Raw genomic sequence first — 108,156 nt, 5'->3', positions numbered from 1 at the left:
GCAATTTGAATTCGAATTGATTTTTTCCCACACCCCTAGCTGACATGCAAGCAGAGTAGTAGATTTTTGTAAAAAACTTTTATAATTGTAAAGGACAATGTTTTATCAACTGATTGCAATAATGTAAATGTCTTTTAACTATTAAATGAACCAAAAATATGACTTATTTTATCTTTGTGAAAATATTGGACTTAGCTTATGAGATGCGATGCAAGTGTAAGCCACTGTGACACTATTGTTCTTTTTTTTTAAAATGTATAAATGTCTAATGATAATGTCAATGAGGGATTTTTAATCACTGCTATGTTGAAATTGTAACTAATATTGATACTGTTGTTGATAATATTCATTTTTGTTTCACCACTTTTGGTTTGTTCTGTGTCGTGTTTGTGTCTCCTCTCAATTGCTCTGTTTATTGCAGTTCTGAGTGTTGCTGGGTCGGGTTTGGTTTTGGAATTGGATTGCATTGTTATGGTATTGCTGTGTATTGTTTTGTTGGATTGATTAATTAAAAAAAAAAAAAATAATAATAATAATAAAAAAAATTAATTAAAAAAAATCGATTTTTTAAAAATGAGAATTGATTCTGAATCGCACAACGTGAGAATCGCGATTCGAATTCGAATCGATTTTTTCCCACACCCCTACTATTTATTTATCCATTTTCTATCGCGTGTCCCTCTTGGGGTCGCAAGGTGCTGGAGCCTATCCCAGCTGCATTTGAGCATATATACATAAATATAAAGATATATATTAGAGGTTGTCAAGTGATTAATTTTTAATCAGTTTAATCACACTCTTGAACTGTGGTTAATCCTGATTAATCACGGTTATTATATGCTTGCATATATATAATGTGGTTAATAAAATACCAATGTTTGGATACAAATGCGATTTTGTAGTCAGAATGTCTTACAGGGACGGGTTTTTTTAAATGTCTACTTAACTGCAAGTCATTGATTTGCTCACAACTTGGTGACAGTAAGGATAGTAAGAATTAAGTACACATTTTTAAATCATTTGCAATAATATAGCAAACTAGGTACAGTTCCTAATCGATAATGTAGTCAACGCACTGATAAACAACTTCACCTAGTGCACCATTTAAAACTGCATTTACTCTTCTTTAGTTTAAACAGTTGTTGAAACAAACAAGCTTATTTACCTTTTCAGATGACAATTTTGATACAACACAACTCCAGCTAGCTGTGATTACCTCCAGATGTCTAATGTTCTCCAGTAAGCAAAATGCATTCATATTCAGCAACTTGATGCTCGTTTGTGTAGTACAATTGGTGTATCCTTGCTGTAATTGTGTCTTTCCAAGGTATTGTGTGACGGATCAGCTTTGGTAAAATGAATGACATCTTCTTGCAGGACTTGCTCTTTACGGATGTTAAAGGCCTACTGAAACCCACTACTACCGACCACGCAGTCTGATAGTTTATATATCAATGATGAAATCTTAACATTGCAACACATGCCAATACAGCCGGGTTAATTTATAAAGTGCAATTTTAAATTTCCCACTAAACTTCCGGTTGAAAACGTCTATGTATGATGACGTAAGCGCGTGACGTCAAAGGTTGAAACAGAAGTATTCGGACGCCATAGAATCCAATACAAAAAAGCTCTGTTTTCATCTCAAAATTCCACAGTATTCTGGACATCTGTGTTGGTGAATCTTATGCAATTTGTTTAATGAACAATGAAGACTGCAAAGAAGAAAGTTGTAGGTGGGATCGGTGTATTAGCGGCTGGCTGCAGCAACACAAACAGGAGGACTTTGACTTGGATAGCAGACGTGCTATCCGACGCTAGCCACCGACCGCATCGGTGATCGGGTGAAGTCCTTCGTCGCACTGTCGATCGCTGGAACGCAGGTGAGCACGGTGTTGATGAGCAGATGAGGGCTGGCTGGCGTAGGTGGATAGCTAATGTTTTTAGCATAGCTCTGTGAGGTCCCGTTGCTAAGTTAGCTTCAATGGCGTCGTTAGCAACAGCATTGTTAACCTTCGCCAGGCTGGAAAGCATTAACCGTGTAGTTACATGTCCATGGTTTAATGGTATTGTTGATTTTCTGTCTATCCTTCCAGTCAGGGGTTTATTTCTTTTGTTTCTATATGCAGTTAAGCCCGATGCTATCACGTTAGCTCCGTAGCTAAAGTGTTTCGCCGATGTATTGTCATGGAGATAAAAGTCACTGTGAATGTCCATTTCGCGTTCTCGACTCTCATTTTCAAGAGGATATAGTATCCGAGGTGGTTTAACATACAAATCCGTGATCCACAATAGAAAAAGGAGAGAGTGTGGAATCCAATGAGCCAGCTTGTACCTAAGTTACGGTCAGAGCAAAAAAAAGATGCGTCCTGCACTGCACTCTAGTTCTTCACTCTCACGTTCCTCATCCACGAATCTTTCATCCTCGCTCAAATTAATGGGGTAATCGTCAGTTTCTCGGTCCGAAATCGCTCTCGCTGCTGGTGTAAACAATGGGGAAATGTGAGGAGCCATTCAACCTTTGACGTCACGCTACTTTCGGTACAGGCAAGGCTTTTTTTTATCAGCGACCAAAAGTTGCGAACTTTATCGTCGATGTTCTCTACTAACTCCTTTTAGCAAAAATATGGCAATATCGCGAAATGATCAAGTATGACACATAGAATGGATCTGCTATCCCCGTTTAAATGAAACAATTTCATTTCAGTAGGCCTTTAAATGTCCTCCCTTATCTGTGCTACTTTTGTTGACAATATTGACTCAGGTAAACATCTTTCGGATTAAGCCCTAAACCTGATGTGATATGATAACGCAATATTATTTTATTTATTAATAACATGCGTTAATGCTTTAAATCTGGCCTAATCAGCTGGTGGCGTGCGCGCCATTTCCGGGCCGCCCGAGTGTTTAATTTGGCCCACCGAACATCACCCTAACAGGCTTGATGAAACCATTCAAAACCGGGTTGCTCATATATGTAATACTACCGCCACCACGCAGGGGGCAAAAGCAAAGCATATGTGTCACAATGAAGCAGCAGTGGATGAGTAGAAGAAGATGGCGGCGTGGCGAAGTTGGTAGAGTGGCTGTTCCAGCAATCGGAGTGTTGCTGGTTACTGGGGTTCAATTCCCACCTTCTACCTTCCTAGTCACGTCCATTGTGTCCTTGGGCAAGACACTTCACCCTTTGCCTCTGATGGCAAAGGGTGATTAGCGCCTTGCATGGCAGCTCCCGCCATCAGTGTGTGAATGGGTAAATGTGGAAATACTGTCAAAGCGATTTGAGTACCTTGAAGGTAGAAAAGCGCTATACAAGTATAACCCATTTATCATTATTATGGCACTATCGACCCTGAAAAAATCTAAATAAATTGGGAAAATCGGACTTTAACAGCAGCTGGACAGCAAAGTATGAATATATGGAAATTGATGACTTGTATGTCTTGTTTAACTGTTTAACTATTTAACTGGTTAAATACATTTAGCGCTGAATTTGACCAGCAGAGGGCGATAAAGCTATACCTTCGGTTTAATTGTGTTTAAACCACATGTGTGCAACGTTTGCTGAGTGTATTAACACTAAACCTTCTATTTCATTTATGTTACATACACAATGGACTACGGTTGTACGGTATACCCGTACTAGTATAGTACCGCGATACTAATGAATCATATTCGGTACTATAACGCCTCTAAAAAGTACCAGTCCCCCACCCCACCGATATTACCCCCACACCCCCATCTTCGTCACGTCGTGACATTGCTGGTTTACGAGCAGACGAGCATGTTCGGCAGCGCCCAATCACGGAGTACTTACAAGCAGACACAGTGTGTAGACAGAAAAGGGAGAACGGATTCAATTTGGCTTAAAAACTAAAGATAAAGGTGAAGTTATAACACTGAAACACCCTCAGGAAGAGGTGCTTTAAGACATGGCTAGCTAGCTCGCGGCTAACATCTGTAGGCAGTGTTTTAGCCACTCCTAAATCACTAATCCTTGCTTCAATGGCGACAAATAAAGTAAGCTTCTTACAAGTATCATCCCAGCAGGACAAGGAATAGCTAAACATGTTTCACTACACACCATAGCTCACCGACATCACCGCTATAGACGCCGTTCCAAATTTGTGGTATCATCCAAAATTCATGTCAAGTATCAAACAACAGAAGAATAAGTGATTATTACATTTTAACAGAAGTGTAGATGGAAAAAGTTAAAGTACAAATGATTGTCACACACGCACTAGGTGTGGCAAAATTATACATGTTAAAAGAGAAAGTAAGCAGATATTAACAGTAAATAAACAAGGGGATTAATAAAATATTTTTACAGCTTGTCCCTCATAATGTTGACAAAATAATAGAATGAGGAATGACACAATATGTTACTGCATATGTCAGCAGCTAAATTAGGAGCCTCTGTTTGCTTATTTACTACTAAAAGACAAGTTGTCTCGTATGTTCACTATTTCATTTAAGGACAACATTGCAATAAGAAACATATGTTTAATGTACTGTAAGATTTTTTTGTTAAAATAAAGCCAATAATGCAATTTTTTGTGGTCCCCTTTAATTTAGAAAAGTATCGAAAAGTACCGAAATACATTTTGGTACAGGTACCAAAATATTGGTAGCGGGACAACACGACAATGGACATTATTTATGTAATATACACAATGGACATTATACTTTCAGTCTTACAAACCTAAATAAAAGGAGACGTATATAGAAATAAAACTGAGGAAGAAAAATAATTCAAAAAAGGAACATCAATCATCAACTTAACTAGTTAACTATCTGTCTAGCTGCGCATGCTGGAAACGAGCAGGGATGGCAGAATAATGAATTTATTGACAGTGCAGTGTGAAAGCGGATGTGGTTACTTTGTAAATAAGTGAAAGCAGTCTCAAATGAATATAGTCTGCGGAGGCACTTTCTAAAGTACCGTATTTTTCGGACCATAAGGTGCACCGGATCAAAAGGTGCACTGCCAATGAGCGGGTCTATTCAGATCTTTCTTCATACAAAAGGCGCATGATTGTTTTCTAAATTGAAAACACTATCTTGTGGTCCACATAACATGTGATGGTGGTTCTTTGGTGAAAGTGTTGCATAGATTATGTTTCAGAGACCATTTTCAAGTAGCTTTCTGAGCATTTCTCCAGGATGTGCGGTTTTGTGGGCGGTCTTACCTACGTGGCTCACCTTCGGCAGCGTCTTCTCCCCGTCATCTTTGTTGTAGAAGTGGATGAAGTGTCAAAAGATGGAGCTAACTGTTTAAATGATATTCAGATTTTACTTAAATCAATAACGGAGCAGTATCTGGAAATGTGTCCCGTGAAAAAATGTCTAATAACTAAAGTTCCGTGAGTTAATTATGTAAACCCACTAAACTTTTTAGCGCTTTGATAGCTAGTCTACTGACAGATATAAGTTAGAACGTAACACTACTTTATATTAGAAATGGCAACAGCGGAAGATGTATGCCCCACACTACAATTGCGGACGCGCGCACATTTTCAGGACTTATGCAGATCCCAAATACACATCAGCAGGTACCAGAAGGTAAGAAAAGTTGGTTTTGCATAATATTGCAAAACAAAACGCCAGATAATAGGTCTGCTAATAGGTGCCATTTTACCGTCCTTATACACACACCATAATAATAGTTGTATGTTTAATGCGCCGACAATCCATCAAGCGGTGCGGCTTCATAGCTTACCTAAGTCGTACTAAAAACATTTTGTGTAACATTCAATATTCTCAATGGAACATTTAAAGTTTTGGTGTTGTTTACTGCCATCATATTGCAGTCTACACATATCTCTTATGTATGACTGCCATCTCCTGGTCACACTTATCATTACACCATGTACCAAAAAATTGCTTCAAGGTCAGTAAGCACAACCAGAATTATGCCGTACATTAGGCGCACCGAGTTATGAGGCGCACTGTCGATTTTTGAGAAAATGAAAGGATTTTCCGATTATAGTCCGAAAAATCGGTAAATTTTGATGTACGGCCCCTAAAACTGCGGCCCTCTTCATTATATAGTTGAATAGCCCTGCTTTAAAAAGAACAACTAATCAGGATCCAGCTCCCTTCAAAGAGCCATAAATCCCAGCTAGCTAGCCGCAGAAGAAGTTAGCAAAGATGGCTGTGGTTAGCAAGGTTGAAAAATAACAGATTTCTCAAAAGGAATGTGTCATTTTTCAGAAAGGCCCATTTGGAAAACTAACAAAAAAAAATCCCAGAGTTGGCAGGGATGTCACTCTATCCAAAAAGTTAGCTAATTTAGAATGGAACACTCCATTATGTTTGTATCAATCATGTGCGAGAACACGGCACTGATCCACTCGCCGCTGCAAAAAAAAAATCCCACCTCCTCCACATATTGATTCTCTGGAAGGAACAATTGGAAAGTCGATAACAAATCGTGTGGTTTTACTGAACAGAGAATGGGCGAAAGGGAGGCAAGGATGTGATTCATTCTGAAGTCGCCGGGGGGATACATATGGCACTTTTTGATACAGAAGGATAAAAACGGAACAATATGTTAGCTGTTTTTTTGTAACATTTTGTCAGGTGAGTTGAAAATCTTGTAATTTATGAATGAGGTTTTGCATGGCGTGAGGAATAAAATTGTAGCTGGTGAAAGGCCTGCTTTGTGTCTCCTGAAGAGGAGTGTTGTTGTCGCCGACGAAGAGGAGGGAGGCGGGCGAGGCAGGTGCGTCGAAGGCGGTTTGGGGGGGGGGGGAATTGAGCGGCACAGAGGACTACTTGTGGCTCCTTTTTGGGTCTCTCTCACCGTCGTCTCCACACCGAAGCAGTCAATTGAGACATCACGCCAATCAATTTTTCGTTTTCTTACCCATTGTTGACACTCCATCAGAGTGAGAGGCCCTGTTGTCTAGCAACCACAGCCCTGCACTGAAACGGGGAGGCCCCACCCCCTTTTCGCCCCTCCTCGAAGAACAATGTAAAGGGTCACTTTCCTGTGGAAAAGTGAAAAAAGGTCATTAATGTCATACTTGATGGATTTATCTGACATTTTAGTGCCCACCAAACATATAATCAGAAGCTAAAGAGAGTTAAAAGGTAGTTAAGGTTGGCCAGTTAGCTTTAACCCTAGATATGTTTACTATATGGTTGTTTGTCATTTTAAATTTATTTTTGGCCTCATTTTCACCCCACTTGTTTTTATATAAATTTCACACATTTCATGTTCCTAATTTAGATACTGTACAGAAAACAGTATGTTGCTTAGCTAGGTAAAGGTAGCCAAGTATGCTAAACTAGGCTAATCACCTAGCTTAGCATAGCATAGCTAGCATTTTGGCTCTAAGTATTCATAGTTTTGCCGTAATTACAATGCCTCCTGAGATTAAATGTAGTTACATTGTGGCTTTATAAGTGTAATTGTTAAAGATTTGAATACCTGTAAGCTCCAACGAGTCCAAGTGATTAGCCTCTGCTGGGTACCGTAGAGGCTATGTCGACTGGCTGCCGGTAGAGATGTGACGTTCGCGAACGAACAGAGTAATATGAACGACTCTTTTTGCACATGCAAATTTAGCGTCGGCAATTGCCCACGATGCATATGCGCGCCACACGACTGGCAACTAACTCGGACTCATATCGAGTCCGAGTTAAAGGAAACTTAGAAAAAAAAATTAAAATAAATAGAAACATTTTCTTTAACAAAAAAATAAACTAAAATAAAATAAGAACAGTTACACAGAAACTAGTAATTAATGAAAATTAGTAAAATTAACTGTTAAAGGTTAGTACTATTAGTGGACCAGCAGCACACACAATCATGTGTGCTTCACGGACTGTATTGATGTATATTGTAGGATCCAGAATATTAATAACAGAAAGAAACAACCCTTTTGTGTGAATGAGTGTAAATGGGGGAGGGAGGGTTTTTGGGTTGGTGCACTAATTGTAAGTGTATCATGTGTTCATTATGTTGATTTAATAAAAAATAAAAACAATTAAAAGGAAACTTAGCATTTATATTTAATTATATATATTTTTTTAATTTAAACAAATATATCTATATAAAGGATTTGAGGGGGGGGGAAATAAAATCCCCTGAAAAGCAGGGAAACCGACTTGTAGGGAAGAAATAGCCTGTTTTTTGCTAACGTGTATATATATATATATATATATATATATATATATATATATATATATATATATATATATATATATATCTTTTTTTTTTTTAATATATCTATATTTGTAATGGTCTTTATTTTTTTCTTCTATTTACTTGGATTTACTTTTCGGGTTCACTATGTTAAAGGGTAGTAGTTCAAGCATACACTCACAAGGTATAGTAGTACAATTTTGTACTCACATTTTTATTGTAGTTGTTTATAATATCCATTATTACATTTTATTGGTGCATGTTTTCTATATTGTTAAAATGATTCACATATTTCTAGGTGGAAGATGAATCAAACTAGTGACGTCACTGCCAAAGCATGGAAATATGTCAGCAAATTATGGAATGTTTTAATAAAAACAAGAAATAAAATCATAGCAAATATTTCAGACTGAATCTCACCAAGATTAATATTTCTGTAAATGAAATTATTCTGGACTACATTTTATTGTATAATTGTTTCCTTGATAACAACAAAAACAAACTAATTAACCACAACAAAGTGTGTGTGTGTGTGTGTGTGTGTGTGTGTGTGTGTGTGTGTGTATATATATATATATATATATATATATATATATATATATATATATATATATATATATATATATATATATATATATATATATATATATATATATATATATATATATATATATATATACACACACACTACCGTTCAAAAGTTTGGGGTCACATTGAAATGTCCTTATTTTTTAAAGAAAAGCACTGTACTTTTCAGTTAAGATAACTTTAAACTATTCTTAACTTTAAAGAAATACACTCTATACATTGCTAATGTGGTAAATGACTATTCTAGCTGCAAATGTCTGGTTTTTGGTGCAATATCTACATAGGTGTATAGAAGCCCATTTCCAGCAACTATCACTCCAGTGTTCTAATGGTACCATGTGTTTGCTCATTGGCTCAGAAGGCTAATTGATGATTAGAAAACCCTTGTGCAATCATGTTCACACATCTGAAAACAGTTTAGCTCGTTACAGAAGCTACAAAACTGACCTTCCTTTGAGCAGATTGAGTTTCTGGAGCATCACATTTGTGGGGTCAATTAAACGCTCAAAATGGCCAGAAAAAGAGAACTTTCATCTGAAACTCGACAGTCTATTCTTGTTCTTAGAAATGAAGGCTATTCCACAAAATTGTTTGGGTGACCCCAAACTTTTGAACGGTAGTGTATATATATATATATATATATATATATATATATATATATATATATATATATATATATATATATATATATATATATATATATATATATATATATATATATATATATATATATATATATATATATATATATATATATATATATGTATGTATATATATATATATATATATATATATATGTATGTATATATATATATATATATATATATATATATATATATATATATATATATATATACATATATATATATATACACATATATATATATGTATATATATATATGTGTATATATTTACCGTATATATATATATATATACATATATATATATATATATATATACACATATATATATATATGCATATATATATATATATATATGTGTATATATTTACCGTATATATATATATATATATATATATATATATATATATATATATATATATATATATATATATATATATATATATATATGCAAAGAGAAACATAGCCAGGACTTGTGATCTCGCCAGAAAGATGTCCAGGCATCGAGTAATTGTCTCTGGCCCCCTGCCTGCGAGAGGCAATGATGAGAGATATAGCAGATTAGTCTCGCTTAACAAGTGGCTGCCTAGCTTCTGTAGGCAATAGGGACTAACGTTTATTGATAACTGGCCCTCTTTCTGGGGCAAACCAGGCTTGCTGATGAGAGACGGCCTTCACCCTAACCAGGAAGGCGCCATCATCCTGTCTAGAAACATAGACTACTATTTAAGTCTCACTTGACTGACTACACTAGAGCAAGCCCGGTCACAGGCAATTACAATGTCTGTTAGTCCGGGTGAGGAGTCAGTTAAGCTAGAATTAGCCAGCGCCAGGCTGGATAATCCATGTACGCATAGCAATTCTCTTAGAATAATACACAATTCACATAATGTTTTTTCTGTTGTGTCTGTGTCAGAGGTGGACATGCATTCTACTGAGGTGGCAAATTATGATATGTCCAGTCTATTGCAGCACCAAGCAAACAATCGGAAAATTCCCGTCATATCAATTCCTAGATATGGTCGAAACTATTTAAAGTGCACTACGCATAATAAACGCAACATTGTTAATATTGCCACTACGGATAATCTTAACAAAAACTCGTCAAAACAGCCCAATACCTATAATATGGGCTTTTTAAACATAAGATCATTATCTCCCAAGGCGTTATTAGTTAATGAGGTCATTAGAGACAACAATCTTAACGTCATTGGTCTTAGCGAAACCTGGCTCACATTGTTAATATTGCCACTACGGATAATCTTAACAAAAACTCGTCAAAACAGCCCAATACCTATAATATGGGCTTTTTAAACATAAGATCATTGTCTCCCAAGGCGTTATTAGTTAATGAGGTCATTAGAGACAACAATCTTAACGTCATTGGTCTTAGCGAAACCTGGCTCAAACCAGACAAATTTTTTGCGCTCAATGAGGCATCTCCTCATAACTATACGAATGCGCATGTTGCCCGTCCTCTTAAAAGGGGAGGGGGTGTCGCACTAATATACAATGAAAAATTCAACCTTACCCCTAACCTAAATAATAAATATAAATCGTTTGAGGTGCTTACTATGAGGTCTGTCACACCGCTACCTCTCGACCTGGCTGTTATCTACCGCCCCCCTGGGCCCTATTCGGACTTTATCAGTGAATTCTCAGAGTTCGTTGCTGATCTAGTGACGCACGCCGACAAAATAATCATAATGGGGGACTTTAATATCCATATGAATACCCCATCGGACCCTCAGTGCGTGGCGCTCCAAACCATAATTGATAGCTGTGGTCTTACACAAATAATACATGAACCCACGCATCGCAACAGTAATACAATAGATCTAGTGCTTGTCAGGGGTGTCACCACCTCCAAAGTTATGATACTTCCATATACTAAAGTAATGTCCGATCATTACCTTATAAAATTTGAAGTTTTGACTCATTGTCAACAAGCTAATAATAATAATAACTGCTATAGCGGCCGCAACATTAATGCTGCCACAACGATGACTCTTGCTGACCTACTGCCTTCGGTAATGGCACCATTCCCAAATTATGTCGGCTCTATTGATAACCTCACTAACAACTTTGACGATGCCTTGCGCGAAATTATTGATAGTATAGCACCGCTAAAGCAAAAAAGGGCCCCTAAAAGGCGCACCCCATGGTTTACAGAAGAAATTAGAGCTCATAAATTATCATGTAGAAAACTGGAACGCAAATGGCGCGCGACTAAACTTGAGGTTTTCCATCAAGCATGGAGTGATAGTTTAATAACTTATAAACGCATGCTTACCTTAGCTAAAGCTAAATACTACTCAAATCTCATCCGCCTCAACAAAAACGATCCTAAATTTCTGTTTAGTACAGTAGCATCGCTAACCCAACAAGGGACTCCTCCCAGTAGCTCCACCCACTCGGCAGATGATTTTATGAATTTCTTTAATAAGAAAATTGAACTCATTAAAAAGGAGATTAAAGACAACGCATCCCAGCTACAACTGGGTTCTATTAACACAAATACGACTGTATATACGACGGACACTGCCCTCCAAAATAGTCTCTCTATTTTTGATGAAATAACATTAGAGGAATTATTACAGCGTGTAAGTGGGATAAAACAAACAACATGTTTACTTGACCCACTTCCTGGGAAACTTATCAAGGAACTGTTTGTATTATTAGGTCCATCAGTGTTAAATATTATAAACTTATCACTTTCCTCCGGCACTGTTCCCCTAGCATTCAAAAAAGCGGTTATTCATCCTCTGCTCAAAAGACCTAACCTCGATCCTGACCTCATGGTAAACTACCGACCGGTCTCCCACCTTCCGTTTATTTCCAAAATTCTCGAAAAAATTGTTGCACAGCAGCTAAATGAACACTTAGTGACTAACAATCTCTGTGAACCTTTTCAATCCGGTTTCAGGGCAAATCACTCTACGGAGACAGCCCTCGCAAAAATGACTAATGATCTATTGCTAACGATGGATTCTGATGCGTCATCTATGTTGCTGCTTCTTGATCTTAGCGCCGCTTTCGATACTGTTGATCATAATATTTTACTGGAGTGTATCAAAACACGTATTGGTATGACAGACTTAGCCTTGTCTTGGTTTAACTCTTATCTTACTGACAGGATGCAGTGCGTCTCCCATAACAATGTGACCTCGGACTATGTCAAGGTAACGTGCGGAGTTCCCCAGGGTTCGGTTCTTGGCCCTGCACTCTTTAGTATTTACATGCTGCCGCTAGGTGACATCATACGCAAATACGGTGTTAGCTTTCACTGTTATGCTGATGACACTCAACTCTACATGCCCCTAAAGCTGACCAACACGCCGGATTGTAGTCAGATGGAGGCGTGTCTTAATGAAATTAAACAATGGATGTCCGCTAACTTTTTGCAACTCAACGCTAAGAAAACGGAAATGCTGATTATCGGTCCTGCTAGACACCAACATCTATTTAATAATACCACCTTAACATTTGACAACCAAACAATTACACAAGGCGACTCGGTAAAGAATCTGGGTATTATCTTCGACCCAACTCTCTCGTTTGAGTCACACATTAAGAGTGTTACTAAAACGGCCTTCTTTCATCTCCGTAATATCGCTAAAATTCGTTCCATCTTGTCCACAAGCGACGCTGAGATCATTGTTCATGCGTTCGTTACGTCTCGTCTCGATTACTGTAACGTATTATTTTCGGGCCTCCCTATGTCTAGCATTAAAAGATTACAGTTGGTACAAAATGCGGCTGCAAGGCTTTTGACAAAAACAAGAAAGTTTGATCATATTACGCCTATACTGGCTCACCTGCACTGGCTTCCTGTGCACTTAAGATGCGACTTTAAGGTTTTACTACTTACGTATAAAATACTACACGGTTTAGCTCCAGCCTATCTCGCCGATTGTATTGTACCATATGTCCCGACAAGAAATCTGCGTTCAAAGAACTCCGGCTTATTAGTGATTCCCAGAGCCAAAAAAAAGTCTGCGGGCTATAGAGCGTTTTCTATTCGGGCTCCAGTACTCTGGAATGCCCTCCCGGTAACAGTTAGAGATGCTACCTCAGTAGAAGCATTTAAGTCCCATCTTAAAACTCATTTGTATAATCTAGCCTTTAAATAGACCCCCCTTTTTTAGACCAGTTGATCTGCCGTTTCTTTTCTTCTCTCCTCTTCTCCCCTGTCCCTTGCGAGGGGGAGTTGCATAGGTCCGGTGGCCATGGATGAAGTGCTGGCTGTCCAGAGTCGGGACCCCGGGTGGACCACTAGCCTGTGCATCGGTTGGGGACATCTCTGCGCTGCTGACCCGTCTCCGCTCGGGATGGTTTCCTGTTGGCCCCGCTGTGGACTGGACTCTCGCTGATGTGTTGGATCCACTGTGGACTGGACTTTCACAATGTTATGTCAGACCCACTCGACATCCATTGCTTTCGGTCTCCCCTAGAGGGGGAGGGGGGGGGGGGGGGTTACCCACATATGCGGTCCTCTCCAAGGTTTCTCATAGTCATTCACTGACGTCCCACTGGGGTGAGTTTTTCCTTGCCCGTATGTGGGCTCTGTACCGAGGATGTCGTTGTGGCTTGTACAGCCCTTTGAGACACTTGTGATTTAGGGCTATATAAATAAACATTGATTGATTGATATATATATATATATATACACATATATATATACATATGCATATATATAAACATATATATATATATATATATATACATATATATATATATATATATATATATATATATATATATATATATATATATATATATATATATATATATATATATATATATATATATATATATATATATATATATATATATATATATATATATATATATGTTTATACCATACTTGCCAACCCAATTCAGCGCCTCTCCCGAAAACCTCCTGGAAGAAATGTTCTCCCGAAAATCTCCCGGAATTCAGCCGGAGCTGGAGGCCACGCCCCCTCCAGCTCCATGCTGACCTGAGTGGGGACAGCGGCGACAGTCTGTTTTCACGTCCGCTTTCCCACAATATAAACAGCGTGCCTGGCCAATCATGTTATAACTGTAGAATGATCGAGGGCAAGTTCTTGGTTTCTTATGTGGGTTTATTGTTAGGCAGTTTTATTAACATCCTCCCAGCGCGGTAACAACACACAACAACAGCAGTCACGTTTTCGTCTACCGTAAAGCAGTTCGTCTGCCGTAAACAGCAATGTTGTGACACTCTTAAACAGGACAATACTGCCATCTAATGGATAGCCTCCGGAACACTGAAATTCAAGTATTTATTTTATTTATATGTATAATAAAATATATATATATATAGCTAGAATTCCCTGAAAGTCAAGTATTTCATACATATATATATATATATATATATATATATATATATATATATATATATATATATATATATATATATATATATATATATATATATATATATATATATATATATATATATATATATGAAATATATATGAAATACTCGAGTTGGTGAATTCTAGCTGTAAATATACTCCTCCCCTCTTAACCACGCCCCCCGCCCCCAACCACTCAAGGCGCTAGAGTCTGGAAGAAGGCTGGAGAGGAGCAAAATCCAAGTTGCTTGAAATCCAGTGGGTAGTTCCCACAGTCAGCAATGGTTTGGGGAGCCATGTCAGCTGCTGGTGTTGGTCCACTGTGTTTCATCAAGTCCAGAGTCAATGCAGCTGTGTACCAAGAGATTTTAGAGCACTCCATGCTTCCATCTGTTGAAAAGCTCTATGGAGATGAGGATTTCATTTTCCAGCATGATCTGGCACCTGCCCACAGTGCCAAAACCACCAGTAACTGGTGTACTGACCATGGCATTACTGTCCTGGATTGGCCTGCCAACTCCCCTGACCTGAACCCCATAGAGCAGCGTTTCTCAAAGTGTGGGGCGCGCCCCACTGGTGGGGAATAGAGACATGACAGGTGGGGCGCGAGGAACGGGAGGAAATTTCACTTTTATTTTTTATTTTATTTTTATTATTATATTCTTAGATTTTTTTTTTTACTATGCTTTCATTTTCTATACACACTGGAAATCACTTTGTGATTCTGTCTGTGAAATCCGCTATATAGATAAATGTAAATTACTTATTTTTCCTGTATGCTTTACATTTCTAGGTAGGAGCGAAAGTTTGACAGACAGCAACAGTAACTAATGGGGGCGGGGCTAAGCGGAAGCTTTGTGAATGGCGAGTCACTGTGCGAGGATTTGCTGTTTTGCAAATACTTAAAAAATAGAGCCACTGCTGATGAGCTGTTCAAGATAATGGACAGTTTCCTCAAAGAACACGACCTTAAATGGGAAAACTGTGTGGGCTTTTGCTCTGATGGCGCGCATGGCGAAGTCAAGAGACGGGCTGCAGGCTCTAATAAAGAGGGTTGCGCCAAATGCGCATTGGACACAATGTGTCATTCACCGGGAAACACTCGCGTCAAGGCAGCTCAGCCCCGAATTCAATGAGGTTTTAACAGTGGCAGTGTCAAGCCTGCAACCCCGATTTGAAAAGCTGTGCAGTGCAAAACAGGCTCATTGCAGCCACTAATGCTGGAGTACTGTAAAAGTCATGTTCACTTGCCCTGTCCTCCTTTTTTTGGCAAAGATTGCAAGTGGCACTTTTATTTTCATTTATTATTGAACTTGATGCAAGTTATTTGATTTATTATTGAACTTGATGCAAGTTATAACACTTTTATTTGATTTATTATTGAACTTGATGCAAGTTATAACACTTTTTTTTATTTATTATTGAACTTGATGCAAGTTATAACACTTTTATTTGATTTATTATTGAACTTGATGCAAGTTATAACACTTTTATTTGATTTATTATTGAACTTGATGCAAGTTATAACACTTTTATTTGATTTATTATTGAACTTGATGCAAGTTATAACACTTTTGTTTTATTTATTATTGAACTTGATGCAAGTTATAACACTTTTATTTGATTTATTATTGAACTTGATGCAAGTTATAACACTTTTATTTGATTTATTATTGAACTTGATGCAAGTTATAACACTTTTTTTGATTTATTATTGAACTTGATGCAAGTTATAACACTTTTATTTGATTTATTATTGAACTTGATGCAAGTTATAACACTTTTATTTGATTTATTATTGAACTTGATGCAAGTTATAACACTTTTATTTGATTTATTATTGAACTTGATGCAAGTTATAACACTTTTGTTTTATTTATTATTGAACTTGATGCAAGTTATAACACTTTTATTTGATTTATTATTGAACTTGATGCAAGTTATAACACTTTTTTTGATTTATTATTGAACTTGATGCAAGTTATAACACTTTTGTTTTATTTATTATTGAACTTGATGCAAGTTATAACACTTTTATTTGATTTATTATTGAACTTGATGCAAGTTATAACACTTTTTTTGATTTATTATTGAACTTGATGCAAGTTATAACACTTTTGTTTTATTTATTATTGAATTGATGCAAGTTATTTTATTTGATATTGAACTTGATGCAAGTTATACCACAGCTGCACAGTTATTTTATTTATTATTGAACTTGATTGTATTTTATGTTATTGAGTTTGAATGTATAAAACTTGATGTTACTTGATGTTCGATAAATTTGAAAATGTTAAGCTTGGCATTAGCGTTCTGTTGGGGCGATGGGGGCAGGTGGGGCTTGAAAACTCCCCCTTGTCCAAAGTGGGGGATGACAAAAAAAAGTTTGAGAACCACTGCCATAGAGAATGTGTGGGGTATTGTGAAGAAGAAGCTGAAAGACACCAGACCCAATAATGCAAATGAGCTAAAGGCCGCTATTGAAGCATCCTGGGCATCCATAACACCTCAGCAATGCCACAGGCTGATTGCCTCCATGCCACACCGCATTGATGCAGTAATCCGTGCAAAAGGATTCCCAACCAAGTACTGAGTGCATTAATTGACATTTATAAATGTTTGATTGTTTTGCTGTTATAAATCTTTTTTTTTTTTTACTTGGTCTGAGGACATATTCTAATTTTTTGAGATATAATTTTTTGAGTTTTCTTAAGCTGTATGCCATAATCAGCAATATTAAAACAATAAAAGGCTTGCAATATTTCAGTTGATGTGTAATGAATCCAGATTGTATGACATTTGTTTTTTTAATTGCATTACAGAAAATAAATAACTTTATCACAATATTCAAATTTTCTGAGACAGTCCTGTATATATATATATATATATATATATATATATATATATATATATATATATATATATACACACACACACACACGATCCAGTCTTTTAAACGGCTCTATGAAAGGCACGGCTCAAGATCCAGTTCCCTTCAAAGAGCCATAAATATGTTACTCAGTCATACATCAGATATTCCCACACACAATCATGAAAGGAAGTCATTGGTGGTCACATTTAATGCCCTGGGCTTTATTGTCTTATTTTAATGAGAATTGTCACATTGTTTTTTTTCTTCTTCATCTTTTCAGCCTCCAGGTGGGACAAGTAAACCTCAAGGATACACCACAAAGACCACGAGCACTACTAAGTAATGCTGCCTTTGTGCCGGACTCTTCACAGAAGAGATGACATGTCATTTCCCCAAAAGGAAGGCACCCAAAAATACTTGTGGTTTTTGGCCTTGCAGCCGTCTGGAGATCCTGTTTTTTCCATACCAAAAAAAAAAAAAAAAAAAAAAGTAAAAAAGAAAACAAGGGGGGTAAGAAGGTCACGACCCCTCCGCATTCCCCCCCCCCCCCCCCCCCAAACCCCTTGCTGCCATTTAGCATTTTTTCCCTCTTTAAAACCTGGAATGATGAAACACATACTGCTCTCTGGCCTCCCTTGTTACCTGACAGAAACGAACGATGACATTTGAAAAGCTTACAATCAAGTTTACCACAAGGAAACAAAAATTACAAAAATAACTTTTTGTTGTACAAAATTTTTTTTAGTGAGGGTTAAAAAAAAAGAAAAAAAAAAGAAGGGGACTCCAATTGCATGAAAATGAAGGACCAACCCCTTAAAACCAAAAATACAAAAAGCAGCATCTGTATCAAAAAAACAACAAAACATCACAAAAATAGTGCTTTAATACGAAGCAGCAAAGGCTTCTGGGAAGAGACTTCATCCCTGTTTTGTTACGTATTATTTGGGACAACGGCCAAAGTCCCCCTGCTCCTCCACCCCAACCAACAGCCATTTTTCCTCCTGACCCTACTGCAGCAGTGTCCAAAATGTGATTGGGCATTCAGTATATGCTAAAAAACAACTCATTCTAAAGAGATATATTAATGTCTGAATACTCTTATTCATCCAGGCCATTGTATTCTCTTTAGTCTGACAGGATGGTGCAGGATCTAAAGTATTTAGTAGGACATGCCCGCACAAGTGGTTTTGCACCCCAATGGAGCAAAATCATGTCTGGGAATGTCCCCACTCTTAGAGGATAAATACTTTGCATACTGCACAATCCTGTCAAGACTAGAGTTGCCCAATCTCAGAGCATGAACTGATGATGCATGTCTTCTAGGACCATCTGAACAGTCCAGTTGCCCTGAGAAAGATATTAAATATGAGGCTACTTTGCATTCAGTTTAGCATATATTGACCTACATTATATTAGGTTTTAGCATCTTTAACAACTAATGTATTCTTAGACTATTGTGTATGCGGCCCTCGGGAGAAGACGTTTGGACACCTCTGCCCTCATGGCACAGGGTGGGGGAGTGTGGGGGCTTGATTTGTGTTGTAGACAGACACCCGGGAGTCTGCAGCTAGCTAACGTGTACAAGAGCACAGGAAGCAAACAAAAACAAAAAAAGGTACAGTGTACAAATAATTTAAAAAAAAGTGTAAACACGGCACAATAATAAATAGATCAAAGCAGCAGCTCGCACCATGCACGTGATAAAACTTCTCTATACAACTCACTCACTCAACACACACACTTTTTTTCTCCCGCTTTTGACTCCCAAGTGCAAAACATCACAAACGGACAGTTGTTTTCTTCTTTTTTTTCAAGTAATATGTACAAATATGTTACTGTACACATATTCATTTTTGCCGTATATTCACAATGTACACTTTCCACACGGTAACAAAAACGTTTTTCAATAAAAAGGATGAGAACGGCTTGTCACATCCTGGCAGTCCCTTTTTTGCATCCCCCTACTACGCTACGATGCACAGCACCTAAACAAAGAAATAGTAGACTCCGCCCCTTCGAGGCCGCTACGTCACTTCCATGGCCACTGTGTTGTCTGCTATACTGCTTAGGGACGGCTTGTCCTCCTCGTGGTTCTCCCTGGAAACACCAACATGTCACAGATGTTAGCAAGAATATAAAAAAAAAAAAAAAGTAGGAGTGAAACTTAATGCGACGTTTCAGGCTGCAGTTTCACCTCGAGTTCATGTCCATGGCCGGCGTTGTGGACACTTTGGGCTTCTGCAGGTTGGTGGTGGTGGACAGTTTTAAGGCAGAGGGCGGCACGCCGGATAGGGCGCGGGGCAGGTGGCGCCCGGCCAGTCCGGGGCCCGAGGGGACGCTCAGACATATGTTGTTCCCGATGAGGACCTGAGTGGAGGCGGGGGCGGCGGCGTTGCACCCTAAGATGCCGAGCGCCGGGACGGAGGAGAGGGAGACGGCCGGGGCGGCGTTGGCGGATGGAGGGTTGGCCGGCTGGGGGGAGGGCTGGAGGAAGGCGGGGGTGGAGGGCGGGGCAGCGGCGTTGCACAGGTGCAGACCTTTGAAAACAGCTGTCAACAGGAGACAAATGTCCATGTCAAGTGCTGGATATTACAACATTGTGTACAACAGCAAGATCCAGACAACAAATATATATATATATATATATACACACACATATACATATGTATACATACATACATACATACATACATATATATATATATATATATCAGGGGTGTAACGGTACACAAAAATTTCGATTCGGTACGTACCTCGGTTTAGAGGTCACGGTTCGGTTCATTTTCGGTACAGTAAGAAAACAACAAAATATACATTTTTGGGTTATTTATTTACCAAATTTGCAAAATCTTCCACCAAAAATATTTTTCTTCGTGGAATATTTGATGTGAAGTAATTGGAACCTTGGATAGGTCAATAATTCATAATAACATTGATTTTGATTCAATATTATGTTTTGAGCAATGACAGTTTGAAAGAAAAAAACCCAGCTTTGTTTTATTAGTCAACATTGCAACTTTTTCTAAATTACATTTCACCTTCAAGCTTTTTTATTTCACTTTTGTTATGTTTTTGTTTATTTTAATAGCATTTTTAGAATGTGCCTTTGAAACATTAGCTGTGGGCCGCAAATGGCCTCCGGGGCACACTTTTGACACCCCTGCTATAGATAATAAAAAATTAAATCTGATAAATCTATGGATAAAAAGCAGAGCCTGGCGACGCATGCACGTTTATCATAACTCTCTCTCTCTCTCTGTCTCTGCCCCTCCCTCACGAATGCTGCTGCGTGCACAATTTGTTTTGTTTTTAACCCCTTCTTAACCCTGAATGTACATTGAAAATACACGCAACCCTAACTCAAAATGCCGGACATTTGAGGCAATTAAGAAACTCCGCCCTGACAGCTCCGCAAAAGAGGACATGTCCGGTGAAAAGAGGACGTATGGTCAGTCTATCGTAGCCCGTTAGCTGCTAGCATGCCGTGTGTTGTGCCTCGGTGTGCATTGTTTACACAACGTGCGTTACGCTACTTAATATGTCCGTGTGGAAACTCGTTCGGTACACCTCTGAACCGAACCGGAACCCCCGTACCGAAACGGTTCAATACAAATACACCCCTAATATATATACATGTTTATATATATACATATACATACAGTGCCCTCCAAAAGTATTGGAACAGTGAGGCCAATTCCTTTATTTTTGTTGTAGACTAAAAACATTTGGGTTTAACATCAAAAGATGAATATGAGACAAGAGATCAACATTTCAGCTTTTATTTCCAGGTATTTACATCTGGATCTGATACACAACTTAGAAGATAGCATTAATTGTAATGGAACACAACATTTTTAGGTGAGCAAAAGTATTGGAACATATAAACTTAAAATAGATTAAAGTGAATAAGACTTAATATTTAGTTGCAAATCCTTTGCTTTCAATAACTGCATCAAGCCCGTGAGCCATTGACATCACCAAACTTTTGCATTCTTCTTTTGTGATGCTTTTCCAGGCTTTCACCGCAGCCTCTTTCAGTTGTTGTTTGTTTTGGGGGGTTACTCCCTTCAGTCTCCTCTTCAGCGGGTAAAATGCATGCTCTATTGGGTTTAAGTCTGGAGACTGACTTGGCCAGTCTAAAACCTTCCACTTCTTGCCCATGATCAACTCCTTTGTTGTTTTGGTCGTTATCTTGCTGCATGATGAAGGATCTCCCAATCAGTTTGGTTGCATCTTTCTTTAAATTAGCAGACAAAATGTTTCTGTAGACTTCTGAGTTCATGTTGTTGCTGCCATCATGTGTTACATCATCAATGAAGATGAAAGAGCCCATCCCAGAAGAAGCCATGCAAGCCCAAGCCATGACATTACCTCCACCGTGTTTCACAGATGAGCTTGTATGTTTGGGATCATGAGCAGATCCTTTCTTTCTCCAAACTTTCACCTTTCCATCACTTTGGAAGAAGTTAATCTTTGTCTCATCAGTCCATAAAACTTTTCCCCAGAATTTTTGAGGCTCATCTCTGTACCTTTTGGCAAATTCCAGCCTGGCCTTCCTATTCTTCTTGCTAATGAGTGGTTTGCATCTTCTGGTGTAGCCTCTGTACTTCTGTTCATGAAGTCTTCTGCGAACAGTAGATTGGGATACCTTCACTCCTGCCCTCCGGAGGTTGTTGCTGATGTCACTAACGGTTGTTTTAGGATCTTTCTTTATAGCTCTCACAATGTTTCTGTCATCAACTCCTGATGTTTTCCTTGGTCTACCTGTTTTACGTCTGTTGCTTAGTACACCAGTGGTTTCTTTCTTCTTCAGGACATTCCAAATGGTTGTACTGGCTGTGGCCAATGTTTGTGCAATGGCTCTGATTGATTGTCCATCTTCTCTCAGATTCACAATTGCTTCTTTTTCACCCATAGACAGCTCTCTGGTTTTCATGTTGCTTTCACCTCTAAATGCAGTCTGCACAGGCAAAACCTATCCTACCCAATCTGAAACTGAGCTCAGACATTCAGTGCTATTTATTGTTTGAATAATCAATGTAATTGGGAGACATCTGGGCAACAAAACACACCTGTCAGTCACATGTTCCAATACCTTTGCTCTGATGAAAAATGGGTAGTTTCAAACAAAATGTGCTATCTTCTAAGTTGTGTATCAGATCCAGATGTAAATACCTGGAAATAAAAGCTGAAATGTTGATCTCTTGTCCCATTTTCATCTTTTGATGTCAAACCCAAATGTTTTCAGTCTACAACAAAAATAAACAAATTGGACTCACTGTTCCAATACTTTTGGAGGGCACTGTATATACCAGTCGCTCCGGAGTATACGTCGCACCGACCGAAAATGCACAATAAAGAAGGAAAAAAACATATATATACGTCGCATTGGAGTATAAGTCGCATTTTTGGGGGAAATTTATTTGATAAAATCCAACACCAAGAATAGACATTTGAAAGGCAATTTAAAATAAATAAAGAATAGTGAACAACAGGCTGAATAAGTGTACGTTATATGACGCATAAATAACCAACTGAGAACGTGCCTGGTATGTTAACGCAACACATCATGGCAAGAGTCATTCAAATAACTATAACACATAGAACATGCTATATGTTTACCAAACAATCTGTCACTCCCGATCGCTAAATCCCATGAAATCTTCCTCCTTGGTGTCGCCTCTGGTATGTCCTTTCTTTCTACTGCTCGATTGCCGTTCTCAGCTGCATATTTCACCACGTCCATCTTGTTATCTGCAGTATATGATTTCCTTTTCTGTGCCATTTTATTTCAGCCCTTCTCAGTTTTTATAAGTTACAGCTAGGGTGAGTATCGAGTATCGATTGGAACCGGGATTAACTTTCCGATTCTCCCGGAATCGTTCAAAAGTTTAAATTTCGATTCCTAGTTTCGATACCCAGTCCACCGACCGGAAAAAAAGAATAAGTCCGCCGACCGGAAGAAGAAGCCGCTAAACACCAACGAAGAAGCGCCCACCGCCGGAAGTGTTAGCATAGCCGAGCCTATGTAGCCGAGTCAGTCAAGCATGGATAGCGGGCGTCGGCGGTCGAAGTGTGGCTTTATTTTACTAAAAAAAATGAAATATCGGCGAAATGTAACACGTGAGACAGGACTGTTTCGTGCTTAGGAGGGTGCACGGCGAACATGATGAAGCACCTCCGAGTACAAATAAATGTGTGTCCCGTCTTCGACGCGCTGCGCCGACCGTCCTCCTGTGCCTCTTCCTTTGGCTTCGACGCCCAGCCTGGCACCTCGGTGACTGCATTGCAGTCTGAATCCGGTAAGTAAAACAATATATATGCAATAATGTGTTTTGCGCCAACGTCGAGGCAGCTAACAAATTAGCCCGCATATTTTTTCATAGACAATTTACAACCTGCTAGCCAGGCTCCGCGATGTGCTCAGCGTACTCCGTTCACCGTAGCGGCAATGGGGAAGATGTCGGTGCCACAGACGGAAGAGTGCCACAGAAAGGTCACTGCACACATAGTCAAAAGACTGCATCCCTTTTCAGAGGTGGAATCTCCAACATTTAGGTGAGTTAAGCAATAACGTTAGAGCTAAGCTAATTGATACTGGGCTAAACAGTAACAGCAACATTACATGTTTGTTTATGTTTGCAGGGATATGGTGAAACCTCTCAACCCAAAATACATACCACCTTCCAGGGACTACCTGTCAAACACATTGATCCCGGCATGGTAAAAGAAGAATCGGAATCGAGAATCGTCAGGAATCGGAATCGAAACAAAGAATCGGAATCGTTCGAATTCAAACGATACCCAACCCTAGTTACCGCCAATGTTGATGTGATCCATTTTAATAGCTACGGCAGTAGCATATAGCATATAGCAGTTAGCATCCCATGACCCACAACGCACTTCTGCCATGACCCATCAATGCATCCATTTTCTACCGCTTGCCCCGTTCGGGGTCGCGGGGGGTGCTGGAGCCTATCTCAGCTACAATCGGGCGGAAGGTGGGGTAAACCCTGGACAAGTCGCCACCTCATCGCAGGGCCAACACAGATAGACACCGCCAAATTCTTATTGGTTGACGTGTGAGTGACGATTGCAGCCATTTGCTTCGTCTCATACGCGAATGAGATAAATAATATTATTTGATATTTTACGGTAATGTGTTAATAATTTCACACATAAGTCGCTCCTGAGTATATGTCGCACCCACGGCCAAACTATGAAAAAAACTGCGACTTATAATCCAAAAAATACGGTATATATACACAAACATATACATACACTCGCAAATATGACATTTAGTAGGAATGTGAATGTTTGGACTCCGAATTATTCGAATGGGATTCCTGGAGCAACGATTCGATTCAGAATCAATTCTCGATTCAAACCGATTCTCGCAATATATGGTATAATAACAATGAAAGTTTTTCAAAACAGGTTACAGGTTAGAAAAGCTCCTTTTGGTTGCATGGAAATGGCTTTAAAGGGGAACTGCACTTTTTGGGGAATGTTGCCTATCATTCCCAATCATCATGAAAGACGGGGTAGTAGGATGTATTTATTTTAATGCATTCTAACTCGTAAATAAACAAATTAAAGTCCGCTGGTAGGTCCTCTATTCCGCCCATAAAACCCAATAAAAAACATCCAAAAAGCGCCATGATACTCCATTTACATTTCATGACTTAATCATTAACAAAGTATTAGTGATATTGTTATTATAAGCGCTGACGCAGACAAACTATTTATAGCGATGCCGTGATGACAAGCTTGTGTGCCAATGTTGACATGATCCACTGATCATCTGCTTCTTTGTCAAACTTTATTGTAGATCATAAATCATGTCTCACACCTGGATAGTTTAAGAATGAGGATGTATTCCGACAAGTTAGTACATTTTGACAGCCAATTTAGACCCGCAAATAGCGAGAACGACACAAAAAGACGCTTGGTTCCACCCTTTTCTTCTTGAAGATTATGAGTCATTCTTCATCTAAAAGGGAATATATGAACATCCTATCAGTCAGCATCCTAATGACAGCAGACATTGCACAGTAAGTGATGTTTTATTATGTTTGTTGGCTCTCATGAAGTCTGCATTAAGTAATCAGTGATATAGTAAAAAAAAAATAAAAAAAATAACGAACATTGTGCTGCGTATGCTTAAAATGAGCAAAATATGTAAATATTTAATGTTATTATAATTGTGCCTGTTACTATATTACATATATACTTACATCATGTATATAAAACATTATTGGAGGTGTTTGGATGTATTTTAAGGGCTTTCTAGGCAGAAGAGAGCAACTCCTATAGGCTACATTGTAAGCAGACTTGATCACATTTATTTACTATTAAAAATGCATTAAAAAAAAAAAAAACATCCGTTGTGTAAGTGTTTGTTTTTTATGATTAGTTTGTATGTTTTGCACCTAGCCAGGATGCTAATGCTATAGTGTTTCAATAAAGCTGCATTGGTTTAGCACTCAGCTTCTTAAAACTTATTACTTATCCTCTTTGTGTTCGGACTCAAAAATATACAATTCTGGTTTATAATTTTTCCCAAAGTAATGAATAATGGCGCTCACAAAATCTGCATGATTAGCATTGTTGTTGGTGGGGAGGGGATCTGTTGTTGGTCCTTGTAAGTCACGGATCACATGACTGGCTTGCTCATTAACTCTCAAAATGGCTCACGAATCTCTGCGGATTATACTATTTTGATCATATCTATTTACTTGCAAACTTTGGAAGTCTTTCAGTGTCATAAATCAGATATATATAATAATAGCTTCAATAGAGAGGCAACTTGTTTTTCCACTCTGCGGCTACTTTAAAAGAGCCATTCAAAAGACTATTTGTTCGCAAACGTCACGTCTCTAACTAATAGTATGCACTCACATTTCTGTAGTTACACGGTTGAGCATTTACAATTTCTATTCTGCTTATTGTACCGTGATGGCATTAAATTAATGGTGCGTCTTCCTTTTGACTCTGTGGATTAAGTGTGTTGTGTTCCACAATAAAAGGTGGCTATTGTGAAATGTAACTGTCAAGGAGCGATCTTTGCAGTCCGTTAGAAACATTTGGAAATACATACCGTATTTTCCGCACCATAAGCCGCACCTAAAAACCACAATTTTTCTCAAAAGCAGACAGTGCGGCTAATAACCCGATGCGCCTTATATATGGATTAATATTCATATTTATTTTCATAAAGTTTAGGTCTCGCAACTACGGTAAAGAGCCGCCATCTTTTTTCCCCGCGTAAGAGGAAGCGCTTCTTCTTCTACGGTAAGCAACCGCCCCCATAGAAGAGGAAGCGCTTCTTCTTCTACTGTAAGCAACCGCCAAGGTGAGCACCCGCCCCCGTAGAAGAAGAAGCGCGCGGATATTACGTTTCATTTCATTTGTGTGTTTCTGTAAAGACAACAAAATATCTCCTACTAAGAGACACGCGTACAAGGTTCCACTGACTTTTGATATTCATGTGAACCGCACTGTGGATACAACGGGAACACGTACGGTGAATATTCGCACCACAGGGAATGAGAAGTCGTCCTACTGTGGTTCTAGCTTGCCATGCTAACGGCCATAAACTTCCACCCACGGTGATATTCAAAAGGAAGACCTTGCCAAAAGAGAACTTTCCAGCCGGCGTCATCATAAAAGCTATCTCGAAGGGATGGATGGATGAAGAAAAGATGAGCGAGTGGTTGATAGACGTTTACGCGAAGACACCGGGTGACTTTTTTCACGCAGCGCCGTTCCTGTTGATCTACGACTGCATGCGCGTCCACATCATCGATGGTGTCAAAAAACAAGTGAAGCACACCGAAGAAGAATAATTCGAGGGATTTGTGGATGAGTAATAACTTCAGAAAGTGAGCTTTAAATGTTTATTTTGTGTGTTGTGTGACACTAACGTATGAGCAACGTTGAGTTATTGATGTTGCTATTGCTCTGCACTATTTTGAGTGTTACTATTTTTGTGATTGCACATTTGTACATTACATTTTGGGAGTGAACAGAGTTGTTAGAACGCTGGTTTGTAATATATTATTAAAGTTTGACTGACCTATCTGACTGTTTTGTTGACATTCCCTTTAGCGTAGCGTAGGTGCGGCTAATAGCACGGGGCGGCTAATAGGTAAACAAAGTTTTGAAATATTCCGTTCATTAAACGTGCGGCTAATAACACGGGGCGCCTTATGGTGCGGAAAATACGGTAATTAGGATACTTATAATTAGAGATGTCCGATGATGACTTTTTTGCCGATATCCGATATTGTCCAACTCTTAATTACCGATTCCGATATCAAGCGATACCGATACATACAGTCGTGGAAATACGCATTATTACGCCTAATTTTGTTGTGATGCCCCGCTGGATGCATTAAACAATGTAACAAGGTTTTCCAAAATAAATCAACTCAAGTTATGGAAAAAAAATGCCAACATGGCACTGCCATATTTATTATTGAAGTCACAAAGTGCATTATTTTTTTTAACATGCCTCAAAACAGCAGTTAGGAATTTGGGACATGCTCTCCCTGAGAGAGCATGAGGAGGTTGAGGTGGGCGGGGTTGAGTTGGGGGGGCAAGGGGGTGTATATTGTAGCGTCCCGGAAGAGTTAGTGCTGCAAGGGGTTCTGGGTATTTGTTCTGTTGTGTTTATATTGTGTTACGGTGCGGATGTTCTCCCGAAATGTGTTTGTCATTCTAGTTTGGTGTGGGTTCACAGTGTGGCGCATATTTGTAACAGTGTTAAAGTTGTTTATACGGTCACCCTCAGTGTGACCTGTATGGCTGTTGACCAAGTATGCATTGCATTCACTTGTGTGTGTGAAAAGCCGTGGATATTATGTGACTGGGCCGGCACGCAAAGGCAGTGCCTTTAAGGTTTATTGGCGCTCTGTACTTCTCCCTACTTCCGTGTACACAGAGGCGTTTTAAAAAGTCATACATTTTACTTTTTGAAACAGATACCGATAATTTTGAAATCGATACGGATAATTTCCGATAATACAAACCCCGTTTCCATATGAGTTGGGAAATTGTGTTAAGATGTAAATGTAAACGGAATACAATGATTTACAAATAATTTTCAACCCATATTCAGTTGAATATGCTACAAAGACAACATATTTGATGTTCAAACTGATAAACATTTTTTTTTTACAAATAATCATTAACTTTAGAATTTGATGCCAGCAACACGTGACAAAGAAGTTGGGAAAGGTGGCAATAAATACTGATAAAGTTGAGGAATGCTCATCAAACACTTATTTGGAACATCCCACAGGTGAACAGGCTAATTGGGAACAGGTGGGTGCCATGATTGGGTATAAAAGTAGATTCCATGAAATGCTCAGTCATTCACAAACAAGGATGGGGCGAGGGTCACCACTCTGTCAACAAATGCGTGAGCAAATTGTTGAACAGTTTAAGAAAAACCTTTCTCAAGCAGCTATTGCAAGGAATTTAGGGATTTCACCATCTACGGTCCGTAATATCATCAAAGGGTTCAGAGAATCTGGAGAAATCACTGCACGTAAGCAGCTAAGCCGTGACCTTCGATCCCTCAGGCTGTACTGCATCAACAAGCGACATCAGTGTGTAAAGGATATCACCACATGGGCTCAGGAACACTTCAGAAACCCACTGTCAGTACCTACAGTTGGTCGCTACATCTGTAAGTGCAAGTTAAAACTCTCCTATGCAAGGCGAAAACCGTTTATCAACAACGCCCTGAAACGCCGTCGGCTTCGCTGGGCCTGAGCTCATCTAAGATGGACTGATACAAAGAGGAAAAGTGTTCTGTGGTCTGACGAGTCCACATTTCAAATTGTTTTTGGAAACTGTGGACGTCGTGTCCTCCGGACCAAAGAGGGAAAAAAAACATCCGGATTGTTATAGGCGCAAAGTTGAAAAGCCAGCATCTGTGATGGAATGGGGGTGTATTAGTGCCCAAGACATGGGTAACTTACACATCTGTGAAGGCGCCATTAATGCTGAAAGGTACATACAGGTTTTGGAGCAACATATGTTGCCATCCAAGCAACGTTACCATGGACGCCCCTGCTTATTTCAGCAAGACAATGCCAAGCCACGTGTTACATCAACGTGGCTTCATAGTAAAAGAGTGCGGGTACTAGACTGGCCTGCCTGCAGTCCAGACCTGTCTCCCATTGAAAATGTGTGGCGCATTATGAAGCCTAAAATACCACAACGGAGACCCCCGGACTGTTGAACAACTTAAGCTGTACATCAAGCAAGAATGGGAAAGAATTCCACCTGAGAAGCTTCAAAAATGTGTCTCCTCAGTTCCCAAACGTTTACTGAGTGTTGTAAAAAGAAAGGCCATGTAACACAGTGGTGAACATGCCCTTTCCCAACTATTTTGGCACGTGTTGCAGCCATGAAATTCTAAGTTAATTATTTGCAAAAAAAAAATAAAGTTTGAGTTTGAACATCAAATATCTTGTCTTTGTAGTGCATTCAATTGAATATGGGTTAAAAAGGATTTGCAAATCATTGTATTCCGTTTATATTTACATCTAACACAATTTCCCAACTCATATGGAAACGGGGTTTGTACATTTTAAAGCATTTATCGGCCGATAATATCGGCAGTGCGATATTGTCGGACATCCCTACTTATAATAATACATACCTGCGCTGCCCAAGACGCCGTTGACGCCGCTCGCCAGCACCAGCTCCTCTTTGGACTTGAAGGCCAGCAGCTGGTCAGCAGTGACGAGAGCGGAGGCGGCAAACTGGGCGCTTGCTTGGTCCAATGTCTTGGACACCAGGATCTGGATGGAGTAGGAGTGCTTCAGTACGGTGGTGTTATTATCGCTCACTAACCCCAGCTTTCTTCTGGTGAGTGAGGTCACGGCAGGTAATAGCGAGCATGACGGGACAAACACCTGACTCACCAGCGGGTTGGCGGCGCTCATGGAGTTGTTGGCGTGTTGTATTTTCTGCGGCAGCTGCTGCTGCTGGTGTTGTTGCGGCTGCTGCTGTCGTCGCTGTTGGCTCTGCTCCAGCTGCTGCTTCTGCATGACGGCCAGCTGCTCTTGGTGCTGCTGGTACTGCTCCACCGTCAACACTGCAGCGGGCAAAGACGACGCCAGTCAAAAGCCGGATGTGTACAAACATGAGCTTATCAAGAATTCTGGGCATGTCCGACTGCGGTGCATCTCGTGGCATTAAGATGCATGAAGCCAGTGTGAACATGCTGTCATCTGGAGTGCAATCTTCCAATCATACAGCAGCTGGTCTCCAGAGACGCACTCAAGATGAATGAAGCAGGAACAATTCATTATGTCAGAGTGAGACCCACGACAAGTATGTGATAAATAATAAACAGTGCCTTCCTCGCGTCCCTGCTACGAGGATGTAAACCAGGGGTGTCAGAAAAATAGAAGGATGTGTGGGCCACATTAATATTCTCAAAGAAGGGAGTGTAAATCACGCATCAGGTAATTTGCATAATTGGCAATGAGCAAAACTGCGGATGGCTTTTTGGTTAGTGTGAGACGTCATCTCATTCTTTTAACAACAGAGCGTTACATCCATTAACGTGGATACATATGCAACAGTGCAATATATTTATCTGTAAAGTAATCTATTTATTTATATCTGCACCTTATTGCTTTTTTATCCTGCACTACCATGAGCTAATGCAACGAAATGTCGTTCTTATCTGTACTGTAAAGTTCAAATTTAAATGACAATAAAAAGGAAGTCTAAGTAAGTCTAAGTGTTAAGTTATTTTGATTTGTAGGCATTGGTTTATTTTGTGAAGCAATGGACGCTCATGCGTACAGCTTAGGGCTGGGCGATAAAATCATATTAAAATATACCGCAATAGACACAATCGATACAAATACAAAATGTTTTCGATCGCCCCTCCCCTGTCGTCGGAATAAACCGGAAGTTGTGTGGTAAGTGAGTAAGAAGTGAAAGTAAAAATGATTGCTAAAGAGAGCGAATACATTGTCAATAAAACAGGAAGTCACCTCGACAATATATTTCTATTCTTTTATTTATTCATTTATTCACACGGACCTTAGTCAGACCAATGTGATCTGTAAATTATGCTAAGGCCCCACCAAGACCGGTAATACCACACTTTATAGCACATCCGTAACTTCCTGGCACTAAACCTGCAGAAAATAGTTGTCAGATTTCTCTAGGCTTACATTTTCACTTTGCACTATATTGTTACACTTTATTAAGGATTTCTTACATAGTCCATATTTTTTTCACCTTAATTTTAAGAGGTTATTGTTAACTTTTGTGATGTGATTTCAGATTTTTGTTTACACTTATTATTTTCCATGGTTGTGTTGACATTTTCTTTCTGCCTTGATAGCTGAGGGGATTATAATCAGAGAGGAAGGTTACATTTTAAACAAAAATGTTTACATTTAATATATTTTCTCCCTGGTCCTTATTTTCGATAGGTCATAAATAATATCAATAATTACCAATAACGACCGATATTAAATGGTAAATGGGTTATACTTGTATAGTGCTTTTTGACCTTCAAGGTACTCAAAGCGCTTTGACACTATTTCCACATTCACCCATTCACACACACATTCACACACTGATGGAGGGAGCTGCCACGAGACATTAAACACTTATTTTGTGAGAGTTTTTCGCCATATCGCCCAGCCCTAGTGCAGGTTATTACAAGCATAAAAAAAACTAACATTTTCTGTTCCTCGGCTTCATGAAGGGTGCGCTGATTTTAAAGATCATGTACACGCCCAATATATCACTGTATTGATGAACAGAAATGTAATGCAAAGTCAGCTGTGGTATGTGCATATGACGTGTTATGAATAGTGTTAAGAAATGTACTTTCAAAGTCATTAAAGTTACTAATTGAATTAAAAAAATGATTCCTTAGTAAATGTAATTAATTAGGAGGGAAAGTAATTGTTACTTTCCTTACGTTTCGTGATTTTTTCCAATCATTTTGGAACTTGCAAGTGTACTTCTTACTCGTCGTCGCCATGTCTATTCTTCGTTCTTCTGCTTCGTCTCCGTTATGTCTTTGGACATTACTACTTGCTGTAGTTTTGAAGCAATGCATGATGGGAATCCGGATGTTGTGTGTCAGTGTATTAACGTGCCGGCTGGAATAAACACACGCTGAGAAATAGCTCCGTGCCGGCCTACTTTATGGGTTATAGATAAACCTATGGATAATGGAGACATATATAATAGTCTCCTTTTCAGGTGAGAGAGGACGCTAAAGGCAGTGCCTTTAAGGCACGCCCCCAATATTGTTGTCCGGGTGGAAATCGGGAGAAATTCGGGAGAATGGTTGCCCCGGGAGATTTTCGGGAGGGGCACTGAAATTTGGGAGTCTCCCGGGAAAATCGGGAGGGTTGGCAAGTATGACTAGGTGAGGTGAAATTTGTCCTCTGCATTTCATCCATCCCCTTGTTCACCCCCTGGGAGGTGAGGGTATCAGTGAGCGGCAGCGGTGGCCGCGCTCGGGAATCATTTTGGTGATTTAACCCCCCAATTCCAACCCTTGATGCTGAGTGCCAAGCAGGGAGGTAATGGGTCCCATTTTTATAGGGGTGTCCCGGTGCGATATCAGCAAAAAAAATAACTGGTATCGCATTATACCCAATGGCATCTAAAACATCCAATACAAAAACTCAGATCCACGTCCGCGTATACATTTTGGTGACAATGCTCAAGTGCACGGTGTTGCCTTGGCCACAAGCATGGCATAATAATAATTTTATGTCACTATAGTGCTTCTAGTTTCTTAGCATGCACGAGTTGTGAATAGTTGTTGATTACGGTAAAAAGCGCCTTAACACACAGTTGCTAAAGTTCCGTGTTTATAATTAACGTAGATGACGTTCATTGTTCCTCTGAATAGTCTTTGTGTGCGTTTTACTTAGCTGTTTCACACCCTGCTATCATTTTTGTGAGTCGTTAAATGAGGATAGTGTTCTGTATAGTGACGCTCATGCACCTTCCATTGGTCAATAGCTCAGTGAAAGCCAGTATTGGCTGCTGCTCACCTTACGAATCAGTGTTAGTCTAACAAATTTTAAGTGCATCACTGCCATGAAAGTAACATGAAATGTATCACTAACAGTAAAACCAACAGCACAGCGATCTAAGAAATACCACATTACTATACTAAAAGCTGTTAATTTTTTTTTCTACGCTTTGAATCCTGCGGCATATAAAACGGTGCGGCTAATTTAACAGCCATAATGTTTTATAGTTAACAAATAGTTCTCATAAAACACAAGCAGAGAAACTGAAAAGGTGTTTTAGTGTTTGTGGTATGGCGCCATCTCCTGGACGAGTTTGCTCACTGCAGGTGGTGCTGTTTCCTGTTTCACGCCTTGGACTGGACGTACAGTACAGGCCAAAAGTTTGGAAACACCTTCTCATTCAATGCGTTTTCTTTATTTTCACGACTATTTACTACATTGTAGATTGTCACTGAAGGCATCAAAACTATTAATGAACACATGTGGAGTTATGTACTTAACAAAAAAAGGTGAAATAAATGAAAACATGTTCTGGGGGGGTTACCCACATATGCGGCCCTCTCCAAGGTTTCTCATAGTCATTCACATTGACGTCCCACTGGGGTGAGTTTTCCTTGCCCGTATGTGGGCTCTGTACCGAGGATGTCGTTGTGGCTTGTACAGCCCTTTGAGACACTTGTGATTTAGGGCTATATAAATAAACATTGATTGATTGATTGATATATCCTAGTTTCTTCAAAATAGTCACCCTATTCTCTGGTTACTGTTTCGCACACTCTTGGCATTTTCTCGATGAGCTTCAAGAGGTAGTCACCTGAAATGGTTTTCACTTCACAGGTGTGCTTGAAGCTCATCGAGAGAATGCCATGAGTGTGCAAAGCAGTAATCAGAGCAAAGGGAGGCTATTTTGAAGAAATTAAAATATATAAAACATGTTTTCAATTATTTCACCTATTTTTGTTATGTACATAACTCCACTAGGGCTGCAACTAACAACTAATTTGATAATCGATTAATCTGTCGATTACTACTTCGATTAATAATCAGATAAAAGAGACAAACTCATTTCTATCCTTTCCAGTATTTTATTGGAAAAAAAACAGCATACTGGCACCGTACTTATTTTGATTATTGTTTCTCAGCTGTTTGTAAATGTTGCAGTTTATAAAAAAGAAATAAAAAAAGAAAAAAGTAGCCTCTGCGCATAGCATAGATCCAACGAATCGATGACTAAATTAATCGCCAACTATTTTTATGATCGATTTAATCGATTAGTTGTTGCAGCCCTAAACTCCACTTGTGTGTATTCATCGTTTCGATGCCTTCAGTAACAATCTACATTGCAAATAGTCTTAATAATAAAGAAAACGCATTGAATGAGGATAAGGTGTGTCCAAACTTTTGGCATGTACTGTATTTACCATTTCGTCTACTATTCGTCATAGCATTTCTGCTCGAAAAGATTCTTCGTCACTCCAAGCAACATTTCAAATGTAAGTCTTACCATTTATCCAAAACAATTCATATTTACAAACTGTCCCACGTGTGATGTCTGTAGGAGTGTTTTCATGCATATTTGTATGTGCTATCGTAATGTAATCAAGCTAGCGTCGTTAGCATTAGTGAACATGCTAACACGTTTACAAGTGTCTGTTAGTACCATTAACTTACAATGGCATTCTTTTTGTATTTTTTCAGTTTCGTAGATTCACCAAAACGTCAATGTGGGTTTTTGTGTGTTTAGCTGATTAGAGAGCGAGCTTCCGCAGCTAGCAGGTCCATGACGATGGCTTCTGTTTTGTTTGATAAGCTGGTTTACTGCCGTGTTACAAATTTTAGACACAATTAAGGTATGTAAATAAACACTCACATAATCTTTTGTATCGCTATATATCTGCGGCTTATGGTCCGGTTCGGCTAATATATGTAAAATACTCCTTCTAAATTTGGTGTGTGCGGCTTTAATACCGGTGTGCACTATAGCCCAGAAATAACGGTAGTAACTATTAAGAACGCCCGTTACCAGAAAAAACAACGCTGTCGTTATTTCAACCACTGGTTACGAAGCAATTACTATGCCATCTACTGAAAAGTGCTGGAACCACAAGCCTTTTCTTTGTTGTGAGCCTAACATCCATTCCTAAAAATAAACCCCCCAAAAAACCAAGGCCTCTATTCCATGCATGTCTCGAATTAGGGCTGGGCGATATACTCGATATATCGCGGGTTTGTCTCTGTGAGATATAGAAAATGACTATATCGTGATATTCGAGTATATGTTCTCACACAGTTGCTTTTAGATGCAGGCATTACACTACAGGCTCTTCTCACTCTTTCTAGTCTCTCCTTCTCACAGAGACATAAACAAGCGCACCTTCTTACATACGTATACGCCAGACCTGGGCATTCTGCGGCCCGCGGGCCGCATCCGGCCCTTTGTGCGTCCCTGTCCGGCCCGCGTGAGGCCAATTATAAATTACAAAATAAATTTTAAAAAGTATCTATGTCGAGTGTGCAATACAACGGTGCTGCTTTTGTTTTGAAAATCGTTATTTGTATTACTTCCGTGTGGATGTATGCGTGTGCGTGATTGTGAGTGAATGTGAACAGCTGCAATCACTAATTACAAAATAAAGTTGAAAAAAACATCTATGTCGTGCGCGCAATACAACTGTGCTGCTTTTATTTTGAAAAGTATTATTTATGGGTGTGTGTCCGTGTGTAACCTGCGAGTGAAGGTGCACATGCAGCGACAAGTGATGCACGGTTTACACCCGAGACGCTAAAAAGAGAAAAGTTGATGAAGAATGGCGTGTTTCCAACAACTGCAAAGCAACGTTCCCTCTAAGGTGCGTGCCTGCGCAATTGCGCACTGCTCAAGCGTCTGCAGCGCGCAGCAAATATATGCCGCGCACCAAATTAAATCCCATCTGAATTCTAAACAAAATAAACATATTTATTGTATGTAATTTTGCAATGCAACTTTGAGTGACAGTGACAACAAGCGGCCCTAACGGTGTTCGTCAACACCGTTCAATTGAACACCGTTCAATTATTGTAACGTCTATCGAGATGCTTCGAGGACAGGAATTATATCGATCACTTTATTGAGCAAAACTGTTTATATTCGGACATAACCACACCAAAAACATGAGTAAAACACTTCTATCTCGAAAAACTAGTCATTTTCTGCCGTACAAACCAGGCCAAAACCAACTTGTCATCTGTCACCAACACGCATACCCCTAAACCACTGGTGCGTTTATGGCCACACAAAAAGTCGGACAACTCAAACACCACACAAAGTTACACTATGACTCCTCAGTCATACGTGTGCTTATTTTACTGTCATTTATTATTAATGTTAATTTATTTATATTAGTCATGGAATGCTGTTACACACACTATGTTGAAGTATTACTATCATTATTAATTATTATTATAATTATTATTATTATTTATCTTACGGTATATATCAAAAATAATATTGAGCAAAATTTAATTGAAATATTGTCGATGTGGCCCTCCAGCAGTGCTCGGGTTGCTCATGCGGCCCCCGGTAAAAATGAATTGCCCACCCCTGGTATACGCCCTCGCGGAGCAGAGAGGTAGCAGCATGGGTAACGTTTGCTGTGGTGCGAGTGGTAATACGAGAGAAAGAAGGTGCGAATCTGGCAACAAATGAAGGAATAATTAATTCCCCAAAAAACAGCACCGGGTCCATCGTCTGGCGGTGGTTTGGCGTCAAGTGGGAATATGTCGAACAGACGACCCTTATTTGTCAAGTGTGGAGCAAAAGCGTTGCTACAAAAAGTAGCATTACTGCTAATTTGTAGCATCATTTGAAAAGTCACCTGCTAGAGAATGAAGAGTGCTTAATCCGCATGTCAACATCTCCGTTCGGTGCCACACCAACAAAATGCCGAAGCAACCATTTCCACATAAACACCGTATGAAAAAAAAAAACGACATAAGGAGATAACGTCCGCCGGAACCTACCACATAGCGAAGGACATACACTATTTGATTTCCTATTATGCAGCTAATTTTTATTTGACAGTTATTGAAATATCTTGTGACATCATGCACAAAAGTGCACTTTGTTTTAAACTATTGTGGTGGCATTCTGTACAAAAAGTGCACTTTAATTTAGTGTTGTTTTGATTTGTCATCTTAGTGACATCATGCACAAAAGTGCACTAATAGCTTGTTTTAAAATGTCTCTGACAATCTTGCACATTTCTGTTTTGAAATGACATGAATGTTTGTGCCACTGGTTAATAACAGTTTAATAAATACGGTTTTGGTCAATTGACTTAGTTGTGATTTCCCTCTCTGCATGAAAGTTTAAAATGAGCATATATTAATGCAGTATGAACAAGAATGTTTTAATGTACACACATAGAATCATCATACTGGTGTGATTATATGCATCAAGTGTTAATTCAAGGCTAAGGCAAAATATCGCGATATATATCGTGACTAGGTCGACAACTAACGATTAATTTGATAATCGATTAATCTGTCGATTATTACTTCGATTAATTGATTAATAATCGGATAAAAGAGACAAACTACATTTCTATCCTTTCCAGTATTTTATTGGAAAAAAACAGCATACTTGTGCCATGTTCTTTCAACGTGCTAAATAAAACAAGGAAAATGTTACAAAAATGCACACTTTTGACACATCTGCTATAGATAATAAAAAATTTAATCTGAAGAATATATCGATAAAAAGCAGAGCCTGACGACGCATGCGCGTTTATCACAACTCTCTCGCTATCTCTGTCTCTCCCCCTCCCTCACAAATGCTGCTGCGTGCACAGTTTGTTGTGTTTTTAACCTTCTTAACCCTGAACGTACATTGAAAACACACGCAACCCTAACTCAAAATGCCGGACATTTGAGGCATTTAAGAAACACCGCCCGGACAGCCCCGCAAAAGAGGACATGTCCAGTGAAAAGAGGACATGTCCGGTGAAAAGAGGACGTATGGTCAGGACCTAGCCCGGTCGCTTCTAGCATGCTAGTTTCTTAAATGCCTCAAATGTCCGGAATTTTGAGTATTGTGTACACAACGTGCAGTACGCTACTTAATATGTCCGTGTGGAAACTCATTCGGTACACCTCCGCACCGAACCGAAACCCCGGTACCGAAACGGTTCGAAACAAATACACGTACCTTTACACCCCTATTTTGATTATTGTTTCTCAGCTGTTTGTAAATGTTGCAGTTTATAAATAAAAGTTAAAAAAACTAACAAAAACGTAGCCTCAGCGCATGCGCATAGCATAGATCCAACGAATCGATGACTAAATTAATCGCCAACTATTTTTATAATCGATTTTAATCGATTAGTTGTTGCAGCCCTAATCGTGACATGGCCTAAAAATATCGAGATATTAAAAAAAGGCCATATCGCCCAGCCCTATCTCGAATCTTCTTTTGTATTGTTAAAATGGACCAAAAACCCCACCTTGGACAACCATTTCTGGAACCAAAAAAGTTACACGCAACTATGCATGGACAAGAAGTTGTGCTTAACTGTCCAAAGTTCTAACACTATCCAGCTATAAGGAGTCAAAACAATCAGTTTTAGACCTGGGCCCACATTCAATAAGTCATTTACTTAAATGGCAAATGAAAATCGCAGAGCCGCCACTTTTTGCATCGGTTTCAACATCTGTGGCCCTTTGTACTACATACACAGAAACAGTGAGAATGATAACCACTGTATAACTCCCGGCAATTAGTATTACCATATTGAATTTAAATGATCGAAAAACAGTGATTGATAACCACACTTTGATCAAATTATGGACCGACTAGCGCTAGCTATCTTAAAGGCTAACATGAAAACAAGGTCTTTACCAATTAAGAAATGTCATACCCCAATCTAAACTTGTATAAAATACACTACTGTCGAAACAACTAAGATACAGTATTAACATTAAACATAAAATATGTGCTGTCTTTGCACAAGTGATTGATATAAACTCCACAGTGTCAAGTTGAAACAGATGGAGGGGTGTTCAACAGGAAGTGAACTTGCGTGACATCACATAAACCGGAAAGTAATCACCAATTTGCATATATTAAAAAAAAAAAAAAGGTAAAACGTTTACAAATTAAAATGGAAGAAGATTAACATACCGTATTTTCCGTACTATAAGGCGCACCTAAGAACCTCCAATTTTCTCAAAAGCTGTCAGTGCGCCTTATAATCCGGTGCGCCTTATATATGGACCAATATTGAGACACAACAAACCTAAACTTCATTTTCATAAAGTTTAGGTCTCGCAACTATGGTAAACAGCTGCCAACTTCTTTTTCCCCCGTAGAAGAAGAAGCCCTTCTTCTTCTACGGTAAGCAGCCGCTCCCCGTAGAAGAAGAAGAAGCGCGCGGTGCATGCTGGAATATATGAATGCGCGAGGCGTGCCGTTTTGATTTCCATTTGTTTGTTTATGTAAAGACCCCAAAATGGCTCTTATTAAGAGACACGCTTACGACGCAGAGTTTAAACTTAAGACGATCAGTCACGCAGTAGAACACGGGAATAGAGCAGCAGCGACACTGACTCGATTAATGGCGACTTCGACGAGACGGAGCCGGGCATGTTGGATGCAGTCGCCCAACTGTTTAATTCGGACACTGAAGAAGAAGAATTCGAGGGATTCGTGGATGAGGAATAACTTCATAAAATTAGCTTTACATGTCTATTTTGTGTGTTGTGTGACATTAACGTTTGAGCAACGTTGAGTTCTTGATATATTGTTATTGCTCTGCGATATTTCGAGTGTTACTATATTGTGATTGCACTAACGTTTGATTTACCGTAACAGTGTCACTGTTTTTTACGTGTTTGTTGAATCAGGGAAAAGTTCCCCTCCACTATGTGATATAAATGTTGCACTACATGTTATACCTTGCTGTTGTTAAAAGATAAACAAAACACCACATCACTGACGTTAGCTCGGGGAAAATAATAAAACAGCTGTTTATTCATTTTGGGAGTGAACAGAGTTGTCAGAACGCTGGTTTGTAATCTATTAATAAAGTTTGACTGACCTATCTGACTGTTTTGTTGACATTCCCTTTAGCGCAGCTCCATCTAATGGATGCATAGGTGCGCCTTATAATTCGGTGCGCCTTATATATTAACAAAGTTTTGAAATATGCCATTCATTGAAGGTGCGCCTTATAATCTGGTGCGCCTTATAGTGCGGAAAATACGGTATTTAGACAAAATAAAAACAATATAGTTTTGAGAAGCCAGAACAATAACAACCACATTCATTTTGGTCACAATAACTTTAGTTAGCCAATTAATTTTTTCTTTCGGTTGTGTATATTTGATGGTCCCCCACCCTCTACTTAACAAAAACAGAACTTATTGCATTGCTTTTGGCTGTGATTTTTATTCAAGTGCAACATTTAGCTAAAATAGAGTATACTTTATTTTGTATAATTGTTTGTTTTATTTAACTTGGATATTTAAATAAATAATAATGATGATGAATTTAAATGTTTACATTCCAATTACAATGATAAAAAAATAAGAGAAATACAAGTTTATTGCATTTGAAAAAGGGTATACTTGCAATTTTATTATGTATTATAATTATCATATCAGTGGTTAATTTGGTCTGAAAATACTGTTGACAATATCGTTTATCGGCAATCATTTGAAGGTCAATATATCGTAGAGCAAAATTTGTTATTGAGACAGGCCTAATCAGGTTAATTACCACATATACAATAGCTAAATGAAAAAAACATGCAAAATGAATGAAAAGTATCAGTCCCCAAAAGTATGTCCCCATGTCTCCCAGGAGAAACTTGATTGTAACCAGTGTTGAGAATAATCGTACCAAAGACTGGCGGATTAGAAGCAGCAAAACGAACTCACAGTTGACAGGAGCACAAGTGCGGTTCAGCGAGCAGGATCCTCCAGACAAGGTCCGAGTAAGTCCCGTCACCGTCCGCCTGGAATCGCCACATCCTTTAAGAGGCGGGACTCCTCTACCCAAAAGGTGCTGGGATAGCGTCCGCGGTCTGAAATGCCTCCAGCGGCAAGATTTAATGTTAAAAAGAATCCGGCCGAGGTCCGTGGCCATGGTGGAGGATGACAGTGATGGCTGGTGTGATGCTGAGGGGAAGGAGACGGGATGGGAAGTGCCGGTCATGTCCGAGGTATTGCTTTCTGAGGTACTAGAGTTGCGGAGTGGAGAGCATGGAAATGATGAGGTGAGCGATTCCGGTTCTGAGTCCAGGGTCTGGCAAATGCCGTCGAGGTCCGTGTGCGCCCGATCCAACAAAAATCTGGAACCAACACAAAAGAAAGAAAACATTAGGACTTTGGTTTGCCACTGGGACATTTCAGGTGTATTTTCTCTTGCACGTAATTAACCAGCATCAGGTACAATATTGAGTCATATATAAACCAGAAAGTGCTTCACCAAAATTATTGAAAAAAACTTGATTCACATTAACATGCAATATCCTTTCTACATTATCCAATTATAAAGAAGTAACCACAGAATCTATTTTACATGACTAATGTAGCTCTAACCAAAAAGACAAGCTGGCTATCATTCAATTATTAATTTAACTTAGTTATTACGTGCATGAATTTATTGTGGAGTAAGCGAGCATGGCACATTTCTTTACTAGGTGGACTTTTTTGTGTATTCCATTTTTATTGAAGTCCCCTAACAACTGTTCTTCCTGGACCTTCCGTGAAGAATGACAGAAAGACTAATGGAAGTTTCCTTAAAGCAGAAGAGAACAATAGTCTAACAATGAACTGTGATTTCTTTAAAACAAAATCATCCCAGAGAATTGCCATCTCAATTCTTTGCAAGAATCGTGCAGCCCCGAATATAAGACATCCCCATTTTTGACACTAACTGTTTTCATGAAAAAACATTCTTTATAAAAAAAAAGAATCTTCCATGTTTTGAAGATCAGATTTCATTATCATACTTTATTTTTTGCAAAGGCAGCATTCAAACTTATGGTTTGGTAAAGGGTTGCGCAATAGACGATATAAATTTGGCTGACGATAGAACTTTTAATACTATCGTTAAATCATGATAATGCATGTTGACACATTCTAGTTGTTTCCCGCAAAACTGACAGCAACAAGCTAATGGAAGCATCATCAATGCAATGTAGTACATGACAATGTACAACCCTCCACAGTACAAAGTCACTTCTAAGGCCCCGTTTACACAAAGGCCATGTCTACACTAAGTCGTTTAACCCCTTAAACAAATAATTATTTAGCCTAAGCCCCCGTTTCAGCCACACTAAACCAGAATTTAAGGTTCCCCTCCTCGGACAAATTTTTACTGACTTACCCGTGTAATTCTTGAATCTCCGGCACTTAGCTTTGCATGGACTCATTGATCGTCTACAAAGTGAGTTCGGAGAGGAAGTGACGCCAGAAAGACCCCGCCCACACAGGAAGTGATGCCAGAAAGACCGCGCTCCACACAGGAAGAGACATCAGAAAGAATGCGCCATAGTAAGCTTCACAACAAAGATGGAGGCGGATCATCCAGACATGCCCGTGTTTCTCCTTCTTCTACATGTACAGGCACTTTTAGAAATCACAAATCAATACCTTAAGAGAAGGCATTGGGCGATTGTAGCTATTTCGGATACAACACTTCTCAGATGGCAATAGAACTTTCAAATGTCCGGGTCAGCTGTGAGTCTATTTACGGAAAAACTTGGTCCCTTCCTCCCGTGGATGTGATACAGGCAGTGTATGACTATAAATATTGCTTTATGGGTGTGACTGTGAAATGGCCAGGCAGCGTGCATGATGCCCGCAGCTTCGCTAACTCCGCTATTAGCGCGCAGCTGAAAGATGGAACCACCCCATCGTGTCCCAAACAACTGCTGTAAGATGAATATCCGGGCCCTTTTTTTATTTTATTTTGGGTGACGACATATCTCACGAAAGAATACCCCAATGGCGGAGTCAACCCACAACAACAATACTTTGGGTATTCTCTGTCTAGATTAATTGTTGTAAAATGTTCTTTATCGCATTGTCTACTTTCTCATGTCGATTAAAGATTTGATTAATTTATGTCTCAAGTGTGATTCACTACAATAGGGCTCCACAGCACAATGGATTCTAGTTCATTGAAATACCACAACACTGGACATTGTTCAAAGGAGATACATTTTAATTTAAAAACTTGCACAGCACACAAAATGTAAAATGCACAGCAAACGATTTGCAATATAGCTCTTTTAAACAACTTCACAGTGAAGTAAAGTCATCTACTGTGGAGATTGAAGCAAATGGAAGCTCAGGCGTTTTCTTTTCTTTTCTTTTCGCGAATGCGTACTAGGTCGTGTTGCGCCGGCGGATGGAGGGTGGCGGGGGTCTTAAACGGTGGCATTGTTGTGTGTGGACACGGATAAGGTTAGGTGTGATTTACCCTGGATAACCTTATCCGTCTTAGTGTAAACGGGGCCTAAGCCGGAAAATGTGCACGTCATAGTCACGTCCAGTGTTGCTTTATGTGCAAGTTCTTAAATGTAACTTATCTGAACAATATCCAGTGTTGTGGTATTTCAATTAACTAGAATCCAGTGTGCTGTGGGGCCCTATTGTAGTGAATCACACATGAGCCATCATAAATTAATCAAATCTTTATTAGACATGTAAACAATGTGACAAAGAACATTTTACAACAATCAAACTACGGCTCTAGATGTCTGGTCAGGACACTCCTCACTTTTTTGCCTTCACCTTCATTGTCCATTCGTTTTTGGTGACTTGATATACTCTGGACCGCGACGTTGAGGCCGCAACATACACGGCGGACAATAACTAAAACAGTCTCCTTTACCAGTCCAAATGCATTCGAAGTTTTCCACAGTCTTCCATCGTAGGCCAGGTAAAACAAAGCACACGCTACTTTTTTTAAATCACATCCACGGGAGCTCGAATTCTCGTTGACTCTCCTTCGACAAATTGACAAAGTTTTTGGCTAAGTGGAATCACAGCTGACCTCGACATTCCAAAGTTCTCTTGCCGCCTGAGAAGTGTTGTATCCCAAATAGCTACAATCGCTTTCTCTTAATGTATTCATGTGTGATTTCCACAAGCACGTCATTTCTGGATGACTCGCCTTCATATTTCCAGTAGTTAGCTCCGAGCTACCAAATCGCTTTATTATGAAGCTGGCTGTGGCGTGTTCTTTCTGACGTCACTTCCTGTGTGGGCGGGGTCTTTCTGGCGTCACTTCCTCTCCGAACTCACTTTGTAAACGATCAATGAGTCCATACAAAGCTAAGTGCCGGAGCTTCAAGAATTACACGGCCGACTTACCCGTGTAAAAATTTGTCCGAGGAGGGGAACCTTAAACAATGGTTTAGTGTGGCTGAAACGGGGCTTAGGCTAAATAATTATTCGTTTAAGGGGTTAAACGCCTTAGTGTAGACATTGCCTAAGTCAGCAAGGCTCGCCGCCATTACGGTAAGTAAACTATGTTTCTTACGAGTATCAGAGTACCATTATCACTGGAGGATGAGGAATAGCTAAACATGCTACACTACACACTGTAGGAGGGTCAGCTAACATGTGACCGCAAACAAGGGCTCTTAAATGTAAAAAAAAAGGTGGGCAAATCGATAGAAATATCGACAATAACGATACAAAGGTCGACACTACAGTGGCTGCACAGATATTTTTAGGATTAAAGAATATTGTCATTTTTGTTATTGTTTACAAACTCAGCAAATAAGTCTCTGGACACAGAAAGGCTTTAAGGACAAAATCCAAACTATTCAAATCAGAGCCAATAGTAGGAAATGATTTAAATATTTAATTGATATTGTTAAACCGCCATCCTGTGTTTTTGTCTCATAATTGTGATCAAAAATGGAATCATTCAATGATGTTGAACAATATCATCTAATGTATGTATCTAATGTAACATTATCTAATGTAAAGTATCCAAACAGAAGGATAAGTACTTATTACATTTTAATATACACTACCGTTCAAAAGTTTGGGGTCACCCAAACAATTTTGTAGAATAGCCTTCATTTCTAAGAACAAGAATAGACTGTCGAGTTTCAGATGAAAGTTCTCTTTTTCTGGCCATTTTGAGCGTTTAATTGACCCCACAAATGTGATGCTCCAGAAACTCAATCTGCTCAAAGGAAGGTCAGTTTTGTAGCTTCTGTAACGAGCTAAAGATTAAGATTAAAGTACCAATGATTGTCACACACACTGTTTTCAGATGTGTGAACATGATTGCACAAGGGTTTTCTAATCATCAATTAGCCTTCTGAGCCAATGAGCAAACACATTGTACCATTAGAACACTGGAGTGATAGTTGCTGGAAATGGGCCTCTATACACCTATGTAGATATTGCACCAAAAACCAGACATTTGCAGCTAGAATAGTCATTTACCACATTAGCAATGTATAGAGTGTATTTCTTTAAAGTTAAGACTAGTTTAAAGTTATCTTCATTGAAAAGTACAGTGCTTTTCCTTCAAAAATAAGGACTTTTCAATGTGACCCCAAACTTTTGAACGGTAGTGTATGTACAGACGTACATGTTACAACAGAAAATAGCCAGATATTAACAGTGAATTAGCAAGTGAGTAATAGTTTTGAGAAAATAATACTACTGGAAATCATGCCATATGTTACTGCATATGTCAGCAGCTAAATTAAGGGCCTTTGTAACCCGTTATGAAATGCTTCTATTTTCATATATACAGCAAATAATATATCATGATGTATGTACGTTATGTGGGCTGCAATATAGCCAATCCCTAGTTAGGTACTGTGGTCTGTGGTCAAAGTCATGGAACCAAACTTGATTTGACAATATGTTGGTTATTTCTATACTGTGCTATTTTTATATCAGCTCAAAAAAAATTAATAAAATCTTGTAAAACATTTTTAAAGAGCGTCGTTGCCACAAGCCACCCACCAGTGTGCTCGTCTGCAAAGAGTGATCTTTGAACACAACACAAACCAAAGACTTTGGACCACAACAACCACAAAGAAACATGTTCTCCCAACCAGTGCTTCTCAATTATTTTCTGTTACGCCCCCCGCACTCTCCACAGCGACTGTTAATAGCATCATTTGTCAAAAAAATTGTTAGAAGTACACCTCTACATAACATTGTTCCCTTATTAACCTTGAAGAAAACAACACCGGCCTTTCCTCGTCTCTCACCATCGTCACAGTGAAGCCAAGTGCTACTACATAAGCTTCGTCATTCTCGTATGGCAAAAAAAGCATGTTCCGAGGTCACACGGGCCCCCCAGGGCATTGCACAAGGCCCCACTATTTGAAAATGACTGTCCTAACTAATTAGCATAAAATCTGGGCTATAAGCCTCTACTTTTTTCCTACACTTTGAACCCCGCGGCTTATACGAAGACAGAGCGGCTATATTTTGGATTTTTCTTCACTGACGGCTATAATAAAAATAATTTAAAAAAACAAGCAAAAACACTGAAAGAGTGTTTAATTTTCATCTTCTGGACGAATTTGCTTACTGCAGGTGATGCAGTATCCTTCTATTTCAGAGTAGTGCTTTTAACAGGAAGCAGTGACGTTTAGTCTTCCAGCTGTCCCTAGCATTTCTACTCGCATGGATTCATCACTCCTAGCAACGTTTGTAAGTTACAATATAACTAAAACGGTTTATACTTACTAAACCATCCCATGTGTGATGTCTGTAGGAATATTTTCATACATATTTCTACATGCTTTCATAATGTAAAGACCCTAGCGTCATTAGCGTTAGCTAACATGCTAACACATTTATGAAGGTCTGTTAGCTTTATTAACTTACAGCGGCATTCTTTTTGTATTGTTTCAGTTTCACAAATTCCTCAGTAAACTCACCAAGACATCACCGTGGAGTTATTGAGTCTGTTTAGCTGATTGGAGAGCCAGATTCTGTAGCTAGTGGGAGCTAGGTTCCGTTTTGTTTGATCAGCCGTTTTACTGCCACCGTTTGGAAACAATTAAGGTATGTACATAAACATTTACAGAATCTTACAGTGTAAATAACTCATTTCGCAAAATATTAATCTCCGGCTATTTTGTTTGGTTACACATGGAAAAATATTAATTCTTCTAAAATGTAGTGGGTGCGGCTTATATCTCTCTGCGTACTTTGCTGCAACATGAAGTGGACTGCTGCTTTTTTATAATTTACTCGTCTGACTAATTGGTGTGGCAGTGGACAAACCAGCAGGACGTGTTGGCTTGAAGCCACAATGCTAACCAAGGTGGGAATGTGTTTAACATGTTAGCAAGCAAGTTGATCTTCATATTTGCCAAAAGATGCTTGGTAAGGAGCCAGCCAGAGCTCAACAACCAACAGAGCACGTGTCTTTGCTCATTTAGCATCAAATATGATAGTTTTCCCTCAAATAAACACCTTAAAGGATATCAACACATCTTAAATAAATGAAAAAGAATCACATGTTAAAAAAAAAAACAGGTCTTTACTAACCTGCCACCTCTGCCCATGCGGCGTCTAGCCAGACTGATGCAGCGCTGTGGCGTGCTAAGGGAGGTCAGACAGTAGCGGAAGCGTGGGTGACCCAGCCCGCCTTCCAATGGGCTTACCCACGGCCAGCTGCCACTCTGGCCTGGATTGGACTGTAGGATTGAAGCGGGAAAAAAAAAAAAAAAAGACATCAGGTAGAGCTCTCTGGACTGTAAAAATAGAAGCGGGGGAGAGAGAGAGCGAGCACTCACGGCGTAGTAATGACAGCCGGCTTTCCTCCTAAACGCATAGCAGCCATCTGGATCGCTCTCTTCCTCTGCCTCGGAGGAACCTGAATTAATCTAGGACGTGAAAAAGTAACACTTGAGCACACAAAGAGCTGAGCAAGCCAAATGTTGATTACTGCATGGCGACTGAGTGCTTGTTGTGTTATTTACCTGTGAGAAGGGTTCATCGTCAGAGCTCGGGAAGTCATACTGGTTGAGGTCTTTGAGATTAAACACAGAAGGTCCTGTGTGATGGGGTGCCAACAGAGGGGGGATCTTGGGTTTCTTTTCGTATTTCCTTTTGGTTCGCACCACCTCCGACTTGTCCTGCTGGGGGAGGGAAAGTGGAGAAGGAAGAGGAGGGGGCAGGTGATGAAATGTTTACCATGCATCTCAGAGATGGAAATGTTCTCTTTGCACAGGCAAGAAGTGACAACGAGGGGGCATTGATATGCAGATGGCGACACGTGCCAGATGCTACCGCCTAGCCAGATGGCGCAGCCAAACCCCCCACCCGCTGCCACCACTCACCCTTGCTTCCCCGTTGCGGGACAAACCCTCCCTGACTGAACACACTCCAACTGGGATTAGTCAGAGCCTTTTCAGCTGTTAGACGTGCCAGACAAAGAAAACAGAATGCGGAAAGACTCTACAGTGAAGGAGCAAATCAATATGCTGACTGACGGTAGAAAAAAAAGCAAGTAAAACACAAAAGCTAAAAGAGGAGGGGTTTAAAAAAAGTGAGGGGTGGGGAGTTGTTGGTCACGAGAGCCAATTAAGTCATAATGGGGACCGATGACACCACAGCAAAAATAATGCTTTGTAATGAGGCGTTATAAAACCAACGGTCTCCAGGCTTGCTATTTGAGGTCCACACACCTTCTTGTAGTCCTTCAAGTCCAAGTGGTCTTGGTGTCGATACTGGTTGGCACTAGGAATGATGGGGATGGTGTAGACGGGCTTGACCAGAGCCTGCTGGGCCAGCGCCTCTGCCATCACCTCGCTGCCAAGGTCGGGCATTGTGTTTCTGTTGGGAGAAATAAAAAGGTGTTTACTGACGGTGTCATGAACGGTGCAGTTATAACGAGGACCACAATCACATGACTCTGAGGGAGAATCTCAAGCACAGTAATGTTGATTGTCAAAACATCTGAGGTTTACACTAGTGGCTCGGTACTCTAATCAGGGCCAACCCCCTCCTCCCCCCAAAAAAAGAGATACGTTGGTGCAACTCGCTTAGCGTTTACACTGAGAATTTTGTCATGAGACCAAAAGCTGTGCATTTAGGAACACATGCATTAACTAAGGACTACGTGACTCAAATTATTCCAAACCAAAATTCTCCCTGCTGGGCTGAATATGTAGGTTACACACTTGCCACCCTTAAAGACATTTAATGAGTACTCCAAAGTACTCATTTTGCAATTTTTGGAGGGTATTGGGTGGGTTTTTCTACAATGGGTCACAAGGCAATTAAAGAAACATTTCGGACAGCCCTGCTTTTATAGCTCTCGGTCAGGGTTGAGCTCTAAGCAACCACGACTCTTGTTGTCAATTTAAATTGTTAGCTTCCCTTTGTTGCTAGCCAACAATGGCAATTAAAAGAGAGACCATGGAGTGTTATTGCAGCTGCAACTAATCAATGGGTTTGTGTTAGGTTTACTGCAAATGTTAATTAACATTTTTTTAGGAGAAGTCGTTCCAGGAGCCAGGCGATCCACCCATATACACACAGGAAAGAATGTTTTACAAACCAACCAATCACAGCCTTTACGGTCTGTGAGGTTAGATTCTTTTGGAGGTGCACATCACGCTATGCAAGAGGGTTTGCAGAAGAAGGAGCAAGACATTGTAGCCGGTGTGTGAACCTGAAACCGGCGAAATGCAACAATGTGTATTCAAGGGTCAAAAGGCCTGCATAGTAGGAGGGAGGGCAGAGAAAAAGCACTTGTACACATGTATCATTTCTGCATGCTTTTTACTGTCATTTCAACACTGTTGTGCCCAAACCACATCATAGTTCACTCACAAGCTGACCGAGACTCATCTCAACCCTGTTTGGTGATTGCAGTTAGGCCTGACCAAAATAACCGCAATAGCAGAACAAACATAGGGATGATACTCGAAACCGGTTTTCCCGGTTGTTTGATAAGAAAAGAACCGAGTCCTCGGACTCGAATCCCTTTTTGAGAACCGGTACCCGTTATCGAGACCACTATAGTAAAGGAAAAGAGTTGATTCTTTATACGAATCCCGTCCCGACCAGAAATGCTCCGTGGGACATCACAATAAATGACGTCACGTAGCTCAGTCATTAGGCGCAGATAGCGAAAGCAGGAAAACAATGGACGGGAAAAAGCACTCCAAGGTGTAATAAAGTTCAAAACAAAAGCTATAATCCATCGAATAACTTTACTGAGAGATTTTAGCAGGGTAAAACACATGACGAACACTTTTACGACCAACCGGAAACATAGCAACGCACCTCCTTTACGGCAGCTGTCGCAACGTTCTTAAAACAACCGCAGCACATACATATATATACAACATATCTCCCTTTTTTAACTTTTGTTTTTCTTTCCCTGTAAACAAAACAAAATCACACTGTTGATGTGTTGTCTGTCTAATTATAAATAATGCAGACGAGGCGTGTTGGCTGAGTTCTTGACGTTTACTTTCACAGCGTGGCAACATGCAACACTTTTCGGGGCTACCGCGCATGCTCGTAACTCCCGTTGCATGCTGGGTAGTGTAGTTGTTATATTCTCTAGCTCATAACATTTTTCCCCCATAAAGAAATAATGTTAACTCAATAAAGTGTATTTCTTTTTTTAGCTTTAACTTTTCATTTATTAGCATTGTAACCACATTTGCAAAGAACTTTTCTCTTCATAGAATGTTCTTTCAATAAAGAAATAACGTGCAAAAATGTCAAAGCATCATAACAAACAGTTATGTCAAATAGCAGCAGAAGTGCACTTTTTGGAGAGCTGTATTATTTTCAGTTTTGTGCCCAAGGGACTGATTTTATTTAACACTATATTATTATTTATACACCTATAGTGATCACAGAGACAGGTTGTTTTTGTGTTACTGTATATATTTGTTTCTCTGAAAAATCCCACTTAATATACTTTGGGTAACAACAGTCAATATTTATTTATTTTATTTTATTTTTTAGGTGGGTAACAGTCAATGTTTATTTATTTATTAGATTTTATTTTTTTATTATATAATAAAAGTGAGCTTTTGTTAAACCAAATATTGTGTGTTTTTTTTCCATATACAACAACCTATCTGGACTCGATAAGAGAATCGATAAGGAATCGGTTCGATAAGAGGATTCGATAATAGGCTCGAACTCGATAATTCCTTATCAAACATCATCCCTAAACAAACACACCACCAAGTTCCTCTTAAATCAACAATGACAATTGCAGACGCTGGACGCTTTCCAACCATATCTAAAAAGCAACAGGCACATGTGACAACCCTTGGCCTTAATAGCATGCATACAAAAACATAATTAATATTAATCACATTTATAATTGCTGAAGCACAATGGTTCTAAAACGCTTGAACACAAAGTAGAACTTGAAGATAATTAATCAAAAATCCAGCATCCGTGGAGACCAGCAGGTAATAAATAGCATTGAAACACTCAAGACTTTGTGCTCCTCGCTTTGCACCTGGCTCACTCAAAAATCTGCATAATATCATGGAGCAAACCACAGAAGTCACATCGAGAGAACAGACTGGGCTGACAGGGAGGAGGGGGATGTAAACGCTGGTGGACCAGCAGAGGATAACAAGAGGAAATTGAAATGTCACTACAAATCAAAAGGACTTCTCGGAGAGGGCTTCAATTTAAGCTGTCGGTGACAGCTCGTTTCGCAGGAAATTTGTTCTATTTGGATGTCGAGTTCGGAGGGATCACAAAGGCTCCACTCTTTGGGAGCGAGGAACAAGTCGGCGCCAAGGTTAGGAAATAAAAACAAGTCAAGAGGAGCACCTAAAAGACTCAGAAATAGTGAGATATCCCCAAGCCCATTTGCTCCACAAACTACTGACAATTCACCAAAATGAAACCACTGAAAGTCATCCTCCAAAACAAACCACCAAATAAAAGCTGCACGTAAAGAGCATCCATCCATCCATCCATTTACTACCGCTTATTCCCTTCGGGGTCACGGGGGGCGCTGGAGCCTATCTCAGCTACAATCGGGCGGAAGGCGGGGTACACCCTGGACAAGTCGCCACCTCATCGCAGGGCCAACACAGATAGACAGACAACATTCACACTCACATTCACACACTAGGGCCAGATAGGTTGATTGGCAACGTAAAGAGCAGTTATGTTAAAAACATCCCAACCAACAACAAACACAAGGCTACTGCTCACCGCTTCTCTACAATCTCCAACGTTAGGTGCAGCAGTTCTCTCTTGCTTTTCTCCCTCCTCTTGATCATTTCCAAGATGGTGACAGCCCGACTGAGGTCCCGGCGAAGCTTTAACATCTTCTCGTACGAAGCCTCGTCATTCTTGCGGTTCTGCAAATGTGAAAGCAAAATCGTCACACTGTGAAAAGAAAACACCAGGACGAAGGAGTAACGGTTCACAAAAATTGACAGTTCGGATCTTTTTACAGTTTTGTGACAGTTTTTGATTCAGTGTACTTGTTTTGCTTTTAAACACCTCAGAATACCATATATCCTAATAATCCACCATTACCATTTATGGTTCTTAAAAAAATATTGTATAAAATAAAACTTAAAAATGGCTCCTTAAGCTCTGACCTGGTGCTGTGCGATATGGAGAAAACTATACATTCCTATATGAGTCATTTTATATCCTGTAACGGTTCTGAACACATGATATTCCCAGACATGTGTTCCTTTTCCTCCTGACGACAGCATTGAGGTCACATTTATGTAATTTTTTTGTGATATTCCTTGTTAAACTGTTGATTCTGAATTTATTGGCCAATTTCGTCATTCTTTTTGCGAGTCCAGTAAAGCGGTAATTGGAAATGAGAACTGTATATACACGTAGGAATGGGCGATATGGACCCAAACTAATATCCCAGTATTTTTAGGCCAAATGGCGACATACAATATATTTCGGTATTTTAGACAGAATGCGCTAAGTGTTTAGTCGGTGTCTGCAATGCGTGTAGAGACTCCGGACGCGCGCCGGAACGTTCCTCAGCTCAAATTCAATGAAGCGCGAGTAAACGGCGGGAGTAACTATCAAAGGCCGCATCAAAATATTATATATCAGTGAGGCGGTATTGTCTCAAATACATACTTCTTTCTAAAATATTGGTATGACTCGTAATACCGGCATACCGCCCAGCCCTACGTACACACTCTAAATAGATTAATTAAAAAAAACACATGCTCTGATCAACACACGCGCTCCAAACTGTGCTAGTTTAACCAAACGGTTCAGATTTTATTTATAAACAATTCCATCCCTAGCCAGAACATATCAGTACATGACTTCCTGCGTCTATCTACCCTACCTTCCTGGTCTGCATCTTCTCCGTCCGTCTGCGAAAGGCCACATATGGGTCGCTGGTGCTGGAACCGTCTCTTTTTTCCTGCTTGACGAAGGAAATGAACGTGCCGCCCTTGCACACCTTCCTCTTTCGGCTCCAGTAGTCAAACACTTCCTTGATGAGCTCGTCGTCTTCCTTCAGCAGTAGCTTGGCCTCCTGCAGACTGACAAACTGCAGAGAAACGTGAAGAATTTAAATCTGGAGATGACCTTTCTGATTTGTGGGGACATTATTTAATGCTTTTAAACCTTTAAACAGAATAGGAAGTTTCACAAAAGGCAGGGTTTACCCTAGATTGTCAAAATACCTGTGGCGGTGGGGGCAAGATCACAAAAATATATAGGGTACATACATTTAAAAACAAACTAGCTATTAATTCGTATTTAGGGTTGGGTATAGAGTACCGAGTATCGATTGGAACCGGGACTAACTTTCCGATTCTCCCGGAATCGTTCAAAAGTTTAAATTTCGATTCCTAGTTTCGCTACCCAGTCCACCGACCGGAAAAAAAGAATAAGTCCGCCGACCGGAAGAAGAAGCCGCTGAACACCAACGAAGAAGCGCCCACCGCCGAAAGTGTTAGCATAGCCGAGCCTATGTAGCCGAGCAAGTCAGTCAAGCATGGATAGCGGGCGTCGGCGGTCGAAAGTGTGGCTTTATTTTACTAAAAAAAATGAAATATCTGCGAAATGTAACACGTGACAGGACTGTTTCGTGCTTAGGAGGGTGCACGTCGAACATGATGAAGCACCTCCGAGTTCATGGAGTACAAATAAATGCGTGTCCCGTCTTCGACGCGCTGCGCCGACCGTCCTCCTCTGGCTCCGACGCCCAGCCTGGCACCTCGGTGACTGCACTGCAGTCCGAATCCGGTAAGTAAAACAATATATATGCAATAAATAATGTGTTTTGCGCCAACGTTGAGGCAGCTAACAAATTAGCCCGCATGTTTTTTCATAGACAATTTACAACCTGCTAGCCAGGCTCCGCGATGTGCTCAGCGTACTCCGTTCACCGTAGCGGCAATGGGGAAGATGTCGGTGCCACAGACAGAAGAGTGCCACAGAAAGGTCACTGCACACATAGTCAAAAGACTGCATCCCTTTTCAGAGGTGGAATCTCCAACATTTAGGTTAGTTAAGCAATAACGTTAGAGCTAAGCTCATTGATACTGGGCTAAACAGTAACAGCAACATTACATGTTTGTTTATGTTTGCAGGGATATGGTGAAAACTCTCAACCCAAAATACATACCACCTTCCAGGGACTACCTGTCAAACACATTGATCCCTGCATGGTACAAGAATCGGAATCGAGAATTGGCAGGAATCGGAATCGAAACAAAGAATCGGAATCGTACAAATTCAAACGATACCCAACCCTATTCGTATTAACATATTTTTATATTGTTTTGCTATATTTTCAAGTGTTGCTGCTGTACAATGTACTTTGATAATTTTTCAAGTATCTAGGGACTTTTAATGACTTTCTTTTTTAAACAACTAGCAACAAATCTAGCTCTTTTTCTGGTGTTATTATAAAATGTACTCATGTTTTAAACTACTTCTGTCCCTCAATGTCCCTGACAAAAGAGGTGAGCTGCAGCGAGCATGACGTCAAACTTGCTTCAAGCTGTGGCTTCAGTTGGACTTTCTCTCTTTAAATGCCGCCACTGTCCTCTTAATATTTGTAGATCGCCGTCCGCGGGTATATCTGGGATACATTAAAGTTACGTCCACATCACTCCATACAATGGCGCGCGTTTGGTTTACATGGAGTTTTGGCAATGCTGTATGGTTTTGATTTGATGTTAATTTTTTCCATTACTACAAACACACCGTCCATGCCTGAAAGCGTATTGGCGGAAAATGAGAAAGTGTTATGTGTCTGGCGAAGCCCGGAGACTCAAGTGTTTGCAGGGAAAGTAAAACCTGTTGGAATTGTGCCGTTTGTTATAAGATTGACAATAAGACTTTGTGTGACTTCTTTTGGGGGCTATATTACTTTATTTGTTTTCACGTTAAAAAAATCCCCTATTTTCAAGGTGTGGAGGCAATGAAAATGCTGTGGCGGTGTGCCACATTCAGTTACATTAAGGGGAAACCCTGGAAGGTTTCAATTAATGCACAGAAGACACTTGTGCTTGCATCTTACAACAATAATAAAGTACCTAGATTTTGAATATAATTTACATGTCATTGTACACCACTCTTATCACTGTATTGTTGAACAGAAGTACTCTTAATGCGCGACCAAGTCAGTTGTGGTATGTGCGTATAACTTACAATGCAATCTGCTGTATGGAGTTGGAATCACAAGATACACAGGCAGTCCCAAGAATCTATGAGAAACATTGGTAAACAAGACGATGGGCTTACCTGTTGCCCGCTGCCTTTCTCCAGACGGTCTATCATCCCCTCAAACTGGAGCGCGGTGATTTCCATTTTCTTCTTCAGCTTATTCACAAAAGTCTCGTCCCCTGAATCTAGGTCGTAGTCTGGCTGCTCTGTGTCCAGACCAAAAGCTGCGGCAAGAAAAGAGAGATGGTTACTGGGAATGCGCAATATAAACAATAAAACAATTAATGTTGAACGATCTTAAAAAGTTGAAGTATATCAGTATCAGCATTGGTATGACGAATATTGTCCCTGTAACTATTTGGTATTGGATCCATATCCAAATTTGTATTACCACCCAAATCTAATACGAAGTAGCCCAACAACAGAACAATAAGTGCTTCTTACATTCAAAAAGAAGTCAAGCTATCATTTACATACGAAATAGTATATTGTGGTATATATTGTTATCGCAGAAGGCTGAAATATAAATTGTGATAAAAACTTTAGTCCATAAAGGGAGTGCCTTATAAACATCTGGTTCAATTTCACTCACGCCAATAAATATCTGCATTGTTATTGACGGAATTTGTCAGCTTCCCAAGAAATTGGCTTCGTGTTAGAAAGTGCTTTCACATTATTTTGGCATTTATGATACAAGCAGCAGTGTAAACCAGGTAAAGTCAAAGAGGATAAAGCTGCTAACTTACGCTGTATGTGAATAAGCTGCTTTGGCATTTTGAAATCCCCCGGGTAGAGGGACTCGTAGTGCGTGATGTTGCATTCGGCCTCGGGCACGGGGATGACCATATTGTCCCGCTTCTCGCCGTAGACCTGCTGCGCCGAGATGGCCCGCTGGAGATGGTGCTCCTGAAAGACGGTGGTGGAAGGAAGTTGAAGTTTTAAAGTTACACTGAAGTACGTCACAGTTACACTTGCAAAATATTTAAAAAAGGAGCAGGAATAAGCACAGCTAGTTTAATTCAACTCTCTCCATGTATCAGTATGGTTCCTAGTTTGACAAAAAGTATCAATTCCCAATAATCAATTGATTATTTTGCCCGTCTTCAGAGCTCACCCTCCAGCGTACAAGCTCTCTATGCTAAAACTTAGCAACAGATGGCCTCCGCAGTCACTGCTTGTTCTGACAACTATTCTAACAGAGCTCCTACTCATTTTGACACATTACAAAACTCTAGAATTCAAAATGTGGGTCAGCATTTGATGGCGTATTAGAAAAAAAGCTGGCACAAATAACGCCACTGAACCGTGTTGGCGCACAGCCGGATATGCGACTGCATGTGAGAAGATCGCCACTTCCTAGAGGGAACGCGAGCTGTGAGCAAGTATTCAAGAACACAGCATGTGTCCCAAGAACACAACTATATGCCAAAAAAAAGAAAAACATTTCGACACCACCAAAGCACAATTTGAAAACAACCTACATATTTAACCAGACATGTTCTGAAGTTTACAGCAGTTTAGGTTAAAAAATGTAATTATTTTTTCAAAAATCAGACAATCTCTGTTCTTAAGACACAAAGCAAATCTGCTACCAGCGTTCTATTTGCAACAACTCAACCATTACAGTACAACCCTGTGGAATATAATTATGCCAATACTATGACTCACTGCACTTCTCCATCACCCTCAGTCTGCTTTACTACAGCACACAATAATACACATTTCCGTAAATGTGTCAGTTTTAAATATAGAGCCATTCTCAACACTGCTAGTGTGATAAAAAGGTACTGTACTTATTGGCACCGTAAGTGATGTTTATCCTTGCAACAAAACACACAAAAACCAAATGGGCCATTAGAAAGGCATCAGGAGTGCAACACTTTAAACATTTTTTGATAACGCACTAGCACTGATCCAAAAAAATCAGGCTCAGTGCAGTGAAGCCCACCACCAACAAAAGTGGAAATGCACACAAAATGCTGCAGGAACAAACCTGAATTTCCATCAGGGCCACAGAGCTGAAAAAAAAAGAGACTAGAATAGGGGGAAAAAAAATATTTTTCACAGCACCACACGTTCCAACGATTAAAATGTTTCTAAGAGAAAAAAAAGGTTGCCATGGACACCACAGTGTGGCCTTCAGCAGGTGTTTGCAGCTCATGCTGGCTGTAGTCATTTAATGATGCTCTGAGCTGCTAGGACACTCTTAAGACTGCATCGACTCAATGGCACATTCCTGAACATTTAAGACGGATCTGGACATGAAGCTACTGTGGGAACGTTAACTTAGCCTACGTTTCATGCATGAAGTGGCACATGCTCTGCATGTATGCAAGACATTAAAAGACCATGTGGGTTTGTGTTTTTTAATTGAGTGGGTATTCCATGTGGTCAGTCAGTACATTCCCGCGTTCCACTGACCCCCAGGCAGGATGTGGGTCAGGGAGCTAAGCCACTGTAGTAAAACCGCTTTATCTCTTTTGTCACTCTGTTATGTAATGCTGCTGTGGGCCACACTGTAGGTGGAGGGCGAGGGGGGCTAGTTTCTGCTGACTTTGCCCCCTCCCCCGTCTGTGTTTTTATGACGCTTATGTCTGCTGTTCTGCAGCACAGATGGGCTCTCCTGCTGATGAGCCGCCAAAAAACATGTGTTTCTATGCACAACTGCTTTCTGCAGACAAAAATCACTCACTTGCAACAGTTTAAATACAAATGTGGATGATTAGTACTTAAAAAGTGCTGACTTGGGGTGGTTTGCAGTTTGTAGCAATCTGTTGCAAAAATGTTATAATCTTATGTATAAAAAGAACACTGTATTTGCAGTTTGTAGCAATCTGTTGCAAAAATGTTACAATCTTATGTATCAAAAGTACACTGTGTAGTTTACTCTTGTACCGTAGAAACTGAGGCTACGTTCACACTGCAAGGTATGATGTCCAAATGTTTTTTTTTGGTAAATTCGGATCCTTTTATGAAGTCGTTCACGTAGCAAAAAAACACGATGCCTAATGGGAAAGCAAACTGACCTGCACGCAGACATGTCACACGTGCTGCAGTGTTGACAGAAGTAAACATGGCTCCAATTCTAATAGTACCCAGTCGTGGCGTATTTGTGGCAATTTCAAGGCTTTTGTGCTATCAAAGTCAACATTTTCTGAACCAAATTATTGCACATGGAAGATGAAGAAGGAAGAGGCAATCATTTTGGGTCTCGCAGTTTGCGGGACATTTGCTTCCATGTATGCTTCAAAGAGCTGTCCCAGACAGGAGTGGTGGAACACTGACAGAAGTTCCTAAAACAATATTTTCACTTGTTTTCTGTTTGTTTCTCAACTAGTCATTTTGCGACCGTCTATTCTGGCAAAGCATTTTAACACTCACCACTTTCTGACGACGTATTGGTCGGATTAACGTGACCCAATAGTTCAGAAAGCAGTTGCAGTGGATGCATATCTGATTTACATCCAAACACCAACGAGATCTGGGTCGGATTTGAAAAATTTGGGAATGTACTGTTCACATTGACATCAAAAAAATCTCATACAGGTCACATATGGGCAAAAAAATCAGAACTAACCAGCAGTGTGAACAGTGCCTAAGAAAATGTATTAATTTTGCCTTTGACCAAAGGTTTGCAACATATGTTTTCTCTATTTTTGTAAAGCTACTGCCTTTTCGGATGACTCACCCCACACTTTGAGATGCTGTCATATAAAGAAAGGCCTATCGTTTAAAACAGCTCTTCTCAAATAGTGGGGCGGACCCTGTGAAGGGGGTGTGTGATCCCAGGGAACTTGATTAATCAGTACCATGCTTCAAACAAAATGCTGCGCAATACAAAATGTGCTCATTGTAGCCATTAATCCTGACTGCCTCATTTTGATTAAAAACATGTTTTACAGATTAACTTTCATCTTGAAGTATCAAATAATTCCAGTTGTTCAGTTTAAATAAGAATTTCATTTGTCTTTTAAAGGCCTACTGAAACCCACTACTACCGACCACGCAGTCTATAGTTTATATATCAATGATGAAATCTTAACATTGCAACACATGCCAATGCGGCCGGGTTAACTTATAAAGTGCAATTTTAAATTTCCCGCGAAACTTCCGGTTGAAAACGCCTATGTATGATGATGTTTGCGCGTGACGTCGATGTTTGAAACGGAAGTATTCGGACAAATTGTATCCCAATACAAACAGCTCTGTTTTCATCGCAAAATTCCACAGTATTCTTGACATCTGTGTTGGTGAATCTTTTGCAATTTGTTTAATGAACAATGGAGACTGCAAAGAAGAAAGCTGTAGGTGGGATCGGTGTATTAGCGGCTGGCTGCAGCAACACAACCAGGAGGACTTTGACTTGGATAGCTGACGCGCTATTCGACGCTAGCCGCCAACCGCATCGATGATCGGGTGAAGTCCTTCGTCGCGGCGTCGATCGCTGGAACGCAGATGAGCACGGGTGTTGATGAGCAGATGAGGGCTGGCTGGCGTAGGTGGATAGCTAATGTTTTTAGCATAGCTATGTGAGGTCCCGTAGCTAAGTTAGTTTCAATGGCGTCGTTAGCAACAGCATTGCTAGGCTTCGACAGGCGGCACAGCATTAACCGTGTAGTTACAGGTCCAGTATTTGGTTCGGTGTCTCCTGATAGTAGTATTGTTGATCTTCTGTCTATCCTTCCTGTCAGGGCCTTATTTCTTTTGTTTCTATCTGCATTTAAGCACGATGCTATCACGTTAGCTCCGTAGCTAAAGTGCTTCACCGATGTATTGAGATAAAAGTCACTGTGAATGTCCATTTCGCGTTCTCGACTCTCATTTTCAAGAGGATACAGTAACCCAGGTGGTTTAAAATACAAATCCGTGATCCACAATAGAAAAAGGAGAAAGTGTGGAATCCAATGAGCCCTTTTACCTAAGTTACGGTCAGAGCGAAAAAAGATACGTCCTGCACTGCACTCTAGTGTTTCACTCTCACGTTCCTCATCCACGAATCTTTCATCCTCGCTCAAATTAATGGGGTAATCGTCACTTTCTTGGTCCGAATCGCTCTCGCTGCTGGTGTAAACAATGGGGAAATGTGAGGAGCCCTTCAACCTGCGACGTCACGCTACTTTCGGTACAGGCAAGGCTTTTTTATAAGCGACCAAAAGTTGCAATACTTTATCGTCGATGTTCTCTACTAAATCCTTTCAGCAAAAATATGGCAATATCGCAAAATGATCAAGTATGACACATAGAATGGATCTGCTATCCCCGTTTAAATTAAAAAAATTAATTTCAGTAGGCCTTTAAGGTCAGTCAAATTGATGCCCTTCAATTTTGTCTGTTACATACCAAAAAACTATGTTAATAAAGTTATTTGTTGTAAGTTGAGGTACATTTTATTTTTTTGTTAATAAGGACACAATGTTATGCATTGGTGTATTTATAACATTTTTTATAAACAGATGATACAATTCATTGTCTCGGCAGAGAGTGGCTGCAAAATGTTTGCTTCTTCCTGGAGGTAAAGGGGGTAACAGAAACTAATTGAGAAGCACTGATTTAAGGTGACTAATTTATTCAAGTATTTAAAAGACCACCAAAGCAACCCAACAATAACAAACTAACCACCAAGGGAAAAATCACTGACAGGTCTAACCACTTCTGCTGAGAAGTTTCCATTACCACCGTGAAGAGTCAATTTAGTATTTAGCACAAAATAAACAAAATGCATTTACCCTTCTTAGCTAAAATATGCTAAATTGTTAGCACATTGACGAGCGTATGATTCCTAATAATAAAAAAATAGTACGTCCTGGTTCTCATCTATCTAGTAGCGACTAGGCCACATCAGCACGGCCACAAAGTGTAGCCCACATGGCCGCCTGGGAGCTGTCAACACGCGGGTGCCGGTTGTCAAAGCGGGCCGAGGCTCAGCGTCTCCCCCTAGCGCCCGCACAGGCCCAGTGCACCACGTCCGAGGCCTGCTCGCCGGGAGAAAAGCAACAAAATGGAGGAAGAGATCCACGTCACGTGACTTCTTTGTGCTACCCCCCGCATTTTCTGGCCAAACTAGCCAGCACGACACGACCAAAGAAAGGCGTGCGTGTTATAAACACTTCTAATATGACACCCGCCTTGGAGCGGCGTCTATAGGAGGCGAATTCGCCGAGATCCGTCGTGTGCTCGTCGGAGCTGACATGGTGGCCATTTTGAGCGAGCCTGCGCAGGCAGCGTAGCGGTTGCCGCCAGGTCGGGAAAGACACCGCCATAAAACCCCGGCCGCCATTGCTCCAGCGGCCGTTAAACATACCGATTCCTCCTCCTTTTCCATCCCGGTAGGCATCTGGGGCACAGCCCGGTTGATAGAAGCATATTCATGCAGGTCCGGTAGATCCTCGCAGCGGAAGACGGGCAGGGGCTTGCTAGCATCCAGCGCCCGCGCCCGAAACGACAATTTACTCATGTTTTATATGAAAAGACGCAGCATAAAGCTAGTGGATCTGCGAGGAATAACAGCAGTCCCGTGTGTAGTTCTCATGGATGGATCCGGAACGGTGTCCTGGAGTCAGCTGCTCGATCGAGGCGAGGCTCGGGTCCGTAGCAGCGCGAGCAGCGGCCGGGCAGGCCCGCGTCTCGGTCGCTCTCTGTCGGTCGCTGAGGCTCTGGCGCTCCGCTCTGCCTCCCCGGTTCAATGCGCCATGGCCAACATGGCGGACATTACAAACTCATGTAGCGCTCCACTCGCTCCGCGCAGCCCAACCCCCTCCATCGCACCAACAGCCATTCCCACGCAGCTTGGCACGCCTGCGCGCTCGACAGAACCGTGGGGTCCGGGGAGAGAAGGGGTGGGTGAGACTGATGATGCTGAGGAGGGGACGTCAACTTTTTTACTTCAATTGTCCGAACACGCCAGCAAATCATTTTACCCTGGGGTTCACATTTATAAGACGCTATGGACCTATTATTTTTTATTGCGTTTATGTGGACAAGGCCTAGTCATACTTAAATCAGCGGTGTCAAACTCGTTTTCATTGAGGGCCACATCGCAGTAGTGTGTGCCCTCAGAGGGCCACTTGTAACAGCGAGTAATATATGAATTTGTCTATGAAATTTGATTACTATACATATTGTAAAAAAAAATTCTTTAGATTTAACTTAAAAAAACTGGGAACTCAATCACCACAATTATGCTGTTAAATATACAGTGTTTTTTTTTTTTTTTTTAAACGTAATCTTATATGGAAAAACAGTACCACTGTTTTTTTAGAGTAAAAAATAGCAGCTTAGTTGCCAGAATGTTACAGTAAAACTTACACTGTTTTTTTTTTACAACATATTACTATAAACTGAAAAATAGTACAACTGTTTTTTACGGTAAAAATAGCAGCTTTGTCGCCAGAATTTGATTGGAAAACAGTGTTGTTGTTTTTTTTTTTACAACATATTGCTACTGTAAACTGAGAAACAGTACAACTGTTTTTAAAAAAAAATCTGGTTACTGAACTGCCTGTTTTTTAATCCTCAAAATATGTGGTACTGTATTTCCATTTAGAGTAATACTCCCTGAAAAGAACAACTGTAGATTTTACGATAAACTGTCAGCTCAGTTTACAGGATTTTACTGTAAAAAAACAACGGTAGAGTTTTTTTTTAATGTACAGTAATATTGGCAACACTAAATTGACCCTATTGAATGTGTGAATGTCCCAATACCAATATTTTGGTACTGGTACCAACATTATTTTGATACCTTTCGGTACTTTTCAGAGGCAGTATAGTACCAAAAATTATTCATTAGTATCGCGGTACTATACTAATACCGGTATACCGTACAACCCTAGTTGGCAGTACCCTGCCTTCTGTCCAAGTGCAGCTGGGATAGGCTCCAGCCCCCCCCCCCCCCCCCGCGACCCCGAGAGGGACAAGCGGTAGAAAAATGGATGGATGGGTGCTGTGAAAACCACCGTAAAATGTATTGTCTCTTTTACAGTATACAATTTGATGGATAGCTTGCTTTGAAATCATAGGTCAAGCACATACAATATTTAAGTATTTATTTTGATTTTGACAAACAAAAATTGTTTGCAAATTATGATAATAATGTTTGTTAAATTATTAGATTATATTAAAGTTTAAACGGTATGGAATTTCATGCATTACATTAGTTTTTTCTGTCAAAATGGAAAGAATGAATACATTTAGTAAAAAAAGATAAGGTACTTCATGGATGCATATGATTTCCAAGTGTTGGCAGGCCATTACAATGATGTGGCGGGCCAGTCTGGCCCCCGGTTCTTGAGTTTGACGCTTGTGCCTTAAAACTTATTTTACCAAATGTGAACTGTAATCTTTTGTAAATGCTAGTCACAGATAATTATGACAGGAACATGCTGTTTTTAAGGACCAAGTGCAAAAAACAACTTTGTCAAAGATCATCTATAAGGGAAAGGTGCTCTGCTGTTTAAGGATTCTACTACAAAAACATCAATCAATCATCGTCTTTCTGACAAGAGCCCACTTTTGTGTTAAAGGATCGGCAAAAAAAAAACAGAAAACGCAAATCAAATATATTCTGTATGGCAGGAGTATTCTGCTGTTTTTAAGGACATACTGCAAAGACCCTGCAAGTGACAGGAGCGCCCTGCTGTTTCTAAAACTCGACAACAAAAAAATGCTAGTCGAAGACATTCCGCGTGACAGAAGTGGCTTCTAGGAATGCAATGATATGAAAATGTCAGATGACGTTATTGTGACCAAAACTATAAGGGGTATTATTATCATCACTGTATTGTTGAATGTACTCAAGAAGTACTTCTACACACGCTGAATTTTTTAAACCACATTTCATATAAAAAAATATTGAATTGAAATATTGAATTGAGTGTTTTTTATTGATAAAAGCAAAACGGGCGGCGTGTTCTTCACTTTTGATTAATGTGACGTAGTAATTTTAATTTAAAACGGAAATACTGACCGTCAGGAGTTTTACCGCGGTTTATCATTAACTCTGTTTAACATTACATCCTTACGGAAGCCCACTGCTGTTTTTAAAGGGCACCTATGATGATTTTTTTTTACATTTAAAACCCTTCCTTGTGGTGGATGGAACATGTTTTGGATAAGCGTCGTGTTTTAATTTTGCTCCACAGTCCCGTATTTAACCCTTTTTTTGAGTGTCTGCAAGATGGCTGTCTGTGGAGGCGTTCCCAGATTGTCCCACCCTCTTAAAACGTATCAAATGAATCCTTCAAAAAATGTTTAAGAATGTGGTATTTACCGTATTTTTCGGACTATAAGTCACAGTTTTTTTCATAGTTTGGCGGGGGGTGCGACTTAAACTCAGGAGCGACTTATGTGTGAATTTATTAACACATTACCGTAAAATATCAAATAATATTATTTAGCTCATTCACGTAAGAGACTAGATGTATAAGATTTCATCGGATTTAGCGATTAGGAGTGACAGATTGTTTGGGAAACATATAGCATGTTTTATATGTTATAGTTTATATGTTATAGTTATTTGAATGACTCTTACCATTATATGTTACGTTAACATACCAGGCACGTTCTCAGTTGGTTATTTATGTGTCATATAACATACACTTATTCAGCCTGTTGTTCACTATTCTTTATTTATTTTAAATTGCCTTTCAAATGTCTATTCTTGGTGTTGGGTTTTATCAAATAAATTTCCCCAAAAAATGTGACTTATACTCCAGTGCGACGTATGTTTTTTTCCTTCTTTTTTATGCATTTTAGGCCGGTGCGACTTATACTCCGGAGCGACTTATAGTCCGAAAAATACGGTATCTGCCGGTCATATTATTAGCTACACCAGCACACTCGCCGATAGACCAGACTAGCAGCATAAAAAAAGATGCTTTTGTCAGAATGTATGTCACTGCACGCTGTAACTATACTTTATTTTTTCCTTTAATTTTATTAAAATATTGACCTGGTGCATTGCCTCTGAGCTGGTAAAAGTAATTCTACATTATAAATCATGCCTCTCACTAGTATAGTAGAGGGTGATAAGTTGGTCAACTTTGACATTTAACTTAGACCCAGACATTGCAAGAGGGACACAAAAAGAAGGTTATTTTGGACCACTTTTTTTTTTTTAAACCTGCGTGAAGATTATGATTAGGCCCAAAAATTTAAGTTTCTGGATCATTTGTCCCAAAGTAGTCTGTTGTCTCTCAAGAGTAGGAGTGTTGTTGTAGTAGAAGGAAATAGGAAATAGCAAATGTTGTGACGAGTCTGTGAAACTATTGCACTGCCGTAAGCTTAAAATGAGCATAATACATAAATATTACATGTTATTATGAATGTGCCTGTTACTACATTACATATATACTTATAGCGTGTATATAAAACCACGATGGATGTTTTTTTTAGAGCGCTGTATAGGATAGAATAGAGAAAATCCTATTACATTGTTATGTGAATTGCTAGCTTTTATTTCAGTTCAGTTGAGTTCAGTTTATTTCAGTTCAGTTCAGTTCAGTTCAGTTCCAGGAATTAGAATGCATACAAAACATGTGTGTGCTTGTATCACATAAGGACTGTGAATGATAGGCAACATTCCAAAAGAAGTGCAGTTTTCTTTTAGGACACACTGCAAAAATGCTAGTCAAAGATCCTTTAAATGGTAGGAGTGTTCTTTTTAAAGATCTTCCGCAAAAATAAGATTCAAAGATCTTCTGCATGACAGGAGTGCTGTGCTGTTTTTAATCCAGAAAAATACTGGTCGCAGATGCTTTACATTACAGGGAGCATTTGCATTTTTTTAGGAATCTGCTTTTGCAAGTTTTCTGCAAATTTTTGCAACCTGCTGCAAAACAATCTCAAGTTTCGAGCTAAACTCGCAGCTCACTTTGATGCCATTTAAGGGTTGAATTCATCCTGCACACCACCATTTTAAGAGCCCTATTGTAGATGATCTACTTATGACAAACTCAAGCAGGAAGCAGCATAGAACAACCTCACTGCATTACGCGGGTTGACATAGAACATTTATCCGAATTATTATACTGTATCTACAAACAACATATTTCACTCGAACCGACACTTTCATTGTCTTGCAAAGAATTCCACCTGGTGGTAACTATTTTCTACTTTTCGTTTTGCAAATTAAATATAAATGTTAAATCCAAACAAACCCCACCCTTTTATTAAATATTGGTAACACGAGAAGGCTGATTATTACAACTGGACAATGCATTGACACAATAATTTATTTATGGATGGAACACAATTCAGCATATGAATAGCATTTATTTGCCTATTATACTTGTACTTAAAGCTTGCTGTGACCCCAAGCTTACATGTGAAGGATGTTTTCCTGTTTAACATGCCTGGTTATTTGGCATCAATAATTAATTACCTCTGTTAAACCATAACCAATTGTATTTGCAATCCACAAGTTATGTGAAAATACTGTCTAAACGCCCACAAAATACCACCATTTTAAACAGCCATTTTGAATATGCGTCTTTGGCTTTTCCATACGTTAGGGATCTGATGACATCACAGGGGCAAATTTCTCTGCACTCTGCCCATTGTCAGCAGATCAGTCATATTGGAAATATGCAAAAACGGGAAAAATTTGCTTTTTCATTCACAAACCCTATGTAAGACAAGAACACTTTTTTCTTTTAATGCATTCTAACTCATAAATTAACGTTGGCAAAAGTCAACTAACAATGGAGTCAACTGGGGTGCCCATAAAGCCCTCTAAATAACCATCCAAAAACTGCCAAAAATACTCCACTTGCAGCTTATGACCTGAATATTAACCAAGTATTAGCTATATTGTTATCATAAGCCCTAACTAGGGAAGTAACAGTAGACCGTATAATGATAAACCGCGGTACTATTCCAGACGGTTAGTAATACCGTTTAAATTTTTAACTACAGAAAAACTTTCATTTATTAATACATTTTAGGCAATAGGGCTGGGCGATATGGCCAAAAAAATGTTCACGATTAATTTTTTCATATCATCCAATCTCAATTAATATCACAATTTTGTATTCATTTTTTATTAAAGCGGATTGTCCCGTGCAGGATTATACAGAGTACTGCATCCCTACTGTTTACTACTTCAGTATCTTGTAACAAACATTTCCAACATGTTTGATCGAGGTAATATATGTTAACAACTGACAACTGTCATTTTGTTCATATATATAAAATTGTGCTTCTTAGAGGTGCAACGATACAGGTAACCCATGCTACGGTCCGTACTGCTCATGCTCAATATGGCTTCGGAATCTCGGCAAGATTTATATTATGTTGATCATATCGACACTGTGTTCCAAATTATTATGCAAAGTACATTTTACTCAAATGTTCATAAATAATTGATGCAAATGTCAGTCAGTATAATTTTCAAGTCATCAGCCATCCATCCATCCATCCATCTTCAACCGCTTATCCGGAATCGGGTCGCGGGGACAGCAGCTCCAGCAGAGACCCCCAGACTTCCCTCTCCAGAGCAACATTTGCGACTTCCTCCTGGGGAATCCCGAAGCGTTCCCAGGCCAGAGAGGAGATGTAATCCCCCCATCTGGTCCTTGGCCTGCCGCGGGGCCTCCTCCCAGTGGGACGTGTCATCAGCCGTTAAGTTTAATTCAAATTTCATTGAACAAATCTCGAAATGATAACAGTATTTTTACAATAAATAAATACAATAAATAACTCAAAGGTCACTGTTCTAAATTATTAAAGGCCTACTGAAACCCACTACTACCGACCACGCAGTCTGATAGTTTATATATCAATGATGAAATCTTAACATTGCAACACATGCCAATACAGCCGGGTTAACTTATAAAGTGCAATTTTAAATTTCCAGTGAAACTTCCGGTTGAAAACGTCTATGTATGATGACGTATGCGCGTGACGTCAATCGTTGAAACAGAAGTATTCGGACACCATTGTATCCAATACAAAAAGCTCTGTTTTCATTCGCAAAATTCCATAGTATTCTGGACATCTGTGTTGGTGAATCTTTTGCAATTTGTTTAATGAACAATGAAGACCGCAAAAAAGAAAGCTGTAGGTGGGATTGGTGTATTAGCGGCTGGCTGCAGCAACACAACCAGGAGGACTTTGACTTGGATAGCAGACGCGCTATCCGACGCTAGCATCGATGATCGGGTGAAGTCCTTCGTCGCTCCGTCGATCGCTGGAACGCAGGTGAGCACGGGTGTTGAGCAGATGAGGGCTGGCTGGCGTAGGTGGATAGCTAATGTTTTTAGCATAGCTTTGTGAGGTCCCGTAGCTAAGTTAGCTTCAATGGCGTCGTTAGCAACAGCATTGTTAAGCTTCGCCAGGCTGGAAAGCATTAACCGTGTAGTTACAGGTCCATGGTTTAATAGTATTGTTGATTTTCTGTCTATCCTTCCAGTCAGGGGTTTATTTCTTTTGTTTCTATCTGCAGTTAAGCCTGATGCTATCACGCTAGCTCCGTAGCTAAAGTGCTTCGCCGATGTATTGTCGTGGAGATAAAAGTCACTGTGAATGTCCATTTAACGTTCTCGACTCTCATTTTCAAGAGGATATAGTATCCGCGGTGGTTTAAAATACAAATCCGTGATCCACAATAGAAAAAGGAGAAAGTGTAGAATCCAATGAGCCCTTGTACCTAAGTTACGGTCAGAGCGAAAAAAGATACGTCCTGCACTGCACTAGTCCTTCACTCTCACGTTCCTCATCCACGAATCTTTCATCCTCGCTCAAATTAATGGGGTAATCGTCGCTTTCTCGGTCCGAATCGCTCTCGCTGCTGGTGTAAACAATGGGGAAATGTGAGGAGCCTTTCAACCTGTGACGTCACGCTACTTCCGGTACAGGCAAGGCTTTTTTTTTTTATCAGCGACCAAAAGTTGCAAACTTTATCGTCGATGTTCTCTACTAAATCCTTTCAGCAAAAATATGGCAATATCGCGAAATGATCAAGTATGACACATAGAATGGATCTGCTATCCCCGTTTAAACAAAAAAAAGTTCATTTCAGTAGGCCTTTAATATGCCACAAATTAATCCCGCATAACAAACACCTCCCGCCTCCTGTCCATATAACCCACCAATACAACTCAAACACCTGCACAACACACTCAATCCCACAGCCCAAAGTGCCGTTCACCTCCGCAAAGTTCATACAGCACATATTTCCACAAAGTTACATACGTGACATGCACATAGCGGCACGCACGTACGGGCTAGCGATCAAATGTTTGGAAGCCGCAGCTGCGTACTCACGGTACCGTGTCTGCTATCCAACTCAAAGTCCTCCTGGTAAGAGTCTCTGTTGTCCCAGTTCTCCACAGCTTTCTAATTTGCTGTCTCCATTGTTCATTAAACAAATTGCAAAAGATTCACCAATACAGATGTCCAGAATACTGTGGAATTTTGCGATGAAAACAGACGACTTAATAGCTGGCCACAATGGTGTCTCAAAATGTCCGCTACAATCCGTGACGTCACGCGCAGACGTCATCATACCGAGACGTTTTCAGCAGGATATTTCGCGGGAAATTTAAAATTGCACTTTACTAATCTAACCCGGCCGTATTGGCATGTGTTGCAATGTTAAGATTTCATCAATGATATATAAACTATCAGACTGTGTGGTCGGTAGTAGTGGGTTTCAGTAGGGTTTTAAGCAGTTTTCCTTTGATTGGGCTCACCTGGGGGACTATTTATCACAGGTGTCTGAGATTGATGTCAATGATCTACAGAGCCTTGAGACACTGTACCATCCATGAGTTTAATGAAAAAAAAAGAAGAAAAAAAAGGGTTTTGACTCTTAAATCCATTTTGCATAATAATTTAGAACACAGTGTATTTACTCGCAAACTTTGTAGGACTTTTGGTGTTGTAAATCAGGAATAAATAATTGTTTCAATACAGTCAACATGTTGTTCCATTATACTGGTACTTTAAAAGGAAGTGTGGAAAAAACATAAAACATGCATTTAACCTGAGAATTCTTCTTGGCATTGCTGAATCATCTTGAAAAACATCATCCATTTGGGAGTAATATTCCGACATCTGTGAAGCATCCTGGAGGACCTTAAAGCAAAAGACAGCATATATAAAACCACCGGCAAACATTATTTTTATTATAAGCCAGTATATAATAACAGGTGGATGGATTTGATTGGCAACACTAAATGGTCTTTAGTGTGTGAATGTTGTCTATCTGTGTTGGCCCTGTGATGAGGTGGCGACTTGTCCAGGGTGTACCCCGCCTTCCGCCAGAATGCAGCTGAGATAGGCTCCAGCACCCCCCGCGACCCCGAAAGGGACAAGCGGTAGAAAATGGATAGATGGATGGATGAATTCCTATGGGAAAGAATGTGAAGTGGTTCCATGCAAATGAAAGCTCAAGTTGATACTATTTCCAACGTTGTGATGAATGCACTGCGACTGTTTAACTACAACGTCTACTAAACAGAATGCTCATTAAGCGGAATGAAAGTAGCAGTGACGTGCTGTCAGGCGAGGTAAGTGAGGCAGTGCCTCACCTTGCCACCACGGGGTAAAAGGCTTAACCATGAGATGTTCAAAAACTAAGTAATAAAATAAAATAAGTTTTAATATTTCTCTTTCGGTTTATGCATTCTATGTGACTTTGGTGTGGTTCCTGTATATTTTGATAATTTTCACAGTCAAAATCGCGGAAATTCTGGTTCCTGTTCAAAATAACGCGGCAGACGAGAAGTTAGAGACTTAGACTTCCTTTTTATTGTCATTCAAATTTGAACTTTACAGCACAGATAAGAACGCAATTTTGTTACATAAGCTCATGGTAGTGCAGGATTAAAAAAAAGCAATAAGGTGCATGTATAAATAAATAAATATATATAAATAATATATATATAAAATAAATAAATATAAATATATATAAATAAATAAATAGATTACTGTACAGATAAATATATTGCACTTTTTCACATGCGTTCACGTTTCTGGATGCAGTGTTTCCCACACATTCATTTATTTGTGGCGGCCCGCCACGAAAGAATTACGTCCGCCACAAATAGATTTTTTATTTTTTTTTGTCCTGTCCAGCTTCTCAGGCAAATCATATAGTTGATGTAGATGCCCATATCGGCTGTTCAGATTTACTTTACAAAAGAGAAGTGTAGGATACTTCTCTTGTTGCCTAATTTGTATTTGACTTTATTAAATGTATTTATATTATCATTTGGTGCAGCCGGGGCGGAGCAGGAGGGGATAGAAAGAGAGAAATTATTATGTTGCCGGTAAATAATATGGTTGTAGTAGTAGGCTAAAGTTAAATTATTTAGTATGCACTAATTGAAGGGGCAGAGCTTTAAGATACATTTTAGCTTTTATATTTTATAAGATATATTTTTTGTAAGAACCACAATTAATAAATATATTTCAGTGAATAACTTATTGTTCAAATCTGTATATAAATATGTACATAAAGTGTTGTAATTATATTGTAAAATGGATGGATGGATGGATGGACGTTTAAAACAAAACTGTTATTATTAATTAGTTATTGTCCTTTTTTATGAGCCTTTTTAGAGAAAATCATATCATTGTAGTAAATTATGCAAATTACTCGATGATATGGTGACCACGCCCATAGCCACGCCCCCACCACCACAGGTATCTTGGCAGTTTATGGGAAACACTGGGATGTATGTTATATTGTCTTTTTTTTCCCCAGCGAGTTAATCCATTTTGTAAGGCAGTCACAGGAAGTGCCTCCACGGCTACACACAAAGTGTAGTGAGTGGGGCGCATGCTTGTTGCCACGGGGAAAAGGCAGGCCATGAGGCAGCAAGTACCTCTGTCTCAAGGCAGGAGGCGAGATATTGTCAACTTGCAGTTTAATGCCTCAGCTATACTCTGACTCGCCACATTGGGAGAAGTGGGGGCACTCAAACTAGCAGACATGTCTCTCCAGCGGAAGCCAGCCTTTTTCATTTTCTTCCTTTTAAAAAAAAAACCCTGTATTTATAACAAAGATGGCATTTTTAAGCCAGCGTTTGTGGGTGTTTTTTGTCAGATGCAAAAATATGTTTTATTGCTTGGAATTAAATTTAATTAAGTGAATGTGTCTGCCAATACTGAAACACATTCACACTTAGTGTGTGAATGTGAGTGTGAATGTTGTCTGTCTATCTGTGTTGGCCCTGTGATGAGGTGGCAACTTGTCCAGGGTGTACCCCACCTTCTGCCCGAATGCAGCTGAGATAGGCTCCAGCGGTAGGGACAAGCGGTAGAAAATGGATGGATGGATGTCTGCCAATATGGAGGATTATATACTGTATCCAAGATTAAATACTTCTCTAAACAGGACTTTAAGACAAAATGAATGTGATCATACAAAGTACCTTTTCAAGGAGGATAGCCATTGCTGCTTCAGATACAAATGCAGAAAGGTGAGATACACTCTCAATACTTGATATATTTTGTTAAAAGCAAATGGGACCAAAAAGTATTTAATAAAAACTGCTCAAGCGTCCTCTGCGCACACTGTGCGCCGCACAGCAAATATATGCCGCAGAGCAAATCAAACCCATCTGAATTCTAAACAAAATAAACACATTTATTCTGTGTAATTTTGAAATGCAACTTTGAGTGATCGTGACAACAAGCGGCCCTAACGGTGTTCGTCAACAACACGCATACCACTAAGCCACTGGTGCGTTTATGGCCACACAAAAAGTCGGACAACTCAAACACCACACAAAGTTACACTATGATTCCTCAGTCATACGTGTGCTTTTTTTCTGTCATTTATTATTAATGTTAATTTATTGATATTAATCATGGAATCCTGTTACTAGAGAAAGTTATAGGAATGACGGCGTGGCGAAGTTGGTAGAGTGGCCGTGCCAGCAATCGGAGGGTTGCTGGTTACTGAGGTTCAATCCCCACCTTCTACCATCCTAGTCACGATACATGTTCACATTATTTATTGACTGTATCTAAAAAAGATAAAAATATATTTTTATTTAAATTAAGATATGAAATAATCCTAAATGAAATACAATGACTTGGTTTATATACTAGGTCATAAAATCAGTGTCAGTTGAGTCGGTCCATAGGTTGCCTGTAGGGATTTTTAATGTCCAGCAGATGTCAGTATTTAGTGACACAGTATCGACACAGTATCAATACAGTTTTGCAATGTGTCGAAACGCTTCATGACGCCTCATCAACCCATCACTAGTGTTTAGCAGGTAAGCACAATGCAGCGGACTCTCCCCAAATTATAATAAACACTTCCAAGTCAACTACTAGTAACATCACTATGAGCCCTTTGACGTTCTAGAAACATAAGCGGCAGCTCAGCTCGCTCGCAGTCCTTGAGGTGAAGGCTAATTCGCTTTTAGCGTAACGTTAGCTCACTGTGCCGTGTGTGTGTTACGGACAGCAAAGCCCTGTCTGTCTGAGAGAAAGACAAGCATTATTGACCTACAGTTAACAACTAAGTTATGTCACTTTACCTTTTTCTGTGTTGATTGAGCTGTGTTGAAGCAGCAAAAAAGGACATTATGTTAAATGAAGACTTTCCTGAAGCTTTCTCTGATAGTTGATATAATAATGTAACTGCATCATAAAGCCTACATGAACTCCATGGTGTTCAGGGATGAATAGTCTCTCCTATTGCTATTGTACTATTTTTTCAGCTATAGTTACATTAATCATTAGTAATGTAGCAGCCTAGTTTTGAATGGCAGGGTCCCTGCTATCACATGTTGATAAAAATATAACATTTACATAATAAAAATCAACTACAGGCTTCCCAAATGCTGTAATAAATTAAGCATGATGAGTTGAGCATATGTCAGCATGTGGCCCCACTTTTAACTCTTTTTTTCAAACGCTTACTTACAGTAAGTCATTAATTTGACTTTGTAAGTCATTATTTTGACTTACAAAATTACTAAGTCATAATAATGACGTCCTTAGTATCTCAGGTAACTAGGACTGTTTTGTTTTTACTTTACGGAAAAAATATCGCTATATCGTATATCACCATTCAGCAAATGGAGCGGAAAACACAACCAAAAGTTGTAGGCTTCTTCACGCGATGAAGCCGGCCTACTTCACCGCAGTCTGTAGTCCAGGGGTGCCCATTACGTCGATCGCGATCTACCGGTCGATCGCGATCGAACTACCGGTCGACCGCGCAGTGTGTGTCAGTCGATCGCCTGCCAGGCATTGAAAAAATAGACCTAAAAATTTGCGATCATAAATCTTCCCTATGACGTTACTTGATTGACATTCAAGGCACCCGAGGATCTTGTGAGATGACGCTGGCTGCAGACAGCTCAGTGTGAAGGAAAAAAAGACCGTCAGGAAGGCGAGAAACAGTTTTTATTCCAACCGTGCCATCAAAAGCCTAGAGACTGACCGCACAGTTCCTGTCTTCACAATAAAAGAGCTGCTCGATGCTGCCTGCGCTAACAAAGTAAGAGTCTCCGAAAGCTAACGCAAACAAGCTAGCAAGCCACGGAGTTTGCCGTCGATCTATTTCTTGTAAAGTGTAAAAAAACGAGTATGGAAAATGGACAAACAGGATGCCAAAACCAACCACTTCAATGTGGTATTGGACAGAAAGGAGGACTTTTTTTCCCTCCTCCACAATGTAAAATCGAAAATGTGAAAGTTGTCAGCACTAGTGTGAATCTTGTCTGATTACAATCCATGCAAGTCATCAGAATCAGGTATAAAACCAACTTATATTCTTGTACCATCTTTCATAAAGACTAGAATATCTTCATGAAAGATGGCAATCTATATGTTAAACATGCATGTGTTTTGTACACCTTTTACATGTGAACAAAAACGGCAAAAAATTTAAAAATTATATGTATATATATATATATATATATATGTATATATATATATCAGTGATGTGCAGTCACTGGAGGCAGGGCCTCACGTGCCATCATGGAAAGAAAAAAATGTAAAAAGAAAAAAAATTAATTAAATTGTTATATGTATCCAGTGATTATACTATAAAGTTATTTTCCTTTTAACTTCACCAGTTTTAGATTATTTTTATTCAAAACCGCGGAATTTTCACATTTGCCGTTCAAATACTGAGAAGAGACTTGCTGTGATCAGCAGCCAGTTGAGGCACGTCACTGCGTTGTGCCTCAACATGGATTGCGGACTCGGCTAACTGCTGGCCTGCTGAGCAGTGAGACCGTATTGCTATATGAACTATATTATACATTTCCATAGTTTAGTTAGCTGAGGTATATAATGTACAGTGTATTTTGTCAACAACTGTATGTGTGTAAGTATTTCTTGTGCTGAGCAATCATAAAACTGCTGCGAAGACGCACTGGCTGAGGCTCGCAGTAATCCCGCCTCCTTGTGGATAATGCACCCACGCCGTAAAATGCACCCCCTGACGGGAGTGTTATATCAACTAAAGCCCACACTTAAACTTTCCACGTGCAACATTGAATCTATTTAAAAAAGTTATTTAATAAGAACTTAAAAAGTGCAAAAACAATAATGTTCGTGTTGGAGTTGTGAATGACTGCAGGGCCACAACATTAGGTACACCTGCAGACTGCAGCACGGATTTCATATTTCATTCATTCACAACTCCTCCAACACGAACATTATAGTTTTTGCCCTTTTTGGCTTCTTATTAAATAACTTTTTTAAACAGATTCAATCTTGCACGTGGAAAGTTTAAGTGTGGGCTTTAGTTGATACAACACTCGCGTCAGGGGGTGCATTCTACGGCGGGGGTGCATTAATCCAGCACAACAGCGGCGCATGGACTTCATTTATAAGTAAAGGTAAGACCCTAATGTTTTTTTTATTAAATGTGCTTTTTTGTGTGCTACAGTTTGTATGTGTAAAGTTAAAGTACCAATGATTGTCACACACACACGAGGTGTAATGAAATTTTTCCTCTGCATTTGACCCATCCCCTTGTTCACCCCCTGGGAGGTGAGGGGAGCAGTGGGCAGCAGCGGCGCCGCACCCGGGAATCATTTTTGGTGATTTAACCCCCAATTCCAACCCTTGATGCTGAGTGCCAAGCAGGGAAGAATGCTGGTATGAGCTTTTAAACATAACCCGTTAACTGCTGCCAATCAAATGGTGAATAAGATACTCTTTAGGGTTCATATGTTTGTAAATCTGACTGTGATGAAGTCAGTGCCTCACCAGCCATGAACCTCACCGCACGTCACTGATATACATATACATATATATATATATATATATATATATATATATATATATATATATATATACATATATATATATATATATATATATATATATATATATACATATATATATATATATATATATATATATATATATATATATATATATATATATATATATATAAGGGCTGTGAATCTTTGGGTGTCCCACGATTCGATTCAATATCGATTCTTGGGGTCACGATTCGATTCAAAATCGATTTTCTTTTCAATTCAACACGATTCTCGATTCAAAAACGATTTTTTTCCGATTCTCTATTCATTCAATACATAGGATTTCAGCAGGATCTACCCCAGTCTGCTGACATGCAAGCAGAGTAGTAGATTTTTGTAAAAAGCTTTTATAATTGTAAAGGACAATGTTTTATCAACTAATTGCAATAATGTAAATTTGTTTTGACTATTAAATGAACCAAAAATATGACTTATTTTATCTTTGTGAAAATATTGGACACAGTGTGTTGTCAAGCTTATGAGATGCGATGCAAGTGTAAGCCACTGTGACACTATTGTTCATTTTTGTAATTTTTTTATAAATGTCTAATGGTAATGTCAATGAGGGATTTTAAATCACTGCTATGTTGAAATTGTAACTAATATTGATACTGTTGTTGATAATATTCATTTTTGTTTCACTACTTTTGGTTTGTTCTGTGTCGTGTTTGTGTCTCCTCTCAATTGGTCTGTTTATTGCAGTTCTGAGTGTTGCTGGGTCGGGTTTGGTTTTGGAATTGGATTGCTGTGTTATGGTATTGCTGTGCATTGTTTTGTTGGATTGATCAATAAAAAAAAAAATTAAAAAAAATCGATTTTTTAAAAATGAGAATCGCGATTCGAATTTGAATCGATTTTTTCCCACACCCCTAATATATATGTATGAAATAGATCACCTCGACTTGGTCATTTAAAAAGTAGCTCGCCAGCTGAAAAAGTGCGGGCACCCCTGCCGTAGTCTATTGCCCCCCACGCTGTGGTGGCAGCGACGAGGTGGAGACGTGATGGCGACAGGCCGAGTTACACCGATCCTTACACCCACCCCCTTCCCCGGTCCCCTCCCCCTGGAGAGTCACCACCTTAAAGGCTTACTGAAACCCACTACTACCGACCACGCAGTCTGATAGTTTATATATCAATGATAAAATCTTAACATTGCAACACATGCCAATACGGCCGGGTTAGATTAGTAAAGTGCAGTTTTAAATTTCCCGCAAAATATTCTGCTGAAAACGTCTCGGTATGATGACGTTTGCACGCGTGACGTCACGGACATATTGGGACACCATTGTGGCCAGCTATTAAGTCTTCTGTTTTCATCGCAAAATTCCACAGTATTCTGGAAATCTGTGTTGGTGAATCTTTTGCAATTTGTTTAATGAACAATGAAGACAGCAAAGAAGAAAGCTGTAGGTGGGAAGCGGTGTATTAGCGGCCGGCTGCAGTAACACAACCAGGAAGGCTTTGAGTTGGATAACAGACGCGCTACCGTGAGTACGCAGCTTTGGCTTCCAAACATTTGATCACTTGCCCGTACGTGCGTGCCGCTATGTCCATGTCACGTACGTAACTTTGGGGAAATATATGTGCTGTATGAACTTTACGGAGGTGAGCGGTACTTTGGGCTGTGGGATTGAGTGTGTTGTGCGGGTGTTTGAGTTGTATTGGTGGGTTATATGCGGATTAATTTGTGGCATATTAAATATAAGACTGGTTGTGTTGTGGCTAATAGAGTATATATATGTCTTGTGTTTATTTACTGTTTAGTCATTCCCAGCTGAATATCAGGTCCCACCCGCCTCTCACAGCATCTTCCCTATCTTAATCGCTTCTACTGCCCTCTAATCCTTCACTCTCACTCTCCTCATCCACAAATCTTTCATCCTAGCTCAAATTAATGGGGTAATCGTTGCTTTTTCGGTCCGAATCGCTCTCGCTGCTGGTGACCATGATTGTAAACAATGTGCAGATGTAAGGAGCTCCACAACCTGTGACGTCACGCTACTTCCGGTACAGGCAAGGCTTTTTTATCAGCGACCAAAAGTTGCGAACTTTATCGTTGATGTTCTCTACTAAATCCTTTCAGCAAAAATATGGCAATATTGCGAAATGATCAAGTATGACACATAGAATGGACCTGCTATCCTCGTTTAAATAAGAAAATTTCATTTCAGTAGGCCTTTAACTAACAATTTTTCTGGGGGAAACACTGGTGTATAATTCACTGCACGTCACTGGCACAGTATATAAAAAAACACGGCAACCATTATTCTATTATAAGCCAGTATATAATAACAGTTGGATGGATTTCTATGGGAAAGAATGTGAAGTGGTTCCATGCAAATGAAAGCTAAAGTTTATGCTATTTCCAACGTTGTGATGAACGCACTGGGACTGTTTAACTACAACGTCTAAAAAACAGAATGCGCATTAAGTGGAATAAAAAGTAGAAATGATAAATACATTAACGAACGAAAGCATCCCCCCGCGACCCCGAAAGGGACAAGCGGTAGAAAATGGGATTTAGTGAGAGCTAGCTTGTCGTTCACAGCTGTGTTTACACAGTGCTAGCTAGCCTAGCCTGACCCTGCGCCATTATTACCAGCCGAGCTAACACTTTGGAGACTCCCCACTCCCTCCAGCAACTCGTAACCGACTTGCTCTCGCCAACCTCGGGCTTCTTCTAGTGGGTGTCACCCACAAGCACCAGAACACCTCTCTCTCGCCAACATACCCGCTCTTATAGCAGAGTCCCCGGGTAGGAGGATGGTGGTTGACATACTGCTAGCCCAAAGCTAACAGGTTAGCTCCCCTTCAGGTCGCCTTGGAGAAGGGAATCCCTTTCGATAATTCGCCCATTTTTTCAAAGTGCAAGGAGCTGGCGGCGATGCGTCGTCCATATCCGACAGTTTTCCGCAAAAAGAAAGTTGTTATGAGTTCCGGGATAAACTTCCAAGGCTTTCGGAGGTGACTTCGACAAAACATCCAAAACTGACCAGAAGCCACTTAGCAGGCACAATGGTGATTGGCGTGTTGAACCAGCCAATCACGAGAGAGGAGAGCCCACAAGTGCGAGGACACTTGCACATAAGCCCCGCCTACCCATAAACAATAGCAACCATAATGAAGTCCTATTCTTTTATTTATGCATGTTCAACTTCAAATACATTCCAAAATGTCTTTTAAAAGCTAAAATTATCCCCTCTGCTTTTTGTAAAGATTCTGCAGGGAAAAAAAGATCCTTTATGCGACGGGAGTACTGTGCTGTTTTTGTTGTTTTTATTGTTTCCAACTAGGGATGTCCGATAATGGCTTTTTGCCGATACCCAATATTGTCCAACTCTTTAATTACCGATATCAACCGATACCGATATCAACCGATACCGATATATACAGTCGTGGAATTAACACATTATTATGCCTAATTTGGACAACCAGGTATGGTGAAGATAAGGTCCTCTTTTAAAAAATTCATAAAATAAAATAAGATAAATAAATTAAAAACATTTTCTTGAATAAAAAAGAAAGTAAAACAATATAAAAACATTTACATAGGAACTAGTATTTAATGAAAATGAGTAAAATTAACTGTTAAAGGTTAGTACTATTAGTGGACCAGCAGCACGCGCAATCATGTGTGCTTACGGACTGTATCCCTTGCAGACTGTATTGATATATATTGATATATAATGTAGGAACCAGAAATATTAATAACAGAAAGAAACAACCCTTTTGTGTGAATGAGTGTGGATGAGTGTAAATGAGGGAGGGAGGTTTTTTTGAGTTGGTGCACTAATTGTAAGTGTATCTTGTGTTTTTTATGTTGATTTAATAAAAACACTAAAAAAATAAAAAAATAACAACCCGATACCGGCCGATATTATCGGACATCTCTATTTCCAACAGATGTTGAATATAAAAACATTTAATTCTTTATATGAACTTGTATTTTAATATGGCGGTTGAACTGGATAAAAAACATACTACTTTAATGATATTCAAACTGCATTTACAGTCGTGGTCCAAAGTTTACATACACTTGTCTTATCTTTGTCCATGTGATGTCAGATGAAACAAAAATTGAGCTGTTTGGCCAAAATACCCAGCAATATGTTTGGAGGAGAAAATGTGAGGCCTTTAATCCCAGGAACACCGTGCCTACCGTCAATCATGGTGGCGGTAGTATTATGCTCTGGGCCAATGGAACTGATGCTTTAAATGGGACAATGAAAAATTCTTCAGGACAACCTAAAATCATCAGCCCGGAGGTTGGGTCTTGGGCGCAGTCGGTGTTCCAACAGGACAGTGACCCCAAACACACGTCAAAAGTAGTAAAGGAATGGCTAAATCAGGCTAGAATTAAGGTTTTAGAATGGCCTTCCCAAAGTCCTGAATTAAACATGTGGACAATGCTGAAGAAACAAGTCCATATCAGAAAACCAACACATTTAGCTGAACTGCACCAATTTTGTCAAGAGGAGTGGTCAAAAATTCAACCAGAAGCTTGTGGATGGCTACCAAAAGCGCTTTATTGCAGTGAAACTTACCAAGGAACATGTAACCAAATATTAACATTGCTGTATGTATACTTTTGACCCATAATAAATTCATAAAATAATCAAACTTCATTGATGTTTTTTGTGACCAACAAGTATGTGCTCCAATCACTCTATCACAAAAAAATAAGAGTTGTAGAAATGATTGGAAACTCAAGACAGCCATGATATTATGTTCTTTACAAGTGTATGTAAACTTTTGACCACAACTGTATGTGCTTGCTATGGAGGTTAATCTGTGTCTTTATTACGAAAGCTTTTTTTGGATACTAAATACACTACCATTCAAAAGTTTGGGGTCACATTATAATGTCCTTATTTTTGAAGGAAAAGCACTGTACTTTTCAATGAAGATAACTTTAAACTAGTCTTAACTTTAAAGAAATACACTCTATACATTGCTAATGTGGTAAATGACTATTCTAGCTGCAAATGTCTGGTTTTTGGTGCAATATCTACATAGGTGTATAGAGGCCCATTTCCAGTAACTATCACTCCAGTGTTGTAATGGTACAATGTGTTTGCTCATTGGCTCAGAAGGCTAATTGATGATTAGAAAACCCTTGTGCAATCATGTTCACACATCTGAAAACAGTTTAGCTCGTTACAGAAGCTACAAAACTGACCTTCCTTTGAGCAGATTGAGTTTCTGGAGCATCACATTTGTGGGGTCAATTAAACGCTCAAAATGGCCAGAAAAAGAGAACTTTCATCTGAAACTCGACAGTCTATTCTTATTCTTAGAAATGAGGGCTATTCCACAAAATTGTTTGGGTGACCCCAAACTTTTGAACGGTAGTGTATATGTAACTTAATTTTTTGTGTTTTATTTTTATGAACTGACTTTTTTTTTAACATAAATTTCATAAAATTAAAAAATCTGAGCAAAATGTGTATGTTCCGTTCAGTGTTTTAAAATCCAGTCTGTAAAAATTCAGTGTAAAAATTGAGATTAGTGTTAAATAAAATCAGTACATACAATTTCATTGTGCAAATCAATGATTCAAAACTCGTTTGCAGTCACGTGACCTGTGACTTTACATCTCATTGGCTGGTTCTGAGACAGGATCGATATGTTTTTTTCTTTGATTTTTAAACATATTTTGGCCTTTTTTCCTGCTGATATTTTGTAATTAAACAATTCAAGAGCCTTTTTTCTTCTGATTCTTTGATTTAACACACAAACATTAGTCATTATACGCAGACATATTAAGGTACTTCCAACCATACTTACCAACCCTCCCAAATTTTCCAGGAGACTCCCGAATTTCAGTGCCACTCCCGAAAATCTCCCGGGACAACCATTCTCCCGAATTTCTCCCGATTTCCAGCCGGACTTAAGGCACGCCCCCACCAGGTCCGTGCGGACCTGAGTAAGGACAGCCTGTCGTCACGTCCGCTTTTCCTTCATATAAACAGCGTGCCGACCCAGTCACGTTATAACGTCTACGGCTTTTGGAGAGTGCACAACTGCACACACAACAAGAAGGAGACGAAGCAGAAGAACGAAGAAAAGGCAGTCATGGCGACGACGAGTGACAGAGAATAAAACGAGGATGGACAATTCAACCCTTAACTCACTCCTTTCCTGCAAATTAAATTTCACAGATGCTGCCCATACCTATGCTCCTTCAAAGGCTGTGCTACTGGCTGCAAAGCATTGCACTTTCAAATACAACAATGAGTAGAGGAGTGTTATGTGTGTGTATATGTGTAAATAAATGAACACTGAAATTGAAGTATTTCTTTTATATATATATATATATATATATATATATATATATATATATATATATATATATATATATATATATATATATATATATATATATATATATATACATATATATATATATATATATATATATATATATATATATATATATATATATATATATATATATATATATATAATAAAATACATATATATATATATATATATATATATATATATATAGCTAGAATTCACTGAAAGTCAAGTATTTATTTTATTTATATATATATATATATATATATATATATATATATATATATATATATATATATATATATATATATATATATATATATATATATATATATATATATATATATATATATATATATATATATATATAAAAGAAATACTTGACTTTCAGTGAATTCTAGCTATAAATATACTCCTCCCCCTTAACCCCGCCCACCTCGCCCCAGTCTCAAGGTTGGCAAGTATGCTTCCAACAATATTGCAAACATATTGTAAACATCAACATATTTACTGTGTATTTGAACAAAAAATGTTAAATAAAAAAGTAAGCGATATTACAAATTGATTTACATAAAAAAAATAAAAACAACAAGATAACATTAAAAACAATATTTTAAAAATTGGCTTATCTAAAACAACTTAAACGTCCTCCAATAAGGATAATAATTTAAGGGATTTTCTGCTATTTACTATCTTTTTTAATGAATAAATAAAAAATCATTGAACCATAATGAATGAGATAGGATTAACTGCTTCAGTCTCTTAATTCTCTCCTGAAGGAATCAATAAAGTACTATCTATCTATCTAATTACCCATAAGTGAGTCTTGAGTTTTGAAGTAACGAATATTTCTGCACTGAATGAATATGTCCCATCTTAAAACTCATTTGTATATGCTGGCCTTTAATTAGACTCCCCTTTTAGACCAGTTGATCTGCCGTCTCTTTTCTGCTCTGCCCTCCTGCGTGGAGAGGTTATTAGGTGACCACAGATGATTCGCTAGCTGTTCAAAGTCGGCACCCGGGGTGGACCACTCATCTGTGCATCAGTTGCGGACGCTCAAGATGATCCCCTGCTGGCCCCACTATGGACTGGACTCTCACACTATTAACTAAATCCACTCGACGTCCATTGCACCGGTCGCCCACATCTGCGGTCCCCTCCAAGGTTTCTCATTGTATCCCATTGGGTTGAGTTTTTTTCTTGCCCTGATGTGGGATCTGAGCCGAGAATGTTGTTGTGGCTTGTGCAGCCCTTTGAGACACTTGTGATTTAGGGCTATATAAATAAACTTTGATTGATTGATTGACTGATTTATATGCACTGAATTGTTAAATACTGAATTCTTCCATTTTAAAAAACAAAAACAACACACTAAATTGGCCCTAGTGTGTGAATGTGAATGTTGTCTGTCTATTTGTGTTGGCCCTGTGATGAGGTGGCGACTTGTCCAGGGTGTACCCCGCCTTCCGCCCGAATGCAGCTGAGATAGGCTCCAGCACCCCCCGCGAGCCCCAATGGGAAAAGCGGTAGAAAATGGATGGATGGAAAAACAACTGATTTTTTAAACACACTCATTTCGCTCCTAAATTTTTGTTTAATGAAATTGTCAGCATAATTTGATGTTAAAAAAAAAAAAGTTTACAAACTGAAAATCAGTTTCATAAATTCAGTGTTCAAAAAAGCTTTTGTAATAAAGGCACAAATTAACCGCCATACTTGCTACAAAGCCCAATATTTACATTATTTTTAATGTATAAGCAGTGTGGTCCCAAAACAGCCTGAGTTGGAAATAGAAGCAAATACAAACAAATACTTAGCTGAATTATCACATGGGTGTCAGAGCATCATCTTTAATAAATAGTGAAGACATTACCCTTTTTAATGCAATTGTGTGATTTGTTATTTGTCCTTTAGGGGGCAGTAAAGGGCCATGTAAAGCCTGGCAGGCTTCTAGCAGCATTGCAATGCACAATGCAGCATCTCTCCTCCCTCATGAGAGGCCCACAACAAATCAACATTCCTGTCATGCAAAAAGTTACACTACAGCGCTGTGATTAGCCCGAGAATACTTTATCAATGGGAATTACTGGCTGGTTTGAGTCCAGAGAAAATAATGCATACATGTTTTGTGCTGCTGCAGTTTGGGAGAGGTGAAGAAGATGGATGCAGAGATCAAAAAACTATCAGAGAAGCGCCCACGCCTGTTTTCCGCACCGCCAAACAAGTTGGGACGACCGCTGGGACGAGCTCACATGCAAGACGTTGTTTCAATGTGCTTCGCCACGGGGGACGCCGTCTGAAAATTGGTTCCCGTGGCTGCAACTCTACCGGCTCTCATCACCGCTTGGGCTAACGCGCTCTGAGAGATTTGTTTGTGCATTCATGGCGTGTCACATGACTCCAGTCACAGTCACGACGGTCTGCCGCGTTTATTCTGCAGCCTCCGACTCCACATCCAGCTCTCCGCCGAAGCAGGGAACACTCCCTGTGTGTGCGGCGGTCAAGGGTGCTGGAGAGCTGTCGCCATGGCAACGGCAGCATCACACCCGACAACAAGAGGCTGGTAGTTACTTAAGATGAGTGGTCTGTGGCGTGACCAATCTGTTAGTTACTCTTCCTTGTCAATATCAGTCAACAAAAACAAGAAAATATCCTGAACTATATTGCAATTTTATGATAAATGATACATGATACATGGGTTATACTTGTATAGCGCTTTTCTACCTTCAAGGTACTCAAGCGCTTTGACAGTATTTCCACATTTACCCATTCACACACACATTCACACACTGATGGCGGGAGCTGCCATGCAAGGCGCTAACCAGCAGCCATCAGAGGCAAAGGGTGAAGTGTCTTGCCCAAGGACACAACGGACGTGACTAGGAAGGTAGAAGGTGGGAATTGAACCCCAGTAACCAGCAACACTCCGATTGCTGGCACAGCCACTCTACCAAAACTTTCCACTTCCTGTTCAAAGATCCTCTTTTTGACAAAAATTATTTGTTATATTTAAATATTCTGCAGTAAAATGCTACTCAAAGATATTTGCTGTTTTTAAGGATCCAAAGCAAACATTTAAGGCAAAGCTTGTCTATATGACAAGAGCACTTTAAGTATCAACCATAAAAATACTCATCAAAGATCCTCTATATGAAAAGAACCCATCCTGTACTTGACAAAACCTCTCCGCTGTTTTTAAGGATAGCAAAAAATGAGGCAAGACACCTCTCCACGAAAAAAAAAACATTGGCTGTTTTTAAGGATCAAAAGCAAAAATGCTAATGAAAGTTTTTTTCTGTGACAAGAACTCTGCTGTTTTTAAGGCTCAAGAGCAAAAATTTGAGTCACAGCTTTTTTACATGACAAGAACCCTTTGCCATTTAAGCAAAACTGCTAATCAAAGATCCAGTATTTGACAAAAACCCTCTGCTGTTTTTAAAGATATACAGCAAAAAAAATTAGGCAAAACTCCTCTACATTAAAAAAAAAACCTTTGTCGATTTTAAGGATCCAAAGCAAAAATTCAAGGCAAAGCTTGTCTATATGACAAGAGCACTCTGCTGTTTTTTAAGTATCAACCATAAAAATACTCATCAAAGATCCTCCAAATGAAAATTACCCATCCTGTATTTGACAAAACCTCTCCGCTGTTTTTAAGGATAGCAAAAAATGAGGCAAAACACCTCTCCATGAAAAAAAAAAACATTGACTGTTTTTATAAGGATCAAAAGCAAAAATGCTATTGAAAAATTATTTCTGTGACAATAATTCTTTGCTGTTTTTAAGGCTCAAGAGCAAGCATTTGAGTCAAAGCTTTTTTACATGACAAGAACCTTTTGCTATTTTAAAGACAGAAAGCAAAACTGCTAATCAAAGATCCAGTATTTGACAAAAACCCTCTGCTGTTTTTTTAAGTATCAACCATAAAAATACTCATCAAAGATCCTCCAAATGAAAATAACCCATCCTGTATTTGACAAAAACCCTCTGCTGTTTTTAAAGATCTACAGCAAAAAAAATTGGGCAAAACTCCTCTACATTAAAAAAAAAACCTTTGTTGATTTTAAGGATCAAAAGCAAAAATGCAAATATAAGATCCTGTATTTGACAAGAACACTCTGCTGTTTTGTGAGAATCTATAGCAAAAAAAAAAAAAAAATAGAGGAAAAACTCTCAAAAGCTAAAATGCTAATGAAAGATCCTTTCAAGATCTCTTTGAGTCAAAACTTCTCAACATAACAGGAACCCTTTGCTGTTTTTAAAGATCTAAAGCAAAAATGGCATTCAAAGATCCTGTATAATAAAAGAACTCTCTGCTGTTTTTAAGGATCAAGAGCAAACATTTGAGTCAAAGAGTCAAAGCTCTTTTACATGACAAGAACCTTTTGCCGTTTTTAAAGATAGAAAGCAAAACTGCTAATCAAAGATCCAGTATTTGACAAGAACGCTCTACAGCAAAAAAAAATAGGCAAAACTCCTCTACATTAAAAAGAAACCTTTGTCGTTTTAAAGGATCCACAGCAAAAATTCACGGCAAAGCTTGTCTATATGACGAGAGCACAAAAAAATTAGGCAAAACTCCTCTCCATTAAATAAAATCCTTTGTCGATTTTAAGGATCAAAAGCAAAAATGCAAATATAAGATCCTGTATTTGACAAGAACACTCTGCTGTTTTGTGAGAATATATAGCAAAAATAAAATAAATAGAGGAAAAACTCTACATGAAAAAAACGTATTTTCAAGGATCAAAAGCAAAAATGCTGATGAAAGATCCTTTTAAGTTCTCTTTGCAGATTTTAAGGATCCAGAGCAAAACTTTGAGTCAAAACTCTTCTACAAGACAGGAACCCTTTGCTGTTTTTAAAGATCTAAAGCAAAAATGGCAATCAAAGATCCTGTATAATAAAAGAACTCTCTGCTGTTTTTAAGGATCAAGAGCAAACATTTGAGTCAAAGAGTCAAAGCTCTTTTACATGACAAGAACCTTTTGCCGTTTTTAAAGATAGAAAGCAAAACTGCTAATCAAAGATCCAGTATTTGACAAGAACGCTCTGCTGTTTTTAAAGCTCTACAGCAAAAAAAAATAGGCAAAACTCCTCTACATTAAAAAGAAACCTTTGTTGTTTTAAAGGATCCACAGCAAAAATTCACGGCAAAGCTTGTCTATATGACAAGAGCACAAAAAATGAGGCAAAACTCCTCTCCATTAAATAAAAACCTTTGTCGATTTTAAGGATCAAAAGCAAAAATGCAAATATAAGATCCTGTATTTGACAAGAACACTCTGCTGTTTTGTGAGAATATATAGCAAAAATAAAATAAATAGAGGAAAAACTCTACATGAAAAAAACGTATTTTCAAGGATCAAAAGCAAAAATGCTGATGAAAGATCCTTTTAAGTTCTCTTTGCAGATTTTAAGGATCCAGAGCAAAACTTTGAGTCAAAACTCTTCTACAAGACAGGAACCCTTTGCTGTTTTTAAAGACCTAAAGCAAAAATGGTCATTAAAGATCCTGAGACAAAACAAAAGAAAAAGGGAGGCTACTCCTGCCGCCGCCTCTCATCCATCTGTGCGCTCCGGTGAGAGCACCGCGGGCCACGCCCTCAGGCGTTCCCTCTCCGCTGCGGGCGCGCCGCCGCATGGCTGTGGGCGATCAGCAATCAGCACACCTGGGACTGATGAGGGCGAGCTGAATAAAGACCAGTGGACCCAAGGATCAGGAGTTTATAGTTACGGTAGCACAATTAGCCCCGAACGGGCTAACATCACGACTAACGTGTTACACGTCCGATTCCCCCCCCCGACTCTCTGTCGGGGTATCAGCGCTGGGGTCCGGTGCACCACAGTTTTGTATTGTCGTTCGGGTCCTTCGGCGGAGTGCTTCGGAAGCTACCGGACCGCTCGTCTTCCCCGCCCGGACTGTTTACAGCGGCGCCGGGGGCGGGAGTGAGCAGGCGGGCGAGCGAGGGAGGGAGGGAGGGGGGTTGAGGTGTGTGTGTGTGGGGGGGGGATTTGGGGGGAGGCGGGGTTTGGGGGTAGCGGGGGTGCATATTGTAGCCCGGAAGAGTTAGGGCTGCAAAGGATTCTGGGTATTTGTCCTGTTGTGTTTATGTTGTGTTACGGTGCGGATGTTCTCCCGAAATGTGTTTGTCATTCTTGTTTGGTGTGGGTTCACAGTGTGGCGCATATTTGTAGCAGTGTTAAAGTTGTTTATACCGCCACCCTCAGTGTGACCTGTATGGCTGTTGACCAAGTATTTTCTTGCAGTCACTTACGTGTGTCCGTAGAAGCCGCATACAACATGTGACTGGGCCGGCGCACTGTCTGTATGGAGAAAAAGACGGTGCAACGACAGGTTGTAGAGGACGCTAAAGGCAGTGCCATCACGGCACGCCCTCAATATTGACGAGAGTCATATACCACACCATGATTGGTAGATTCCTTCAGCTCCGCACACAACGCTATCAAGCGCCATTCATTTAAAACCGCACTAACATTACATTTTTATATTAAGGTGGGGGCCGCGTGTCTGAGACCCCTGAATAACAGGATGTTTTTTATGTAGTTTGCTCATTTTCCTCGACTGGTGCACTAATGTCACGTGGTTTATTTTTTTGTACATATGTAGCATCATCTACAAAGATACAAAGAATTGCTATTGCGACATCTAGTGGACACTTTTAGAACAGCAGTTTCTGTCATTCAAAAATTTCCGCTCATTTTTATACTTGGCAAACTCATCCCGCGGGCCGGATAAAACCTGTTCGGGTTCGGTTGGGCCGTACGTTTGACACCCCTGATCTAAATACAACATCCATGTCTTAGCTCGATGAGTAACAAAGCATAATAAACATCATTCTGCCCAAAGCAATCAGTATCGTTTTCACTGGTTGGCTCAGCCTCAAGCAGCATTACTAACTTTGCTAACATTGCTAACTTTTTTTTTTGCCAATTTTACATCTGACACATGCTAACTGCTAGCATGCTATTTAATTTATTTTTTTTTTTTTAGCAAATTTTGCATGTATACACAAATTTGTTTCCCTGGACCTGACCTTCTCGTGATATGATCTTCTCAATTGCGTTGAGAGACCAGGTTATTAAATCCATGTTTTAGATTTTGGAAAAGAGTGTAAAAGAGAGGCTCTTAGAAAATGAAGACAAGACAGTGAAAGCAGTAAACAGGAGAGAAAATGGAGAGGGAGGGTGAGCATCTGCTTTCATTGAGAGCCAGAAGATGAAAGAGATGTCATATATCACACAACAACGTAAGATTAGGTAGTGCGACCGAGTTTCGCAAACATTAGCAACATAGCTGTGTTAGCTACATGCTAACATTGCACCCACATTTGAACCGCAATGTCATGCTAGACATTTTTCATGCTAGATAGTTTTCTATCCGAAGAAATTGACTAAACATACAGCTTTCTTTTAAGATGTGTAGCGAAGCCTGCATTTTGTTTCTTTAAAAAATGGTGGGTTACAATTCTGTTACATAATTTGGTTGTAAAATAATGAAACAACGTTTTTTTTCAACACAAGTTTTTAAATTTTTTTTAACAAAGCCAACATTTGCTGTTTACTATTACAATATTATCTTTTGAATTCACTTTATTCCTATTAGTTTGATTGATTCCAAATGATCAAATTAAAAAAAGGATAGCAGAGCTCCTAGCTTTGTTTTAGGACGTGTAGCGAAGCCCTTTAAAAAAACAAAAACAAAGTGGTCCTCTGTGATGTAGTGGTAGTATGATACTTTTTGAACATCATTCAAATATCACTTTTGTATTATAAAGGAGTAATTGTCACGGCAGCCTCATAGTCATACACCTTGGTACTTGACACATTCTAAATGTCAGCATGCTAACGCTAGCATGTAAGTTCGTCTTGTCCGTTTCAGCATCCAATTTTCAACACGCAATTTGTCCTGACATTGAATATTGCAGTTTTTTGTGTGTGGTGTTCCATTCCGGAAATGTGTTTATTTTGACCATACCATACCAACTTTATTTATAAAGCCCTTTAAAAAAACAACCACAGTTGAAGAACAAAGGGCTATACACCACAAATAAATAAATAAATAAATGGGTTATACTTGTATAGCGCTTTTCTACCTTCAAGGTACTCAAAGCGCTTTGACAGTATTTCCACATTTACCCATTCACACACTGATGGCGGGAGCTGCCATGCAAGGTGCTAACCAGCACCCATCAGGAGCAAGGGTGAAGTGTCTTGCCCAAGGACACAACGGACGTGACTAGGATGGTAGAAGGTGGGGATTGAACCCCAGTAACCAGCAACCCTCCGATTGCTGGCACGGCCACTCTACCAACTTCGCCACACCGTCCCAAATACAGGCAAAGGACAGACTAAAAAAATAATATTTAAAACAATATGATAAAAAAAAAAAAAAAAAAAAAATATATATATATATATATATATATATATATATATATATATATATATATATATATATATATATATATATATATATATATATATATATATATATATTAAGAGCAATTTGTTTGGGTAAAAAGCAGTTAAAAACAGTTTAAACAGTTCAAAGTCTAATGCTGGGTTAAAAGCCAGTGAGTAAAAATGGGTTTTAAGAAGAGTCTTAAAAGTAGCCAAAGAAGGGGCCTGTCTCACATGGAGAGGGAGATCGTTCCAGAGTTTGACTTCAGAATTGGCAAATTAAAAACAAGCTGCGGGCCCCAAATGGCCCCCGGGCTGTACATTGGACACCCCTGATCAAGAGCAAACATTTGATTCAAATCTCCACTATAAGACAAGAACGCTTTGCTCTTTATTTGCTTGTCAAAAATCTGCTACTTTACAACAACCCTTTGATATTTTTTAAAGATCTCAAACAAACTTGTAGGCAAAGATCCTCTTGCTGTGTGAGTAAAAATGTGATGTTTTTAGCACAGAACCATCAAAAACAAACACACCTTGCCTCGTCCACCTGCCGAGCAACCTGAAATTAGCCCTGTTAGCTAAATTGTTACCATCAAAGCCACTTCACTTTGAGTGCCGTCTCCATGGCGACCTGAGCGGACCCCCGCGGCATATCGACTTCTCCCCTTGCAGTTGACAGAATATAGACACACACACACACACACACACACACACACACACACACACACACACAGACACACACACACACACACACACACACACACACACACACACACACACACACACACACACACACACACACACACACACACACACACACACACTATACATACACACTATATTCTTGTATTTGTTACCTTCTTGAGACCTCCGAAAAATGCCTACCTCTCGTACTATGATAAAAGTCGTAATTTTACTCAACGTGGGTCAAAAATTTTACAAGAAAAACGGAACATTTGTGCAATATTACAATAAAAGTTGGAATTTTACTCAATAACAGTCGCAATTTTACAAGAAAAGCTTACAATTTTGGCAATTTTATGAAAAAAGTTGTAATTTTACTCGACAAAAGTCACAATCATATAAGAAAACTTTAAAATTTTGTCAAAATTATGACAAAAGTCAGCTGTTCACCTGGCGGGGTTTGAATTGGGAAGTCCTTCTTTAGCTGCGGTCTGACTTTGGAGCAATGTTCTCGGACTTTAGTATTTAGCTCTCTATTAGATGCACTGGTTTTCCGTATTGGGAACATGATTTCGGTCCTAAGTTGTTCACCGGTCCTCATATGGAAGGTACTTTTCCTTGTTAGTGTCTCAAGAAGGGTAGACATACAAGAACACACACACACACACACACTATACATACACACTATATTCTTGTATTTGTTACATTCTTGAGACCTCCGAAAAATGCCTACCTCTAGTATTATGATAAAAGTCGTAATTTTACTCAACGCGAGTCAAAAATCTTACAAGAAAAACGGAACATTTGTGCAATATCATGATACAAGTTGGAATTTTACTCAATAACAGTCGCAATTTTAGAAAAAAAGCTTACAATTTTGGCAATGAAAAGAGTTGTAATTTTACTCGACAAAAGTCACAATTATATAAGAAAACTTTAAAATTTTTGGCAAAATTAGGACAAAAGTCAGCTGTTCACCTGGCAGGGTTTTTCGGGGATGAATAGGGAAGTCCTTCTTTAGCTGCCGTCTTGTTTCATCATCAATCAATCAATCAATGTTTATTTATATAGCCCTAAATCACAAGTGTCTCAAAGGGCTGTACAAGCCACAACGACATCCTCGGTGTCGAGTGGGTCTGACATAATATTGTGAAAGTCCAACACATCAGCGAAAGTCCAGTCCATGGTGGAGCCAGCGGGAACCATCCCGAGCGGAGACGGGTCAGCAGCGTAGAGATGTCCCCATCTGATGGACAGGCTAGCGGTCCACCCCGGAGCAAAGTAGAAAAGAAAAGAAAAGAAAAGAAACGGCAGATCAACTGGTCTAAAAAGGGAGTCTATTTAAAGGCTAGAGTATACAAATGAGTTTTAAGATGAGACTTAAATGCTTCTACTGAGGTAGCATCTCTAACTTTTACCGGGAGGGCATTCCATAGTATTGGAGCCCGAATAGAAAACGCTCTATAGCCCGCAGACTTTTTTTGGGCTCTGGGAATCACTAATAAGCCGGAGTTCTTTGAACGCAGATTTCTTGCCGGGACATATGGTACAATACAATCGGCAAGATAGGCAGGAGCTTGACCGTGTAGTATTTTATACGTAAGTAGTAAAACCTTAAAGTCGCATCTTAGGTGCACAGGAAGCCAGTGCAAGTGAGCCAGTATAGGCGTAATATGATCAAACTTTCTTGTTTTTGTCAAAAGCCTAGCAGCCGCATTTTGTACCATCTGTAATCTTTTAATGCTAGACATAGGGAGGCCCGAAAATAAAACGTTACAGTAATCGAGACGAGATGTAACGAACGCATGAATAATGATCTCAGCATCGCTTGTGGACAAAATGGAACGAATTTTAGCGATATTACGGAGATGAAAGAAGGCCGTTTTAGTAACACTCTTAATGTGTGACTCAAACGAGAGAGTTGGGTCGAAGATAATACCCAGATTCTTTACAGAGTCTCCTTGTTTAATTGTTTGGTTGTCATATATTGCTGCCTTTGCAACTGTCAGTGTTTACTTTTGTATGCACATCAAATCAACAAAAAAATCCTGACTTTGGAGCAATGTTCTCGGACTTTAGTATTTGGCTCTCTATTAGATGCACTGGTTTTCCGTATTGGGACCATGATTTCGGTCCTTAACTTCTTCACCGGTCCTCATATGGAAGGAACTTTTCCTGGTTGGTGTCTCAAGAAGGGTAAAAATACAAGAACACACACACACACACACACACACACACACACACACACACACACACACACACACACACACACACACACACACACACACACACACACACACACACACACACACACACACACACACACACACACTATATTCTTGTATTTGTTACCTTCTTGAGACCTCCGAAAAATGCCCTCCTCTCGTATTATGTTAAAAGTCGTAATTTTACTGAACTCGAGTCAAAAATTTTACAAGAAAAACGGAACATTTGTGCAATATTCTGATAAAATTTGGAATTTTACTCAACAGTTGCAATTTTACAAGAAAAGCTTACAATTTTGGCTATTTTATGAAAAAAGTTGTAATTTTACTCGACAAAAGTCACAATTATATAAGAAAACTTTCAAATTTTGGCAAAATTATGACAAAAGTCAGCTGTTCACCTGGCGGGGTTTGAATAGGGAAGTCCTTCTTTAACTGCCGTCTTGTTTTATCATATATTGTTGCCTTTGCACCTGTCAGTGTTTACTTTTGTATGCACATCAAATCAACCAAAAAAATCTTGACTTTGGAGCAATGTTCACGGACTCTAGTATTTGGCTCTCTATTGGATGCAATGGTTTTCCGTATTGGGACCATGATTTCGGTCCTATTTTGTTCACCGGTCCTCATATGGAAGGTACTTTTCCTTGTTGGTGTCTCAAGAAGGGTAGACATACAAGAACACACACACACACACACACACACACACACACACACACACACACACACACACACACACACACACACACACACACACACACACACACACACACACACACACTATACATACACACTATATTCTTGTATTTGTTACATTCTTGAGACCTCCGAAAAATGCCTACCTCTAGTATTATGATAAAAGTCGTAATTTTACTCAACGCGAGTCAAAAATCTTACAAGAAAAACTGAACATTTGTTCAATATCATGATAAAAGTTGGAATTTTACTCAATAACAGTCGCAATTTTAGAAAAAAAGCTTACAATTTTGGCAATGAAAAGAGTTGTAATTTTACTTGACAAAAGTCACAATTATATAAGAAAACTTTAAAATTTTTGGCAAAATTAGGACAAAAGTCAGCTGTTCACCTGGCAGGGTTTTTTGGGGATGAATAGGGAAGTCCTTCTTTAGCTGCCGTCTTGTTTTATCATATATTGCTGCATTTGCAACTGTCAGTGTTTACTTTTGTATGCACATCAAATCAACAAAAACATCCTGACTTTGGAGCAATGTTCTCGGACTCTAGTATTTGGCTCTCTATTAGATGCACTGGTTTTCCGTATTGGGACCATGATTTCGGTCCTTAACTTCTTCACCGGTCCTCATATGGAAGGAACTTTTCCTGGTTGGTGTCTCAAGAAGGGTAAAAATACAAGAACACACACACACACACACACACACACACACACACACACACACACACACACACACACACACACACACACACACACACACACACACACACACACACACACACACACACACACACACACACTATATTCTTGTATTTGTTACCTTCTTGAGACCTCCGAAAAATGCCCTCCTCTCGTATTATGTTAAAAGTCGTAATTTTACTGAACTCGAGTCAAAAATTTTACAAGAAAAACGGAACATTTGTGCAATATTCTGATAAAATTTGGAATTTTACTCAACAGTTGCAATTTTACAAGAAAAGATTACAATTTTGGCAATTTTATGAAAAAAGTTGTAATTTTACTCGACAAAAGTCACAATTATATAAGAAAACTTTCAAATTTTGGCAAAATTATGACAAAAGTCAGCTGTTCACCTGGCGGGGTTTGAATAGGGAAGTCCTTCTTTAGCTGCCGTCTTGTTTTATCATATATTGTTGCCTTTGCACCTGTCAGTGTTTACTTTTGTATGCACATCAAATCAACAAAAAAAATCTTGACTTTGGAGCAATGTTCACGGACTCTAGTATTTGGCTCTCTATTGGATGCAATGGTTTTCCGTATTGGGACCATGATTTCGGTCCTATTTTGTTCACCGGTCCTCATATGGAAGGTACTTTTCCTTGTTGGTGTCTCAAGAAGGGTAGACATACAAGAACACACACACACACACACACTATACATACACAGTATATTCTTGTATTTGTTACATTCTTGAGACCTCCGAAAAATGCCTACCTCTAGTATTATGATAAAAGTCGTAATTTTACTCAACGCGAGTCAAAAATCTTACAAGAAAAACGGAACATTTGTGCAATATCATGATAAAAGTTGGAATTTTACTCAATAACAGTCGCAATTTTATAAAAAAAGCTTACAATTTTGGCAATGAAAAGAGTTGTCATTTTACTCGACAAAAGTCACAATTATATAGGAAAACTTTAAAATGTTGGCAAAATTATGACAAAAATCAGCTGTTCACCTGGCGGGTTTTTTCGGGGATGAATAGGGAAGTCCTTCTTTAGCTGCCGTCTTGTTTCATCATATATTGCTGCCTTTGCAACTGTCAGTGTTTACTTTTGTATGCACATCAAATCAACAAAAAAAATCTTGACTTTGGAGCAATGTTCACAGACTTTAGTATTTGGCTCTCTATTAGATGCAATGGTTTTCCGTATTGGGACCATGATTTCGGTCCTTAACTTGTTCACCGGTCCTCATATGGAAGGTACTTTTCCTTGTTGGTGTCCCAAAAAGGGTAGAAATACAAGAACACACACACACACACACACACACACACACACACACACACACACACACACACACACACACACACACACACACACACACACACACACACACACACACACACACACACACACACACACTATATTCTTGTATTTGTTACCTTCTTGAGACCTCCGAAAAATACCTACCTCTCGTATTATGATAAAATGCATAATTTTACTCAACGCGAGTCAAAAATTTTACAAGAAAAACGGAGCATTTGTGCAACATTATGATAAAAGCTGGTATTTTTACAAGAAAAGCTTACAATTCTGGCAATTTTATGAAAAGAGTTGTAATATTACTCGACAAAAGTCACAATTATATAGGGAAACTTTAAAATTTTGGCAAAATTATGACAAAAGTCAGCTGTTCACCTGGTGGAGTTTTTTGGGGATGAATAGGGAAGTCCTTCTTTAGCTGCCGTCTTGTTTTATCATATATTGCTGCCTTTGCAACTGTCAGTGTTTACTTTTGTATGCACATCAAATCAACAAAAAAAAATCTTGACTTTGGAGCAATGTTCACGGACTTTAGTATTTGGCTCTCTATTAGATGCAATGGTTTTCCGTATTGGGACCATGATTTCGGTCCTTAACTTGTTCACCGGTCCTCATATGGAAGGTACTTTTCCTTGTGGGTGTCCCAAGAAGGGTAGAAATACAAGAACACACACACACACACACACACACACACACACACACACACACACACACACACACTATATTCTTGTATTTGTTACCTTCTTGAGACCTCCGAAAAATGCCTACCTCTCATATTATGATAAAAGTCATAAATTTACTCAACGCGAGTCAAAAATTTTACAAGAAAAACGGAGCATTTGTGCAACATTATGATAAAAGCTGGTATTTTTTACAAGAAAAGCTTACAATTCTGGCAATTTTATGAAAAGGGTTGTAATTTTACTCGACAAAAGTCACAATTATATAGGGAAACTTTAAAATTTTGGCAAAATTATGACAAAAGTCAGCTGTTCACCTGGCGGAGTTTTTCGGGGATGAATAGGGAAGTCCTTCTTTAGCTGCCGTCTTGTTTTATCCTATATTGCTGCCTTTGCAACTGTCAGTGTTTACTTTTGTATGCACATTAAATCAACAAAAACATCCTGACTTTGGAGCAATGTTCACGGACTCTAGTATTTGGCTCTCTATTCCATGCAATAGTTTTCCGTATTGGGACCATGATTTCAGTCCTAACTTGTTCACCGGTCCTCATATGGAAGGTACTTTTCCTTGTTGGTGTCTCAAGAAGGGTAGAAATTAGAGATGTCCGATAATATCGCCCTGCCGATATTATCGGCCGATATATGCGTTAAAATGTAATATCGGAAATTATTGATATCGTTTTTTTTATTATCGGTATCGGTTTTTTTTGTGTTTTTTTTTTATTAAATCAACATAAAAAACACAAGATACACTTACAATTAGTGCACCAACCCAAAAAACCTCCCTCCCCTATTTACACGCATTCACACAAAAGGGTTGTTTCTTTCTGTTATTAATATTCTGGTTCCTACATTATATATCAATATATATCAATACAGTCTGCAAGGGATACAGTCCGTAAACACACATGATTGTGCGTGCTGCTGGTCCACTAATAGTACTAACCTTTAACAGTTAATTTTACAAATTTTCATTCATTACTAGTTTCTATGTAACTGTTTTTATATTGTTGTACTTTCTTTTTTATTCAAGAAAATGTTTTTAATTTATTTATCTTATTTTACTAATTTTTTAAAAAAAAGTACCTTATCTTCACCATACCTGGTTGTCCAAATTAGGCATAATAATGTGTTAATTCCACGACTGCATATATCGGTTGATATCGGTATCGGTTGATATCGGTATCGGTAATTAAAGAGTTGGACAATATCGGAATATCGGATATCGGCAAAAAGCCATTATCGGACATCCCTAGTAGAAATACAAGAACACACACACACACACACACACACACACACACACACACACACACACACACACACACACACACACACACACACACACACACACACACACACACACACACACACACACACACACACACACACACACACACACACACACACCACGGAATGAGAACAGTCCACTAATAAGCCAATCACGGTCAGTATTAGCATACAAGTGCAATTTAGCACACTCACTCCTTCTTCCTGTCCGTGCTCCACTGATGCAGAGGCAAAGCACCACCACCGTCTATAACAAGCTCTGAGGTCAGAGCGACAGTTAACCCCTGCAGGATGGGGAGGAGGCGGGCACACCGCCTATGTCTCAAGGACGCTCCCGGCTCTGGATGGATGCTGTTAGCCCTTATCTTGCCTTGTCACGGGGGTGGGGGGAGTCCTGCATCTGCACTAATATGTTTTTCTTGGACAGTCCCTTCCCCATGTGACCCGATATTACAGCGCTTTTTAAGTCCGAAGGATCCCACAAAACTAAATTGTCCAAAATCTATCCTAGATGCTGATGTAAGTGCTTTTAGTAAGTTCTAGTGCGGGGGTCAGCAACCCGCGGCTCTAGAGCCGTTTATCGTCGCCCTAGTGGCTCTTTCAGAGATCTGTAAAAATGGGAAAAGATGAAGAAATTTTTTGTTTTGTTTTGTTTTAATATATTTTCTGTAGGAGAGCAAACATGACACAAACCTCCCTAATTGTTAAAAATCCCGCTGTTTATGTTATACATGCTTCACTGATGAGAGTATTTGGCGAGCACCGTTTTGTCCTACTAATTTCAGCGATCCTTGAACTCATCGTAGTTTGTTTGCATGTACGACTTTCTCCGATGCTGTCACAGAAAGGCGTGTTTTATGCCACTACGTCTTTGTCTCATTTTGTCCACCAAACATTTTATGCTGTGCGTGAATGCACAAAGGTGAGCTTTTTTGACTGTATTGATATACTGGAGTGCTTATCAGGCATATTTGGTCCATCCATGACTGCAAGCTAACCGATGCTAACATGCTATTTAGGCTAGCTGTATGTACATATTGCATCATTATGCCTCATTTGTAGGTATATTTGAGCTCATTTAATTATGTCCTCTTTGTAATTAATTTATATTTACATGTCTCATGACACATTATCTGTATGTAATATTGGCTGCATTTCTGATAGTTGTTTGTGTACCATGTTGTTCCAGACTACAGCAAACGTTACCCAGCCTTTGGCCATTCTGAGCCAGGAATTTCCAGAAGTTATATCATTCTGTGAGAAGCCTCCATTTTACGAATGATTTCCAATGTGGCAAAAATGTGTACAATAAAAATTAAAATGCAACATGTATGTCAACGAAGATTTGCGTCAGCCTTTGATAGTAGGCTAATATAGCTATTACAAACACTTACATAATGTGTTGCCTTCATTATAACACTTATATAAGACTTTTAAAGTCATGTTGATAGTAGGCTATTATAGCTAATATAGACACTTACATCATGTGTTGCGTTCATTATAACACTTATATAAGGCTTTTAAAGTAATTTTGATAGTAGGCTAATATAGCTAATAGAGACATTTACATCATGTGTTGCTTTCATTATAACACTTATATAAGGCTTTTAAAGTCAGTTTGATAGTAGGCTAATATAGCTAATACAAACACTTACATAATGTGTTGCCTTCATTATAACACTTATATAAGACTTTTAAAGTCATGTTGATAGTAGGCTAATATAGCTAATATAGACACTTACATCATGTGTTGCGTTCATTATAACACTTATATAAGGCTTTTAAAGTAATTTTGATAGTAGGCTAATATAGCTAATAGAGACATTTACATCATGTGTTGCTTTCATTATAACACTTATATAAGGCTTTTAAAGTCAGTTTGATAGTAGGCTAATATAGCTAATATAGACACTTACATAATGTGTTGCCTTCATTATAACACTTATATAAGGCTTTTAAAGTCATTTTGATAGTAGGCTAATATAGCTAATATAGACACTTACATCATGTGTTGCCTTCATTATAACACTTATATAAGACCTTTAAAGTCATTTTGATAGTAGGCTAATATAAACACTTACATCATGTGTTGCCTTCATTATAACACTTATATAAGGCTTTTAAAGTCAGTTTGATAGTAGGCTAATATAGCTAATACAAACACTTACATAATGTGTTGCCTTCATTATAACACTTATATAAGACTTTTAAAGTCATGTTGATAGTAGGCTAATATAGCTAATATAGACACTTACATCATGTGTTGCGTTCATTATAACACTTATATAAGGCTTTTAAAGTAATTTTGATAGTAGGCTAATATAGCTTATAGAGACATTTACATCATGTGTTGCTTTCATTATAACACTTATATAAGGCTTTTAAAGTCATTTTGATAGTAGGCTAATATAGCTAATATAGACACTTACATCATGTGTTGCCTTCATTATAACAATTATATAAGGCTTTTAAAGTAATTTTGATAGTAGGCTAATATAGCTAATATAGACACTTATATCGTGTGTTGCCTTCATTATAACACTTATATAAGACTTCTAAAGTCATGTTGATAGTAGGCTAATATAGCTAATATAGACACTTACATCATGTGTTGCGTTCATTATAACACTTACATAAGGCTTTTAAAGTAATTTTGATAGTAGGCTAATATAGCTTATAGAGACATTTACATCATGTGTTGCTTTCATTATAACACTTATATAAGGCTTTTAAAGTCAGTTTGATAGTAGGCTAATATAGCTAATATAGACACTTACATCATGTGTTGCCTTCATTATAACACTTATATAAGGCTTTTAAAGTAATTTTGATAGTAGGCTAATATAGCTAATATAGACACTTATATCGTGTGTTGCCTTCATTTATTATAACACTTATATAAGGCTTTTAATTTTTTGCGGCGCCAGACAGATTTAAAAAAAACATTTTTGGTCCAATATGGCTCTTTCAACATTTTGGGTTGCCGACCTCTGCCCTAAAGGAACCAGGCTGTTTTGTGTGTCTCAGTTTGAGACCAGTAAAAAACCTCGAGCAACACAAGCACGTATGTAACTCAAACATAACGTTGGAACGACATGCGTTTTGACAACGTTTAATCAATGTTGGGTTCTGACGTTGACTTCACCATTGAAATGTGGTCATTTCCCAACCAATATTTTACAACACTAACACAACATTGAAACAACATGCTTTTTGACGACATTTATACTGTACAATGTCAGGTTGTGACGTTGATTTGACCATTGAAATTTGGTCATTTTCCAACCAACAACGTGGATCCAACGTTAGACATCAACATTGTCTCAATTTACAAATACAACTATTTTGCAATGTTGTTTAGAGGTCAGTTTTAAAAAAACATATACAGTCTTTATTTCCATGACTATTTACATTGTAGATTGTCACTGAAGGCATCAAAACTATGAATGAACACATGTGGAGTTATGTACTTAACAAAAAAAGGTGAAATAACTGAAAACATATTTTATATTCTAGTTTCTCTGATTACTATTTTGCACATTCTTGGCACATTCTCTCGATGAGCTTCCACCACACCTGTGAAGTGAAAACCATTTCAGGTGACTACTTCTTGAAGCTCATCAAGAGAATGCCAAGAGTGTGCAAAACAGTAATCAGAGCAAAGGGTGGCTATTTTGAAGAAACTAGAATATAAAACATGTTTTCAGTTATTTCACCTTTTTTTGTTAAGTAAATAACTCCACATGTGTTCAGTCATAGTTTTGATGCCTTCAGTGACAATGTACAATGTAAATAGTCATGACAATAAAGAAAACACATTGAATGAGAAGGTGTGTTCAAACTTTTGGCCTGTTGCCTGCTGGGAGTCCATGGGTGCGTGTTTGTCTGTAAGCCAGGAAGGCGCTCTATTCGGCGTCAGAGAAAAGAGTCAACCATCCCAGGTGTCCTTGAAGAAGGGGGAAGGGATTTCAGAGCTTCTTTCAGTGCAATGGTCTTTGCTTGGGTATTTACAGCAAGGCCAGTGTAGAGGGAGCCAATTTGTTTTGGTTAAAGGCGAGCAGACACATTCCAATGGTTTGTCTGCTCTCGTTGTCCGTTCAGGTCATAATTTCGCCTTGCAGAGCGGGAAGCTTCTTCGAGATGTTATCCAGTTTGTGATTCAATTCAGAAATCATTAAAGTAGGAGTGCCCACAGGTCACAACGTGCAGCATCTGGGCTCCTTGAACGTCTGCTATTGTTTTCCATATTTGCCGGTAGACCAATCAGCAGATGACCTGTTATCTTTGACGGAAAGAATCGCCAATCTCCACTTCTCCCAAGAGTCCAGCGTGTGTCCAGCAGCAAACTTTCAGTCAGGACAGGGAGGTTCTCTGGATCTGAGCTTCTCGTGAGATGATCTTCTCAATTGCATTGAGAGACCAGGTTATTAAATCCATGTTTTAGATTTCGGAAAAGAGTGTAAAAGAGAGGCTTTTAGAAAATGAAGACAAGACAAGAGAAAGCAGTAAACAGGAGAGATAATGGAGAGGGAGGGTTAGCATCGGCCTTCATTGAGAGCCAGAAGATGAAAGAGATGTCATATAACATCACAACAACGTAACATTAGGTAGTGCGACCGAGTTACGCAAACATTAGCAAAAATAGCATAGCTGTGTTAGCTACATGCTAACATTGCACCCACATTTGAACCGCAATGTCATGCTAGATCAGTCTATTCAAAGACATTGATTAAACATACAGCTTCATTTTAGGATGTGTAGCGAAGCCTGCATTTTGTTTCTTGGAAAAATGGTGGCTTACAATTCTGCTACATAATTTGGTTGTAAAATAATGAAGCAATGTTTTTTTTTTTCAACACTTTTAAAGTTTATTTTTATTTTTAACAAAGCTAACATTTGCTGTTTACTATTACAATATTATCTTTTGAATTCACTTTATACACTCAAATTAAAAAAAGGATAGCAGAGCTCCAAGCTTTGTTTTAGGATGTGTAGCAAAGCCTTTTAAAAAATATTTTTAAAAAAAGGTGGTCCTCTGTGATGTCGTGGGAGTATGATACTTTTTGAACATCATTCAAACATCACTTTTGCATTATAAAGGAGTAATTGTCACGGGAGCGCTTGGTTGCCATTGATGTGACCCCAACATACAGAGACAATATGCTTATTGCAGATAAGGAGGTCTTTTACGACTAAAGGCAGGCACAAATTAAAAAAAAAACTGAACCAGTGTCGCCTTGATAAACCTTCCTGGTTAGTGATCAGAGGCAGTTGAGCCCCTTGGTCACTAATCAAGAGCACTTAGAAACAAGAAGTCACAAGACGACATCAAAACAGGAAGTGGAACAAAAATAAGAGCGCTAGACAGGAAGAAACACTAAACAACACGTGGATGTTGACAGCAATGTCGTCAAACATGCATTGGATTGCATTAAAGGGTGTACCTAATGAAGTGTCCAGTCCCTGTGTTTGCTCATCGACAGTGCCAAACGAGACACTTCGTAGCAAACGCATGAAGATGAAGAGATGAGGGCTTCACTTTTGGTCAGGCGTCAGGTTTGCGGCTGCCATGCGGCTTCTTTAACCCCAGCGAGCGGGCGCCGGTGGCTCTGTGACCTTTAAATCTCTGTTATTCCACCCCTGGCTTCAGCGGGCCGGGCCTCAATTTCTCAGCTGGGATTGCAGGACGGGAATCAATTTAGCACGCGCTGCCGAGACTGCTCGGCGGGATAAACATGATCAAGTCCACTGCAAGACACACACACACACACACACACACACACACACACACACACACACACACACACACACACACACACACACACACACACACACACACACACATACACATCAGCAGTACAGCGAGCACACGCACAGAAAGTGATGCTTTTGGTCTTTTTTTCCACGCAGCTGCAGGACATATTGATGCTGCCTTCAATGACGCCTGGGACATTGTTGGGGGGCAGTTCTGCTCACAGTGGTGATTTTTTTTCTTGTTGTGAGAAAACGATGAGGCACACACCAATCTTACTCTCTGACGTCATTCAATATTTCTACTACAGTAAATGTACCAAACCCCATGGACATGAAATAGCCTCAATATATATGATGCATAATTTACTGTATAATGTACCAAAGTAAACATATACGCAGATCACGCGCTGTGCATCGAGCCCTGCGATCCGTGGGGGCACCCGTTTATTTTGCACCAAAAAAAAATTATGTTACGATTTCATCCCCAAAGTTTTTCTTTGTTGTAGTTTGATATTTTTTTCTTTCTTTTTTTTCTGTATGTTAATAAGGATACAATGTTATGCGGAGGTGTACTTATAACAATTTTATAGACATCTGATGCAATTTACAGTTGTAATATTTATAAACATACCACATGGAAAACAAATAGTTAGCATATATCATGTATAATATTTACAAATTTTCTCGATATATTTATTTACTTGTAGCGGGCCAAAAAAAAAGTAAATTTAGGGCCATTTTAATAGAGTTTTTCTTTGTTCTCGGTTGATTTTTTTTTTTTTTTTTTTTTCTGTATGTTAATAAGGATACAATGTTATGCGGAGGTGTACTTATAACAATTTTATAGACATCTGATGCAATTTACAGTTGTAATATTTATAAACATACCACATGGAAAACAAATAGTCAGCATATATCACGTATAATATTTACAGTTTTTCTCGATATATTTATTTACTTGTAGCGGGCCAAAAAAAAAGTAAATTTAGGGCCATTTTAATAAAGTTTTTCTTTGTTCTATGTTGATATTTTTTATTTCTTTTTTTTTCTGTATGTTAATAAGGATACAATGTTATGCGGAGGTGTACTTATAACAATTTTATAGACATCTGATGCAATTTATAGTTGTAATATTTATAAACATACCACATGGAATACAAATAGTCAGCATATATCATGTATGATATTTACAATGTTTCTCGATATATTTATTTACTTGTAGCTAACTTTAGGGCCATTTTAATAAAGTTTTTCTTTGTTCTAGCTTGATATTTCTTTCTTTCTTTTTTTTCCTGTATGTTAATAAGGATACAATGTTATGCCGAGGTGTACTTATAACAATTTTATAGACATCTGATGCAATTTATAGTTGTAATATTTATAAACATACCACATGGAAAAAAAATAGTCGGCATACATCGTGTATAATATTTACAATGTTTCCGATATCTTTATTTACTTGTAGCAAAAAAAGTAAGTTCAGGGCCAACACAGATAAAATACAATAAAAAAATAAAAATAAAAATGATAAAAACATATAAATGCATTAAAAATTGTATTTACATTTTGTGATACAGGAAACAAATTTACATTATATTAAGACATAATATTGTATAGAATGTAAAATACTAAAATGTAAAATACTAAAATAACAATTAAGTTTAATCTATTTTGAAATACATTTTAATGCTTTCATGTATTATTGTTGTGTACAGGGGGAAGGAGACGGCACAGACAACAGGGGCATAGTATTAGCTCTATGCTTTATTTATATATGTAAATATATATACTATATATAAATAAGAAATAATAATATACATAAACAAGGAAAATGGAGTGTGATTATGTATGGTGCGCGACTGTGTGGGAATTAACTGAGTGTTACCATGAGTGTTGAGCGAGAGACGGAAGTCCCAGAGGGGAAAAGCAGGCTCGAAGGTCCGTGAGACAAGCAGGTAGTCGGGGCTATAGCGGGGCGTCGAAGGTCCGTGTCCAGGCGGGAGGTCGAGATCCAAGAGGCAGTCAGGGAAGCAGAGGGAACGCGGGGAGATGAGACGCACAGCTCGTAACGCGGGAACGGAGGGAGGCTGCTGGATCGACAAGGAGGACACGAGACAATAAACAAGACTGGGGAGAAAACAGAGAGAGCATGAATGCATAGAGTTTGATATACGCTTTGTCATGATGTGTGGTCTAGATCATGTTTTGTTTAGTTATGTTCTGTTATTTTTGGACTGACTTAGTTGTTTTGTGCACTTCGGGGGTTTGTTTTGGTCACCATGGGTACTTAATGGTTTCACCTGCCTCTGATTAGTGTTCGGCACGTTCACCTGCTGTTGAGCACTAATCAGAGAGCTATTTATTCACGTTGGTCGCCACACTCGGTCTGGCTTCCTTGTTTGCTCTATGCAACGGTCACGTTTTGATATCCCTGGTTCTTGCTTCTGTGTTTTCTGTGCTAAATTTTGCCTTAGCTTCCGCGTGCAATCGGCACACATCCTTTTTGCTTGTTTTGTGTTTGGCTATG

The 108,156-nt window shown here is 39.1% G+C and overlaps 1 protein-coding gene and 2 long non-coding RNA genes across 6 annotated transcripts in view; 1 reads left to right on the top strand and 2 right to left on the bottom strand.

Annotated features, from left to right (window-relative positions):
* The window catches only part of LOC133629865 (uncharacterized), a 40,048-nt gene extending 32,521 nt beyond the window's left edge, over nucleotides 1-7,527 (bottom strand). For both annotated transcript variants that reach the window (XR_009821142.1, XR_009821143.1), the window contains exons 1-2: nucleotides 7,439-7,527; nucleotides 6,872-6,995 (exon numbers count right to left, since the gene is read on the bottom strand). This is a non-coding gene — a long non-coding RNA (uncharacterized LOC133629865). The remainder of the gene's footprint in view (nucleotides 1-6,871; nucleotides 6,996-7,438) is intronic.
* Nucleotides 7,528-18,372: 10,845 nt separating this feature from the next.
* LOC133629863 (enhancer of polycomb homolog 1-like) lies at nucleotides 18,373-80,594 on the bottom strand. Of its 3 annotated transcripts, none has more exons than XM_062020908.1 (16): nucleotides 80,301-80,594; nucleotides 71,302-71,393; nucleotides 62,620-63,173; nucleotides 57,065-57,224; nucleotides 56,397-56,542; nucleotides 53,983-54,189; nucleotides 52,860-53,008; nucleotides 49,337-49,484; nucleotides 48,629-48,787; nucleotides 48,443-48,532; nucleotides 48,195-48,343; nucleotides 41,580-41,992; nucleotides 30,561-30,733; nucleotides 30,296-30,437; nucleotides 19,814-20,168; nucleotides 18,373-19,716 (listed from the first exon to the last, which is right to left on the bottom strand). In XM_062020908.1, the coding sequence occupies exons 3-16, from the start codon at nucleotides 62,770-62,772 to the stop codon at nucleotides 19,644-19,646; spliced, it is 2,517 nt and encodes an 838-aa protein (XP_061876892.1). In that variant the 5' UTR covers nucleotides 62,773-63,173; nucleotides 71,302-71,393; nucleotides 80,301-80,594; the 3' UTR covers nucleotides 18,373-19,643. The 3 variants fall into 3 exon arrangements, with proteins under 3 accessions (XP_061876892.1, XP_061876893.1, XP_061876894.1); XM_062020909.1 differs by having other exon boundaries at nucleotides 48,629-48,784; XM_062020910.1 differs by lacking the exon at nucleotides 62,620-63,173.
* Nucleotides 23,825-24,337, top strand: LOC133629864 (uncharacterized). Its single transcript, XR_009821141.1, has 3 exons — nucleotides 23,825-23,921; nucleotides 24,006-24,177; nucleotides 24,265-24,337. It is a non-coding gene; the product is annotated as an uncharacterized LOC133629864 (long non-coding RNA).
* Nucleotides 80,595-108,156: the final 27,562 nt, after the last annotated feature.

The sequence above is a fragment of the Entelurus aequoreus genome, linkage group LG15, assembly GCF_033978785.1.
Source record: "Entelurus aequoreus isolate RoL-2023_Sb linkage group LG15, RoL_Eaeq_v1.1, whole genome shotgun sequence".
Taxonomy (NCBI): domain Eukaryota; kingdom Metazoa; phylum Chordata; class Actinopteri; order Syngnathiformes; family Syngnathidae; genus Entelurus; species Entelurus aequoreus.
This window is presented reverse-complemented; position numbering and strand designations above follow the sequence as displayed.

Bases quoted from the DNA above. Each gene is read 5' to 3' on its own strand.
- LOC133629863 (XM_062020908.1), bottom strand. From the start codon at position 62,772: ATGAGTAAATTGTCGTTTCGGGCGCGGGCGCTGGATGCTAGCAAGCCC. The intron at 49,485-52,859 runs GTGAGCAGTAGC...TTCTCCCAACAG, and splicing joins TTGGAGATTGTAGAGAAGCG to AAACACAATGCCCGACCTTG. The intron at 30,734-41,579 runs GTGAGTTCGTTT...TGCCCGCTGCAG, and splicing joins CACTTGTGCTCCTGTCAACT to TGTTGACGGTGGAGCAGTAC.